Source organism: Arachis hypogaea, chromosome 3, assembly GCF_003086295.3.
Source record: "Arachis hypogaea cultivar Tifrunner chromosome 3, arahy.Tifrunner.gnm2.J5K5, whole genome shotgun sequence".
NCBI lineage: Eukaryota > Viridiplantae > Streptophyta > Magnoliopsida > Fabales > Fabaceae > Arachis > Arachis hypogaea.
Window position 1 is genome coordinate 47,596,742 of NC_092038.1, and position 144,179 is coordinate 47,740,920.

The 144,179-nt window shown below is 35.6% G+C and overlaps 2 protein-coding genes, 2 long non-coding RNA genes and 1 other non-coding gene across 8 annotated transcripts; 3 read left to right on the forward strand and 2 right to left on the reverse strand.

Annotated features, from left to right (window-relative positions):
• Nucleotides 1-30,539: 30,539 nt before the first annotated feature.
• Nucleotides 30,540-36,220, forward strand: LOC112790514 (cinnamoyl-CoA reductase CAD2). The gene is made up of 6 exons (XM_025832952.2): nucleotides 30,540-30,899; nucleotides 30,979-31,148; nucleotides 31,237-31,428; nucleotides 33,956-34,118; nucleotides 34,646-34,832; nucleotides 35,931-36,220. The coding sequence occupies exons 1-6, from the start codon at nucleotides 30,779-30,781 to the stop codon at nucleotides 36,073-36,075; spliced, it is 978 nt and encodes a 325-aa protein (XP_025688737.1). The 5' UTR covers nucleotides 30,540-30,778; the 3' UTR covers nucleotides 36,076-36,220.
• Nucleotides 36,221-40,578: 4,358 nt separating this feature from the next.
• On the reverse strand, nucleotides 40,579-63,976 carry LOC140183789 (uncharacterized). Of its 4 annotated transcripts, XR_011879898.1 has the most exons (6): nucleotides 63,338-63,976; nucleotides 62,957-63,239; nucleotides 62,730-62,875; nucleotides 42,691-42,800; nucleotides 42,464-42,606; nucleotides 40,579-40,971 (listed from the first exon to the last, which is right to left on the reverse strand). It is a non-coding gene; the product is annotated as an uncharacterized lncRNA (long non-coding RNA). The 4 variants fall into 4 exon arrangements; XR_011879900.1 differs by lacking the exons at nucleotides 40,579-40,971; nucleotides 42,464-42,606; nucleotides 42,691-42,800 and adding an exon at nucleotides 55,154-55,556; XR_011879899.1 differs by lacking the exons at nucleotides 40,579-40,971; nucleotides 42,464-42,606; nucleotides 42,691-42,800 and adding an exon at nucleotides 58,684-59,203.
• On the reverse strand, nucleotides 48,307-48,414 carry LOC112793126 (small nucleolar RNA R71). The gene has a single exon (XR_003197835.1). It is a non-coding gene; the product is annotated as a small nucleolar RNA R71 (small nucleolar RNA).
• Nucleotides 63,977-94,947: 30,971 nt separating the features above from the next.
• On the forward strand, nucleotides 94,948-104,088 carry LOC112790515 (cinnamoyl-CoA reductase CAD2). Its single transcript, XM_025832953.3, has 6 exons — nucleotides 94,948-95,479; nucleotides 95,563-95,732; nucleotides 95,821-96,012; nucleotides 101,982-102,144; nucleotides 102,637-102,823; nucleotides 103,776-104,088. Exons 1-6 carry the CDS (start codon nucleotides 95,359-95,361, stop codon nucleotides 103,918-103,920), a joined length of 978 nt encoding a protein of 325 aa, XP_025688738.1. The 5' UTR covers nucleotides 94,948-95,358; the 3' UTR covers nucleotides 103,921-104,088.
• Nucleotides 104,089-112,167: 8,079 nt separating this feature from the next.
• Nucleotides 112,168-118,139, forward strand: LOC112770500 (uncharacterized). The gene is made up of 4 exons (XR_003186606.2): nucleotides 112,168-112,538; nucleotides 112,724-112,790; nucleotides 113,377-113,449; nucleotides 113,761-118,139. It is a non-coding gene; the product is annotated as an uncharacterized lncRNA (long non-coding RNA).
• Nucleotides 118,140-144,179: the final 26,040 nt, after the last annotated feature.

The following is a 144,179-nucleotide window of genomic DNA, read 5'->3' on the forward strand; positions in this document are numbered from 1 at the left end:
TCAACACCCAAACAGGAAGGCCTTCTTGTGCGGAACGCCAGTGAGAAACCTCTCACTGGGAGTTCAATGCCCAACTTGGCAGCTATTCTGGCACTGAACGCCAGTGAGGAACGAGGAACCTCTCACTGGGCGTTTAATGCTAGTATACAAAATCGTGATACACAACTTCGTGCAGCTGACCAGCAAGTGCACTGGGTTGTCCAAGTAATACCTTACGTGAGTAAGGGTCGATCCCACGGAGATTGTCAGCTTGAAGCAAGCTATGGTCATCTAGTAAATCTCAGTCAGGCGGGTTCAAATAGTTATGGGGTTTTGATATTTAAAAGAACGAAATAGAACATAAAACAAGATAGAAATACTTATGCAATTCATTGGTGGAAATTTCAGATAAGCGTATGAAGATGCTTTGTTCCCTTTGAGCCTCTTCTTTCCTATTGCCTTCATACAATCATTCATACTCCTTTCCATGGTAAGCCGTATGTAGGTGGATCACTGTTGTCAATGGCTACCATCCATCCTCTCAGTGAAAATGGTCCTTTACGGTTTCCCGCATGGCTAATCAGCTGTCGGTTCTCGATTGTGTCGAAATAAAATCCATTGATCCTTTTGTGCACTGTCACTGCGCCCCACAGTCGTGAGTTTGAAGCTCGTCACAGTCATCTCATCCCAGATCCTACTCGAAATACCACAGACAAGGTTTAGACTTTCCAGATCTCAAGAATGCCACTCATTTGATTCTAGCTTATACCACGAAGACTCTGATTGCACGGAATGGAAGCTCTGTTGTCAAGAGAGGCAACCATGTGTCGTAAACCATGAGGCCAAGAGATACACACTCAAGCTCTCGCAGATAGAACGGAAGTGGTTGTCAGGAACACATTCATAAGGGAGGATGATGATGAGTGTCACGGATCATCACATCCATCATGTTGAAGTACGAGTGAATATCTTAGAACAAGAATAAGCGTGAATTGAATAGAAGAACAATAGTGCTTTGCATTAATTCATGAGGAACAGCAGAGCTCCACACCTTAATCCATGATGTGTAGAAACTCCACCATTAAAAACACATAAGAACAAGGTTTAGGCATGGCTGAATGGTTCAAAAGTCCTGATCCCAAGATCAAAGATGATCAAAAAGATCACAGATGATCAAAAAGATGAAAATACAATAGTAAAAGGTCCTATTTATAATGAACTAGTGACCTAGGGTTTACAGAAATAAGTAAATGATGTAGAAATCCACTTCAGGAGCCCACTTGGTGTGTGCTTGGGCTGAACATTGAAGCTTTCGCATGTAGAGGCTTTTCTTGGAGTTAAGCGCCAGCTCTGGTGCCAGTTTGGGTGTTTAACTCCAGCTTTTATGCCAGTTTGGGTGTTTTATGCCATAATTTTTATGCTGAATTGGAACACCAGTTTGGGCCATCAAATCTCAGACAAAGTATAAACTATTATACATTGTTGGAAAGCCCAAGATGTCTACTTTTCAACGCAATTAAGAGCGCGCCAATTGGGCTTCTGTATCTCCAGAAAATCTATTTCGAGTGCAGGGAGGTCAGAATCCAACAGCATCTGCAGTCCTTTTTCAGCCTCTGAATCAGATTTTTGCTTAGGTCTCTCAATTTCAGCCAAAAAATACTTGAAATCACAGAAAAACACACAAACTCATAGTAAAGTCCAGAAATGTAATTTTTGCATAAAAACTAATAATTATATACTAAAAACAAACTAAATCATACTAAAAACTACCTAAAAATAATGCCAAAAAGCGTATAAATTATCCGCTCATCAAATGCCCACCAGCCCAGGTATGCTGGCATTGAATGCCAGCAAGGACATCCCTGCTGAGCGTTCAATGCCTAGAATGCTAGAGGGACTAGCATTTAACGCTAGTCAGGGTGGACAGCAAGGGCGTTCAACGCCTAATAAGCTCACAGAACTGGCGTTGAACGCCAGCCCAAGTACACCCTTTGAGTGTCCAAATCCCACTCAAGAACCCTCTAGCCCAGAACCAAAGGAAACCATAAAGACCATTGAGGTTCCTTTGAATGCACTTCTATAGTGCATAAGTTCTGATGACTATTCATCCTCAAGTGAGGATGAAGACACTAGGAAAGAGCAAGTTTCTCAATACCTAGGAGCTCTTATGAAGCTTAATGCCAAATTATTTGGTACAAAGCCTCTGGAGGAAGAACCTCCACTACTTACTAAAGAACTCCATGCTTTGGTTCAGCAAAAGCTACCTCAGAAGCTTCCAGATCCTTGACGCTTTCTAATTCCTTGCACCATAGGCACCATGACCTTTGATAAGGCTCTGTGTAACCTAGGGTCAAGCATCAACCTCATGCCACTCTCTGTAATGAAGAAGCTGGGCATTCTTGAGGTACAAGCTGCACACGTCTCATTAGAGATGGCAGAGAAGACCATGCAGAAGCCGTATGGCTTAGTGGAGGATGTCTTGGTTAAAGTTTAAAACCACTACATCCCTGCAAACTTCATTGTCCTGGACATAGGAGAGGATGAGGATGACTGTGTCATCCTTGGAAGACCTTTCCTAGCCACAGCTAATGCTATCATTGATGTGGCTAAGGGAGAACTAACCCTAAAGTTAGGGGAGGATCATATCTTATTCAAGATGCCTCATCCTAATTCTCCCTCTAAAACAGTGATAACAGCGCAACACCTGGTGTGCCAACCTTCTCTTTCTGTGCAGAGCTTTACAGAGCCCCCAGACATCAATTTTAAGTTTGGTGTTGGGTAGCCCTCAACAAACTCTAAGCACAAAAGTACTATAAAAAAAGTACCTACAGGCTGGAGGGACAGGAAAGTCCCAACTGAAGGCCTCTCACCTGGAATGAGAGTTATCTTCACTAAAAAGCCAGCCTTACCACATACAGTGAACCATGTCCTATCTTTAGAGCATGTAGAGCTCATTCACGAGAGGACAGGCAGAAAATTCACTATCAGGGGAAAAAACCTAAGCCCATACTCTCCTCTGTAAGGAGCTAAACGTCAAGCTAGTGACGTTAAAAGAGCGCTTGTTAGGAGGCAACCCAACTTTACTCAACCATATTATTTTCATTTTGTTTTTTTTTCAGTTGTTAGAGTCATGATCATGTGCATCAGTCAAGAGACAGAATTCACAACATTGAAAACAGCACACTCCGGAAAGAGTGTTAAAGTTGAATGCCAGCCAGGGCATCCCTGCTGGGCGTTCAACGCCCCAAGAGGGGAGCATTGCTGGCGTTGAATGCCAGCCAGGGAGCAGCCCCTGGGCGTTCAAACGCTAGTGCAGAGAAGCAGGAAATCTGGAATTTCCTAGCCTTTTAGGAATTGTGGGTCCCACAGAATCTTCACATACCCTACCTACCCCACTTACTTTCCCACTTCCCAATACACACTTCCCCAAAAACCCTAGCCCAATCACATCCATTTCATTTCCCCAAACCATCAAAACTCCCACCTACCCCCACCCACTTCAAAATTGAGTTTCCACCCAAAACCCACCCCATGGCCGAACCCTACCCATCCCCGCTCCTATAAATACCCCTCTTCATAACCCTTCATAGAAACACCTGTCATACCTTCTCCACCCCACAAGGCCGAGCCCCCTCTCTCCCTCTCTCTCTCTCTCTCTCTCTCTCTCTCTCTCTCTCTATTTTCTTCTTCTTCTTCTCTATTCTTCTATTTTTACTAGAGGATGAGCAAAGTTTTAAGTTTGGTATTGGAAAAGCATAGCTTTTTTCTTTCCATTACCATTCATGGCACCCAAGTTTGGAGACTCCTCTAGAAAGAGGAAAGAAAAGGTAGTAGCCAATCCCTTTGAATCTTGGGAGATGGAGAGATTCATCACTAAAGCTCACCAAGACCACTTCTATGAAGTAGTGGCTGAGAAGAAAGTGATCCCTGAGGCCCTTTTTATGCTCAAGAAGAATGAGTATCCAAAAATCCAAAGAGAGATCCAGAGAAGAGGTTAGGAAGTCCTAACCAATCCCATTCAAGATGTTGGAATTCTCATGGTGCAAGAGTTCTATGCTAATGTATGGGTTACCAAAAACCATGACACTAGTGTGAACCCAAATCCAAGGAATTGGATCACCATGGTCCGAGGAAGAATATTAGATTTCAGCCCAAAAAGTGTGAGGTTGGCGTTCAACTTGCGTTTATTGCAAGGAGATCCTCATCCTTACACTAGGAGAGTCAACCATGATCAGAGATTGGATTAAGTACTCTCAGATATCTGTGTAGAAGGTGCATAGTGGAAAAGGGATTCCCAAGGCAAGCCCATTCACTTAAGAAGGGTTGACCTAAAGCCCATAGCTAGAGGATGGTTGGAATTCATCCAAAGATCCATCATCCCTACTAGCAACCGGTCAGAAGTGACTATTGACAGAGCCATCATGATTCATTACATCATGATTAGAACTGAGGTGGAAGTTCATGAGGTGATTCCTCAAGAACTATATAAGGTAGCTGAGAAGCCTCACACCAATGCAAGGTTAGAATTTTCACACCACATATGTCACTTATGCAATTCAGCTGGAATTGTCATAAATAGAGATGTCTCTATTGGGGAGGATAAGCCCATCACTAAGAAGCGAATGAAGCAAACTAGAGAGCATGCACAAGATCCTGTGCATCCGCCTCAGCATGAGATCCCTGAGATGCCTCAAGGGATGTACTTTCCTCTCCAAAGCTATTGGGATCAATAGCAAACTTCTCTTGGAGAATTGAGCACTAACATGGAGCAATTGAGGATGGAGCATCAAGGACATGCCACCACCCTCAATGAAATAAGAGAAGACCAAAGAACCATAAGGGAAGACCAAAGGGCTATGAGGGAAGAGCAATAAAGGCAAAGGGATGACATAGAAGAGATCAAGCAGCACATTGGATCCTCAAGGAGGAGCACTAGACGCCACCACTAAGGGTGGACTCGTTCTCTTTTATTCCTTTCCTTTTTTATTTTTCTGTTTCTTGTCTGTCTGTTTATTTGTTCTCTTGTTCTAAGTTGCATAATCATTTACATTTGATGTTTTTAAGTTGTAAGATGTTCCATATATCTCTCACCTTGCTTAAAAAAAATTTTATTGAAAAGAATTGAGAGATGCATGAATTTCAAGTTTAAAATAAGATTAGTTTAATTAGTTTGATGTGGTGTCATTTGCTTTTGTTTTCTGAATGCATGATTAAACAGTGCATATTTGAAGTTGAAATTTTAGAATGTTGGCTTTTGAAAGAATAAGAAAAAAGAAAAAATATTATTGGTAATTTGAAAAATCTAAAAATTGATTCTTGAAGCAAGAAAAAGCAGCAAAAGAAAAAGAAAAAGCATGTTGCAAAAAAAAAATAATAAATGCATGCGAAAAAGAAAGAAAAAAATGGTGAAAAAATAATAATAAAAAGAAAGAAAAGAATAAAAAGCAAGCAGAAAAAGCCAATAACCCTTTAAACCAAAAGGCAAGGGTAAAAGGGCCCAAGACTATGAGCATCAGTGGTTAGAAGGGCCCAAAGGAATAAAATCCTGGCCTAAGCAACTCAAACCAAGCTGTCCCTAACCATGTGCTTGTGGCATGAAGGTGTCAAGTGAAAAGTTTGAGACTGAGCGGTTAAAGTCATGGTTCAAAGCAAAAAGAGTGTGCTTAAGAACTCTGGATACCTCTATCTGAGGACTCTAGCAAAGCTGAGTTACAATCTAAAAAGGTTCACCCAGTTAAAGTGTCTGTGGCATGAATATATCCGGTGGTAATACTAGAAAACAGATTGCTTAGGATCACGGCCAAGACTCAGAAAGTTGTGTTTAAGAATCAAAATAAGCTTAACTAGGAGAGTCAATAATATCATCCAGATTCTAAGTTCCTAAGGATGCCAACATCTTTGAGTTTCAATGGATAGTGAGATGCCAAACCTATTCAGAAGCAAAAAGCTACTAAGTCCCGCTCATCTTCTTTTAACTAAGCTATATTTGAAACTTAGAAATTTATTGTATCTTAATTTTCTTTTTATCCTACTGTATTTTTAGTTGCTTGGGGACAAGTAATAGTTTAAGTTTGGTGTTGTGATGAGCGGATATTTTATACGCTTTTTGACATCATTTTCATATAGTTTTCAATAGTTTTTATGTAGTTTTTATTGAGTTTTTATAGGTTTTAGTGTTAAATTCACATTTTTGGATTCTACTATGAGTTTTTGAATTTTTTGACAATTTCAGGTATTTTCTAGCTAGAATTGAGGAGTTAGAACAGAAGTCTGATTCCGAGACAGAGAAAGCACTGCAGATGTTGTCCAGATCTAACCTGGCTACATTTGGAATAGCTTTTCTGGAGTTACAGAAGTTCAAATGGCACGCTCTCAATGGCTATGGAAAGCTGACTTCTAGAGCTTTTCAGAAATATATAATAGTTTATACTTTGCTTCGGATTAGAAGGCCCAAAACTAGCATCCAACACCAGCTTCCTGTCCCCTTCCAGGCGTCCAGTGCCCAAAGAGCAGAGACCAACGTACAAATGCCCAAAGAGGACCCCCTAGCTGGCGTTCCACGCCCAAGAGACCTCATAGCATATGGATCTCATCAAAGCTCAGTCTAAACACTCACCAAGTGGGCCCCAGAAGTGGATTTTATCACTAAATAGACTATTTTACACTTACTAGTCATCTGTTTAGTATTTAAGGGTTTATGTTTACGTAATTAGGACCTTCTTGGAACCTTTAAGCACCATATTCACATATCATACACGTTTTGCATTTTTTTTACTTCAGTATGAGTTTTTAAACCTCCTAGGTTGAGGGGAGGAGCCCTGCTGAGTCCTATGAATTAATAAAAGTATTACTGTTTTTTCTTCGATCAGTGCTTGATTTACTTCTAAGATGTTTATCTAATCTTCATGGTGGTGAATAGGATGATCTGACAAATTTGCTCTGTTCATCACATTAAGACGAACGTGCCTGACAAACACCCGTGTCTACTTGGGTTCGTGTGAATACTTGGAAGGAAAGCACGAGCCAATAGCTATGTTTATACATCTCTCAGACGGTTAATCCACGACTTTGTTGGGGACTTCTCGAGACACCAGTTTAGCTGATTTCTGGGGATATTAGGGTCTCCATCGTATAGGCTAGAATCCAAAGAAGCAGCGTTCTCTGGTTCGGAAGATTCGACCTTGTCTTTGGCGTTTTGAGTAGAATCGTCAAGAGAATGACTTGCTAGAGCTTCACCTTCGTCGGATGGAATGACCATGGGCAATGGCATTTATTCTGTAGCAGAGGAGATCAATTACCACGGGCAATGGCTTTGATCACTTACAGCCTGCCAAAGAAGAAGATCATTCACAAGCAAAGAAGACAGTAGTACTAGAGTTAATTTAGAAAGACAAAGCAACTCCAACACTCATCTCTATTTCTATTATTACTTTCAATTCTACTACAAATTCCATTTATGACATATAATCATTCATGGCTTATATAAACTCTCTGATTCTACCTCACTAAGACCTGCAAGACAACCATAGCTTGCTTCAAGCCACAATCCTCGTGGGATCGACCCTGACTCGCTCAGGTATTACTTGGATGACCCAGTGCACTTGCTGGTACTGCTGCTATACAAAAAGTGTGGGATTTGCGTACACACGCACCATATATAAAAAAGAAACATACAAAACAATAGAAGAAGACACATCTAAAACCTCAAAAAACGAAAAATTCACAACTTAAGGGAGTAAGATTACAAACATAATCAGTGCATTATAGAATGAAGTTTAAGTTAGAAATATTCTTGTTTAAGCAACAGCACTCACAAGCTTTTTTTTTTTGACAAATTTTGTTCTTCAGTATGTGATAGAAGTTGAAATCTTTACTAACTAGTCAAAATTTTAATTTATCCATAAAATAAGTCATGACTTTCAACGAGTCAAAAAATGGCTCTACTTCTTATTATTCCCTAAACACACACAACAGACTAAAATTCTTAAATTGCAAAATCAGAATCCTACTTATGAGATAGACAATCATTAAAAAATTGAAATTGCCCTTACATTGGATTGGAATACCCTCTTCTCTCTTTTTCTTAAATATTTAATATCAAATAAAATAACAAGAAAATCAAATTTTTAATGCCATTGAGTTGGAATTTACCTGAAAAAATGCAGCTTTTCCATGGTTGCATTGATTGCAACAAGCCGCCTTGGTGCGTGGAAAAATTGGGTTTGCAGCCAATAAAAATAACTCCAAAATTCAAATTTCATACACATGTGGATTTACGTATAACACCAACAAAAATTTCCAAAAAAAGTGAACAACATACTTATCCTCCAAAATTCAAATACCATACACATGCACATGGACAAATAAAAAATTTAGAGAGGAAGATTGTACCTAGCGGAGGTCTGCAATGGTGATAGGGGCTCGTGTACTCTAGATAGTGCAACAGCAAGGTGGGGATGCATCATAGCTGCGATAGAGAACATGCGGCAGAGAGGCGGCAAGTGGGAGCTCGGCTGCACGCGAGGAAGCATGGCCGAAGGGACGCGATGACGGTGAAGTAGACGCGCGATGTTGGTTGTCCTCCCTGCGCGAATGGTGGATGAGGCAACGGCAATGGATGGAAGGAAACTAGGATAGAGGCGTGATGGACGAAGCGGCTGTGGTCTTTGAAGAGAGGGCAGCGTGAGAGCTTGGGAGAGAGATTAAGGTTTCTAAGGAATGAAAATGAAAATAAAAGGGTAAATTTTGATTAAATGCTGATTATTCAAATTTTATTTTTAAAAAAATATAAAACAAATAATTATTAATTATAGTTGTTATAATTTGGCTGATTATGAGTTGGTCGCTAATACTTTTCCTAAGTATCTTTAATATACCATACTTTAAATAACAAACATTATTTTTATTTTAAATAATAAGTATAAAATATATAAATACAAAAAATATCATGCAATAAAATTTTTATAATATTAAAAAAAATATATTAAAATAATATTCTAAACTGCAATATAAAAAATATAAAATAATTAAAATATTATTAACTAATTACTTTGTTAAAAATATTATTATGTAATATAATTTTTATTAATATATTCACAAAAGATATACGTATTCCTTTTTTTTGTTCAAAATAATTTTTCTTAAAAAAATAAAAAAATAAAAGGTCCACATTTTTATATATTATATATAATATTTTAAAAAAATTATATTTTTATACATATTTTAATAAAGGTAATTTGTTAATAAAATTTTAATATAATAATTTAAATATTTATCAAATAATATAAAATAAAATTTAATTATTTTGTATTTTATGTTACAGTTTAAAATATTATTTTAATATAATTTTTTAATATTATAAAATTTTATTACATAATAATTGATCTTAATAAATAAAAAAATTTATACTTTTATATGTATATATTTTATATTTATTATTTAAATTAAAAGATTATATTTATTATTTAAAGTATTATTTATTAAAATATATTTATTTATTTATGTACTAATAACATCTAGTGTATTTTATATTTATTATAATTTATTAATATTTTTTATAAAAATCCGTCTAAAATCAACCCATATATTTTGGGTGTTTCTTATAAGCCATTAAATTAAAAATATTAAATTAGATTGACAAAAAATCTAACGGTTTATATTTAATTTATAAATAACTTATTAAAAATTGGATAAAACATATAATTAAACTAAACCCAACTCAATATTATACAATTCACTCAAATAAAAAAATGTTACATGGATCCTCCAATCACCTCTCTATGTAAATCGAATGAGTCAGACTAGATTTAGTTACTCTATATAAATCGAAACATACTGATTCGATTTATGCATGCATGCATGCATGTTGTCTTAGTAAATCTAATCACCTTGTTTCGATTTAGTTTGTCCTAGTAAATCTAATCAACCTGTTTCGATTTACAACCAATGTGCTGCCTATAGTAATTTGATTATGGCTATTTCGAATTATACACGGTTTCCTGCCCATGGTAATTTGAATGAGTCTAATTAAATTTACTAGAAGGATCCCTATAAATAGAGTTTGAATTGATCTCATTCGAATCACGAATCCAAAATCCTGTCCCACCAAATCCTAGAGAAACCTCAGCCCAAACACTCCAACATTTGAAAAATTACCTGATAGGGGATTGCGGACCGTCTTTATCGTTTGGATGGAGTTGTCCATATTGCTACTGTCATCAATGAAGAGGTTAGTACATATATTCTTAATTAATAATAGTATTAAATGTTTTACTTTAATGTTTTTTGTCTCTTTTAATGATTGTCATTATTACAATTGTTAAACTAGATAGAGTGGTTAGATTAGTGGCTTAATAATCTCTAGAAGTTTGACCAAGCAAGTTTTAATTTGGATAGTGGTTACAAATAAGTAGAAGAATATGAGTAGTGAAGATAATGTATAGTGAAACTTAGTTAGAGTAAGAGTAGTCAATGGAATCGATGTTGTGATTTGGGTTGTTTGTAAAAAAAATTATTAGTATTAAACTTATTTTTATTAGGCACAGTTTGATGAATATATGATTTTATTTAGTGTTTGTAACCGTAACATTATTTGGTTGTTATGGCATTATTTGAATTAAGAGATGCGTTAGTTGTTATTGTTATGTAAATATATTTTAATGTGGTCGTAAGAGACAATCTGTTATGTTGTTTATGCAGCCTCACCGATGAATCGGTAGCATGAGACGACAACAGGATATGCGTCTGGACGAAAGGACCATTCTGTACTTGCAGATGGCCGGTTTATGCCATCTTGTGATGCTGAACGAGACTTAGTTTAAGTTGGATAACCTATTGGTGAGTGCATTCGTGGAAAGATGGCGTTCTGAGACGCACATATTTTATATGTCGTTCGAAGAGTGCCTGATTACACTGCAGGACGTGGCATACTAGTTAGGACTGTCAATCAATGGATAGTACGTCAGTGAATGCCTGACGGGGTTTGAACTATACATCGATGGTGTTTGCCCAACTTGGGTATGGTTATAAGAGCTGTTGGGTGTTTTGCCTCCTGCGAATTGCATCGACAGGTTTAAGGTGAGATGCAATTAGATGTAGGACACATTTGGAGAGATTATTGATGGTGCCAAAAATGCCACTGTTAGGAGGTTTTCCTGGGCTTATATCATGACGCTTTTGTGGACTCAGCTATTTGGCAACAAGTTCGGTACTCGCCTGCACATTCGATGGCTGTCATACGTAGCCATACTTGAGGACATGGGTGGGTACAATTGGGGATCAGTTGCTCTGTCATGGTTATACTAGAGCATCTGCCACGTGGCAATAAGAAATATTGTGAAGTTAGCCGGTCTATTGCAGCTGTATCAGTCATGGATCTTTTGACGGTTTTCTGGTTTCAGGCCCGCTAGATATGATACCTTTGGTTGGCCGTTGGCCTCGAGGTTACGTTATATTTATGTGCTATGTTTCTCATAATTTTTTTGAGTTATTTTCATTTAGTGATAACGTGTGTTAGGGGTGCAGGTGGTCAGGTCACAACTCGATCGCAAGCGAGAATGGACCTTGAGTTGCTCATTGGAGGTTTAGAATAGATTTCCTGCAGGCAAGAGATTTGATTATTTTGTCAAATCTAAATAGTTAATATCGATGTTAGCTTGGCAATACTGCATATTTAATGATGACGTTTCAAAACTATTTCTATGCACAGTTCACTTGGATGCCCTATAATTCTCACGACGTAGTTCAGGTGGTGCATCTAGAGATACTTGAGCCTCGGAATACAACACTGTGAAGGTCCGTGACAGTATTGATATATTTTGCTGTCATAGAATGGCACCTGGTAGATCAGGATCTACCATAGTTTGGTGGAGTACAGCCTCTACCACGGTCCGCACTCATCCTGATGCTGAGTCCACATTGCATACTCAATCATGTTAGCCCAGTCACACATGGCAGGGTCGTCAGTTCGTAGAATATCAACCCAGTAATCAAACTCAACCTCAATCTTGGCATAGGTCGCATTCACCAGAAGCCTACGTGCATCCTTGCCCTTAAAAATCAGGGCAAAATTTGCAGCCACAAGTCGAATGCAGAATGCACGGTATGCAGCGAGTGGTAGCCAACCTCCGTCGGGAGCCTCAAGTGTGGCATTCATACTGTTATACCGATCCGATATCACTAGAATACCCGGCTACGGAGTGATGTGCTGGTGGAGATGGGATAGAAAAAATGACCACGACTCGACATTCTCACCCTCCAAAAGTGCAAATGCAACAGGCAAGATGTTGGAGTTCCTGTTCTGAGTAATCGCAACAAGCAATGTACCCCTGTATTTGCCATACAAGTAGATCCCGTCAATACTCACCAACGGCTTGCAATGTCAGAAGGCCTCAATACATGGTGGGAATGTCCAAAAAAGCCGGTGAAAATAGGCATGTGACTGATCCACTTGCCCACCAACTCGCACAGGACTCATCCTCAACACTGCAACACTACCCAACATCGTTGTCTGCACACCTAGTACCCATCGCGAAAACTCATTGCATAACTCATTCCAATCTCCGTAAAGCTATATCATAGCCTCCTGCTTAGCCAACCAAACCCTCTTGTAAGTTGGTCTAAAATCGAAATGGGCCTCTGTCGCATTCAGTAGTACCTTGATACACGCGGTAGCATCAGCTCTAATCATAGGCAAGATGAATGCTGAGATCACATGATAATCAAAAATCCTGTGATCACTTGATATCGACGTGGCCAGACAAGTATGAGGTCTATTGTACCATTTTACCTCCCAAATACCTCTATGCTGATGAAGAATGATCTGAATCAACCATGCACACCCGTTGCCAAATTCCTTACACTTCCCATAGTACTTGCGATTATCAGACTCCGCCACTTTGTATTGAACCCATCGTTAGATGCTATAGATATTCACGCTTAACATGACCTCCCCTTTATCCTGAAACTACTGACCAACCTGAAACTCCGCTAGTCCTCTAGTATCCTGTGTATCTCTGGCACCAAATCCAACAGGTTCGCCAGGAATCCCTTGCTGTCTCATGGCATCCAAGTCCAAATTTGAAAAGTGCGAAGGATACTACTAAGTCCCTGAACTAGACGCTCCCCCACGCTCCGCAGGATTACTACCTACTATGTCATCACCACTACATCATATCAATAATACCTAATTCTCTGTCACCACTACAGTTTAGATCAGCTGGAAAGGACGGTGAGACAAACAACGTTGCCTTAGCTACAATCACATGTAGTGATGAGGAGGCACCACTAGGTCTCGAATTAGAATAAGCTGCCATTGCTGGAGCTTGGGGATTCCAGTTCAAACCACCTGAGCTGGAGACCACATCTACAAACTTGGCCAACATCTCAAGAGTCTTGACCTCGGGAATCTGATAATGACAATGGAATAGAAATTCTAAATCTTCGTCACTCCCTATGATGAACGAATCATACTTCACATCATCCCGCAAAACTAAAATCGATTTTTTAGATTATAGAGTTCAGGAACTCAGTGAAACTCGTTGAAAGTTTCAAAAACACTAAGGGGATCCTTATCAGTAAACTTAATTCTAGAACGTATTTTTTTCTGAATCGACCCTTTATAGTGCACCAATACTAGAAAACTATCTTCACTAGCCATTGTGTTTCACTCTCATACAGAATTCACGTTCATGTCATATTTATATAGGTTGACCTTACAGTAAATCTAATTTGCCTAGTTCGATTTATGTATGCATGGTAAAGCTAATCAGTACCATTCGAATTATATAGGGACAATATCAGGACTAAACCGAAATATGTTAATTAGATTTACTAGGACATGCTAAATCGAAACAGGGTGATTAGATTTACTAGGACAGCATGCATGCATGCATAAATCGAACTAGTGTGTTTCGATTTACATAGAGCATCTAAATCTAGTCTGGCTCATTCAATTTACATAGAGTGGTGATTGGGGAGATCCAGGTAACATTTTTTATTTTGGTGAATTGTGTAATATTGAGTTGGGTTTGGTTTAATTGTGTATTTTACCCTTAAAATTTACAATAAAAGTAACAAGTCTTTTAATATCTTAAATTTGCCCATTATAAAGATTCAGCAACGAAACCCTCATTCTAATTAAGATTGCTGCCACGAAAGACTTCTTTCAGCAAAGAAATTCTATCGACAACACTAGGGAAGACCTCCGGTGACGACTCTTCCTCTCTCGTTCTTGGTTGCATGATTGTCGATGATGAAGAAAATGACTAGTGAGTACCTATTAATCTTCTTCAGTTCTTCTTCTATCATTTTATTCCATTCCTTCCACTTCCTCTCTCAAAATCTATTATTTTCCATTTTTTTTAGTTAAAGAACGATTACGATGCACTCTATAACCTAGAACAGTGTATAATTTCATATTATGAACTAAATTAATCGTGCTCTTCAACTAATGTCCCCTTCCCTTCCCCCTTTTAGTTTCAAGAACTTGCTCAAGTGTTCCATCAAAAGAAAGTGGCCCCTGTTCATGATACAGGGTTTTTATTTTTCAAATTTCCCTTTTAGAACAAATTTTATGCCATGGATTGATATTGTTAAATGACATTATTGATAAGTTCTTTGAATTATGTCCTAATCGTATTCTTTCTCTGACATGATGGGTGTTTGGACATTTTATATGCATTTGCAAGACTACAACTTTTATCAACAATTGTTGAATTATTGCTTTTATAATTGTTGATATGCTTGTTATTTGTTAATGTTGCTTTCATTTGATGTTTGTTTCATGATTTATCTCTATAGGGCCTTTGTGTTGACCTTAACTTGGCATTAGCCATTGCTATGCACAATATCCCATAGGTATATATCTTGTGACAGAACATATTTACTGTAGACATGGTAGATATATTTCAGTGGTGCAATTAGAAATGAATGAAGAGCAGTGGTTATTATGATATCTTCTTTTGTTCAATATTTTAACTTTCATTTGAATAAATTTTATTGTGTTTAGATACGCATTATTTTTTGAAATTATACAGTATTTTCTCTTTTGTTTTCAGATCTCCCCCTAGGCCATAGCTGTGATTGTTCTATAATGAGCTTCTACTTTCCAAGCTATTGCTATTGCACTTCCTATTTATTTTGCAACAGAGGTAAGACATTTTTAGCGCTTCTGTTGCTTTATATTCTTAAATCAACTGGAAGGTGACCTAGGCAGTCAATTGTAAAGTGCTTATTAGTGATTTATGTCGCTGTTATCTAAAATATTGAATTCATCTATAATCTATACATAGAGTAAAGATGTCAGATTTGGGAAATTTATTCTTAGTGGCTCTGTGATGTTGATATTGGAATCATTATCTGAATAATTTGTTGATATATATGATTACCATCTGATGGATTTTCATGATACCAATGGTGCCAGAGGCAGGGGATGGAGGCAATGGAGATGATGAGTTAGTTTTGATTTTGATTGTTGTTCTTGTTTGACTATGGAGCCTATTTTTTTTTTGTTTCTTTGCTTCAGTAGAGAAGGTTATTAAGAAAGTAAAATGAATGAATAGAAGAAAAAAAGCTTGACCATTATTTTGGATTTTGATGTTGGTATCTAATATCTATACAAATGTAATTGAAGTTTATGGCATTCTAGTTCTAGGATCTGATTATGCTACATTTGCAAATTTGTGCATTATTGCTTACTCGTGTCACCATGTTGATTGCAGTTATGTCAATAATTACTGTAAACTTGAATTAGATCTGTAATTTAAAGAAAATTTTGTTATTTTTATTTTGGATGTTTTGCAATAAATGGCAGGCATTCAAATTGGCATCACTTTCTGGATTTGCTAAACCCTTGGGTGTTATAATTGTAGTTAAGACATATGATTTATGTTACGTTACACAATACAACTTTATTTTATTTTCAAACAGAAAGCAAGAATAAGCAGTAATATTTATTATCAGATTATACTATAACAAAATGAAGTGGTTTACACCTATTTCAATCCTGCGCATTGAATCTCTCACTCAACTAGAAATTTGGCTTTTATGCTATTATAATGTGATTTCATTATTTTTTAACATTTAAAAATTTTAAATACTGTGAATTTACTAAGGTGAACTTACTGTGATGATTTTTTTTCTTCCACTGTAGCCTATTTATTCCCTAGCAGCTTAGATCCTAAGATTTTAGAGGGTTTGCTTGGATTAGGTTCGCCTAACACAACTTGTAGTCTTTCAGATGCCCCAATTAGATTTTTAGCATCCATATTTTACATGCATATTTGTTTTATAATGTGATTCCAGTTGGTAGAGTTATGGCTTTTCTAACCCTTCATGAAATGCTGCCATTGGCTTTCGCTTATGCGGGACAAAAGTAACCTGTTAAATAAAATTCGATGTCAGTATCATTAAGTCAATAAAATTAAATAAAATATAAAAATGTATCATTATTAACTAAATTTAATGTTTTACTCATTTGTCAGATTTTAGTAAATCTTTCATGCTTTCTTGCAATTGGAGTTCTTTTCTTATTGTTGCTTCTTTGACTAGGACAGCTTTCTAAACAAAGTTGGCTTTGTCCAGTCCTTCTTCTTATATTTTTTACTTGAAATGCACTAAAATTATGTCAACATAGCACCTCAAGCATTTAATAAGAACACAATTTTTTGTTGTATGAGAACTTACGTAGTTGTAGGATGTAAATTCATTTTTTCTTTTTTTCTTGAAAAAATCTTACAGGGATTTTTTTTCTAAAAATCGGTTACAAAATTAAAAACCACATTATGGTAGCACAACAAATAAATAAATGGTAAGAGAAATTACATGGAATCACTTTGTGTATTTACAAACTCCTAAAAGCTTAACTGTGTTTAAAACATAGGATCATTTTCACTTGACAAATTTATAAGTGACATTCTAAAAAAAATAAACATAATTCAGGAAAACTAAAGAAATTACATCAGCTTTTAGAAAATTTTAGCAAAGAAACAATATAAGATATTGAATCTTATGTTTGTGAAGAATCATAATGAGTTTTTGTTGAGTCGTGGCCACTTTTTGGTTGTTTAGGCTGAACAAACTTTCTTTTTTCTGTGGTGTTGTCTTTTTTGGAACATCTTTATTTTTTGCCTGCATCTTGGAAAAACAAAGAATTATCAGACAAATAAATATAATAAATATTTACAAATAACACTAAAAAGTAACACATATTCTTCTACAGGCTTTTTTTTCTTTATCATTCTTTCTGTTTGTTTTCTTTTTCTAGATTTTTTTACTTTTGACAATACATATAAATCTTTTTTAAACAAAAAATTTTGATGTAAAATAGAATATAGTTTTACAATAATAGTTTCTGAATCTTATTCATCATTAGAGTCAGTCTTTGTTTCTGAAGTTGAATCCACTATAACACATTTTCTCTCTTTGGCTCCATCCTAAAAAAGTACCAATATATGAGGTAAATAAAAACAATAAATATTTACAAATGTAACCAAAAAATAATACTTATTTCTTTGTCATTCTTTTCGGTTGTTTTCTTCTCTATGGTTTCTCTCCTCATAATCATAGTTAAAAGCAAACTATAGTCAGAATCAGTTTCACTTTACGAAGAATAATCCAATATAATAGGTTTCTTCTATTCTTGCTTCTTTTCCTTCTTTTTACCTTTCTTTTCTTCTTTCGTTTCTTCCTTCAGCTGTGCTTTTTTTATGAGGCCCTAAAATAGAAACTTATTTAATTAACACAATATATAATTACAAATAATTACACCAAAATTCAAGAAAATTATTTATTTTAAGTTACCATTTTATCATTTGCCTCACGTTCTATCTTCTTAACTAACCTTTTCCTTGTCCAATGCGCCACCTATGGTGCTCCAGGTATTCTATCCACTAGGCTATCCGTGTATTTGGATTCATGAACATATATAATCATGAGGGAAAAAAGACACCCATCAATTGCATATTTATTTTTCATTTTGTAACTTCTGATTCTTTTGATGAGGAAGTTGAGCACATGAACAACCCAATTCCATTCTTGTATAGTGTTCACATGAAAAATTAGTTGCATGTGAACCGAAAAAAATTTTACTTCTTGTTGTTGGCAACAAAAAGCATTTTTGGGGATTAACAGTATGAATGTCCTCGCGAATTTCATTTGATTTTCAAGTTTGTTTATACTCATTTTAATTAAATACTTTGTCAGCAATAACAAAAAAGATCCTTTGAAGATTTCAACAAATTTCTTTTTCTCTTCATTGATTTCTTTGTAGGTAATTTTCTCTGGAAAAAGTAATTCCCCTACAACACCACTAAAAATATTTTAAAAACATAAAAGTAATGTAAAAATAACACCAAAATTTCATTAATAGAATAGATTACAAAAGGAATTTTTATCGATTGCATTTAAAACAAGGGCATTCCTTATCTTGGCAGGAGTGATCTTGATTTCTTCGTACCGTGTGTCCAGGAAGCTGTTATACAAATCAAAGGAATGGGTCAGTTCTTTAGCAGTTTATGTGTGACATTAAAATTTGGGATATGCCTCATAGCACCAAATCTCATTTTGTCGACAAAAACTTTCTTCTCGTCACTCATTTTGCTAAATATGTGTGATATCGTTCTTGTGGAGCACCGCATCATGAGTTCTTGTTGTAAATAAATGAAAATTATATTATATAACTGTATTTATACAATAAAAATAAAGTTGTTTTAATATATATACTCATCTCATACCTACATATAAACAATAATTGCATCAAGTCCACCCATTTCACTGTCAAATTTATTACATATATACATATACCTCAATTTCATCAAAGCCAACCATTTAAACATTCAAGCTTATCCTAAGGCAACTAACTGAAGTTTTCACGCAATATTATATATTAATTATGAGAAACCAAAATCATAACTTGGCTTCCGGAACCTCAAATTTTGTAAAACTTGTTTTGAATAAAAATTGGATTTCTGAAGTCTATGACATTCGAAGAACGGACTAAAAATGAATTTTGATAAAAAAAAAAAGTTATGCGCATTTGAAGTTTTGATCTAAGAGCAAGATTCCGCAGAAAAATGTTAAAAGCCAGGAAATCTGGCATGCGTGCATACGCACGCGCACATATGGACCAGAACAAAATGGAGACTCGTGCATATGCACGAGGGGGTGTACATACGCACACCCAGAAAATTTTGCAAGTTGTGCGTACACACACCATGATGCGTACGCACAAGCTGGAAAAGTTGTCTGGTGCGTGCGTATGCACACTATAATACATACGCATGTGAGGGGAATTTTGTCTGGCGTGTGAGTACGCACAGTACCATGCGTATGCATGATGACCTATTTTTCACTAAACTTTGGTTTTAACTGTTCGACCTTCCAGGCAAGTTTATGACTTTCTAAAACTACTGATTTGTTGAAAATTCACAAATTTTGAACTACCAACCATTCCTCTAGTTTTTCAAACCTCTGAAAACTCTGTTTAAGGTCCAATGTCTATGTTCTAGGCTATAGAATATTATAGATGTGGTGATGGAGCTAGTTTTGGTATCGAAGATGATTTAAGAAGTGAATGCTTGACTTGGTGAGATATTAGCAGTGATGAATGAGACATGATGGAGAATGATGTTAACATTGAACAATTATGATTGAAATATTTACATGACTTATGTATTTAAAAACTATCTGAGACACGAGTTTCTATGGGTGAAAGCAGTAGCTTGTCACCACTTTAACTCTCTGTCTCAAGATGTGATCAGACACTTTAACTTCTTGGATTATTGATGAGCGGATATTTTATACGCTTTTTGGCATCATTTTCATATAGTTTTTGTTATGTTTTGATTAAGTTTTATTATATTTTCATAGTTTTTAGTGTAAAATTCACTTTTTTGGATTCTACTTTGAGTTTGTGTGTTTTCATATGATTTCAGATAAATTCTGGCTGAAATTGAGGAGTTTTGGCAAAGTCCGATTCAGAGGCAAGGAAAGTGTAGCAAATGCTGTCAGGATCTGACCTCTGTGCATTCAAACAAGCATTTCTGGAGCTACAGAGGTCTAAATGATGCGTTCTTAATGGCATTGGAAAGCTAACTTCCAGAGCTTTCTCGCAATATATAATGATCTATGCTTTTTTTTCTAAGGAGCCTGTCCAAACCTGGCGTTCAACGCCAATCACCAACTTCATTCCTGGCGTTGGACGCCCAAAAAGGAGCAGCTGGTGTCCAACGCCTGAAAGGGAGAGCAAAGCAGGTGTCCAACGCCCCAAAGGGAGTACCAACTCGTGGAATCACCCCAAGTTCAGCCCAAACACTCACCAAATGGGCCCAGGAAATGGATTTTCGCACTACAAGACCATTCTATCATATTTTTGTACTTTTTAGTTATTAGATTAGTATATAAAGGGGAAAATCAACCATGTTTAGGATCTTCTACCTCAGCTTATGTCATATTTTTGGATACATTATTATTTTTTATAAGCTTTGAGTCACTAACCTCCTAAGTTAAGGTTAGGAGCTCTGCTGATTCTTATGGATTAATAATATCATTGTTCTATTCCAATCTATGTTTGATTCCATTCTAAGATGTATCTTCGTTCTTCATCCTAATGAATTTGGAGTGTAACTTGACCGTCATCCCTATTTTACATGGGTTCTTGCGAGTCCTTGACGGGATAGTATTGAACCACAAGCTTGATTATACATCTTTTAGACGGCTAATCCACGACTTTGTTGGGGACTTGGAGACATCAGTTTAGCCAAGGTACGGGGCGATTAGGGCCTTTGTGATATAGGCTAGAATCATGGAGCAGCATTCTCTGATCTGGAAGATCCAACCTTGTCTGTGGCGTTTTGAGTAGGATCACCAAGGAAATGGACTACAGAAGCTTCACCCCCGTTCAGATTGGATGACCACTGACCTAATGTTTGATCTGAAGCAGAGGAGATTGATGACCACTGACCTGGCATTAGTCATTTATAGCCTACCATGAAATGAATCATCAGAAGTTGAAGTACACAGTGAGAAAAGTTGATCTAGAAGGAGGAAGCATCTTCGAAGCCTCAACCGTCCTCTTATCATTGAATTCACACCTATTGAGTAATACTTTATTTATTCTGTTTTTATGCGTATTTCCACAACAACTATCTCTTCTATCCGCCTGACTAAGATCTACAAGATAGCCATTGCTTGATCAACCCAACAATCTCTGTGGGATCGACCCTCACTCACCTGAGTTATTACTTGGACGACCCGGTGCACTTGTCGGTCTATCTGTGCGAATATTGCGGAGTTAATTTCGTGCACCAGTTACTCCATGGGCAAATATATATATGAACTTGGGATTTTTTCCATGGATATTTTTGAGTTTGGGGATATGCGCACAGAGAGTCTGTCAAATGGTTAGCTATTGGACGTGTTGGGTTTGGCTATATAATCGATAAATGAGACTCATCAGGCATAGGACAGGCATTCATCATATGCATTTGTATGTTTTGTTTGAGTATGCATTTTTTGGTTTGCCTAGCTACTTAGCCATGTTTATCTACTTCTTGATTTTACTTCTTGTACTTGTACTCTATCTGTGTTTTCTTTGTTTAATTTGTATGTGTATATATCTTTGAGAGACCCTCTTTTGGTGGAGGTATAATGAGAGTTGTTTCACCTTTAATTAGGGCGTTGAGAAGGTAGAAAGTGAAGAATTAGATAGAATTTGGAATCCCTTATATAGAATGCCAAAACTTCTGGTTTAGAATAAGATTTAAGTTTGAATCTGAGGGTCAGAGTTTTGAGAATGCCTTTGGCTTTCCCGAGACCTTATATATTACCTATGCTAACACCATTACCATGTTGAGATTCCCCGGTTCTCATTCCATAGATATATTGTTTTTTAGATATAGGACGCGAGACACCTAGCTGAGCATACTGGAGGCTCTGCTGAAACAAATATCTGCTTTGGGCTTTGTGTTTTATACTATGTATTTATATATGTATATAGATTCTCTACTTTGTGTATATTTGTATTTTATCCCTCTTAGAGGTTGACTTGGAGAAACAGGGTTTATATTCTATATTTTGGTAAACACATTTTGGGTTATATGTATGTATATGTATACTCTGACCGGCCTTAGCTTCGCATGTCAAGTCTGGAGCTTGGATATCTGTATCTTTTAAAATTCTATTCTTTATATATATGCTATCCTTTCCGTTTGTTCTTTGTTATCTTTTTCATGCTTACCGAACGTGAGTGACATGATTTTCTGTTATATTTTTGTTTAGCTTCATCTTCAGGGCTCCTAGTTACAATTTCTTTCAATTACACTTATATACCTTTTTTGTTTTTAGATATCGTAATACCTCGCCACCTCTGATTTATGACTTAAGTGTAAAACTCTATGTGGTAGGGTGTTACATTGTAAGTTGTTTACATAATATATATTTCTGTTTTCTTTATCAATTCTCTTGTTTGTGTGCATGTTTTGAATTAAGTATGTGCATTGTAATCATTAAATAATTTCATTGCAATTCTGTATGAAATAACGTGCACATGTTTTGATCACATTTTCTAATCTAAAATTGATTTGTATTGCTTCTTATATTTGGCTTTCCGTGCTTTTCAGAGCTTGATGATATCATAAATGATAGTGTATACTGGAGAAAAACCTTTAATAGACAATCAAGAAGGCATTGAAGCACCATATATTTTAATTAGTGGTCAACGAACAAAGTATCGATCTTTATATTATTCTTTGCTATTGTAGTGTTATTTAATATATTTTACTGTCACTTTTTGTTATTGTCCTATTAAACATATTTTCTTGTGTTATTTTATTTTTGTTTATTAGTTGGAATTACGGAATATATGTCATGAAATGGTTGAAGACAATTGATCCCAAAAAGATAAAAAAAAATACCCATGAAAAAATTAGAAATAGGTAAGTATCATTAAACATAGATGGTTCTCTACTTCTAAATTAACACAGATTAATGAATTTCTTTCAATTGCAAAAAGAAAGTTGATTGTTTCAGACATGAATCACTACAAGAAAAATGTTGAGTACCGTTGGATTTAGCATCAGACATTAGCAGCGAGATTTTCGTCAGATTTACTATTGGTAATGGCGTCGAATTCGTAAGGTTTAGTAATTATGGACGAATTTTGGAATCCGATGGTAATATTTGGAGGGAAACAAAAATAAAGTGGCGCATTCTTTACCATCGGATTTATCAGCAGATTTTTCCGACAGTAAAGCCAATTAGTGAAACAATGCGTCTGAGTGACCCACAAAGTTTTACCGTTGGACGGTAAATACAATAGTAACTGGGACATAATTTTAAAACACAAACCCTCTTCCCCCTGATTCAGATTCACTCCCTCTCTCACTTAACCACCAAAACCACCATCTCCTTCCTTTTTCCCAAAACTACCCTCTGCCACCACCGACACCACCACCACCACAGCCCCCTCTCTGTCGCCATTAGCCCATCCACCCTCAACGACCTTTTTGTTCTGCTTTTTCTCCTCTTCTCTTCTTGTCACTTCACCGTTAATCTTCTCTGCTCTTCAAATCACCGCGCCGCACTATAGAGCCACATCTGTCGCTTCCCAACTTCACCTCTCTGGTATTTGCTCGTCATTGCCACCATCACTGCCACTCCCAGCTTGTCCTCTTTGATTTGATTCTGCCTCTACAACAATGGTAACGATTCAAATTCGAATATTAAAAATAGAAACTTGTATGCTTAATGCTGATGCATGTTGAAATTTGATTAGATTATACTTTATTTTGTTAATTGAAATCTCTATATTAGGTTAAAATGTTTTGTTGTAAATTGAAAAAATTGTCAAGCTGTATATTTTAATAGATCCAAAAATGATTGAGAAATAAAGTTATATTAAAGCATATGTTGCTTAATAAGGATGCATATTTGAAAAAGAAAACTAGTTTAACCTATTCTTCTGTTTGATGAAAGTGGAGATGGGTGTTTATGTCTGGTTATTTATATCCAACTATTTTTCTTTTAATAGATTATATCCACATGTATGTAAACTATATATTGAATGAAACATTATCCTAACAGATTTTGTTAGTAGAGTGAAAAATCTTTGTTTTCTATTTAATTGTCTTTTCCTTTTTCTTATGTAAACCTGGTTAGATGATGTATATGATGAGTATGGAGACTGCATTTTTATACGTATTTGAAGATGGCTGAATTTGAGTTTATGAATATGATGAGGTTTTGTTCATTGTTGAGTTGCTTTTTCTTATTTTAATTTTGAATTTGAACTTTGAAAAGTGTTTCGATTATTAAACTGAATTGCTGACTATTGTTGCTGGAGTTTTTTTACATTGTCTGAAAGATGTTCATTGACTATGCTACTGCTAGTTTTGATCCATGCAGACATGATAACAGGAAGGGGTGCTACGGATCAGGTTGCCGGTCGTGGTCGCAACCGACCAACCTTGATCGGGTATAGGGAGGGTTTCCTCCAGGAGCCCCGGGGACTTCTGGATCATTTTCCTTTACTTGAACCACCCCGGTCACACCACAGGTTATGGTTTAGCAGACCAGCCGTTCATCATGGTCCCTAACCCCAACTACGTGCCGCCGTTTATGGCGACGACACCGAGTCCAGTGACAAATGTTGTATCCCCAAAGTCCAGCCATGATAGTGAGGCAGCAGTTGATGCCTCTCTACCACCTAGCATTGTACAATTGCGCATTTGGCCTGATGGCAGCATGGGGTAAGTATCACGTTCAATGCTCATGTATTTTTTCTATTTATTATTTTCTAGTTTTATTGATTATGATTCCTGTTGTTGTTGAAATTTCATAAAAATTGATTCCTATTTTGTAAATTTAGGTTGATTTTGAATGCTGCTGGTTATTATTTTCTAGTTTTATTGATTATGATTCCTATTATTGCTAAGATTTCCTGAAAATTAATTCCTGTTTAGTATATTTAGGTTGATTTGGAATGTTGCTGGTTATTATTTTCTAATTTTATTGATTATAGTTCCTGTTGTTACTGAGATTTCCTGAAAATTTGATTCTTGTCTAGTGGATTTAGGTTGATTTGAAATGTTGCTGGTTATTATTTTTTAGTTTTATTGATTATGGTTCATGTTATTACTGAGATTTTTTGAAAATTGATTCCTATTTAGTGGATTTAGGTTGATTTGGAATGATGCTAGTTATTGTTTTCTAGTTTTATTAATTATGATTTCTGTTGTTGCTAAGATCTCTTTAAAATTGATTCCTGTTTAGTGGATTTAGGATTATTCTTTTTTGTGAGTTGTTGTTAGGTTTTTGTCAAACCCGAACATGTGTACTCAGGATATAACAAATGTCATCAAGCTGATGTACCACCAGCCCTAGCCCAGCTACACGAAGATTCCCGCTGAGACCAGGCAGCACTGGTTTGAAAAATGGGCGACAATTACTTTCATTGTTTCTATTTTAATTCTTTCCAGCTAGTTTATATTCTCTATCTTGTCCAATTGAATTTAAAGCTTCTTTGTTGCAACTACACTTCATTTGGGATGCTAAGCACGACCTGGCCATCCGGATGATATTCGACTATAGGATGGGTCGGCGGCTCCAACAGATGCTGGATGATGTTCGCCACAGCTAGGACCAATAGACGCGCTGGCTATGACCAGAGGTAAAGAAGGGCATGTTTGCTTATTAGGAGGCCAATGCGGGGTTTAGGCATCGGTGTCTCACAAACCGAGCTGATAGGGCATCGAAGAGGTCGTCAAAGTACACCAGCGGCTCGGCGACCTTCATGAAGACGAAGGCTAGCCTGGTATGTAGTTCCTTTAATATTGTTAATAACTTCATTATGTTATCTATTTTGCATATCATTACTAGGAATTATAATAATTTTGTATTTCAAAGCAACTTGTGTAGTTGAAGTCGTTAAACCGCAGGCCACATTGGTGGAAACCTTCAAATACACCCACATGCTGAAAGAGAGCAAAGCGAGATTTGCTTATCAGCGGTATCAGGACCATTATGTGAGTAACATACGTTTGATTATCTTCTGCTATAAAATTATTAGATATTAACTATATATCTATCTTAGCTTACTAATCTCACAGTAACTTGTGTTAATTGCACAGGAGTCCTACACACAGAGACTGGAGGCTGCGACTTAGAAATATTAGCAAAGTGAGGAGGACGCCACCGATGGATCTGCGACCTCATTCGTCGACCCCGATGCGATTTGGCACGAGACCACTTCAACCCTGTACACAAACCCCAAATACAGGATGGGTCATTCTTCCCCAACAGTCTCTGCACCTCGATGTTGAGGCCGTCATCAGGCTCCACCACCACTCGAGCCATCCAGCCTGAGAACGGCGTGGATTTGAGGCTCCATGTGTAGGAGCTCCAGCGTAGTCTTCACCAGCAGGCTCAGGAGCTTAACGATTATCGGGAGAGATATCAGGAGATGCTCACCAGTGTGACGTCTATAGATGAGCTTAGGCTGGAGTTTAGGGAGTTACTAGAGCAGATGCAAAGTTTGGAAGCTCAGATGGAGGTGTACCAAGCTCAGATGCATGCTACTAGCATCAGTCCTGCTGGTGGCAGCACCACTGCTGATGGCAGTGGTCCTAGTGCAGGTGGCACCAATAGCACTGGTTGCACACGGACATCGTCATTGCCTCCTGCATTGCCGACTCAGGGTCACGGAACTGACGACGACAACTACTTAGATCTGTAGATATTAGGTTTTTGTTTTATTGTTTCATACATTTATTTGGTGTACTTGGCTTTTATTTAATTTGCATATTGTATTATTTCTTATTTTAAATAAAAATTCTTTATTATTATGAGTTGAGCACTAAGTATGTGAAAAAAAATTAAATTTAAAATTAAAATTGACAATTTATTTCTAAGTTCAAAAAATTAAATAAAATGACATTACCGTTGGAATTACCATCGGAATAATCTGACGGTAACATGGAGCAAAACAACATATTTTGGCGCCAATATTACCGTTGAAAAATCTGACGGCAACCAGTCCATTTCCTGAGCTAGTAATCTGTCACAAAATCCGACGGTAATTACTGTCGGACAAAATAAATTCGAGGGTAAACATTTACTGGCAAGATTTATATCATTTTATTATTTTTTATGGTAAATCCGATGGTAAATCCAATGGTACCCAGCATTTTTCTTCTAGTGGATATGCTTCAGTGGTTCTCTTTGGCAAAATAAATAAATTAAGAGATCAAGCTATTGCAAAATCTGAAGCCACAAGACTCTCGAAAGTCATTCATTGCAATATCAAGTCTTTTCTGTAGGTTTTTTCATCACGAGATACAGAAAGTAAATAGGTTGAATATTGTAAACTGAAAGAATTTTCAAGTATTTATTGTTTTGCATGCTGTTTAGTTAAACCAAACGCATCTTTTGTCTTTTTGTAAATATTTATTCCAAAGCTTTTGATAAATTCTTTTGCCATATTAAACTTTTATAAACCAGTTTGTACTATATTAGAATCTTGTTAATTTTGAATCTAGATTCACAATTATTAAATTTAATATATTAAAAAAACAACAGCTATATTGAAATTTGTTCACATTGACACACCTGAAACTTGTTACCATAAAACAATCGAAAAAAGTAAATTCAAAGCCACAGTGACTTGGTAAATGGAACAACACAATACAATTTAAAAAGTAAACCTCATTTTCATTATATAATAAAAACAGTAACTAAATTGCACCGAAATGCTTACAACGAAACACCAAAAATCATTCAAATAAACACCAAGAAAGCAATCAAATTTCCTTGAATTTTTGAACTGATAATTCATAATTTGTCCATGATAGAAGCTGAAATTTAACTGCATCACTGGTCCACCATCTAAAAGGTAAATAATATATCAGCACAACTATTAATATGCACAAAGACAATTTTACCTAATTAAAGCACATCAATTTTACCTCACCTAGAGTATTCTTTTTCTTTTTGTTTAATACATTTGTAGTTTATTTTTCAGTATTTGATCCAAATCTATTTTGAGACGTCTTCTTGTTCTCACACATGACAGGTTTTGAAGATCATTAATATCATCCAAGAAAATATTTTCATGCGATAACAAATATTTTTCTTTACTTTTGGCTTTATATTCTTGCATCTCATCTATCACATTATCATAAGAGTGGTACAGAATCACAATGAATTCCTCAAGTTCTGATGTAAATTCACAAATATTTTGTGAGCAAATCACCAAATCATCAAATCTCCTATTTCTTGGCTCCAATAAAGGTTCATCATGGCTACTCTTGATATATGTGTGCCTCCTCTTGACATTCTTATTCCATCATTCTAATATATTTCTTGGTGCCACTTTATCTACTTATTCAAAGCTTAACACACTCAAAAAACGACGAGACAATATCTTTCTTGATTCAAATAATAAGCACTAGCATTTTACTTCATATAATATCGTGTCATATGTAACGATAAACTTATTGAATGTTGAGTTTGAAACCTGTTCTACAACTTCATATGTCATAAAACCTAGAGCGGACTCTGTTAATCTTGTGATATAATTCACCTTTTCTCTAAATTGTGTTTGAACTTTTCTGAACTTCTCATGAGTAAACACATGCTGAAATTGAGCTTCTATTGATGATTTTATTGCACAAGGTATAATAGTATGAAAATATGTAACATTAGATTCTCTCTCTTTTTGCTCTCTACTTCTTAGGCAATTATTATATTATTTCACAAATTAGATCAATGAGCTATTGCTCATAATAAACTTGTTAAAAAAAGCATGCATGATGTCGCTCCTTTGTGTGTTTCTCATCCTAGCCCAAAAATGACGATCTTCAAAAAGTTCTGAAAATGGATAAAATACGTAAATTAGAAACTAAATGCACCGAAACGTATACAGGTTCACAGCTTTATTACAGAAGCAGAATACATAAATATCCAACACACTAAAAACAACATCAATTAATTCTAATAAAGCCACCCTTACCTGAAAGCCACTTATTGTTTCCAACACCATGCTTCATAAGAAAATCATTCTATATTCTATCAAATACATCTTTTGTAAATGAGTTCCAAATAACACGATTCATCTCTTATTCAATTTCTTCATGTCTTTTGTAGCTATTCAATTTCTATAGAATCTTCTTTATAATATGCCAAATAAACCACCTATGAGTTGTTGCTGGCATACAAGTCTCAATAGCACTTTGCATCAATGCACATTGATTAGTAAGAATGCTTTTAAAAGCTTTTATTCTCTTGCAATGAAGTCAACATTTAAATAACTATTTAAATGATTGAATATCCTCATTTTTCATCAAAACACATTCAAGAAGTGTAGAATGACCATGGTGATTTACACCAACAAAAGAACTAAAAATCAAATTATACCTGAAGTTAACAATGCAAAAACAAAATCAAATATGCACCAAAATTTATACTTTATCGAGAGAACACAAACGAAATCTACTAAATATATAGAAATAAGACTATTTAGTATTTCGCAAAAGAGAAAAGTGAACAAAATGAACGATTAGTTTCAGAGTACCTCCAATAATCTTTTGTCTCTTTTCGCGGTGTTTCTTGTTGAAGATTTCAAACTAGCACGAAGATTTTTCTTGAATTTTCATAGAGATTTTTGAGAGATTTTGAGAGTGGTTTGAAATTTTCAGTGGCGAAGCTAGAATAAACTTTAGGGTGGGTCAAAAATTAATTTTCTAATATAAAAGAGACTGAACTAAACATTTTTGGAGACTAAATTAAAATTTCTATATAATTTATAAAGAAAAATTGAGATTTACGAGGAATATTGCACCCTTTCTTTATACGAGACTTCGCCTCTCAAAATTTTTTTGTTGTAGTTTTGACGAAGAGAGAGAAATTATTTTTCATATTAGAGTGCATGACATGCGAAATATCTCTTTATTATGCAAAAATAGATTTTATTGGGATTAGACTAACTTGGTTGGATTTAGTTGTCAAAAAAATTTGTATATATAACACAATTATATTTATTATAATCTATTAATATTTTTTATAGTAATTTTTAATTTATATTTAATAAATCAATCATTTATAAAAATATAGTACATCTAATTGCTTTGTATTTTTAATATGGGATAATAGTGGTGTTTTTTAATAAGGTGAAAAGTTTATGTATTTTTTGTTTGTATGAATACCACAGATTTGTGGTGTTTTGAATAATTTTTTTGTTGATACCATAAATTTGAGGATTAGATTTGTGGTTTTTAATTTATTTTAAAAAAATACAAATTTAGAGGTTAAATTTGAGTTTTTTTATTTTAATTTTTTTAAAAAATATAAATTTAATCTTTCACATTTGTAACACCATGAAATCTAACCCTGAAATTCTTTATTCCTAGAAAACTGAGGGTCCGATTTGTTACTCAAAATAAAAAAAATTAATTCATATAAAAAAGAAACACATTAATTATCCACCAATCTTCTTCCATAATAAAAAAAAAAATAGCCACATCTAATAAGCACAATAATTTGTCCTTATTTTACACCTACCTTGAATAAATGGAAGAACAAAATAGACTATTGATAATGATAGAGGTGACTCAGGTAAGCACATGCGTCATGGTGATTGGTGATTGAGTAGTTAAGACATAAAGTGGGGTTTAAGACTTTGCACTTGTTGCAGCTATATAAGGAGCCCAAGTGTGACTCCTTGTTAAGTATTGCAATTGAACTCAAGGTGCGAACTCTTAAGCACAGAAAGCAGCAAAGGAGGAGCGAGTAGCGAAGGAAAGATTCTAAAATGAGCAGCGGCGCCGGCAAGTTAGTGTGCGTCACCGGTGCTTCCGGTTACATTGCTTCATGGATCGTCAAGTTTCTTCTTGATCGCGGTTACACTGTCAAGGCCACCGTCCGTGACACAAGTGCGTACCATCACAACTTTTTTTTTATTTACTTATTTATTTTTCTCTTCAAAATGTGTTTCTCTTAAAAAACATGCAGATGATCCGAGAAAGGTAGACCACTTGACTAAGCTTGAGGGCGCCAAGGAGAGGCTTCAGTTGTTCAAGGCGAATCTTCTAGAAGCAGGTTCTTTCGACGCCGTCGTTCAAGGCTGTGATGGTGTCTTTCATACTGCATCTCCCTTTTATCATGATGTCAAGGATCCACAGGTTAGGGCTCCTTCCATTATCGTGCATTTCTATCTTTGATTCTTCTCTTCTTTTCATGACATTGCATTTCCTTTTTGTGTTTCTTCAGGCTGAATTATTGGATCCGGCGCTGAAAGGAACCCTAAATGTTCTTCAATCATGTGTGAAATCGCCGTCTGTGAAGCGTGTGGTTTTAACTTCTTCAATGGCTGCAGTTTCATATGATGGAAGGCCTCGGACTCCTGAAGTAGTAGTCGATGAGACTTGGTTTTCCGATCCAAATTTCTGTAGGGAGTCGAAGGTATTTGGCTCTGTCTCCAAAGCACTTTTGAGCTTCAAATTTGTTATCATATTAGCCCAATTAGGCCAAATTAGTAGAACTGGAATTAGCTGTGATACATTGTTGCGATCTGTCATGGGTATTATTAGATCATTATACTCGAATCTCTCTTAACTAACCTCATTGGGAGTCTTCTTAGGTCTCTTTCAAACCCTAGCGACTGGTTTAACTTCCATATCCTCGTGACCGGACTGGTCTTCACCCCATATGCCTAAACCTCCTAAGGTTTCACCATCTTATGCGCTCTTTCATTATTCTGTCCATTCTTGTAGGACCACTAATTCATCCTCATTTCGGCCAGTGTTCATAGCTGGTGGCAATCCAATAAACTTTACTCTTAAATTTTAAAGATATTTTTTTGGTCAGACACTCCTCTACTTTGACCTGCCCATTTGAATCGTATGGATTAACACAATCAAGATATTTAAATCTCTTGACCTGGGATAGAAAGTAGCATAAATAGTTTAATAATTATAAATTTCTCATTAAGGGAAAAGTGAAGAATTGTTTGAATTTTGTTTCTGAGTAATGTATTTTGCTTTTGATGGAAGTCCTATATTATGTGATTCAACAAAATTCTTTAACATAATTGGTCTAAATATTTTGCTTTTACTTCCTCTTCCCTTGAGTAAGGATTGTATTGATATTATCCCTCAAATGCTCTGGATTTACCTGGCTAACTGCAATTTTCATGTCAGTATTTTATTAGCATATTGATACTTTTCTGGTTTATGCAGTTGTAGGTATGTCAAGATTTCGCATTGCTCTATTTTATTGTTAGCCTTCTCTTGAACATTGTCTTCCCACCACTATTATTATTTGCTGTAAGGGCAAATCATTTTTAATTCAACAAGAACTAATTTTAATTGCTAAACCTATCCTGAGTACTTACAGTCCCCACTCTATGTTTGGTGTTAAAGTTCTCTCTTGAGGTATCTTTGTAGTCCTTGTTACTCTTTTTATCGGATTGTGTGCTTAGTAAAAAGAAATAAATTATGTCAGCTTAAAGCTATGTTTCAGATGTCATAAGGTTTTCCTGTAAGATTCCAGTCACCAATACTATACTCACCATGAAACCCCAATTACTCCCTTATAAAACTTCCCATATTACCATTTTGTTTCCCCTCCTATAACTTTTTTCCCTTTGTGATTTCTTTAATGAACTCTTTGAATTATTCTCAAAATTTCAGCTTTTGTTGTACCTCATGTTCTACTTTGAATTCATGCACACTTATCATCTTGATTGACACCAAATGAGAAATTATAAGGCTACCTCCAATCACTAATCTGATAGAAACTTCTAGATTTAGTTGGGCCTTAATAAAACTTATTGTGGAGGTATAGGGATTGGCAACTTTTGGCAGATTAGGTTGGACTTGAGATAGGTTTTGTGAGAGGAAGAGTCTTTAACACCTGTTAACACTTCTACACATTCATAGGAATAACAACTAGTTTTATGTGTTCTTGAACCGTTGACTCTACTTTCTCTCCCTGTCTCTCTATCTATCATTCTCTCTCTCTCTCTCTCTCTCTCTCTCTCTCTCTCTCTCTATATATATATATATATATATATATATATATATATATATATATATATATATATATATATACACACACACACACGTCTTATTTTCATGTTTTATTCATAATATTAAATTATTTACCACCCCATTTTCTTGCTCTAATTTTAGTGATGTACCAATATACTGAGATGTTTAGTTCTCTAGCTTTCAATCAACCCTTGTGGTTTGTTAAAGGCATGCAACATTTTTTCTCCATCTAGTCATATTGTCAATATTTACAAATTCAAAATTTCCCCTGTCCTAAACTGTGTTAAAAGAAAATGGTTGTCCCATGAAAACGGAATCTTGGATAGTATAACAAATTGTAAATAGGAGAATTATGTAATGGAAGAAATATGTTAAGAGAAGGAAAGACACAATAATGAGGAACATCTACCATCGAAAGTTCTTCCCAAAATGTGAGTCATTATCTACCATCAAGAAAATCAAAGACTAATAAGTTTTATTTTATTTTGTGTTTTAACTGGATTTTGATTTATATGAATAAATCAATCCCGTGTAAATTCGAGACTCTGCCCCAGCAATTTTAATGCATAGATGATCCAGTGAGCTTTGTTATCTGCTTTTATTGTTTTTGGTACTAGTATTATTTAGAAACAGCTTGGAGTTTTAATCTTTTATGCACTAACTAGCATAGTTGACTCATATGAACTGTTTTCTCATATCAATGGGCTCAAATCCAAAAGGGATCTCTTGGTAGGTATAATCTATTTCCACTGTTATTCCTCCTGGAGGCTTGTGGTTTCACCTAACCTTTTATGTGAAAGCCTTTCCTTATCCTATACTTTTTGTGTCCAACCAATGTAATAGTTGTTTGATGATATGCTATAGAAGCTCAATTTGCTTGCCATTTCCCATCTTCCCTTTATTTTCTGGCTTACATATACCATTATTTATTTTTTCAGATGTGGTATGTTCTTTCAAAGACATTGGCTGAAGATGCTGCCTGGAAATTTGCAAAAGAAAACAACATTGACATCGTCACTATTAACCCAGCAATGGTGATTGGGCCTCTTTTGCAACCAGTACTTAACACAAGTGCTGCTGCAGTTTTGAATGTAATTAATGGTAATTTTGAAAATTCTAGTTTCTGCAATGCTTCATCTGTATCAAATGAGTTTGATACTACTTAAGTCAACTACATCTTTTTTATTAAGCAAATTGAGAAACGGAAATAAAAACCTGGAAATAAAAATCAGAAAAGAATATCTGAAGGAGGGTTATAAAAGTTTATATATAGTATGTGAATTTAATCATATCACTTGTTGAGTTGAGAATATATTCTCCTCCTCCTTCTCCTTCCCAATACCTCTGTACCTCACCCATGTAATACATTCGGATCCTATCTCCCCCCCCCCCTCCTAATCTCATTATTAATCAGAGTCCTAAACATTTTTAACTTGAATAATTGTCTTAGCATTTCTTTTACTTGCTCTCTTGATATTTCCTTTATTTCTTCAATGTGTTGTTGGTTGTATATTTAGTTATTTTCTGAATATTAGTTGTTCCTTTGTTGTTCAAATATTTTTGTTTTTCCATTGACAAGACCTCTCCATGTGCTTAATAGAGGAAAATCCTTCACCTCCTTGATACAGGTGCACAGACATTTCCAAATGCTACTTTTGGATGGGTCAATGTGAAAGATGTTGCAAATGCTCATATTCAGGCGTATGAAATTCCTTCAGCTAGTGGGAGATATTGTTTGGTAGAGAGAGTAGTACATTTCTCAGAGTTCGTGAAAATTTTACGTGATTTATACCCAGCATTACCCCTTCCAGAGAGGTAAGTTTAATTATTTGATTACCTTCAAGAATGCATACAATTCCATGTTTGCTGAATCAATTTCTTTTGAAGCTTTTATTGTCTGATTGAAAACTTAAAACTTATTAAAAGATTCATCGTTGATTTCATTATAGGTTTATTTATTATCAATCTAAAATGTAATTCCAAAGTTCTAGAAAGTTTGGCACGGAACTCTTAGAACTAGTACAACTATATGGGCGTGGGAATAGTTGTAATGTTAGTAGGATACCACATATAAGGTTCCTTCTAGTCTATTCTGTTCGTAAGTTCTTGTGATATGACAATGCACAATATTTTGCTTTTTACTTACATGAGGCCCTACAATATTATCATAGATTGGTTGGTTTGTCCCTTTTTTTTTTTTTTCTCTTAATGGGGATGGGGTGGGGTGCGGTGGGGTGAGGGCTGTGGTGTAGTACTCTTGTTTTAATTCAATATTGTTTCAAAGTTAAATTTAAAATCTGTAAGGTCATGTGATTTCTGATATTACTGTTAGCCACTCAGCGTGCAGTGTCTCAACTCTTAATAGTTGGTGTTATAACTCTGATCTTCTAAGGTTTTATTATTCCCTTTTCTTACCGTGTTTTTTATTATGCAAGTTGAAGGATCTGTATCTGACTTCTATTTCTCTCTTTCCTTAAAAGACAGATCTTATAGTAACTATGTTTTTCTGAAAGCTAGTAGCTATTTTATATTTAAAAGAATTTCCTAATTTGTAGACTATTCGTACAAAATTCCGTAATTCATTGCATACATGTACTATATGATGTTTTTTGTCCACTTTTGTTGTTCCACATCTACAAAATTTAAACAATTCTAATTTTCTTTTGTTGATTTTATAATAGGAAAAGTATATATAAACAATTTTTAATTAGCCAACTTTAAAGAACTGTAATTAATAATCATTAATTTTATATTTTTAAAAAATAAAATTTAAATAATTACTAACTAATAACAATCAATTAGTATGGAGTGTAATTCAAAATGTTTGTTGGCTTGTTATTGGTTAAATCCTCTGTTGGTTACCTAACGGGATTGTTTATAATATCATTTTCCCCGTATTATCATTGTTATCAGGCCCGCCGATGATAAGCCGTATGTGCCAACATATCAAGTTTCAAAAGAAAGGGCAAAGAGCTTGGGACTTGAATTTATTCCTTTGGAAGTGAGCCTCAAGGAGACCGTCGAAAGCTTGAAAGAAAAGAAATTCACCAACTTTTAATTCATCGTATATTAGTAGAGGAGATAATGTTAAGTTGTGTATTTGAATGTACTTGCTCATGACACTAATGCAATAAATGGGAATAGTACTTGTACTGCAGGTTGCAGATCATGGAATAAAAGTTTAGAAGGAATGTTGATATGAATCTAGAATGTTGGTGCTCACACTAGTTCCCTTTGAAATTTGAATATAATAGAATTGTGGCATATATATATATATATATATATATATATATATATATATATATATATATGGGTTGGTTAAAAACGACTAAAGTCTCTTGCAGCATATGTTATAAGTGTCGGGAAAAGGGTTTTCTTTTTTTTTTCCAAAAAAAAAACTCAAAAATAATGGTTTAAAGTTGTAAATAGATTTTACTGTTCGTTTGCTCGGATACGCGGTGGATCGAGACGAATTGATGCTAAGCAGAGACTTGAAAGGATTAGGACCTGGGCGCGAGCTGCGAGTCTGGAGGAGGTTGTGTGCTGGGATCCACGGGGTGACGATGTGGTGGGGTCACATGCAAGGACTTCGACGCTTAAGTCAGTATCCGTATGAGAGGTGGCAGTTTAGGGTTAGAGTAGGTGATGTGCCTCTGGGGAGGGGTAGGTCCCTCCCCTCTTATAATCCGTACTCGGGTGGGTCCTTTATGGCTAGGCCCACCTTCCTGAAAGCTTCTACTAGCTGTCTAGGCTCCACGTGGATGAGGAGGGGAAGGCAGGTCTCCTTTTGGCTCGGGTTGCGTGACCCATCGGGTCGGCCGCTCAAGTCCGGACCTGGGTCGCTGATAGGTTGAGTTGGAATAGTGCCCCCAAAGTGCCAGATATGGCATAGCTCGTAGCTGGCATGTTTGGACTACTTGCCTTCGCCAGTCGAGTTCTCACGAGGTCGAGAATCCGTGATGGAGTCTGTGCCACCAAAGCGCGTGGCTTTTGCCCGTTCTTAGAAACATCGCCTCGATTCTCGTGCTGAGTATTTAATGCTCATTATGTCTGATTTGAAACTCGGGTAAAAATCCCATTTTGTCCTTGGTTTTTGTGCTTCCCAGGGTCAGTTACTACCCTGTATTTTCCTCTGGCACTTTTCATTCTTTCATACTTCTCCCATCCTCTGCCTCTACTATCATTTTTCCCTTTCTTGTCTCTGACCTTCGCAAGCTTTGTTGTGCTTTCTCTGGGATTCGTTCTTACTTTTTCCATAATTTCATGGTAAGTTTCTACGGCTTTTACCCTTATGGATGATTATGGTTCTGTTCTTGCTTCTTCCACCATTATTGCGCTATTTTCTTCTGTTGTTGATGGTCAGTCTCGCCTGCGTTTAGTGCATCACTATTAGGTAGTTTAGAGGGGGTTACCATTAAGTCCATCGATTTCGGCCTCTAATTGATCGTAGATTAGTGTACAGTAGAGTCGTAGCAGAACGTAGCATCAGTTCTTTTTTCCGATGTGCTGACCTCTTGAGTTTAACTTTAAGTGGTGCCCCCACTGTAGGCATGGCGCAGCATCCCATTCCGAGAGCTCCCGTAGACCGTTATAACTGGGTTACTTCTGACGTGAAGGATATGGCCTCTAAGATAACCCTCGAGGAGCTTTTGAAGTGGTTGAATGCTGATGAACGAGAGTTCTTGTATGGTTTGGAGTCAATCAAAGCATGAATCAAATCATTGGTAGCATAGTCCAAACCAACAATAAACTCTCACAATCAAATGTAATATTCAAATCAATTATAATCCAAGAGTAATTAAACCTCGGGTCGTTCTCCCTAGGATGCAATTGGAAGTGTTACGCTTTCAGTTGTTAAGGACAAAAAGGGGTGGTTTCCAAATCAAAGAGCTAAAGATTAAAAGAACTAAGAAACTAAAGAACTAAGAGATGATCAAAGTTGTAATTAAAGCAAGCAGAAAGGGAAACAAGATTAAAATTAGTGAAAATTGCTATAGATGCATAAAAGAACCTTGACTTGGGAATTGAGAATCCAAGGAATCCTATCATGGCTATAACCACAACTATGGTAATTATCATGAGTTAGTCTCACCTAGTTAACCCCAAACATCGAGGAGTAAGTCAAGCAAGCATAATTGACCTCAATCCATAAGTCCTAGCTAACTTACCAAATTAGTTGATAAAAAGCTAGCTTTAATAGAAACAAGAGTCAACTAACTCCCCAAGAATTACCACTAAATGTTGGACATTATGACTCTAAATTGCAAAGGAAACATGGAAACTATAACCAACTATTCACAAAACCAATAATAAACAAGAAATTAAGCATAAAGGAAGCATAAAGCATTAAATTCATCAATCAAAATTTCAAGAACTCAAAATTGCATATATAAACAAAGTGCTTAAACCAAAGGAAAATTAAAGGCAAAAATAGTGAAATTAAAGAGGAAATTAAAGAGTACTTACAAAAGATGAGTAAAATCCAAGATAAAAGCTTGCTATAAAATGCTACAATGGAGATGGAAATGAAACCCTAGGAGAGAATTTCTACACTACTACTCCTACTCCTAAATTAACTATGGAAGCTTCCTAACTAATGAAAACTAAAACTAAAACCTAATAGCCTTCATGTGTGTTGATATCCCATTTATATAACACTCCAATTCATCTTCAAGCCTTGAAAATTTGGGCCAAAAGCCCTCAGAAAACACGCAGCACATATTTCATTAATGAAATCACGTGCAGGGTCCTATGCGTACGCATAGATGTGTGTGCGTACGCACAGATGTGTGCGTATGCACACTTGGCTGAAAGTTGACCTGTGCGTCGCACACATGGAAAATTCCTTCTTGTGCGCATGCACAGATGCTTGTGCGCACGCACACTTCGCTGTGTGTGCTTTTCCTTGTTTTCTTCATGTTTTCTCCCTTGTACATGCTTTCTTCCACTTTTGGCTATCCATTCTTGCCTCTATGACCTAAAATTACTCAACAAACATGTCATGGCATCAAATGGAATAAAAGTGGAATTAAATTTCCCATTTCAAGCATAAAATCGCATGTTTTCACATTTAGGATCAAATTAGGGACAAAACACAAAAGTATGCTATTTAGGTGCTTAAGTGTGAGTTTATGTGCTAGAATCCATCCAAATTGAGACAAAATATGTCATCAAATATGGACTCATCAATTTCCCCACACTTAAACAATAGCTTGTCCTCATGCTAAACTAACAAGGCGAAGGATGAAAAGGGTAATCAACTTATTATATGCATGCAAGTATGTATATACTATATATAACTATATATCTATCTATACTATAGTATCTATAAGAAATTGGTGAAAACAAACAAACAAATTTCCAAGCAAGTATAGACAAATAGGGCAAAGCAAAGAAATAATCCAATGCAAGCAAGATCTAAAGAATTGATTCAAGTTTCAAAATGAAGCAACTTGCAAGAATTCATGATAAGAAGTATGAAAACATAGAGCTGAGTAATTGAATCCTCACTAGGTGTGTATACACTCTATCACTCGGTGTCTAAGGGTTTAATCACTCAAGTCTCTTCCTAATCATGCTTTCAAGGTTTTGCTTTTCATATAACAATCAACAAACAAGTGATGCATGAATGCAATTATCATGAGGACTTATTAGGGTTGTAATGGGGTTAGGGTTAAGGTGGGATAGATATGGCTAAGTGGACTAAAATGATTGAATCCTTGATTAGTTTAAGTATCCAACTCAAACTATATCAATCCAATAACAAAGATATGCAATCCTAACTTCCCATCATTTTTTTGAATTATTTTTAAAAATAGATTTTAATAAAATTAAAAAAATGCCTAATCTAAGCAATCAAACAACTAATAGTTGTTAATCACAGTCAATCCCCAGTAACGGCGCTAAAAATTTGGTGCGGTATTTTACAACCCACAAACTAACCGACAAGTGAACCGGGTCGTACCAAGTAATACCTTACGTGAGTAAGGGTCGATCCCACGAGGATTGATGGATCAAGCAACAATAGCGTTTGATAGGATTAGTTAGGTAAGCAGAAAATGGTTTTGAGATATTCAAAGAGCATTAAACAGTACTTTAAAAATTTCAGAAAGCACGCAGCAATGAGTTGGGAATAAAATAATTGAGAAAGCAGTTAAGGTTTCAGAGTTATCTTTTTTCCGGATTAACTTTTATTACTAATTAATTTAATCATGAAAGATTTAATTTCATGGCAAACTATATGTGACTAGACCCTAATTCCTTAGACCTTCCTAGTCTCCTCTAAAATTTATTAACTGCCAATTCCTTGGTCAATTAATTCCAATTAGAGGGTGATGATCAATTCTAGTTTATATGCCAAAAGAATCCTAATTATCCAAAAATAAGGGGATTATATGTCACGTATCCCTTTAAATACAAACAATTAGAAATTCAGTATAATATGTTTTCAAGCTGTTGTTCAAGTAAAGAGTTTTTTCAAGTTTTACAAGAACTCAATTAGAACATGGGTCATACTTCTATTTCACCCATATTCATAAAATAAAGAGCAAAAACAATTATTGAAATATAAATCTAAATAAGGATTAAATTAGAAAGATCAAATGAATAAATCTATACAAATAGACAGAGCTCCTAACCTTAACAATGGAGGATTAGTTGCTCATGGTTCAGAGAAGAAAAATAAGGGTTCTGGTAAAAATGTACTGAGTTCTTATCTGATGGCATCTAAGTTCCTATTTATAACTAATCCTAATAAATTTGAAATCTAATTATCTAAAATTAAAAATAATATCCTTTCCTAAAAATAAGATTTTGAATTTAAATTCGAATTAATTAATAAGTCTTCAGCTGATGGGTGGGGACCACTTGTTTTGTTCATTTTGCAGCTTCTAATATGTGTTTTCTGGGCTAGAAATTGGGTCAAAACAGCCCAAAAATTACCCCCAGCGTTTTTCTGCATGTGGCGCATGTCACGCGTACGCGTTAGTAAATGCAAAAGCAAGTAAGCATATATTGTTGGAATGAGGTAAATAACTAGAATGGAGTGAGTGAATCAATGTGACAGTGAAGAAAAGAGTGTGTGAGTTCTAAATTGCGCGCGGTAAAGAACACACGCACACTCGCATAAAAAGCTTTGTCACAATTACACAAAAGAAGTATGCACTACCCTCATTCTAGTGTGCTTGAAATACTTTAATCTTGTAGGTTGGGACAACCAAACAAGCGATAAAGAAGTATGAAAGCATTCAAGCAAATATACAACCTATGGATGTATATGATCAAGAAGCACAATGCATTAAGGTAAATGCACAACATCCATTATCAAGAAATTGCCTAATCAAAGAAAGGATTCAAATCACATGGTGGCCAAATCATGCAATTAAAAAAGACTTAAAAAGCTTGAAGGCAATTCTCATTCACTTGGTATTCACAAATGTTCAATGAAGAAACTCATAACCAAGTAGCAAAATATAACCTCAATCAAAGAATCCAACAATGAGTATAAACACAATGATGTTAAGATAACATCTTATCAGTAATCAACATCAATACACAGTAAACAAGATTTATAATCCAACACTTATAAAGAGAAACAGAAAATAAAATGAAAACTTAAACTAATGAAACAAATAACTAACTATCTAACTAAAGAACTGGTTATAGATGGTGTTTGGTAGTGTTGGATGATGGGTAAAGAAGGGAAAGAAGAGAAGAGAAGAGAGAAGAAGGAAAGAAATGGAATGTGACTAAAAGAATTTAGCCGCAATTATAACATTTGCCAGTAAAGACCTTTTTAATGGCCACAAAAAGTATATAACTATTAGTGGCTATTTTCTTGGCAATTTATGTGGCCACCAAAAATAATTCCAAAATTGCAATGTTATTCATTTTTAGCGGTCATTACTATTGCCACCAAAACCCATTTTACCGGCAATTTATATGGCCACTAAAAATAATTCTAAAATTGTAATATTATTTACTTTTTGTTGACATTACTATTGCTGCTAAAATTTTAAGACTTTTTATAGTTATATTATACTCATTTTCTTAGAAACAATGAACTACCTTTTTTTAGAATCTCAATTATTTGTGCCAACAATTATTATTATTATGCATAATATAAATATACTGAACTTAATTACTATAAAATGAGATATTTCATTAAACTCAAAATATTGATACATAAATTTCTCTTGAAAATTAATAAATTATGTTACAAATCTAAACAACAAAAAATGCCAATATAAATATTTAAATGAGTTAAAGACATCAAGTAATTTTCGTTGACAAAACTTGTCCTCTTTTTCACAAACTTTCTTATGCAACCAATCCGAATGAGCTACCCGAGAAAAAGGATTTGCAATCTATAAGTATTAAATTCCTCAGAAAAATACGAAAAATACAAGAATCAATTACTTCAATATGCCAAAAGGAAAATTTAAAACCTTTTGTATGGCAGTGGGAATTGTGACAATTTTTTGAATGGTTGAAGAAAGCTGCTGCTTGTTGTAGGACCAGTCAACTATGGAGCGAATGCCAACATCTGATGAGGCCTTGCACCATCTTCGAACATAGTACTTCATTACTTCTGCAAACATTATGCAAATGCTTCCTTGTTTAAAATGCAAAGAATAGAATCGTTATTTGTTAATCATAAAACAAGACATTTTACCAGCTTTTGTTTCAAATAGTCTGGACATTCAATCTCGTATACAGTGTAACTTGATACCAAGTTTTCATAGAACTTCCTAGCATAATGAACCTGCAAGAATTAAATGACACCTGCAAAAATTAAATTCAATTCAGGTTCCTTCAACAGAGGAACAAGACAACAATTCCAGAATTTCCCATCAAGTTAGTGGAAAAATTTTTAAGATGTAGTTCGGCATTTACCAACCCAACTCCTATCAAAACACTGAAAACAAACACAAACAATAACAAACACTAAGATCAATTCCTTCCCTGAAATGCCTACTACTTCCTGTAGCTATTCATATGTCACAGCCCAAAATGAGCCATGACTGGCACTCAAGAATAAGAGTTCCCTAACAAGCCTAACAGATTCGAATATAAGATAAATAAAAAGACTACAAATAATTTTTGATAAATTTACACTTTCTAGAATGAATAATTACATAATTTAACAAAAATAAAATAAATAAATATAGATGTATCCTGCCTGTGACATATGGAGTAGATGACGTCTAAGAACTCAACAAGGAATAGAACCCATTGCAGATCATTATTCTTGAATAGAAAGGCTCAAATAATCAAATACTTATTCCTGAAAAATATTTTTTTAAAAAGGGGTGAGTTTTGCAACTCAGTGACTAGACAGTACATCTATAATTCACATGAGACCATCTAAACATTATTATGAAAATAATTTTAGTTAGAAAATAATAATTTATATGAATAAGTGAATCAATAAGGGAGTTCTCATACAAAAATCAAATCAAATAGTTCACACTTGGGGCGGCTCCACCTCTAAGGGTAGCCCTTTCCTCTAGTGTGTCCGTATGGAATAACAGATCCAACGTGTGGCTTACACGTTAGGCTAGCAACGCCCCTGCTAGTTGAGGTTTGAGCCAGATGCATCTAGGTTAACGTCATAACTGCCGTTAACTACGATTTTCTAATACGAGCCTCCCAAACTAATTCAAAACATATAATTTCAAATACAACCAATCTTTGATCTTTCAAATATATACAGTATCAAATCAAATTAAATAATACTTTCTTATCAAAAATCCTTCTCAATCATATGAAATGTCAAATATACTTTACAAATTCATAGTATATGAGTGAGTATTCACAATACTTTAATGTTTCAAAAGCACGTATTCAATAAAATCAAATATTATAAAATAATACAAAACTTCATCAAACATGTATATAGTCTCATGTGCAGATTAAAAATTCGAATTTCACAAAAATAATATTTAGTTCTAATAAATCCATTATTAAATCAAGTTTAAATCCTTTGTTAATAACTTGTAAGTATAGTCATAAATTCAAACAGCATATATCAAAATAATTATAGATGTAAAGCCAAATAATTATAAATGTAAAGCCTACTCACAACTTAGTCTCAAAGGACTGAAGATACCAAACCCGGTGTACCAAACTAAAGGGTACGGAAGAGCGAAAAATTTGGACGGAGGCAGCAGCAGCTCCAATAGGCAAGCAAAACAGCGAACAAAGGCACAACAGTACAAAAGTGATGAATGGCTAAAAGCAGAGCAACGACGACAGCATCAACAACTGTGATAAAATAGTAGCGGAAACGGAAACAAAACAGAACAACCACTAACCAGGCTAGAACGGTGGTGAAACAGAACTGACAGAGGTGTGAAACCCTTCCTATGACGTTTTCAAAGGGCAAGGATAATGGTGGAACCAGTGGAGGAAGAATGGAGGATAGAGCACGGCCAGATAGGACAGCAGCTTTCCGACAAGTTCTCCTCCGGCGGCGACCCAGCAGCTCAGCGACGAGCTCCTTCAGTGACGACGGCAACCACCGCGACAGCCCCAACAGCGACGGTAGCGTCATTGCTCTCTCTCTCTCTCTGCTCGATCTCTCTTTCCTCTGGTGTGCAACGGTGGCTTGGCGAGTTCAGTAGTGACGCGGCAGAGTATGGTGGCGGTGATGAGCGGATAATTTGTACGCTTTTTGGCATTGTTTTTAGTATGTTTTTAGTATGATCTAGTTAGTTCTTAGTATATTTTTATTAGTTTTTAGTTAAAATTCACTTTTCTGGACTTTACTATGAGTTTGTGTGTTTTTCTGTGATTTCAGGTATTTTCTGGCTGAAATTGAGGGACCTGAGCAAAAATCTGATTCAGAGACTAAAAAGGACTGCAGATGCTGTTGGATTCTTACCTCCCTGCACTCAAAGTAGATTTTCTGGAGCTACAGAAGCCCAATTGGCGCGCTCTCAACGGCGTTGGAAAGTAGACATCCTGGGCTTTCCAGCAATATATGATAGTCCATACTTTGCCCAAGATTTGATGGCCCAAACCGGCGTTCAAAGTCACCTTCAGAATTCCCAGCGTTAAATGCCGGAACTGGCACAAGGATGGGAGTTAAACGCCCAAACTGGCACCAAAGCTGGCGTTTAACTCCAAGAAGAGTCTCTACATGAAAATGCTTCAATGCTCAGCCCAAGCACACACCAAGTGGGCCCGGAAGTGGATTTTTATGTCATTTACTCATCTCTGTAAACCCTAGGCTACTAGTTCTCTATATATAGGACCTTTTACTATTGTATTTGAATCTTCTGATCTTTGGATTCTTTTGATCTTTAGATCTTTTGATCACTTTGGGAGGCTGGCCATTCGGCCATGCCTAGACCTTGTTCTTATGTATTTTCAACGGTGGAGTTTCTACACACCATAGATTAAGGTGTGGAGCTCTGCTGTACCTCGAGTATTAATGCAATTACTATTGTTCTTCTATTCAATTCCGCTTGTTCTTGTTCTAAGATATCACTTGTTCTTCAACTTGATGAATGTGATGATCCGTGACACTCATCATCATTCTCACCTATGAACGTGTGCCTGATAACCACCTCCGTTCTACCTTAGATTGGGTGGATATCTCTTGGATTCTCTAACCGGAATCTTCGTGGTATAAGCTAGAACTGATGGCGGCATTCAAGAGAATCCGGAAGGTCTAAACCTTGTCTGTGGTATTCTGAGTAGGATTCGATGATTGAATGACTGTGACGAGCTTCAAACTCCTGAGGGCGGGGCGTTAGTGACAGACGCAAAAGAATCACTGGATTCTATTCCGGCCTGATTGAGAACCGACAGATGGATAGCCGTGCCGTGACAGGGTGCGTTGAACATTTCCACTGAGAGGATGGGAGGTAGCCACTGACAACGGTGAAACCCTTGCATACAGCTTGCCATGGAAAGGAGTAAGAAGGATTGGATGAAGACAGTAGGAAAGCAGAGAGACGGAAGGGACAAGCATCTTCATACGCTTATCTGAAATTCCCACCAATGAATTACATAAGTATCTCTATCTTTATCTTTATGTTTTATTCATCATTCATAACCATTTGAGTTTGCCTGACTAAGATTTACAAGGTGACCATAGCTTGCTTCATACCAACAATCTCTGTGGGATCGACCCTTACTCGCGTAAGGTTTATTACCTGGACGACCCAGTACACTTGCTGGTTAGTTGTGCGAAGTTGTAGTGATCACAATTTCGTCCACCAAGTTTTTGGCACCGTTGCCGGGGATTGTTTGAGTTTGGACAACTGACGGTTCATCTTGTTGCTTAGATTAGGTATTTTTTCTTCAGAGTTCTTAATAATGAATTCTAGTGTTTCAAAGTGATGTTCTTATCATCACCAAAGCTGATTGATTCTCATCAATTTAGCTCTTGAATGCAATGTCCTGCTGAAGCTTGGTTGGCCATGTCTAATTCCTTTAGACTGAAGCTTTAGACTAACATTGCATGATTCCTGGAATTCTCATTAAGAATTTTGATACCTTTATTTTCTTTTCCACTTAATTTTCGAAAAATAAAAAAAAAATTTACAAAATCATAAAATCCAAAAATATTTCTTGTTTGAGTCTAGAGTCTCATTTTAAGTTTGGTGTCAATTGCATGTTTCTGCTCCTTTTGCATTCATGCATGTGTCTTCATTAATCTTCAAGTTGTTCTTGATGGTTTCATTGCTCTGATTTTTAAATTCTCTTGACTTGAGTGTTTTGTGTGTCTCATATGCATTCTCATTTTGTTAGTGTCAGTAGTATACAAACTGCTAAGTTTGGTGTCTTGCATGCATTGTTATTTGATTTTAGTTGCATTTTGATTATTCCTCTTTATTAAAAATCCAAAAAATATTTTTAATTTGTGTCTTTTCAAGTCAATAATACAGAGAATTTGAAGATTCAGAACATACTGCAGAGGAATTACACAGAAAAAGCTGGGCGTTCAAAACGCCCAGTGAAGAAGGACAGACTGGCGTTTAAACGCCAGCCAGGGTGCTTGGCTGGGCGTTTAACGCCCAAAAGGGTAGTAGTTTGGGCGTTAAACGCCAGAATGTGCACCATTCTAGGCGTTTAACGCCAGGATGGCACAAGAGGGAAGATTTTGTTTTCAAATCAAATTTTTTTAGTTTTCAAAATCTTTTCAAAATCAAATCTTTTTCAAAATCAATTTCTCTCCATTTTCAAAAATACTTGCTATCAATTAATGATTTGATTCAACATTTCAAGTATGTTGCCTTTTCTGTTGAGAAAGGTTTAATGTTTGAATCATATCTTTTCTTGATAGCCAAGTCATTAATTTTTAAAATCAAATCTTTTTTAAAATGTTTTTCAAATCATATCTTCTCAATCACATCTTTTTAAAATCAATCATATCTTCTTAACCACATCTTTTTCAAAATAGTTTTCAATCAAATCTTTTTTATTTCTAATTTCAAAATCTTTTTCAAAAAATCACTTTACTTCTTTCTCAATCATGGTTTTCGAAAATCAATTAGTGTTTTTCAAAATGTTTTTAAAATATTTTACTTAATTTTCGAAAATTCCTTCCCCTCTTCTCACATCCTTCTATTTATGGACTAACACTATTCCTTAATGAACAATTCGAACTCCATCTTTCTTGATAAGTTCGAATTTTCTACTTCTGCCTTCTAGTTTTCTTTTCCTCTGACACCTCAAGGAATCTCTATACTGTGACATAGAGGATTCCATATTTTCTTGTTCTCTTCTCTTTCATATGAGCAGAAGCAAAGACAAAAGCATTCTTGTTGAGGCTGATCCTGAACCTGAAAGGACCTTGAAGCGAAAGCTAAGAGAAGCTAAGGCACAATTCTCTGTAGAGGACCTAACATAAATCTCCCAAGAAGAAGAACCCATGGCAGCCGAAAACAACAACAATGCCAATAATGCAAGGAAGGTGCTGGGTGACTTTACTGCACCTACTCCCGACTTCTATGGGAGAAGCATCTCTATCCCTGCCATTGGAGCAAACAACTTTGAGCTTAAGCCTCAATTAGTTTCTCTAATGCAACAGAATTGCAAGTTCCATGGACTTCCATTGGAAGATCTTCATCAGTTCTTAGCTGAGTTCTTGCAAATCTGTGACACTGTCAAGACTAATGGGGTTGACCCTGAGGTCTACAGACTTAAGCTATTCCCTTTTGCTGTAAGAGACAGAGCTAGAATATGGTTGGACTCACAACCTAAAGAAAGCCTGAACTCTTGGGAAAAGCTAGTCAATGCCTTCTTGGCAAAGTTCTTTCCACCTTAAAAATTGAGTAAGCTTAGAGTGGAAGTCCAAACCTTCAGACAGAAGGAAGGAGAATCCCTCTATGAAGCTTGGGAAAGATACAAACAATTAATCAGAAAGTGTCCCTCTGATATGCTTTCTGAATGGAGCATCATAGGTATTTTCTATGATGGTCTCTCTGAACTATCCAAGATGTCTTTGGATAGCTCTGCTGGAGGATCTCTTCATCTGAAGAAGACGCCTACAGAAGCTCAAGAGCTGATTGAAATGGTTGCAAATAACCAATTCATGTACACTTCTGAAAGGAATCCTGTGAACAATGGGACGAATCAGAAGAAAGGAGTTCTTGAGATTGATACTCTGAATGCCATATTGGCTCAGAACAAAATATTGACTTAGCAAGTCAATATGATTTCTCAAAGTCTGTCTGGAATGAAAAATGCACCAGGCAGTACTAAGGAAGCTTCATCTGAAGAAGAAGCTTATGATCCTGAGAACCCTTCAATGGAAGAGGTGAATTACATGGGAGAACCCTATGGAAACACCTATAATCCTTCATGGAGAAATCATCCAAATCTCTCATGGAAGGATCAACAGAGACCTCAACAAGGTTTCAACAATAATAATGGTGGAAGAAACAGGTTTAGCAATGGCAAGCCTTTTCCATCATCTTCTCAGCAACAGACAGAGAGTTCTAAGCAGAACCACTCTGACTTAGCAACCATGGTCTCTGATCTAATCAAAACTACTCAAAGTTTCATGACTGAAATAAGGTCCTCCATTAGAAACTTGGAGGGACAAGTGGGTCAGCTGAGCAAGAAAATTACTGAACTCCCTCCTAGTACTCTTCCAAGCAATACAGAAGAAAATCCAAAAGGAGAGTGCAAAGCCATCAACATGGCCGAATTTGGAGAGGAGGAAGAGGCAGTAAACGCCACTGAGGAAGACCTCAATGGACGTCCACTAACCTCCAATGAGTTCCCAAGTGAGGAACCATGGGAATCTGAGGCTCAAAATGAGACCATAGAGATTCCATTGGACTTACTTCTGCCATTCATGAGCTCTGATGAGTATTCTTCCTCTGAAGAGGATGAGTATGTCACTGAAGAGCAAGTTGCTAAATACCTTGGAGCAATCATGAAGCTAAATGACAAGTTATTTGGAAATGAGACTTAGGAGGATGAACCCCCTTTGCTCACCAAAGAACTGGATGACTTGTCTAGGCAGAAACTGCCTCAAAAGAGACAGGATCCTGGGAAGTTTTCAATACCTTGTACCATAGGCACCATGACCTTTAAGAAGGCCTTGTGTGACCTAGGGTCAAGTGTAAACCTCATGCCTCTCTCTGTAATGGAGAAGCTAGGGATCTTTGAGGTGCAAGCTGCAAAAATCTCACTAGAGATGGCAGACAATTCAAGAAAACAAGCTCATGGACTTGTAGAGGATGTTCTGGTAAAGGTTGAAGACCATTACATCCCTGCTAATTTCATAGTCCTAGAGACTGGGAAGTGCATGGATGAATCCATCATCCTTGACAGACCCTTCCTAGCCACAGCAAAGGCTGTGATTGATGTTAATAGAGGAGAATTGATCATTCAAGTGAATGAAGAATCCTTTGTGTTTGAGGCTCAAGGATATCCCTCTGTCACCACGGAGAGGAAGCATGAAGAGCTTCTCTCAAAACAGAGCCAAACAGAGCCCCCACATTCAAACTCTAAGTTTGGTGTTGGGAGGCCACAACCAACTTCTAAGTTTGGTGTTGAACCCCCACATTCAAACTTTAAGTTTGGTGTTGGGAGGTTCCAACATTGCTCTGAGCATCTGTGAGGCTCCATGAGAGCCCTCTGTCAAGCTACTGACATTAAAGAAGCGCTTTTTGGGAGGCAACCCAATGTTATATTTTATCTATTTTTCCTTTGTTATTTTATGTTTTCTGTAGGTTGATGATCATGAGAAGTCACAAAATCAATTGAAAAAGAAAAAACAGAATGAAAAACAGAAAGAAAAACAGCACACCCTGGAGGAAGAACCTGCTGGCGTTTAAACGCCAGTAAGGCTAGCAGATGGGCGTTTAACGCCAGAAAGGGGCACCAGACTGGCGTTAAACGCCAGTAAAGGGCAAGAACTTGGCGTTAAACGCCAGAAAGGGGCATCAGCCCGGCGTTTAACGCCAGAATAGGCACAAAGAGCAATTTTGCTCGCCACTTGGTGCAGGGATGACTTTTCCTTGACACCTCAGGATCTGTGGACCCCACAGGATCCCTACCTACCCCACCACTCTCTCTCTCTTCTTCACCCATTCACCAATCACCTCAACACCTCTTCCCCAAAAACCCTTCACCTATCAAATCCCATCTTTCTCTTCACCACTCACATCCACCCTTCATAAAACCCTACCTACCCCACCATTCAAATTCAAACCACTTTCCCACCCAAACCCACCCTCCCATAGCCGGACATCACCCTCCCCCCACTCCTATATAAACCCATCTTCCCTCCTTCATTTTCACACAACTTAAACACTACTTCTCCCCCCTTTGGCCGAACCACAAGGCCATCTCCATCTCCTCTATTTCTTCTTCTTCTACTCTCTTCTTTCTTCTTTTGCTCGAGGACGAGCAAACCTTTTAAGTTTGGTGTGGTAAAAGCATTGCTTTTCATTTTTCCATAACCATTTATGGCATCCAAGGCCGGAGAAACCTCTAGAAAGAGGAAAGGGAAGGCAAAAGCTTCCACCTCCGAGTCATGGGAGATGGAGAGATTCATCTCAAGGGTGCATCAAGACCACTTCTATGAAGTTGTGGCCTTGAAGAAGGTGATCCCCGAGGTCCCTTTCAAACTCAAAAAGAGTGAATATCCGGAGATCCGACATGAGATCCGAAGAAGAGGTTGGGAAGTCTCACCAACCCCATTCAACAAGTCGGAATCTTAATGGTTCAAGAGTTCTATGCCAATGCATGGATCACCAAGAATCATGATCAAAGTGTGAACCCGGATCCAAAGAATTGGGTTACTATGGTTCGGGGGAAATACTTGGATTTTAGTCCGGAAAATGTAAGGTTGGCATTCAACTTGCCCATGATGCAAGGAGATGAACACCCTTACACTAGAAGGGTCAACTTTGATCAAAGGTTGGACCAAGTCCTCATAGACAATTGTGAAGAGGGCGCCCAATGGAAGAGAGATTCAAGAGGAAAGCCGGTTCAATTGAGAAGGCATGACCTCAAGCCCGTGGCTAGGGGATGGTTGGAGTTTATCCAACGCTCAATCATTCCCACTAGCAACCGGTCCGAAGTTACTATAGACCGGGCTATCATGATTCATAGCATCATGATTGGAGAAGAAATAGAAGTTCATGAGGTGATATCCCAAGAACTTTATAAGGTGGCGGACAAGTCCTCTACCTTGGCAAGGTTAGCCTTTCCTCATCTCATTTGTCACCTCTGTTATTCAGTTGGAGTTGACATAGAGGGAGACATCCCCATTGATGAGGACAAGCCCATCACTAAGAAGAAGATGGAGCAAACAAGAGACCCCTCTCATTATCAAATCCCTGAGATGCCTCAAGGGATGCACTATCCTCCACAAAACTATTGGAAGCAATTAAACACCTCCCTAGGAGAATTGAGTTCCAACATGGGACAACTAAGGGTGGAACACCAAGAACATTCCATTCTCCTCCTTGAAATTAGAGAAGATCAAAGAATCATGAGAGAGGAGCAACAAAGACAAGGAAGAGACATTGAGGAGCTCAAGCACTCCATAGGATCTTCAAGAGGAAGAACAAGCCGCCATCACTAAGGTGGACCCGTTCTTTAATTTCCTTGTTCTTTATTTTTCTGTTTTCGAAAATTATGCTTATGTTTAGCTATGTTTGTGTCTTGTGATCATTAGTGTCTTAGTGTCTATGCCTTAAAATTATGAATGTCCTATGAATCCATCACCTCTCTTGAATGAAAAATTTTCTTAATTGAAAAAGAGAAGAATTGCATGAATTTTGAATTTTATAACAGTTTAATTATTTTGATGTGGTGGCAATACTTTTGTCTTCTGAATGTATGCTTAAACAGTGCATATGTCTTTTGAATTTGTGGTTCATGAATGTTGGCTCTTGAAAGAATGATGAAAAAGGAGACATGTTACTGAGGATCTGAAAAATCATAAAAATGATTCTTGAAGCAAGAAAAAGCAGTGAATACAAAAAAAAAAATTCGAAAAAAGAAAAAAAAAAGAGAAAAAGAAAGAAATAAAGTTGTGATCCAAGGCAAAAAGAGTGTGCTTAAGAACCTTGGACACCTCTAATTGGGGACTCTAGCAAAGCTGAGTCACATTCTGAAAAGGTTCACCCAATTATGTGTCTGTGGCATGTATGTATCCGGTGGTAATACTGGAAGACAGAGTGCTTTGGGCCACGGCCAAGACTCAATAAGTAGCTGTGTTCAAGAATCATCATACTTAACTAGGAGAATCAATGACACTATCTGGATTCTGAGTTCCTAAAGAAGCCAATCATTCTGAATTTCAAAGGATAGAGTGAGATGCCAAAACTGTTCAGAGGCAAAAAGCTAAAAGCCCCGCTCATCTAATTAATACTGATCTTCATAGATATTTTTGGAATTCATTGTATATTCTCTTCTTTTTATCTTATTTGATTTTCAGTTGCTTGAGGACAAGCAACAATTTAAGTTTGGTGTTGTGATGAGCGGATAATTTGTACGCTTTTTGGCATTGTTTTTAGTATGTTTTTAGTATGATCTAGTTAGTTCTTAGTATATTTTTATTAGTTTTTAGTTAAAATTCACTTTTTTGGACTTTACTATGAGTTTGTGTGTTTTTCTATGATTTCAGGTATTTTCTGGCTGAAATTGAGGGACCTGAGCAAAAATCTGATTCAGAGACTAAAAAGGACTGCAGATGCTGTTGGATTCTGACCTCCCTGCACTCGAAGTAGATTTTCTGGAGCTACAGAAGCCCAATTGGCGCGCTCTCAATGGCGTTGGAAATTAGACATCCTGGGCTTTCCAGAAATATATGATAGTCCATACTTTGCCCAAGATTTGATGGCCCAAACCGGCGTTCAAAGTCACCTTCAGAATTCCCAGCGTTAAACGCCGGAACTGGCACAAGGATGGGAGTTAAACGCCCAAACTGGCACCAAAGCTGGCGTTTAACTCCAAGAAGAGTCTCTACACGAAAATGCTTCAATGCTCAGCCCAAGCACACACCAAGTGGGCCCGGAAGTGGATTTTTATGTCATTTACTCATCTCTGTAAACCCTAGGCTACTAGTTCTCTATATATAGGACCTTTTACTATTGTATTTGAATCTTCTGATCTTTGGATTCTTTTGATCTTTAGATCTTTTGATCACTTTGGGAGGCTGGCCATTCGGCCATGCCTAGACCTTGTTCTTATGTATTTTCAACGGTGGAGTTTCTACACACCATAGATTAAGGTGTGGAGCTCTGCTGTACCTCGAGTATTAATGCAATTACTATTGTTCTTCTATTCAATTCCGCTTGTTCTTGTTCTAAGATATCACTTGTTCTTCAACTTGATGAATGTGATGATCCGTGACACTCATCATCATTCTCACCTATGAACGTGTGCCTGACAACCACCTCCGTTCTACCTTAGATTGGGTGGATATCTCTTGGATTCTCTAACCGGAATCTTCGTGGTATAAGCTAGAACTGATGGCGGCATTCAAGAGAATCCGGAAGGTCTAAACCTTGTCTGTGGTATTCTGAGTAGGATTCGATGATTGAATGACTGTGACGAGCTTCAAACTCCTGAGGGCGGGGCGTTAGTGACAGACGCAAAAGAATCACTGGATTCTATTCCGGCCTGATTGAGAACCGACAGATGGATAGCCGTGCCGTGACAGGGTGCGTTGAACATTTCCACTGAGAGGATGGGAGGTAGCCACTGACAACGGTGAAACCCTTGCATACAGCTTGCCATGGAAAGGAGTAAGAAGGATTGGATGAAGACAGTAGGAAAGCAGAGAGACGGAAGGGACAAGCATCTTCATACGCTTATCTGAAATTCCCACCAATGAATTACATAAGTATCTCTATCTTTATCTTTATGTTTTATTCATCATTCATAACCATTTGAGTTTGCCTGACTAAGATTTACAAGGTGACCATAGCTTGCTTCATACCAACAATCTCTGTGGGATCGACCCTTACTCGCGTAAGGTTTATTACTTGGACGACCCAGTACACTTGCTGGTTAGTTGTGCGAAGTTGTAGTGATCACAATTTCGTCCACCAGGCGGCGAAGCAGCAGCAAGGCGGCGACGGCAACTTGGCAAGTGCAGTGACGGCGGCGACGAGGCCCACCAGCGCCGCTGCTTCTCCTTTCTCTCTCTCTCTCTGATATCACTCTCTCAAATCTCCCTCTCTTCTCTTTTTCCTTCACCTCTGCTCTCACCCTTTCCTTTTTCCCATCTTCCTTCCTTCTTTTTTTTTCTTTCATTCCCAGCTACTACTGTTAGGTGTGTGTGTGTTGCTGAAAAAGAAAGGGGGTTAGGGTTTCTTTGGTGTAAAGGGATAATTAGGTGTTAATTAGGGTTAGGGTTTGGTAAAATAAATAAGGGTAGTATAGGAATTTTGATCAAATTGGAGGGTTGGATAGTAATCAAAGAAATCAAATGTAAAAGGTTTTAAAAAAAATTCAGGACATTACATTCTACCCTCCTTACAAAAATTTTCGTCCTCGAAAATTGATATAAGATGGAAAAGATCTATACCAGCTTTACCTTTGCACACCTTATAAAAAAATAAATAGTTTCAGCATATACAATTTCATATACCATATGGCATGAATATAAGAAAAAAATGTGAAGCGAAATAGAAGCCAGAAAATAGGCATGATGCAAAAGATTACACAGTTTTATCACACTATTAAACATGAGAAAGAAGTATAAAGTGATGCAAACGTTACAAAATAGGTTTGTGTCAAAAAGACATGGTTAACATTCACACACACCCTTGTTCCCTTGATAAGACAAACACATATAGCGCTCTTCAACTTTTACCAAAATCTCCTTAACTTTCTCCTCAGATAACTCCCACTTCATAATTTCCTTATTCTGTTGCACATATATAATATATCCATGGTAGCAACCGGTCTCACATCAAGACTTGGGATTTCAAATTTCCAAACTTCAGCATAATTTATCTTCACAACTTCTTGTAACGTTGCACACTTACAAATTTCACATTCCGCGTCCATAATTCATGTTCCATAGAACTAATGTATTGCTGGCTATATCTAGTAATCGCACGTAACATCAAAACAAGTTTGAATTTACTCAATGGGATACAAAACTAGGCAGAGAACAAACATCACGGACAGTGTTCGAAAGAATTCAGAAGGATGCGTAGGATCGCAACTAATCAAGGATATACAGAAACAGTGAAACATGCCAAAAAGAAAATCAATCGCATCTTAGCAAGGAAATCTAAATCAAGAAACTTTGATAGAACAATAAAGAAAAAGATAGTGTATAAAGTCAAAACAAATTTATGTTGAATCAAAGAAGTACGAAATTCACAAGAAATGGCCACTAAAGTCAACGGTAATATTCACAAAGATTTAAAAGAATGATTAGGAACATAATCAAATAGGACATCCATCAACAATGGATAAAACTAAGAGAGAATCATTAAAAGCATAAATGCTGTCACGTCAAATAAATTTAAGTTGAAACAAAAGATGCATGGTTTATAAATTGAAGATTAATAGGGGTTAGGGCAAAGGGTTTTTTTTTTCCTCAAGAATTTTAGAGGATACCTAGGTGCACAATCATGCAAGGATATGCATGAGCAAATGGAATGTGGTTGAAAGAGAATCGAGTTGTATTCGAAGAAAAAATTTTTCCAGAGTGAAGGTCTCCTATAAAGTTAATACAGGAATAAGTGGTGCATTGCAAATAAGCAGGCTCAAACAACATAAGGAAGTTACTTGGGCCATATAAGGAAGTGCAGGCAAGATCTAGGTCTATCTTATAAAAAATTCAAAGAATGATTAGGGACAAGATCAGGCAGAAGAAGAATAAAATCAAAACATTTTCAAAGAAAAATTCGGAACAAGAACTCTAGGAGAATACTAGAAGACATGATGTATCACAACAAAGCAAGTTCAGATTTACATCAAGTTGTTACATAGTTCATGTAGAGAAAACTAAAGTCAACATCTATATTGTCGATAATCTATAGGATGGCCAGCAGCACGATCAGATCGAGATATGTTTAAGGGATGAAGAAAAATAATCAAATCGCATTTCAATAAGAATTAAAACAAGGAACTTTCGATATGAAAGAAGAATGAAGGATATGTCAAATCACACGGCACGATTAAAGCGCATACTTCGACACAAAGTAACTCGAAAAGAATACCTAACATTCTCAAACTTAACGATTACCATTACTTAAATAAAAAGAAAGGAGTTTAAAGAACTATTTCTCACATGTTATAATTTCTAGCCTTATATGCACCATGCTCAATAACCACACCACAAGATGTAACAACGCTAGATATTTTAACTCATGTCATGTTCAAGTACTAAGCCAAACACATTACTATCAGATTATATTCCAAAAAAAAAATTATTCAGAAAACACATCTCAAGAAAAAAATAGCTTGCACTGCTGAAACAATAGAACGACATCAACAAAAGAGGTCAATTATATAACTAGTAAAAGTAGCATACAACTACTATAATAATTTTCAAGAGAAAGTCAGAAAATACAAATAAAAATATGATCTTACTTCAAAACCTCCCGGTTTTTCACATTAGAACTACCAATGTTTACAAACATAGTCAATTCAGATGATGAGATTCGTTATATGCACGTCGGTTAAAAACATGTTCCATGTAGATTGCATATACTATCATCCACATGGCCTACAAAATCAAATGAGCAAAATAGATAAAATTTTTAGAGCTAATATAATTATAAATAATTCTGTTAATTCGATTAATGAGTGCTTGGCAACTTGAAGATTGAACCATTTAATTTATTTACGGAATGTCTTCCTGAAAATCATCTCATGTAATGATAAGTTTAAAATAGCAGGAAAGAATTAAAACCAAGTAAATCATTCTACTTTAAATCAACTTGGACAAGATTAGGCAATCCACAAAGCTCTGATAGTTTACATGTAGTTGTACATACAATTGTTTCCAAACTCAACTTGTCAAATTTTAACCACATCAAATAATTTTTTTCATAAATTAAAGAGACATAATTAGATGAGAGAGGGAAGGAATTTAAGATATAAATAGAATGAAGTCCTAACTAAATTAAGGTACAATTGTCTGATTCTTTTTTAAGTGTTTTGAATTAGATGCGACAAGTACAAACCAAGGTTCAAAAGCAAAAATGACAGATCAATAGTTGAATTCATTAAACAACATATTCTATAGCAATAGCAAATCAAGTGCCAAACTAACCCATTTATACTCCTCTTATGTATTATGTTTACATTGATTAAATTGTCCAAACATGGAAAAAATGTAATAAGACTTGATAATTTTTTTCAATTATTGACAATTCTGAATTTTCATTAATGTCCAAATTCAGTACAACAGCTGATCAAAGGAAAGTAATAAATTTAAAGGGAAATAATAGGTAACAATGAAGAAAATACTTTTACTCAGCGCACATACCAAAGTTGATAGGCATTTGAACTGTCGAATGTCCAAGATCCAAAAAGGAACAAAAGATAAATCAAGAACAACAATTACATACAAGGCAGTGAAGGAACTATTACATTGTGTTTAATGAAGATGGTTTAGCGAACCCAAATAGCAAGAAAAAAAAGTAAACTAAGGTCTACCTTATTATCTCCTACTTATCTTTAATCAAATTCAAATGACAAGCAAATTAAGATTATAGAATGTTAATTAGTTCATCCTTACATAAAGTAACAAGGTTTAATCATACACACGCAAATCAAGGCTCTATAAATCAAGGTTAATCACACACTGTATTTTTACTTTATAAAGAGGCAAAATAGCAGAACTAATATAAAAAAAGATAGAAATAGATATCCTGAGTAGAACAAGAAATCAATAACCAATAAGTAATTAATCAGAAATCAACATATGGAGAAAAGCACACAAAACTAAAAGAGAGACTTTACATAGCTACAGCGATGGTGGGAAGAGAAGATGTAGTAGTACGATACAGTAACTCAACAAATCCATGCAATCCACAACAAACATAGATCAAATCTTCTAAGTAATTCACAAATTATTGACATTAAGAACCATAGAGAATAACACGAAGAAAAGATTACAGCACACATTCACAAAATCGGAGAAAATTAAAACTAGCTACGAGAGAAATCGCGAGCCGGAACCAAAGCAGAAACCATTGCAAAAATACGTTCGAGAAAATCTACCAAAGGATAAATCAAGATTGGGTATAAAAGGATAGAAGCAGTAAAAAAGCGGTAGAGGATTAGAAGACAACAATGACAGAGGACAAAGAGGACATTCCTATAGGCCTTTGATAGTGTCACAATGTGTACAAATAGGCGCACTTCTATTTATACAATTGTGATCCTACCATAGGACACTTGCTCTATATTACACAGATTAAACCTAAGCTCTGATACCACTCTGTCACAGCCCAAAATGAGCCATGACTGGCGCTCAGGAAAAAGAGTTTTCTAGCAAGCCTAACAGATTCGAATATAAGATAAATAAAAAGACTACAAATAATTTTTGATAAATTTACACTTTCTAGAATGAATAATTACATAATTTAACAAAAATAAAATAAATAAATATAGATGTATCCTGCCTGTGACATATGGAGCAGATGACGTTTAAGAACTCAACAAGGAATAGAACCCATTGCAGATCATTACTCTTGAATAGAAAGGCTCACATAATCAAATACTTATTCCTGAAAAATATTTTTTAAAAAAGGGTGAGTTTTGCAACTCAGTGACTAGACAGTATATCTATAATTCACATGAGACCATCTAAACATTATTATGAAAATAATTTTAGTTAGAAAATAATAATTTATATGAATAAGTGAATCAATAAGGGAGTTCTCATACAGAAATCAAATCAAATAGTCCACACTTGGGGCGGCTCCACCTCTAAGGGTAGCCCTTTCCTCTAGTGTGTCTGTACGGAATAACAGATCCAATGTGTGGCCTACACGTTAGGCTAGCAACGCCCTTGCTAGCTGAGGTCTGAGCCAGATACATCTAGGTTAACATCATAACCGCTGTTAACTACGGTTTTCTAATATGAGCCTCCCAAACCAATTCAAAACATATAATTTCAACTACAACCAATCTTTGATCTTTCAAATATATACAATATCAAATCAAATTAAATAATACTTTCTTATCAAAAATCCTTTTCAATCATATGAAATGTTAAATATACTTTACAAATTCATAGTATATGAGTGAGTATTCACAATACTTTAATGTTTCAAAAGCACGTATTCAATAAAATCAAATATTCTAAAATAATACAAAACTTCATCAAACATGTATATAGTCTCAATTGCAGATTAAAAATTTGAATTTCACAAAAATAATATTTAGTTCTAATAAATCCATTATTAAAATTGTAACACCCTAACTACCAAAGCCCATGCTTCCGGCTGCGCGACTCTGATAGCTCGGACATTACGACGACACTTATACTATTTAATACTAAAATATGAGCCTGTTTAAAACTTTAAACCACAAGACCGCTCCCAAAAATACTTTCCTTCGACAAAGTACATCCATAGATACCATACCACTTACAAAACTCATCAACAGTACATCCATATATATACATATATATATATATATATATATATATATATAATATTACAAACATTAACCAATACAATTCCTATCCCTCTTACAGAATATATCAAGATAAAGGCGAGGGTACAATAAAACATAACTAAAATAATACAGAGCATCACCACAACAATTAAATAAACTCTTCGTGACTTCAATGCCCATATCCTGAAAGGGGGAAAAATGTAAGGGGGTGAGAACATCATCCTCGAAAGGGTTCTCAGTAGAGGGTTTTTGGGAATTACTGTAATAGGATACATGAAGATAAATCGTACCAGTGATTAATAACCGACTTATGCCTCTTTTCAAAAACAACAGTTTACAATAAAAGTAAAGTCGGAAATCTTTTCTGAAAGAGGAACCGTTCAATTCTCAAAACATCAAAGCCTTTCAAAATGGTTTATCTATACTGAACCAAAGTAGCCTTTCACATTTTATTCCAAACCAGAAACACAAAACCGAAATCAACCATCGGTTCATCTCAATCCAACCACGGCCCTAGGCCCAAACAATCCAACCACGGCCCTAGGCCCAAACAATCCAACCTTCAACCAAATCACCACAATCCAACAGAGTTCCAGTTGCAAACACAGATAGGAAGATGCAAGCACAAACAAACAGTTATTGCAAGTAGAACAATTAGCAATTAATCACATAGGCAAAACAAGTACAATATGCACACCCAAACAATGTCACATAGATGCATATGATGCATGCCTGTCCCTAGTGGCTGATGATATCATCTGTCGGTTATATAGCCAACCCGACACGTCCTGGTAGCTAACCATGGACAGAAACACCCCTCGCGGAGCAAGTAGGTTTGAGCTACAACCCCATTGCTACTACCCGCTCAACCCAGAGCCAGTGGAATAACCACTACTGCGGCTACTACCCAGGCGGGTGTTTAACAGCTCAACCTGGAGCGAGTGGAATCACCACTACTACCGCTACTACCCAGGCGTCACAGTCTCTAACCTGGAGCAAGTGGGACAAACCACAACCCTTGCTACTACCCAGGTATCTCAAGCATATATTCATTCAGTTCCAATCATGGATCAACATCCATCTCAGCCATCCGGCTTAAATTCATAATTCATAGTCAGCCATACGGCCCACAACTCATTCGGCAATCAGCCATAAAACAATATCATACATAGCCATTCCGGCTCACGGTTCAATCCAGAACCAGCCAATATTCATAATCATACATAGCCATTCCGGCCCATAACAAAACCGCACTTCCACCATTCAACATCATCAAATTCATAAAACCGGCATTTAAGCCATAAATCACTTTTCTCAAGCCATTTTGCTTTGAAATCAAGTTTCAACTCTTTTCAGCCTTGGCTTTAAAGGTCTCATTTCTCAAATCATCTCAGGCTCATAAGCCAAATTTTCTAAAAGTGAGTTCCCTTTTTAAAACAAAGCCACTCTCGGCATTCTCTTTCCAAAACTTCCAAAACCATGGAAAGTTAAAGATTCATTTTAGGAACATTCAAAATCACCCATCCAACAATGGGATTTTATAACAAAAGTTTCCCGAAAAAGTTCCAAGTCTTTAGGGAAGGTCAATCTATATCAATTCTTTAAGATTCATTGAAACTCTTAAAATCATAGATTCTCGGTTCAAGTAAATAAAAACTGAATTTACTATAAAACCGGCCATACAAAATCACAAGTTCCAACCCGGTCCAAAAATCAACTCATTTGAAACGGAACCGGTTCATTTGAATCAAACCACTTTCAGGTTTCTTTTTGGAACTCATTTTTCTAACTCTTCCAAAATGCCTCAAACTTGATTAATCAATCAAAAGTCTAGATTCCTTTGAAATCACTAAAAACTCCTTTTTATATTAAAATCAATATTAGAGCATCATTCTTTCCTTCAGTGATTCAAACGGTAAAAATAGTTCAGTTCTAAATAAGCCGAACTCAACGTATAAGGTTCATTAAATAAATTAAGCTTGAAAACATAAATATCCTCTTAATAAATCAAATAATACAATTTCTCAAATCCAACCCTTTTTAAATAACTTTTCAAACAAGACTAGGATTTTGCAGAAATTTCGGCAGCACCTCCCCTAAAACTTGGACTTTTGCCACCCGGTTCGGGTCCCAACTAAACCGTTTCTCATTCCTTTTCAACAACACAAAACCAGAAATCAATTCAAAGCAAGCTAAATCCAACAATCGCCTCAGTGGCGTATCTGAAGGATACCATTTCAAAATCAACTCAATATCAACCATTTTAACTCATTTTCAAAGTCTTAAGGAAACAGCTCAGTAATAAATCATTTGTCCAAAACCAAGTTAATTAAAGTAAACCAGGCTGAATTCAAAGGTGCATTCGACTTTTCAAATCATCAAAATAATTAACTCAAATCAAATCAATCCTCAACGGATTAAACTCAGATTTCAAATCTTTAAGGAATCAACTGCAAACATTACATTTCACAAAGCCGCACAACAATTCAGCCAAACCAACATCCATAATCATTCGAGTCAATCAAATAATACATAAGGCAGATACAATCACCACATACACAATATCTCACATCAGTATCCATATGTAATAATTCCAATACATAAAACATAGTTTTTGGAAAGCGCCCCTACCTCAAAACGTAAATTCCATAACCCAAATGCGTCACCAAAACTCTCAAACAACTCGAATTTACCGGCAGCTTACATCACAGCTTTGTTTACTCTCATAGCAGCAAGGACAATCCTTACGCGCAACATGTGGCTCCGATAACTTAATCCTAGAAAACATTATCATTGCGAAAGCCTTAAAATACATAACGGGATATGAACGAGGAAGGTTTCGAGGCAGAGATACTTACGGTAACTAAAGAATACTAACTGAACCAAAGGACAGAAGCTTCGGCGGTGTTTCCGATAGCCACAGAACCGCCCTTGGCAGCCGGAATCGCCGCGACTCAGCCTGCTCCGTTAGTAGTTCCCAGCACCTATTCTCAGCATCGGTGGTGACCCAGCAGTAAAAGGGCAAGCTAACAGAGATTCCAGCAACAGATAAAATAGTCCCAAAGTGAATACTAGCTGCAATCGCAACCTCCACACCGAGCCAGCAACCATCTCCAGAAATGGCAGCGGCGATGCAACTTACTATAACCATTTAATAAACACAAACAGTTTCACTGACAACTTCAAAGTAAGAGTGAATTGGTAGAGCTAGGGAGAACCAGAAACAGGGCAAGGCTCACCAAATCAGTAGCGGTTCCCGGCGGTAGCAGCGGCGGGTGAGCGGCGGTCCTTGGGCGGTGACGCACGCTACTAAACGCACGACCTCCCTCTCCTCGCAGCTCTCTCCCAACTCGGTGATGACAGTGACGCGGTGGTGTGACGGCCGGACGGCGACAGATCCGACAGGAACGGGACCCTTGGAGGCACAGGATACGGCGGGGCTAGCAGCGGTACAGCGCAATGGCTCCCTTTCTCCCTCGCGTCGTCTCTATCTCTCTCTTACTCAGGCTGGAACGGCGCCTCCATGGTGGCAGCAAATCGGTGGCGACGTGGTGGTGCGATGGCGAGCTCCCCCCTCCTCTACTCCGCCGCGACTCAGTCTCCCTCTGTTGGCGACGGCGGCGACGGTGGCAATGGCACCCACCGCACCGCCTCCCTCTTCTGTCAGACGGCGACGTGATGGTGGTGCAACCCAGTACACCGGCGCGACTGCTTCCTCTCCTCTTCCCCTTCTCCGCGACCAACAGTGCCTCGTGGTTCTGCGTGTGTTGTGTTTATCACAGGGCTACGCAGCAAAGAGGATGAAGGAGAGACTGTTGGCTGCGCAGCATGAAGAGAAGGGTTTTTGGGGGTGGTGTATCAAAATTAGGTTTAGGGTTAAGCTAGGGGTAGTTTTGTAATTTCAATTAAAAATTGGGAATAATATAGTAATTGAAATCCAATTTAAATCCAACACTATTTGTATATAGAAAAATACTATTTACTCATCACTTTTACAAATTATTTTCAACAAAATGCCCAAATCAAATAATTAGAAATAATATACTTAATTTCTCTATTTTTCAAAATAGCAGTACTAATATTTAAAATATTAGTTGCTTAGTCCATAACATATAAAATCCTTATTATTTCACAACTATCAACCTTATAATTCAAATATAGAAAATAATCCAATAATTATAAAATTGGATAATAATCATAACTCGTCTCAAATCCAATAAATCAAAAATTGCCTTAATTATCTTTAATAAAATAATTTCTGAAATCAAGGCTATAAATAACTATATGATTTGAGACTTACTCATAAAAAGACTTTTCAAAGGTTCTGGGTCTTACAAAAATCAAGTTTAAATCCTTTGTTAATAACTTATAAGTATAGTCATAAATTCAAGCAGCATATATAAAAATAATTATAGATGTAAAGCCAAATAATTATAAATGTAAAGCCTACTCACAACTTAGTCTCAAAGGACTGAAGATACCAAACCCGGGGTACCAAACTAAAGGGTACGGAAGAGTGAAAAATTTGGACGGAGGCAGCAGCAGCTCCAATAGGCAAGCAAAACAGCGAACAAAGGCACAAAAGTACAAAAGTGATGAACGGCTAAAAGCAAAGCAATGACGACAACATCAACAACAGTGATAAAACAGTAGCGAAAATGGAAACAAAACAGAACAACCACTAACCAGGCAAGAACGGAGGTTGATAAACCCCATTTGTAGGGTTTATCTTGTGTTAAATTTAGGAAATTTTATCACCTTTTACCCACATTTATCCAATGAAATAGCATGGTTTTATAACTTCTCCTTTAATTTGTAAATCATGTTGCTTGTATGCGAAGTTTGTATTCGTAGGTTTTGATGAATGACAAACCAACAAACGACATGAAAGACAAACCAACAAACAACTTGAATGAACAAGCATGTTGAAAGATCAACCAACATTCAACGTTGAGGAATGAAGAGTTGAAAGCAACACAACAACAACAAGAAACTCAAGTCCACAACATTTGAAGACAAGTATAGTGTCTTAGGACTTAGGTAACTTCTTGTTAAGAACCAATTGCTAAATCTCTCAACACACACTCACAAAATGTTTTGATGCACATCTTGCAATTCGATGCTAGCCAAATGGTTTAAAACTTGTTTTCAAAGGTACAAAAGCATAGGAATTGACTCCAACAAGTTTGAGATCAATCCTAAGTATTTTGAAGTGATTTTAAGCCATTCTTTAAGGATTGCATCGATGCACACTTATCTTGCATCGATGCAAAGCATGCAACGACTTGTTGCATCGATGCAAAGATGTTTGCATCGATGCAACCTAGCTGAAAATTCAAATTTCAGCTTCAAAGACACATTTGCATCGATGCAAAGTGTTATGCATCGATGCAAATGATTCAAAAACATAAAAAAACGGCTAGTTTTGACAAAAAGGCTCCATCCCACTAACTCCCCAACGTTTCTAAGGTTTGGGGAGTCTATAAATAGATGGATTGAAGCCTTATTTCATATACTTGAGTATTTGCAAACTATCTTGTTCATATTCTTTCATTCTACACATTTTTTTAAGGTGTTATAATACACAATTTGAGAGAGCAATATCAATTGGTTCAATAGTGCTAAACTTGTAATCATACACTCTTCTAGAGAGTACTCATTTCATCTCAACAATTCTTTGAGAATTGTTTTCTTGTACACTTTGTAAATTGGAGTGTGATCTCCAAGGTTGAGTCAAGAGTTATAAACACTATAGTCGGTGAGGATACCAAAGAGGTATACTAAGTACTCAAGGCAAATCTTAGAGAAGGTATCTCTAAGTGGAGTGGGTTAGTATACGAGTGGTGATCATATACCGTGAGGTGTTAGAAACTAAGGACTCGGATTGTAAAAGGTTTTGCGCGAGCACCTTGAAGCTTGGCAATAGTGGAACTTCTCAATTGCGATTGAGAAAGAAAGTGGACGTAGGACAAGGATTGTGCCGAACCACTCTAAATAGCGTTTGCATCTCTCCAAACTCATCTCTTCAATATTATTGTCTTTTATCTTTGAGCAAATAAATTGTGATCGAAAAGTAGCTTCGTAAGTACTTAAGGAGTAGCTTAAGTCCGATTGGTGAAAAGCTTGATCAATTTATTTGAGTTGGTGTCTATTGGAAAGTAAAAGCTCCTTATAAATGCTTAGCAATTGAGTTAAGCTCTTGGAAAAATACTAGTACAATAACACTTTTGTATATTGTCTTTAACTTTCGCAAAAAGATTCATTGTTGTTGCAATACTCAATTCACCCCCCCTCTTGAGTAATTGTGCATAGGTTCTACAAGTGGTATCAGAGCTTAACCCTTTGAAAGACTTAACCGTTTAAGGGAAAAGATCATGGCAAGCACAAGCTTTAACAACAACAACACTAGCGAAGGTAACTCAACCGATAGACCTCCTCTTTTTAGCGGAACAAATTACTCTTATTGGAAAAATAAGATGAGAATTTGGATCCGTTCTCAAGATGTGAGAATTTGGAAAGTGATTGAGAATGGAAATCACATTCCAACAAAGACAACAAGCGCTAAAGAAGGAGAAGTCTCCGTCTCAAAGCAAGTACCGAAAGGAGAAGATGAATATAGTGACGATGATTGGAAGAAAGTGGCAATGAATGATAAAGCCATCAACTTCATTCATTGTGCACTTAACGAGCATGATTATATGAAGATCTCTACATGTGAAACCGCTAAAGAGATTTGGGATAAACTCCAAATCACTTACGAAGGAACCGACCACGTTAAAGAATCAAAGGTATTTATGTTGGTTCATGAATGGGAAAATTTTAAAATGAAAGATGAAGAGAGCATTGAAGAAGCTCTTGAAAGACTCTCCAAGATCTTCAACAATCTAAGCATGCTTGGCACAAAATACAATGATAAACAAATTGTGACCAAGGTGCTTACAAGCCTTACACCAAAATGGAACTCCAAAGTGAACGCCATTGTGGAAGGAAGGCTCTATGATCAACTTACATTTGATCAACTACGAGGTAATCTTCTCACCTATGAAATGACTATGCTAAATAGACAAAAAGGTGAAGAAAGCAAGAAGAAAAGTCTCGCCCTTAAAACAACATCACTACAAGAAGAGAGTGATGATAATGAAGAAGAAGGAGATGAAGAATTTGCACTCTTATTAAAAAGATTCAATAAGTTTGCAATGAAGAAAAACTTCAAGAGCAAAACAAAGGTACCAAAATGCTATGAGTGTGGAGAAGTTGGACACATCAAACCCAATTGTCCAAAACTTCAAAAGGAGGACAAAAACAAGAAATTTAAGAAGAAGGAGAAAGCATACATATCATGGGAGAACGAGGATGAATCCGACTCCGATGACGACGAGGTTGCAAATCTTTGCTTAATGGCAAGCGAAGAAAAGGTTAGTGATGACAACTCCACTTCTTTTAATTTACAAGATGAATATGATGCCTTACTTGAGGTGTACACAAAACTTACCCAAGATTATTCTCTCCTAAAGAAAAAGAATATGGATCTTTTAAAACAAAATGAGATGTTGAAAAACGAGAATATCAATCTTGGAAAAGATAAGTGTAGCACAAGTAGTGATCCATACAAATCTTATAAAATGCATGAAAATGAAATTACAAATCTTAAGAACACTTTAGCTAAGTTCAATGAATCTTCAAAGAACTTGGATAAAATGTTGAAAAACCAAAAGCATGTTCATAATAAGGAAGGTTTAGGTTTTGAAAAAGGAAAATTTAAAAATGCTAAAACTCCTATTAGGCAACCGCAAGCCCAAAAGGCAAGCATGCCTAAAAGGAATGAAGCCTTTAAACATCCTCCTCAACATGCTTCATTTAGAAATTATAATCACAATGCATATAGATCAAAAGATGTTGCATTTAGGAAACAACCTAGGCAACCATTTAGAAACATGCATAGGATGCATAATCCAAATGTCATATGTCATTATTGTAATAAAGTAGGTCATATAGCACCCGTATGCTTTACTAGAATTAAACATATAAACTTTCGTAGTCAAGATACGAGATGGGCACCTTATGGGCATTATGCTCATACTAACCATCAAGGACCCAAATTCACTTGGGTACCTAAATCCCAATTTTAATTGTTTTGTAGGTACGTGTTGGAGCTAAGGATACAAATTGGTATGTTGATAGTGGATGCTCCAAACACATGACCGGCGATGAATCAAAGTTCACCGCAATAGAGCCTACAAACGGAGGAAACGTGATCTATGGAGACAACAACACCGGCAAAGTAATCGGCATTGGAAAAGTTGGTAAAAATTCTTCTACCTCCATAGATAATGTTATACTTGTCAAAGGTCTCAAACATAATCTCATTAGTGTTAGCCAACTTTGTGACAAAGGAAACTTAGTCACCTTTGATTCAAAATGTTGTTTGATAAAAAGGCAAGACACTAATGAAATTGTGCTAATTGGGCACCGTGTTGACAATGTATACATGATTAATCTAAATGAAGTTTCCTCAAATGATGTGAAATGCCTTGTTAGTAAAAATGATGAAACTTGGTTATGGCATCGTAGAGTAGCTCATGCTAACATGGACCATCTTAGCAAGTTGGTCTCTAAAGAGTTAGTAATTGGCTTACCAAAGCTACGTTTTGAAAAAGACGTCCTTTGCGACGCATGTCAAAAGGGAAAACAAGTAAAGGCCTCTTTTAAATCCAAAAACATTGTTTCAACAACAAGGCCATTACAACTTTTGCACATGGATTTATTTGGTCCTTCTAGGACTATGAGCTTTGGTGGCAATTACTATGCTTTAGTTATTGTTGATGATTACTCTCGATTTACATGGACCTTGTTCCTAGCAAACAAGAGTGATGCATTTCGAGCATTCAAAAGATTAGCCAAAGTTATTCAAAATGAAAAGAATTTGCATATATCATCTATTAGAAGTGATCATGGTGGAGAATTTGAAAACAATCTTTTTGAAACTTTTTGTGAAGAAAATGGCATTGAGCATAATTTTTCCTCTCCTAGAACACCACAACAAAATGGTGTGGTTGAAAGGAAAAATCGTCATTTAGAAGAAATGGCGAGAACTATGCTCAATGAGGCTAATATTCCTAAGTACTTTTGGGCGAATGTGGTTAGTACCGCGTGTTATGTTATGAATAGGATTATCATTCGACCTATTCTTAAGAAAATACCGTACGAATTGTACAAAGGAAGAAAGCCAAATATTTCGCACCTTCACGTCTTTGGTTGTAAATGCTTTATTCTAAATAATGGAAAAGATAACTTAGGCAAATTTGATGCTAAGGCTGATGAAGGAATCTTCTTAGGCTACTCTTTAACTAGCAAAGCTTTTAGAGTATATAATAAACGCATCATGACTATGGAAGAAAGTATTCATGTCGCTTTTGATGAAACTAACCGTTGTTGTGCTAGAAAAGATTTTGATGAAAATGTAGAAAACTTTGATTCACTAAATTTGAATGGTGAAGACAAAGAAAAAGATTTAAATGAAGCCTCTACAAGCTCAACAAAGGATAGTGTTCAAGTTGAAGAAATTGAACCATCACAAGCACAAATAAATGCACTTCCAAAGGATTGGCGTACTTCAAAGGATCATCCTCTAGACAACGTCATTGGTGATGTTTCGAAAGGGGTAACAACTCGATCCACTTTTAGAAATTTATTTGCTATAGTGCTTTTGTTTCTCAAATTGAACCATCTACCATTGAGTCCGCAATTGATGATGAACATTTGGCTATGGCAATGCAAGAGGAGCTTAACCAATTCAAACGAAATGACGTTTGGGAATTGGTGCCTAAACCAAGTAATCAAACAATTGTAGGAACAAAATGGATTTTTAGAAATAAACTCGATGAAAATGGTACAATTGTTAGAAACAAAGCTAGATTAGTAGCTAAAGGTTATAATCAAGAGGAAGGCATTGATTATGATGAAACTTATGCTCCCGTAGCTAGATTAGAAGCAATTAGGATGTTACTTGCTTTTGCATCCTCTTATAACTTCAAACTTTATCAAATGGATGTTAAGAGTGCCTTTCTTAATGGTTTCATTCAAGAAGAAGTATATGTTGAACAACCTCCCGGTTTTGAGGATTATGAAAATCCTAATCATGTTTTTAAACTCAAGAAAGCTCTTTATGGTCTTAAACAAGCTCTAAGAGCTTGGTATGAACGTTTGAGCAAGTTTTTAATAGAAAAGGGTTTTAGAAGAGGAAAAGTTGATACAACTTTATTTATCTTGATTGAAAACAAAAATATCCTTTTGGTACAAGTTTACGTCGATGACATAATATTTGGTTCAACTAACGAATCACTTTGCAAGTTTTTCTCAAACCTCATGCAAAGTGAATTTGAAATGTCCATAATGGGCGAACTCAACTTCTTCCTTGGTCTTCAAATCAAACAAGGAAAAGAAGGAACTTTCGTTAGCCAAACCAAATATTGCAAGGAATTGCTCAAAAGATTTGGAATGGACAATGCTAAGGCAATGGACACACCAATGAGCACTACTTGCTACCTTGACAAAGATGAACAAGGTAAAAGCATAGATGTAAAGAAGTATAGAGGCATGATAGGATCATTACTTTATCTAACGGCAAGTAGGCCAGATATCATGTTTAGTGTATGCATGTGTGTGAGATACCAAGCTAATCCTAATGAATCTCACTTAAGTGCGGTGAAAAGGATTATGAAGTATCTCATAGGAACATTAAATGTTGGATTGTGGTATCCGAAAGGATCCACTTGTGATTTGATTGGTTATTCCGATTCCGATTTTGCCGGTTGCAAATTGGATAGGAAAAGCACTAGCGGCACTTGTCACTTGCTAGGAAACTCTCTTGTTTCATGGCATAGTAAGAAACAAGTAAGTGTAGCCTTGTCTACCGCCGAAGCCGAGTATGTAGCCGCCGGTAGTTGTTGCGCCCAAATTTTATGGATGAAACAACAACTTATGGACTATGGACTCATGCTTGATCACATTCCTATCAAATGTGATAATACTAGTGCAATAAATTTAACCAAGAATCCGGTTCAACATTCAAGAACCAAGCATATTGAGATTAGACATCACTTCATAAGAGACCATGTTCAAAAGGGTGATGTGGTTATTGAATTTGTCGAAACTAGTAAACAACTAGCGGACATCTTCACTAAACCTTTATGTAAAGAAAGTTTTTTTAACATCCGAAATGAACTTGGTATCTTGGATTCTAATCTAATATGATTTGTTTGAATTCATTGTATTTATATTGCTATTTTTGTATCTCTTACTAACTTAAGCATTGGAGATATCCAATTAGCCATTGTTTTGTAGGTTTATGAGTTGATGAATGAGTGATTAATCTTGAGGTAGATTGAAGAATTTGAAGATTATAAACAATGGAGGATCAACAAATTGAAGTTTATAATGGTTTAAGTGAGTATATACATGATGGAACTCAAAGGATTGAAGAAAGAACCACCAAAGGATGAAAATTTGGTGATTTTGGGCAAAATGATGCATGTTGCATCGATGCAACCAAGCTTTGCATCGATGCAAAGCACACAACGTGCTATGTGCATCGATGCAAAGCCTATTGCATCAATGCAAACACGACCAAATTGCACAAAAACACGTGAATTTGGCATTTTTGAGCAACAAAACCCCACTTTTTCATCATCTTCAACCTCACAACTCATATCCCCACATTCAAACCTCCATAACCTCCAAAACAAGCTCACATATAGCTTCATACAACTCACAAAACTTAGATACCCACTACAAACAAATTACATATTTGAAGTCCCCACATTCTCCTCTACAAAACCCATAAAACAAAATCATCCACAATGCCTAGAATCAAGAGAACCATCAAGAAGTCAAAAGGCTCTTCAAGTGTGGTTCCACCTCCAAATGATCATCCTTTGGCAAGGTACTTTGCTTCTAATGAAGATCTTCAATTCTATGAGGCAAGGCTCGCCGGAAGAAAGGAAATTCCTCCGAGGTATTTGGATCCGACCCTTCTTGTCATTCATAAGTTTGATACTCTTAAGGCTATTCTAGTTCATCAAGGCCTCATGGATTTTGTTCAAATTAAGAGTAAATATTATCTGGATTTAGTTGCCATAGCCTATAGTACACTCATGATTGAGATTGATGAGGAAGATGAATCAAATTTCACATTATTCTTCAAGATAGGAAGAAAGGATTATAGGCTAGATGGTGATGAGTTAGCCACCATTTGGGAGTTGCCAAATCAAGGTGACTTGTTTCAAGGTGGTAAAACCCCAATTGATGAATGGGGTTATTCAAAGGACAATGCCATGCATTTGTTCAACCTTGTACAAGGAGCTCACTCCAAAATTAGTTGCAATTCAATGAGTGCGGAACATAGAATTTTGTTATATCTAGTCACCTATATATTGCAACCTAGAATATCCGGGCATGCGAATGTAAATGATGAAGATTTGATTGTCATGTGGGCTATGATGAATGGGATTAAGATTAATTGGCCATACTTTATAGTACAACATATGATTAGGCTCAAGATGAAGGATAGGAATGGTGGATTAGGATTCCTTTGCCTATGGTCTAAAGTCTTTGATTATGTTGGTATTGATGTATCAAATGAGATTGCCAAGGAAGTACCACCTCAATCTTGTATCAACACTCATATTCTCAACAAAATGGGAAGAAGAAATGTTGATGAACAAGGTCCTCAAGAGCAAGCTCCTCCACAAGCACCTCAAGCTCAAGAACCACCCTCCTTGGTTGATGTAATGAGAGAATTACAATCCATCAACCAAAACATCCAAAGGATTGAAGTAGAGCATGGTAGGCAACTTGAAGCACTTAATCGTCGTGTGTCTCGTGCAGATCATCGCACGGGTCGCTTGGATCGTCGTATTGATGACTTATATGAGCATTTCGGCATCCACCTACCGTATGAAGAGGATAATGATGATGATGAAGACCAAGATTGATTGTCTCCTCTTCATCAAGTCACTTTTTATTGCTTTATGTTTATTTGATTATATGAATTGTTAAACTAACTCCTAGTAAGCTAAGGATTTCTATTATGGTTTAAATACTTTGATATTTCCTTCATAATTTTGTTTAATGATTAATGCTTGTATGCTTATTTGGTGAATAACTCAAAATAGGCTTGGTACCCCTATTTTAAGTTAATATGCATGCTTTGATATATTTCACTTCTTTAGGGGGAATTATGCATGCTTGTTATATATAAAAAGAGGAAATCAAATTCTTTTTGAAAGGGGGAATATCTCATCCTTGAGATTAATAGAGAAATTGAACTTAAAAAAATTCATTGTTTTATGCATGCTTCTATGACACATTTCAAACTCCTTTCTTTTTGATAATGTCAAAAGGGGGAAGAGAAGTTTGAGGATATTTGAAGTTTTGAACTTTTGAAAAAGAAGAAGTTTGAGGATTTGAAAAGAAGAAATAAGTTTGCGAAACAATGATTTCAAAAAGACTTCCGCTAAGCAAAAACTTTGATATCTAAATCGTTTTCTTTGATAAACGCCCTTTAAGGGAAAAAATGCACATATTTAGGGGGAACTCCTGCAACATTTTTTTTGTGAAGTCTTCTCCAAAGCTTTCTATAAAATAAAGTGCATTATTGTTGCTTTCAAAATCATTTATAAATGCATATCCTCAAAATTGGTTTGTCATTATCAAAAAGGGGAAAATTGTAAATCATGTTGCTTGTATGCGAAGTTTGTATTCGTAGGTTTTGATGAATGACAAACCAACAAACGACATGAAAGACAAACCAACAAACAACTTGAATGAACAAGCATGTTGAAAGATCAACCAACATTCAACGTTGAGGAATGAAGAGTTGAAAGCAACACAACAACAACAAGAAACTCAAGTCCACAACATTTGAAGACAAGTATAGTGTCTTAGGACTTAGGTAACTTCTTGTTAAGAACCAATTGCTAAATCTCTCAACACACACTCACAAAATGTTTTGATGTACATCTTGCAATTCGATGCTAGCCAAATGGTTTAAAACTTGTTTTCAAAGGTACAAAAGCATAGAAATTGACTCCAACAAGTTTGAGATCAATCCTAAGTATTTTGAAGTGATTTTAAGCCATTCTTTAAGGATTGCATCGATGCACACTTATCTTGCATCGATGCAAAGCATGCAACGACTTGTTGCATCGATGCAACCTAGCTGAAAATTCAAATTTCAGCTTCAAAGACACATTTGCATCGATGCAAAGTGTTATGCATCGATGCAAATGATTCAAAAACATAAAAAAACGGCTAGTTTTGACAAAAAGGCTCCATCCCACTAACTCCCCAATGTTTCTAAGGTTTGGGGAGTCTATAAATAGATGGATTGAAGCCTTATTTCATATACTTGAGTATTTGCAAACTATCTTGTTCATATTCTTTCATTCTACACATTTTTTTAAGGTGTTATAATACACAATTTGAGAGAGCAATATCAATTGGTTCAATAGTGCTAAACTTGTAATCATACACTCTTCTAGAGAGTACTCATTTCATCTCAACAATTCTTTGAGAATTGTTTTCTTGTACACTTTGTAAATTGGAGTGTGATCTCCAAGGTTGAGTCAAGAGTTATAAACACTATAGTCGGTGAGGATACCAAAGAGGTATACTAAGTACTCAAGGCAAATCTTAGAGAAGGTATCTCTAAGTGGAGTGGGTTAGTATACGAGTGGTGATCATATACCGTGAGGTGTTAGAAACTAAGGACTCGGGTTGTAAAAGGTTTTGCGCGAGCACCTTGAAGCTTGGCAATAGTGGAACTTCTCAATTGCGATTGAGAAAGAAAGTGGACGTAGGACAAGGATTGTGCCGAACCACTCTAAATAGCGTTTGCATCTCTCCAAACTCATCTCTTCAATATTATTGTCTTTTACCTTTGAGCAAATAAATTGTGATCGAAAAGTAGCTTCGTAAGTACTTAAGGAGTAGCTTAAGTCCGATTGGTGAAAAGCTTGATCAATTTATTTGAGTTGGTGTCTATTGGAAAGTAAAAGCTCCTTATAAATGCTTAGCAATTGAGTTAAGCTCTTGGAAAAATACTAGTACAATAACACTTTTGTATATTGTCTTTAACTTTCGCAAAAAGATTCATTGTTGTTGCAATACTCAATTCACCCCCCTCTTGAGTAATTGTGCATAGGTTCTACATAATTGTGCTTAAGAGTGAAAACATGCTTTTTAGGTCTTAAAATAGCTAAATTTAATTTACCTTTGATTCCATTAGATGTCTTGATATGTTTGTTAAGTGATTTCAGATTTAGGAGGCAAAGATTGGATAAAGGGAATAAAGGAAAAACATGTAGAAATGGAGAACTCATGAAGAAATGATGGAATCGCAAAAGCTGTCAAGTCGATCTCTTCGCACTTAATTGACCATAACTTGAGCTACAGAGGTCCAAATGATATGGTTCTAGTTGGGTTGGAAAGCTAACATCCGGGGCTTTGAAATGATATAAGATTTTCTATAGTTGCTACACGTGTGGTGATGCGTACGCACACTGTACGCGCATGTGTCGTTGCTGCCATATGATCCACTTAAAGTAATACGTGGCCAGCGAATTCTAAAGCCTTGTGGGCCCAATCTAACTCATTTCTGATGCTATTTAAGCCAAGGATTGAAGGGGAATCAATATACTTTTGATCATTAGTTTAGTTTAGCTTAGTTTAGTAGTTAGAGTTAGTTTCTAGAGAGAGAATCTCTCACTTCTCTCTAGAATTAGGATTATGTTTAGTTCTTAGATCTAGGTTTTCGTTCATTCTTTCTTCTACTTCTACCTTTCAATTCCTTGTTGTTACATTCATCTTCCTCTATTCTTTTGTTGTAATTTCCTTTATGTTGTTCTTATACTTTGTTGTAGATCTACTCTTATCCCTTCTATTTTCTTTCCATTCAATTCAAGGTAATTCATAATAAATGTGTTTCTTTTAATTGTTGTTGTTAATTCCTTTCAATAATTATTGTTAGATTTCATTCTTGTTGTCAATTTACTATGCTTTTCTTGTGTGCCTTCCAAGTGTTTGATGAAATGCTTGGTTGGATTTTAGTGTAGGTTTTGTTCCTCTTGGCCTAGGTAGAGTGATTAGTGACTCTTGAGTTATCTAATTCCTTTGTTGATTGATAATTAGAAGTTGCTAATTGATTTGAATGCCTCTAAAGCTAGTCTTTCCTTTAGGAGTTGATTAGGACTTGAGGAATCAAATTGATTCATCCACTTGACTTTCCTCCATGGTTAGAGGTTAACTAAGTGGGAGTAATGGACAATTTGTTATCACAATTGAGGAGGATAACTAGGATAGGACTTCTAGTACTTATATCTTGCCAAGAGCTTTGTTAGTTGTTAGTTTATTTCCTTTGCCATTTATATTTCTTGTCTAAAATCTCAAAAACCCCAAAATAACTCACAACCAATAACAAGACACTTTATTGTAATTCCTAGGGAGAACGACCCGAGGTTCAATACTTCGGTTTATAAATTTTAGGGGTTTGTACTAGTGACAAACAACTTTTTGTATGAAAAGATTATTGTTTGGTTTAGGAACTATACTTGCAACGAGAATTCATTTGCAATGGTATGATATTATTGGTTATTGTACATATGTGAATAGTGTGAATATCTTGCTTTTTGCTTTATTTGCTAGTTGTAGAATTTTGTTTCTCTTGTTTTCTACTATCTTTTGATTTTTGTTTTCTCTTGCCATTATGAATTCTCACTGTGGCTATGAGTGTGATTACAACTATGTTGTAGGTGATGAAAACTACAATGAGAATGTGTATCAAGGATGGGACAACCAAAGGTGGGAGGAGCCATATGCATATGACCAATCATCATGGCAACAACCTCTACCAATGCACTATGAAGAAGAGCCATTCTATAATGTATACCAATCCAATGACTATGGTGAATTCACTTGTGACTTTCAAGAACCACCACCATATGCCTATGATCCATACCCTCAACATAACTCTCAACCATACTCACAAGCCCCTTCTTACCAACCACCTTCATATGACCCTAATCCATATCCATCCTACCAACAACCATATGAGCCATATGAACCAGACATAGAGCCACCACTACTCCAACATCAACATTTTCAAGAGTCACCCCCTCCATATTATTACCAAAATGAACCACCTCCAATATATGAAAATTTCCAACCACAAGATGAATACTACTTTCCACCACAACTTCCCATGGAAGAATACTCATGTCCTTTAATCCAAGAGCCCTATGATCCTACTCATGATATCCAAGAGGAACAAGAGTCAAGGGATCATCTCAAGGAAGCATTGGATCAATTTCAAGCAATCATGGAGTGTGTTGTGCAACAAGTGGAAAGAATGGAAAATATTTAACCACCACAACTCTACCAAGAAGAACCACCTTCCTACTATGAACCTCTCCTCCAAATTGATGAACCTTTCCATCCACCCCAATCTCTAATGGATGAAACCCTTAGTGTTCTTGTTCAAGGGCAAGAAGAGATGAAAAGGGATGTGCAAAATTTCATGGCCGCCTTGGATGCGGTAACAAATCAATTATCCTCCCAATGCTTGAACACTCAAGGAACTCCCATGGCTACATGTGGAGAATCGAATGAAGAACACAACATGAAAGAGAGATTGAAAACTCCAGTGGGAAATGAGGGAAGTTACTTTGTGTTGGAACAATTGGAGGAAGCTAGGATTATCGAAGAAAAGGAAGAAATGGTTGAAGACTTAGGGGATGCGGAGCCTCCATGGGAACATAGAGTTGAAGAAAACCCCTCCAAGATTATTGAAATTGATGCTAGGGAGAAAAGTGCACACCTTCCAAGGCATATTCCATATGAAGACTTGGATGGGATAGAGCAAGAATTGAGTTCCCTTGGTGATGAAGATCAAGCATCAAGTCTTAGTGGTGAAGAATCCTTTGAGCATGAAGAACCTTCTCCAGTTAGATTTGAAAGCATTGAGGAGGTAAATTTTTCTCACCCTCTCTATTATGATCTGTGTAAGGGGAAAGGCGTAGATAAAATTGATGAACAAAGGATTACATTTGAAAAATCTTGTAAAGAGGTGGAAGTCCTTAGAAATAGAAGGATGGGAGTGGAATACGCTTTGTCAAGAACTATGGAATCATCTTTGCCTAGGTTGCCATCTACTCCTTCACTTGAGTGGGTAAAATTCATTTCTATTAGTTTTATTGTCCCACTTGAGTATGGCTTGCTTGAAACGGATGGTCAACTTAGGATGCTTTGTGGGATGAAGCGTAAGCGAAAGATGTTTTGTGGTGGGTGTTGCAAATCAAGACTCATTATGGTTGATGCATCAAACATGAGATATAAAGGGTGGAGTAGTGCTCAAATAGATGGGTCTAGGAGGATTATTGGCCACTATATAGAGAATTCATCTTGTTCACCATCCGGATGGACTAATAATGATGATCAACTTCAAGACGGGTGTGAAAATAAAGTGTGGGATCCTGGATTAGAAAAAGAGGATCAACTTTGGGAGCCCCAAGCTTGTGAAGAACTCCATCAACACTTGGCTCAATCCATGAGAAATCTTGGGGCACAATGGAGAACCAAGCATTGGTGGGAGTTCCAAGATGAATTCAAGCACAAGCCACCTTGAGAGGAGCTCCCCATAAGTCTAACTTAAGGACAATAAACAAAAGTGCTAGGTGGGAGACACCCCACCATGGTAAATTCTTTTCATTTTTCTCTTTTGTACATATTGGTAAAAGTAGTTTAATTTCATGTTTTGATTAGTTTGTTGAGTATATTTAGTAGTTTAGTATGTTAAATAAGGTTTTATGGTGTTTTGGTAGCTGTTTGGAGGTTTGGAATGCTTGGATTGGTGCAAAAACATAGCAAAAAATTTTTTGAAAAACATAGCACCATCCACGCATACGCGTATGGTACGCGTACGCGTGCCCAAGCTTTTTGGCCATTCCGCGCGGACGCGCCATGTGCGCGTATGCGTGGATTGAGAAGTTCCACCTTCCATACATTAACCCGAGAGTTGTGCCTGCGCTGTGCCAATATTGTGCCTTTGTCACAACCCCACTTGCGCACACGCGCACATGACGTGTACGCGCCACTCTCGAAATAAGCCATCTACGCGGACGTGCCATCTGCGCGTACGCGTCGCGTCCTTCCTTCACTACATTTATTTTCTTCTCCTCTTTCCATTTCTTTCCTTCTCCTTTCTTCTTCCCTCCTTCTACCCCTCATCCAACACTTCCAAACACCATTGATAACCATTTATTTTGGTTAGTTAATTAGTTAGTTAGTTAGTTGATTAGTTAGTCTTAGTTTAGTTTTCACTTTATTCTCCCTATTTTCATCATAAGTGTTGGATTGTTGACTTTGTTTGCTATACATTGCTGCCCCTTATTGCCTAAATGCTATTTTAGCATGAATGTTTTTAGATCATCTTTGTTGAATTCTATGATTGAGGTTATATTTTGCTACTTGGTTTTGAGTTTTTCATGCTTACCTTTTAAAAACACCAAGTGATGAGAATTGTCTTCGAGCCTGTAACCCATCTTGAATTACATGATTTGGCCACCATGTGATTTGAGCCTTATTCTGTGATTAGGCAACCTCTTGATGGATGATATTGTGCATTTACCTTAGTGCATGGTGTTTCATGATTATATGCATCTATATGCTTTAGCTTGAATGCTTTCATGCTTCTTTAATTCTTGTTTTACCTTACAAGTTCACTTAAAGCATCTCAAGCATACTAGAATGAGTAAAGTGCATGCTTCTTTTGTGACATCGCTTTTCATGCTAGTGTGTGTTCTAAACCGCACAATTTGGAATTCACACACTTATTTGTCATTAATGTCACACTAATTCACTCACTCAATTCTAGTTATTTACCTCATTCCAACAATGTATGCTTCCTTGCTTTTATATATTCTCATCTTATGGTGTTGTTTTCTATTTTTCATGAACAATGCACCACAAGCAGAAAATGGAAGCGGAAGAAAGAACACGTAGCAATCCGGAGATTCGCCGTACCCCTTTACTCATCTTTGAGTGCACCGAGGACGGTGCAAACTTTTAAGTGTGGGGAGGTCGTCCGACCATTTGGCGATCTTGGGTGACAAATTTCTAATCTCAACACTTTTGCATTTCATTTTAGGTTTTTTGGATTTTTTTTATTTGCATTTTCCCTATTTTTGCATACATATACACAATAAGCTTAGTCAAAATAATGAAATTTTTCAAGATTTATATCTATAGGGCACCTCAATTGATTTGAGTGAAAACTTTTCATTAAACTTGCTTGAATCACATATATATATTGTGGAACATGAATTTTTTAGCTAAGAACACAAGCAAGTGAGATTTGAGCCTAATGGTGTGGTTACATCTTATAACCACTTATTTTCCCTTCTTGTGTGCATTATTCTCTTTCTATGATTGTGATCTTTGATTTGTTTAATTCTCTATTTCCATTATTTTGTGCATTCATGCATTTATATGATTGAGGCCATCATTTCATTTAACTCACTTACCTAAATAGCCTTACCTTTTATCCTCCATTGTTAGCCAATATGAGCCTACGATTAACCCACTTTGTTCTTTAATTTAGCATATTACAAGCCCTAAAGCAAAAAATAAAATGTCCTTAATTTGGATCTTTGATTAGCTTAGACTAGTGTGTGTGTGTGTATCATCCAAGTGTGGGAATCTTGGGACATTAGGGGAATAAAAGGGTAATTTTGTATTTTTATTGAAATTATTGGGAATTGGGTACATGCTCATGTATTGATAAAATGTATAGACCTTATGCATTGATGTTCCTGTATATAATTTGAAAGAAAGAAAAAAAATGAGAAAGACAAAAGAAAAATAATATGGAAAAGAAAAAAAATATATAAAAAAAAGAAAGAAAAAGAAGAAAAAGAAAGAATAAAAAGGGGACAAATTGCCCTAAAGCAAAGTATAGCTCAATAAAATCAATGCATAAGTGTTGTGAAATAAAAAGGAATACATGAGTATGTGAAAAAGTGAAGAATGGGTAATTAGGTTAGCTTTGAAATTGTATAGGATGTCATAGGTTAGGTGGGAAGTTTAAGTTTATCAAAGATTCAAATTTCATGCTCACTTAACCAAATATGCATCCTATCTTGACCCTAACCCCATTACAACCTAAAGAAAAGACCTCATGATACTTGTATGCATTCATGGAATAAATGTTGATTGTCAGAAGAAAAATAAATCTTGGAAAGCATGACTAGGAGAGAATTGAGAGAATCAACCCCAAACACTTGAGCGAATAGAGTGCAAATACATCCGGTGAGGGTTTGATGCTCAATTACATGCTTCCATCCATAAATATCGCTTTTCATGCAAGTTTATAAAAATATTTAATAACTCAATTCAAGTTTGGATTAGACTTGCTAGTCCGAGGCCTTATGCATATATGCTTCTTGGGAATTGATTTATTTTGACCAAGCAATTGCATTCATTTAGATAGTTGCATATAGGTAGATTGCATTTAGTTAATTTACATTGAATAAATGTTGATACCCTTTGTTTCTCTCTTGGCTTAAGCATGAGGACATGCTTGGTTTAAGTGTGGGGAGGTTGATAAACCCCATTTGTAGGGTTTATCTTGTGTTAAATTTAGGGGATTTTATCACCTTTTACCCACATTTATCCAATGAAATAGCATGGTTTTATAAATTCTCCTTTAATTGTGCTTAAGAGTGAAAACATGCTTTTTAGGTCTTAAAATAGCTAAATTTAATTTACCTTTGATTCTATTAGATGTCTTGATATGTTTGTTAAGTAATTTCAGATTTAGGAGGCAAAGATCGGATAAAGGAAATAAAGGAAAAGCATGTAGAAATGGAGAACTCACGAAGAAATGATGGAATCGCAAAAGCTGTCAAGTCGACCTCTTCGCACTTAATTGATCATAACTTGAGCTACAGAGGTCCAAATGATGTGGTTCCAGCTGGGTTGGAAAGCTAACTTCTGGGGCTTCGAAACGATATAAAATTTGCCATAGTTTCTATACGTATGGTTATGCGTATGCGAACTGTATGCGCACGCGTTGTTGCTGCCATATGATCCACTTAAAGCAATACGTGGCCAACGAATTCTAAAGCCTTGTGGGCCCAATCCAACTCATTTCTGACGCTATTTAAGCCAAGGATTGAAGGGGAATCAATATACTTTTGATCATTAGTTTAGTTTAGCTTAATTTAGTAGTTAGAGTTTGTTTCTAGAGAGAGAAGCTCTCACTTCTCTCTAGAATTAGGATTAGGTTTAGTTCTTAGATCTATGTTTTCATTCATTCTTTCTTCTACTTCTACCTTTCAATTCCTTGTTGTTACATTCATCTTCCTCTATTCTTTTATTGTAATTTCCTTTATGTTGTTCTTATACTTTGTTGTAGATATACTCTTATCCCTTCTATTTTCTTTCCATTCAATTCAAGGTAATTCATAATAAATGTGTTTCTTTTAATTGTTGTTGTTAATTCCTTTCAATAATTGTTGTTAGATTTCATTCTTGTTGTCAATTTACTATGCTTTTCTTTTGTGCCTTCCAAGTGTTTGATGAAATGCTTGGTTGGATTTTAGTGTAGGTTTTGTTCCTCTTGGCCTAGGTAGAGTGATTAGTGACTCTTGAGTTATCTAATTCCTTTGTTGATTGATAATTAGAAGTTGCTAATTGATTTGAATGCCTCTAAAGCTAGTCTTTCCTTTAGGAGTTGATTAGGACTTGAGGAATCAAATTGATTCATCCACTTGACTTTCCTCCATGGTTAGAGGTTAACTAAGTGGGAGTAATGGACAATTTGTTATCACAATTAAGGAGGATAACTAGGATAGGACTTCTAGTACTCATATCTTACTAAGAGCTTTGTTAGTTGTTAGTTTATTTCCTTTGCCATTTATATTTCTTGTCTAAAATCTCAAAAACCCCAAAATAACTCACAACCAATAACAAGACACTTTATTGTAATTCCTAGGGAGAACGACCCGAGGTTCAATACTTCGGTTTATAAATTTTAGGGGTTTGTACTAGTGACAAACAACTTTTTGTATGAAAAGATTATTGTTTGGTTTAGGAACTATACTTGCAACGGGAATTCATTTGTGAAATTCTAAACCATCAAAAATCCAATCATCAGTGGTGAAACAGAACTAACAGAGGTGTGAAACCCTTCCTACGACGTTTTCAAAGGGCAAGGATAATGGCAGAACCAGTGGAGGAAGAATGGAGGATAGAGCACGGCCAAATATGACAGCAGCTTTCCGACGAGTTCTCCTCCGGTAGCGACCCAGCTGCTCAGCGACGAGCTCCTTCAGTGACAATGGCAACCACCGCAACATCCCCAACAGTGACGGTAGCGTCACTGCTTTCTCTCTCTCTCTCTCTCTCTTTGCTCGATCTCTCTTTCCTCTGGTGTGCAACGGCGGCTTGGCGAGTTTGGCGGTGACGCGGTAGAGCGTGGTGGCGGCGAAGCAGCAGCAAGGCGGCGACGGCAACTTGGCAAGTGCGGTGACGGCGACGACGAGGCCCACCAGCACCGCTGCATCTTCTCCTTTCTCTCTCTCTCTCTCTCTCTGATATCACTCTCTCAGATCTCCCTCTCTTCTCTTTTCCCTTCACCTCTGCTCTCACCCTTTCCTTCTTCCCCTCTTCCTTCCTTCTTTTTTTTCTTTCATTCCCAGCTGCTGCTGTTAGGTGTGTGTGTTGCTGAAAAAGAAAGGGGGTAAGGGTTTCTTTGGGGTAAAGAGATAATTAGGTGTTAATTAGGGTTAGGGTTTGGTAAAAGAAATAAGGGTAGTATAGGAATTTTGATAAAATTAGAGTGTTGGATAGTAATCAAAGAAATCAAATGTAAAAGGTTTTAAAAAAATTCAAGACATTACAGCATAAATATTGGTAATCATCCTTAATAATTATGTTCACATTATTGATTATACTTCACCAAATAACATAGTAAACTAGAAGGAGGTGAAGAAAGATCAAAGTTGTAAGAATTCTCAGAAGAAACCATCTTAAACATAATACGTAGCAAGAAAAAATTACATTGGTGCCAGAAACAGGAGTGCAAATTAGATGATCAAAAATCCTAATGTAATATTATTGCTTTTGAAGAACATTAAAATTTCTCATAAACTCAAAAACTTATTCGTACTAAAAGCAAAGAAAAGAAAATGAAATTATCATGCCAGGTAAATCATTTCTACGGAACTATTAGTTCTAATATCATTAGTATATAATTAGTATATGTAATAAATGCTAATTAATTTGTACAAATCAGATTTTTTAGCGAAATTTAAACAATATAATATGTATGGGAATAAGAAATTAAATTAAGAAAATTACCAATGGACTAGGATCTTTTGGATCTGCAAGAAGCAAAAATATAAATCCATCATGTGTTAACCAAACAAAAGGCACTAAATTTATTCTTCAGAACAAGAATTCACAGGCAAAGAAAGTAGATGTTGCTATTAGAGTGCCCCTTGTATGAGCAAAATAAAAGTGTGTAAATAAGTGGGATAAAAGGAGGTATCGCCTCTTCAATGCCGTCATATATATTTCATCTGGACTTTGCATGATTCAGTTAATGGTGCACCTTTTTGGAGGGTTAAATTAACTCTGATTATCAATCTTAACTTAATAAGAAGGAAAAGGTGTCACATGCCGTCACTTCACTCTTCTTTAAATCTTCATTATGCTATTTTCCACTTTCATTTACAAAAAAAATATAATTATTTATATTAATTAAAATTTCAGACTCAAACATAGAGGTGTTATAAGTTAAATCAATAATATTAGGGATTGTAACATATATAATGCAAGGATACTATAGATCACTGCAAAAAGAATGTAAGTGGGACTGTGTAATTGGACCCAAAAATCATCTATTCTTCACTCTTTATCAAGGTCATAATTTTTTTTTTACCATTAACACAGAAAATACAATAAGATAGCATTAGCCAAGAGTTTGGCCAACATCTAAAAAATAGAGCAAGAATGAAATTCAAAACTGATAACAAACAAAACATCAACCAAACTACAATTAGATATTACATTGCCTTCACCTGCATACTCTATAATGTTATATTGGTTGATTTAACTTTGAAGTTTAATAAGATTTTAACTCCAATAAAGAAGGAGATTATAGATTAACAGAATGAAAGAAATAAGACTGGAATTTTTCCACTACAGAATTGAATATATTTCGCAAGTCTTTCCAACATTATTGCATCCCAAATCAACCAGCATGACATTCTCTGCACATTGCTTTTCATCACTCATGAGCTTTACTTCTAACTGCTTATCTTCCTTTAGTGTCTTCCCTCTTCTACACGTCCCGACCAATGGACGATTCACAATCTCGTTCTGTTCATAACAAGACCAAAATAAGTATCCACTATAACATAAAATGATAGTGTAATTCAATAAACCAAAGATGATTCAATTAAGATTTACAACAAATAACTTAGTGATCAAGTATGGTGAAAAACATACATTTTTTATGCACGTAAGAATCTCCGGACTTAAAAGAGCTAGTTTGATAAATATATAAAGAGAGACATGAAAGAGCTAAACCTCAAAAGATTAAATTACATGAAGAATTATATCAGGATGTTGCATATAAACCTGCAAATAAGTCATATATGGACTTGGATTCACAACTCTCAAGGCTCTATAAGCTTCGAATGGATCGGCAAATGTTCTTCGCTTGAATCTATGGCTTAACACAATCTAAAAAAATATCCCCTACCTTAATATGTTCTTTTGCCTGAAGGACTGTCTCCTTGTATGCTTCAGGTGCCATGGTTGACATCTTTAAAGGAGGACCGAAATGATGAGTATGCAAATTCACTGAACCTAAATCCAGCCACAGACTAGCAAACCCAAATTTCAAATTAATTTCTGCTGGACCATAAAAATCGGTGCATGATGATATGCAAGAATGGATTAATTAGCATGAATAACATAAACCCTAGAAAATGAGAATTTCTCAAATAAGGAACCACAATTGAACAAGAGATAGATGAAAAGGTTACTGACATGGCGAAAAAATCACCGATTAAAAGTTTATAGAGAAAATAGCGTTGCAAGTATAGCTCTTAACCAATGAAGATTCCGCGTATCAATTTAAAAGAGTTGTCACAAAATTTAGAAATAAAAATACTGGGAGTATGAGTCCCAGGTCGTCTCCCAACGAATTGCAGAGAGAATGCTAATTTATTAATCAGGGGTTTTCAAGAGAGTTGAGTTGAATAATGAGCAATTAAATAGTTGTAAAATAAAAACTAAGAATGATTATTAATATTCTAAATAAAAAGGCCTTGACTGTGGGAATGATCAATTAAAAGTTCTATCCTTGTTGGGATCTCTTAGGTGTAGTATTAAAAAGGTTGTTGTTTTCACTTAGTTAACCCTTACTAAATAAGGGAAAGTCAAGTGATTGAGCTAACTCTTATTCACAAATCCTAGTCCTTTCCCTTGGGAAGGTCTAGCGTTAGTAAATACAAAACTAGCCAACAGCTTCTAGTTTAATCTTCACTTAAGCCTTCCAACTCAAGTGTCTTCTTTTAATCAACCCTCATGTCAAGTGGAGAATCTACTCCGTTGACATGAATATAATACTAAGAAAAATATAAGAAGAAGACATAATAAATTAAATAAAATAGAAACTGAAATTTAATTGAAAATAAAAGTAATCCTCTGTATCAATAATCCATGAAAATAATCCAACTACTACTTTAAACAAGAAGTATGAATATGGAATAAATAAAAGAGCAAATAAGGAAACAAACTAGAATAGTATCTTCAACGGAGGTGATGACTCTTCAATATCCAGATCAAAAAGCAATAAACTTTGAATATAAAGAGAACCTAGAGGAAGAGTAGTTCCTCTCTAGATTCAGATCTAAAATCCTAAAACTATCCTAATGAGAATGTGTTGATGTTTCTTTTGATTCTCTGCATGTTTCCTGGCTTTATTCTTTTGATAATCTTCAGCTTATCAAATGCTTGCATGCAATCCTCACTGAACTCAAACTCAGTATCTTTCTGTAGTAGTCTGGATAAAGGTAATGCTACCTTACTGAAGTCCTTAATAAATCTCCTGTAGAAACCTGCATGGCCAAAGAACGAACGAACTTCCCTCACAGAGGAGGGGTAAGGCAAACTAGAAATGACATCTACCTTTGCTGGGTCTACAGAAATACCAGTATGAGAGACAACATGTCCTAGAACAATCCCTTGTTTTACCATAAAATGACACTTTTCGAAATTCAATACAAGGTTTGAACTAACACACCTGTCTAATACTTTGTCTAAATTATCCAAGCAAAGGCTAAAGGAATCACCATATACGCTAAAATCATCCATAAAAGCCTCCATATAACTCTCAATGACATCAGAGAAAAGACTCATCATGCACCTTTGGAAAGTAGCTGGTGCATTGCATAAGCCAAAGGGCATTCTCTTGTAAGCGTAAGTCCCAAATGGACATGTAAAAGTAGTCTTTTCCTGATCCTCGGGAGCTATATGAATTTGAAAATAGCCTGTATAACCATCTAAAAAGCAGTAATGGGATTTACCTAACAAGCGATCAAGCATTTGATCAATGAATGGCAGGGGATAGTGATCCTTACGAGTGGCTTGGTTGAGACACCTGTAATCAATACAAACTCTCCATGAATTCTGCACTATAGTTGTCAAGAGCTCTTCATGCTCATTCTTTACTGTTGTGACTCCAGACTTCTTGGGCACTACTTGTACTAGACTGACCCATTCACTATCTGAGATTGGGTAAATAATATCTGCTTCAAGTAGCCTGGTCACTTCATTCTTGACAACTTCTAAGATGGTGGGATTCAATCTTCTCTGGGGTTGACGGACAGGCTTTAATCCCTCTTCTAAGAATATCTGTGCTCACAAACTTGAGGGCTGATGCTTACTATATTCGCCAAGCTCCACCCAATTTCTTTCTTGTGTTGTCTCAGCACACTGAGCAGTTGCTCCTCCTGCTGGGAAGTGAGTTCCCTTGCAATGATAACTAGGAACTTCTGATTATCCTCAAGGTAAGCATACTTGAGGTGTGGAGGGAGGGGCTTCAATTCCAATCTCTGCTCATGGCTAGGCTCTGGATCATCCGGGGTTATTGACAATGGCACAGTGTCCTCATTATGTTCAGAGGGTGTCCCCACACTTGGACCTTTCTCCAAGTGTTTCTCTTCTACTTCTTCTTGGTAAACTTTAGCTATAGTTTTCTCAATGCTGTCACACTAGAAGATAGAATGGTCTTCCAGATGGGTGCTTCATAGCTTCATTCAAACTGAAATTCACTGTTCTTCCATCTATCTCAAAGGCATAAGTTCCTGAGAATGCATCCAGCTTGAACTTCGAAGTCTTCAGGAATGGTATTCCAAGCAGGATTGATGACGGTCTTCCTGAGTCATTAGGGGGCATTTCTAGGATATAGAAGTCGATGGAAAATGTGAGCCCCTTAATGCTCACTAATACATCTTCCGTAATTCCAACTACTGTAATAATACTTTTATTTGCTAACACAAAATGAGCTGTCGACCTTTTTAAGGGAGGGAGCCTCAAAGAATCATATATAGACAATGACATTATACTAACACATGCTCCTAAATCACACATGCAGTTAGAAAATAATACACCTCCAATGGTACAGTTAACCATGCATAGACCTAGATCACTACATTTTTCAGGTATACCTCCCATTAAAGCAGATATAGAACTACCTAAAGGAATAGTTTCTAATTCATTAATTTTATCTTTGTGTATGCATAAATCTTGCAGAAACTTTGCATATTTAGGTACTTGTTGAATAACATTAAAAAGGGGAACAGTTACCTCAGCCCTTTTGAAAATTTCTACCATTTTGGGATCAAGTTCCATCTGCTTTCTGGACTTCCGTTCAAGGTGTGGAAATGGGATAGGAATGGTGCCATTTGCAGCTTCTGCTTCCTTTGGTGCTTCATTCCTGGGGTGAGGTATTTCTTCTTTAACCAAGTCTTGCACTTCATCTTCTTCTTCAACTTCCTCCACTTCAACCATGTCCCCCATTGGGGCGTGTTTTAGTGAGCTTGGCTCCTCCGGATTCCTCTCTTGCAATGTGGTTCCGGACCTCAAAGTGATAGCATTGATAACTCCCTTGGGGTTGGATAAAGGTTGAGAGAAAATTCCACTGGAGTTTGAAGGCTAGTTGTTGGAGTTATTCAGTGATCCAATCTGTGAGATAAGAGCTTGCAAGGTAGAGTTTAGACCGTTCAGGGTAGAAGTGAGGTTGTTCTCCATGGTCTTTTGACTTTCATCAATTGAGTGTAGTAACTCGTCATTAGAAGAGGAAGGGGGTAAGCAATCTGAGGGGTCTGCTGTTGGTTGTTCTGAGGTGCTTGGGACTGCCTTTGGTGAGGTGCTCTGTAAGGCTGGTTCTGACTTTGCTGTCTGTTGTTATAGTGGTGAGTATTTCTGCCTGTCACGCGGATGACCCGGGTTCGATCCCCGGCAACGGCGCCATTTTGACGAGAGGATTTTTGCCGGTAAAGAAATTCACAAATAAATCATTGTTGAAAGTATAGTTTTTAAACCAACAGAAAATCCTTTCGTACAAAAGTTTTAGTTGTCACTAAAGCAAACCCAATAAAATTGATAACCGAGTAGTTAAACCTCGATTTGTCTCTCAAGGAATTGCAGGGAAGTATGATTTATATTGGTTATGGAAAAGGTATCTTTTTAGGTTTTTGAAATAGGGAACAAGTAACTTAAATGGCAAGAAAAATAAATTAATAATTATAAAAGCTCTTGGCAAGATATGAGAACTAGAAATCCTATCCTTGTTATCCTTATCACTGGTGATGCGAATTATTTATTGCTCCCACTTAGTTAACCCTTACTAAATAAAGGAAAGTCAAGTGGACTAATCAATTTGATTCCTTAAGTCCTAGTCAATTCCTATGGAAAGACTAGCTTTACAGGGATCCAAATCAATCAGCAAATTCCAATTTTCAATCATCAGCTGAGTTTGATAACTCAAGTGTCACCAATTACTCAACCAAAGCCAAAAAGGGAAAAAATTCAAATTATTTATATAATAAATAAAAGAAAGCAATCATAGATCTGAAATACCTCAATGTGTATCAAATTAAACATAGAAATCCATAAACCAAATTGGGAAAATAAACAAACTAAAGTAATAGAATAATTAAAAGTAGAAGAGAAAATAATTCAAAGGAACATTAAATCCTGGAATGAAGAAACAATCCTAAAACTAAGAGAAATCCTGAATCCTAAGAGAGAGGATAGAGCCTCTCTCTCTAGAAAACTACATCTAAAACCTAAAATTATGAATTATGTATGTTGTTATTATTCCACCTCTGATTGCCATTGTTGTCTCTACCTCCTCTATTATAGTTGTCCCTCCATCCCTGGTTGGAATTATCTTTCCAACCCTGGTTGGAGTTGTCCTGCCAACCTTGGTTAAAGTTCCCACCTTGGTTATAGTTGCTGCTTTGTTGATAGTATCCTTGATTCGGGCGGTCATAAAAATTGTGAGTAGCTACCAAGGTGTTGTCCTCATGTTGGAGCTGTAGACATTCATCAGTGTAATGACTATAATCAGCACATATTCTGCATACTCTCTGAGGAACTAGTTGTTGACTACGTTGTGGTGAAGGAGGTTGAGACTGTTGCTGGCCGAGATGTATCTGCTTCAGTAGGTTGGTCATCTCACATATTGATTGTGTGAAAGCAGTATTCTCGCTGCTAGAGGAAACCTCTGCCACAGCCTTGGGGTGGTTGTTCCTGTTGCGCTTGTGAGTCCAAGCAGACTTAGCCAAGTCGATGATCAGTTGCCATGCTTCATCTATGGTCTTGTACTTTTTCAGCGAACCATTGCTTGCACCATCTAATGAAGTCTTATCCTGAGGCTTCATGCCTTGTGTGAAATAGCCGATCAACACCAACTTGTCAATCATGTGGTAGGGGCATGCGTCTAGGAGATTAGTGAAGCGCTCCCAGCACTCGTAGAGAGTCTCTGATTCGCCTTGAATGGTCATTGAAATCTTTTTCCTTAGTCTATCAGTAACTTCAGCTGGAAAGTATTCTTCTAGGAATTCTCTCCTGAGCGTATCCCAATTAGTAACAACTGCTTCAGGTTGAGTGTAGTACCACTCCCTTGCCTTTCCCTCAAGAGAAAACGGAAAAGCGGCTAGCAGAATAGAAGTCTCAGATGCACCATTACGCCTAACAGTAGAACAGGCTGTCTGAAAATCTCTGAGGTGCTTGAGAGGCTCTTGAGCAGGTAAGCCGTGAAACTTTGGCAATAGATTAATTAGTGCAGTTTTCAGTTCAATATCTGCACCCAGATTTGGATTACGCGCTTGGAAAGGTGGCAATGTAAAATTTGGAGCTCCTGCCTCCTGAAGAGTAATCCTCCTGGGAGCTGCCATGTCCTCTACGTTCAAATCAACAGAATCAGTAGCAAGGGGGCCTGTTTCTTCCTCAAATGACGTTTCAGATTCGTCCTCAGAAAGGACTAACCGACGCCGAGCCCGCCTTATACGTGAGATAGTTCTTTCAATTTCAGGATCAAATATGGGTAGGCTCGGATCAGGTAGCGAATGCGTCATTCAATGAAAGAAACATACAGCTCATGGTAATAAAATAAAATAAAGTGCAAATAAAATAAAAATCCAACCAATAAATTAGCACACTGTTGCAACTCCCTGGCAACAGTGCCAAAAATTGACGTGGCGGAAAAATCACCGATTAAAAGTTTGTAGAGAAAATAGCGTTGCAAGTGTAGCTCTTAACTAATGAAGATTACGCGTATTAATTTAAAAGAGTTGTCACGAAATTTAGAAATAAAAATACTGGGAGTATGAGTCCCAGGTCGTCTCCCAATGAGTTGCAGAGAGAATGCTAATTTATTAATTAGGGGTTTTCAAGAGAGTTGAGTTGAATAATGAGCAATTAAATAGTTGTAAAATAAAAACTAAGAATGATTATTAATATTCTAAATAAAAAGGCCTTGATTGGGGGAATGATCAATTGGAAGTTCTATCCATGTTGGGATCTCTTAGGTGTAGTATTAAAAAGGTTGTTGTTTTCACTTAGTTAACCCTTACTAAATAAGAGAAAGTCAAGTGATTGAGCTAACTCTTATTCACAAATCCTAGTCCTCTCCCTTGGAAAGGTCTAGCGTTAGTAAATACAGAACTAGCCAACAGCTTCCAGTTTAATCTTCACTTAAGCCTTCCAACTCAAGTGTCTCCTTTTAATCAACCCCCATGTCAAGTGGGGAATCTACTCCATTGACATGAATATAATACTAAGAAAAATATAAGAAGAAGACATAATAAATTAAATAAAATAGAGACTGAAATTTAATTGAAAATAAAAGTAATCCTCTGTATCAACAATCCATGAAAGTAATCCAACTACTACTTTAAACAAGAATTAAGAATATGGAATAAAAAAACAGCAAATAAGGAAACAAACTAGAATAGTATCTTCAACGGAGGTGATGACTCTTCAATATCCAAAGCAAAAAGCAATAAACTATGAATGTAAAGAGAACCTAGAGGAAGAGTAGTTCCTCTCTAGATTCAGATCTAAAATCCTAAAACTATCCTAATGAGAATGTGTTGATTTTTTTTGAGTCTCTGAATGTTTTCTGGCTTTATTATGTGTTTCTTGGCTGAAAACTGGGTCAAAACGCGGCCCAAAAATCGCCCCCAACATTTTCTGTTATTTCTGCAGATCGCGCAAGTCACACGTACGCGTCGGTCACGCGTGCGCGTCATCCAACGATTTTCCTTGTCGCGCGTTCATGTCGTCCACGCGTGCGCGTCATTGGTGCAGACTCCAATCCGCGCGTACGCGTCAAGCACGTGCACGCGTCGCTGTAATTTTCTCCATTCCACGTGCTCCCGTGAGTGACGCGCGCATGTCGATGCTCGCTGGTCATCTCCTTAGTTTCTTGTGTTTCTTCCATTTTTGCAAGCTTCCTCTCCATTCTCTGAGCCATTCCTGCTCTGTAAAGCCTGAAACACTTAACACACGGATCACGACATCGAATGGTACAAAGGAGAATTGAAATACACAAATTAAAGATCTTTAGGAAGCAAGTTTTCAACCATAAAACAATCTTAGGAAGGGATTGTAAAATCATGCAGTTCATATGAATAAGTGGGTAAAGACTTGATAAAACCACTCAATTAAATACAAGATAAACCATAAAATAGTTGTTTATCAGTTACTGAGGTGCGAACTGAAACTAGAGATCATAATGTATAGCAGAGGCAGCGATAGAAACCACCACGCGAGGCTACAAGCCATCGACAGAGACTGTTATATGAACTAGCGACAACCAACGCAGATTGAGGATGAAGTGGTAGCGAAGAATGTTACTTGAGCCGTTCGGTATAAAACTTGGTGTGAGGAAGAGGGGGAGATGGTGGCGACGGCAAAGTGAAGAGGTTGCCATAGCAAAGTGAGCTAGAAGCACTGACAGACTAAAAGGGGGTGAAATGTGAGAATGAGAAAATAGCTTCAGCTGTGAAAGTCATATTCTTCATATTTAAAATAATTAAAAAAGATTGAAAGAAGCAGAACTACAAGCAACGTTAATAATTATTTAGTGGCCATTCATGTAATTGCCGTTATAAATGAAGTATTAAAGGTAATTATATATTTGCCGAAAAAAAAAGTCATTTGACAAGAAAAATTACGGCTATATTAATATGGCCGCTAAATATTTGTCGGTAAAGACTATATTTTTTGTAGTGGATACCTCTCTATCATCTTTCTTAATAGGTATATCGCTTCGATGGTCGATCTGTCTGGCATAAATTCAAATTGGTTCTCTATTACTTGTGTCTCTTTTCTCAACCTCCGTTCTATCACCCTTTCCTATAACTTCATGGTATGGCTCATGAGCTTGATCCCTTTATAGTTTTCGCAACTTTGTATATCACTCTTACTTTTGTAGATAGATATCAAAGTGCTCTTTCTCCACTCATCAGGCATCTTCTTTAACAAAATCTCATTAAAAAGCTTGGTTAATCAATTGATGCATTTTCCTCCAAGGCCCTTCTAAACCTCAATCGAAATATTATCAGTTCCTACTACTCTGCCATTTTTTATTTGCTTTAGAGTCTCTTTTACCTCGAAGTCTCGAATTCTTCAATAGTAGTAATAGTTTTGATCTTCTTCCCTTGTGCATAACCGACCAAGGCTCTGAAGAACCTTATGTCCTTCATGAAATAATTCGTAGAAGTAGCTCTTCCACCTTTTATTAATCTTCTCCTCTGGAGCCAACACCTCTCCATCATTATCCTTTATGTACTTAACCTGATCCAAATCTCTCGTACTTCTTTCACAGCTCTTTGCGATTCTATATATACATTTTCTCCTTATTTCGTACTCAAAGACTGGTAGAGACCTCATATGCTCTTGTTCTTATTTCACTTACAGCTACTTTTGTCTCTTTTTTAGACGTCTTATATTTTTCACATAGTAGAAATAATATTTAAAATTATTTTGTACAATATAACCTCCATAATTAATTTTATTTACATAATACTCGTAATACATATTTATTGTATATAAAATACATAATTATTTTAATAATAATTAATAAATATTAAATAAGACAATTTTAAAATATTTAAAATAAATTTTTATTATCTCTCAAATATTATTACATGTTAAATTAAGAGAGTTGTGTAAAGTATCTCAGAGGAGGTGGTTGTACTTGCTTCTTAATTTTAAGAATGATTTTATTCCTGTCACTATGGAGCATTGGGTAGGTTCAAAGCACTAGCTTTGCGCCTTTGCCCGAAGACAAAAGACCGATCACTATGGGATTAGCCGCCTCTTGAAAGAAAAGTATGTATGAATGATTTTACATGAACTCACCCTCATTCATTGAACGTAGAACTGTCTGCTTAGGACTGTTAATTTTATCTGCATTCGCGAGGGACATGTAAGCGCATGCGTCATGTTGAGTGTGAAGTCATAAAGTAGATTTAGAACTTGCTTGTATCTATATAAGAAAGAACCCAAGTGTAAGGGACTCATTACTCATAGTCGATTATCGTAACTGAACTCAGACAGGGAATTGATAAGCAGTTAAGCACAGCAAGCAACAAATAAGCGAAGAACAGGTTAAAAAATGAGCAGCAGCGCCGGCAAGTTGGTGTGTGTCACCGGTGCTTCCGGTTACATCGCTACCTGGATAGTCAAGTTTCTTCTTAATCGCGGTTACACTGTCAAGGCCACTGTCCGTGACACAAGTACGTACGACCAGTCCACCACTACTTTTTATTTTATCTTATTATTTTTCTCTTCAAAATGTGTTTCTCTTAAAAACACGCAGGCGATCCCAGAAAGGTGGAGCACTTAACTAATCTTGAGGGCGCCAAGGAGAGACTGCAGCTGTTCAAGGCGAATCTTCTAGAAGAGGGTTCTTTCGACTCTGTTGTTCAAGGCTGCGATGGTGTCTTTCATACTGCATCTCCCTTTTATAATGATGTCAAGGATCCACAGGTTAGGGCTTCTTCCATTATTGTGCATTTCCATCTTTTGTTTCTTCTCTTGTTTTCATGACATTGAATTTCTATGTTGTGTTTCTCAGACTGAATTATTGGATCCGGCGCTGAAGGGAACTCTAAATGTTCTTCAATCATGTGCGAAATCGCCGTCTGTGAAGCGTGTGGTTTTAACTTCTTCAACAGCTGCAGTTACACATAATGGAAGGCCTCGGACTCCTGAAGTTGTAGTTGATGAGACCTGGTTTTCCGATCCAGATTTCTGCAGGAAGTCAAAGGTATGTGCTCTGTCTCCAAAGCACTTGGGAGCTTCAAATTTGTTAGATAATGACGCCAAAAAATTTTTATCCTACTGTGAGCTTTTTCTAAAAAAACTCTTTTTAAGTAAAATATCAGTTCTCAAAAGATTTTTTTAGTCATATTAGTCCTTAAGAAATAAAATATAAGTCAAATTGGTCATTCTGTTAATTAGATGATAATGGCATGATGACATGTCACGTTAAGTGTCACGTGGCATGATGACGTGGTAAGTTAATATCACGTGTCACAAGATGATTGGTTGACGTGTCAGGTCAGTGACACCTAATATGCTACGTGCCACTTTGATGTGTAAAAAAGTTATTTATAATAAAAATTAATCTTTGAAAATTTAGCATAAGTCATTTTCATTCTTAAAATTTTAAAAATTAATCAAATTAGTCTTTAGATAATTTTTTTTTATTTTTTCTTCATAATATTAAATTTGAAGTATTTTTTATAGTACTAATTTTAATATTATTTTTTGACCTTAATAAATAAAATTTTCTTTATATAAAATAATAAAAATAATTAAATTATTATAAAATTATTTTATCAACAACAACAACAACAAAGCCTTGTCCCACTAAGTGGGGTCGGCTACATGAATCAAACGACGCCATTGTGCTCTGTCATGTATCATGTCTACAGAGAGACCGTTTACATGTAGATCTCGTTTGACCACCTCATGGATGGTCTTCTTAGGTCTTCCTCTGCCTTTCGCCCTTTGTCCACATTCCATCTCATCCACCCTCCTGACTGGATGTTCTATCGGTCTTCTTCTCACATGTACAAACCACCTGAGACGCGATTCAACCATCTTTTCCACAATAGGTGCTACTCCAACTCTCTCCCTTATATCTTCATTCCTTATTTTATCCAATCGCGTATGACCACTCATCCATCTCAACATCTTCATCTCTGCCACACTCAGCTTATGTTCGTGCTCCCCTTTAGCCGCCCAACACTCCGTACCATACAGCATAGCCGGTCTTATAGCGGTGCGATAGAATTTACCTTTAAGTTTTAAAGGCACTTTTTTGTCGCATATAAAACCAGATGCACTCCGCCATTTTGACCAACCTGCTTGGATCCTATGATTTACATCATGTTCAATCTCTCCATTATCCTGTATGATGCACCCAAGATACTTAAAACTTTTAACTTTTTGTAGGGTGTTCTCTCCAATTTTCACCTCTATATTGGAGTTTTCCCTTCTCAGACTGAACTTACATTCCATATATTCCGTCTTGCTACGGCTTATGCGCAGACCATACACTTCTAGAGCTTCTCTCCATAACTCCAACTTCTTATTTAGGTCTTCCCTTGACTCTCCCATAAGGACGATATCATCGGCAAAAAGCATGCACCATGGCACAGGCTCTTGGATGTGCTCTGTGAGTACTTCTAAGACTAATGTGAAAAGGTATGGACTTAAGGATGATCCCTGGTGTAATCCTATACCAATAGGGAATTCCTCTGTCACACCACCTTGAGTCTTCACACTAGTTGTGGCCCCATCATACATGTCTTTAATTGCCCGAATATATGCGATCCTTACTCTCCTCTTTTCTAAAACCTTCCATAAGACCTCCCTTGGTACCCTATCATACGCTTTTTCCAAATCAATAAACACCATGTGTAGATCCCTTTTATTACTACGATACCTCTCCATCATCCTTCTTAATAGGTATATCGCTTCAGTGGTAGATCTGTCTGGCATAAATCCAAATTGGTTCTCTGTTACTTGTGTTTCTTTTCTCAACCTCCGTTCTATCACCCTTTCCCATAACTTCATAATATGACTCATAAGCTTAATCCCTCTATAATTTCCGCAACTTTGTATATCCCCCTTATTCTTGTAGATAGGTATCAAGGTGCTCTTTCTCCACTCATTAGGCATCTTCTTTGACCTTAAAATCTCATTAAAAAGCTTGGTTAACCAGTTGATGCCTTTTCCTCCAAGACCCTTCCAAACCTCAATCGGGATATTATCAGGTCCTACTGCCCTGCCATTTTTCATCTGCTTTAGAGCCTCTTTTACCTCGAAGTCTCGAATCCTTCGATAGTAGTCAAAGTTTTGATCTTCTTCCCTTGTGCATAATCGACCAAGGCTCGGAAGAGTCTTCTGTCCCTCATTAAATAACTCGTAGAAGTAGCTCTTCCACCTTTCATTAATCTTCTCCTTTTGAGCCAACACCTCTCCATCCTTATCCTTTATGCACTTAACCTGATCCAAATCTCTCGTTCTTCTTTCCCGGCTCTTTGCAATTCTATATATACCTTTTTTCTCCTTCTTTCGTGCCCAAAGACTGGTAGAGACCCTCATATGCTCTTGTTCTTGCTTCACTTACAGCCACTTTTGTCTCTTTCTTAGCCGCCTTATATTTTTCCCAGTTATCTGCATTGCGGCATAAAGACCACTCTTTAAAGCATTCTCTTTTTATCTTTATCTTTTCTTGTATACTCGCATTCCACCACCAGGACTCCTTGTCTCTTGGTCCTATTCCTTTAGATTCACCAAAACTTTCTTTTGCTGTTCTTCTAATAACTTCTGCCATCTCCCTCCACATCTCTTCCGCGCTTCCATTTCCATCCCACTTTGCCTCTTCTCCTACCCGTCTTAGGAAGCTTCTTTGTTCCTCACCTTTCATCCGCCACCACCTCGTCCTTGGGTTCTTCGTATGATGTCTTTTCCTCAACTTTTGCTCAACGCGAAAATCCATGACGAGCACCCTATGTTGTGTTGTCAAACTCTCTCCCGGGATAATTTTACAGTTAATGCAAAATTTTCGGTCGACTCTCCTCAACAAGAAGAAGTCGATTTGAGAGCTTGTCAAATCAACTTCTTCTTTATCATTGATATTTTAAATTGTATATTTTCAAATTGTAATATTTTATAGTGACATTTTTTTAAAACGAATTTATCAAATTATTGTTGATTATATATTTAAAAATTTAATATTTTAAGTTTATAGTTTTTTTAAAATAACTATTATATTTATTTAGTAAGATATAAAAGATTAAAATATTTAAAATAACTACTATATTTTTTTATTGAAATTTATTAAAATATTAAAATTCTAGTTTTTTAATATTTTAAAATAACTATTATATTTATTTAGTGAAATATAAAAGATTAAAATATTTAAAATAACTACTATATTTATTTAGTGAAATTCAAAATATTAAAACTCTAATTTTTTAATATTTTAAAATAACTACTATATTTTAAATATTTTAAATGTTCTAATCATTTATATCTCACTCTATAAATATAGTAGTTATTTTAAAAAAATATATTAAAATATTAAGATTCAATAAGTGATTCCACAAATCGGTTTTTCAATTATTGACTTCTACCATATATATTAAATAATAATAAAAATTATAATTCTAAAAAATTTAAAATATTTAAATTTTAAAATAAATATTATATTATATAGTAAGATTTAAAATATTAAATTTTTAAATATATAATCAACAATAATTTGATAAATTTGTTTCAATAAAAAAATTTTGCTATAAAAAAATTACAATTTGAAAATATAAAATTTAAAATCCAAATTACAAAATAACTTTATAATAATTTAAATAATTTTTATTATTTTATGTAAAGAAAATTTTATTTATTAAGGAATAATATTAAAATTAATACTATAAGAAATACTTCAAATTTAATATTATGAAGAAAAAATAAAAAGAATTTATATAAGGATTAATTTGATTAATTTTTAAAATTTTAAAGATGAAAATGACTTAAGTCTAAATTTTCAAGGACTATTTTGATTATAGATAATTTTTTATACATCAAGTGATACGTGGCATGTTTGATGTCTCTGTCCTAACACGTCAACCAATTATATTGTGATACGTGGCATTAACTTGCCACATCATCAGTCGTTATCATCTAACTAACGGAAAGACTAATTTGACTTACATTTTATCTTTTAAGGATTAATATAACTAAAAAAATCTTTTGATGACTAATTTAAAGAATGGGTAATTTTTCAGGGACGAATTTGACTATTAATTTTTTTAAAAAAATATTAAAAAATTATATTTGGATATCTTACATAAAAATATTTTTTATTTAATAATTGAGAAATGCTACCACTATTAGAATTTATTATTTTTGACCATCACTTACCCATAAACTCAATTTCTTTAGTGCAGTTCCTTTAGTTTAGTAATCCAATAATATACTTTATCCCATACTTTTAAATATTGATGGTTAAGTGATAACAAAAAATAATAATTTTGATAGCCCTCTAACATTTCTCTTAATAATTATATTTAGATACAATAATATAAAAGAATTTATTTATTTATTTATTATGTTAAAAATATTTTTTTAAGTAAAAATATTATTTAAAAAATATAAATAGTAGATTTAAAATTTTTTATTTTTTAAATATCTTTATTTTTACTATTAAAATTTTACTAAACACACTAAAAAATAAAAATAATTCTTTTTAACAATTTAATAACATCCAAATAAATTCTAAATACATTATTGCAACTTGCAATGTTTTGGTCTTAAAGTTTAAACATATCTCTCTTACCGGAGTCTTCCTAGGTCTCTTTCAACCCATAGTGATTGGTTTAACTGCAATCCCCTCCTTCATTATTCTGTCATTTTTGTGTGACCACTTGGCCACACTAAACTTTAGTTCATAGCTGGTGGCAATACAATAAACTTATAGTTTTAAAGATATTCTTTTAGTCAGACACTCCTCTACTTTGACCAGCCCATTTGAATCTTATGGATTAAATCATTTTTTATTCCTTCATTGTCTTGAATAATACAATTGAGATATTTAAATCTGTCGACCTAGGATGGAAAATAGCATAAATAGTTTCATAATTATAATTGCTCATTGGGTGAAAAGTGATGAATTGTTTGAATTTAGTTTCTTTGAGTAGGGTATTACTTTTGATGGAAGTCCTGTATTATGTGATTCAACTTCTGAATCCAACAAAATTCTTTAAAACAATTTATCTAGATCTTTTATTTTCACTTCTTCCCTTGAAAAGCTTGCATATATCCATTATTTAGGTGAGGAAGGATTGATATTATCCCTCAAATGCTCTGCATTTGCCTGGCTAACACTAACTTTCATGTTAGTATTTTCTTAGCTTATTGATACTTTTCTAATTTTAGTGATGTACCTATATATTGAGGTGTTCTGTTCTCTAACTTTCAATCAACCCTTGTGGTTTGTTAAAGGCATGCAATATTGATTCTTCATCTAGTTATACTGTCAATTTATTCAAATTCAAAATTTTTCCAATCCTAAACTGGGTTAAAAGAAAATGGTTGTTCCACGAAAACTGAATCTTGGATAGTGTAACAAATTGTAAATAGGAGAATTATGCAATGAAGAAATATGTTAGAGAAGGAAAGATACAATAATGAGGAACATCTACCATCGAAAGTTCTTCCCAAAATGTGAGCCATCACCTACCAAGAAGAAAATCAAAGACTACTAAGGTTTTATTTATTTCGTGTTTTGACTGGATTTTGAGTCACATGAAACAACCAAATCCCTTGTAAATTTGAGACTCTGCCCCAGCAATTTTAATGCATAGATGATCCAGTGGCTTTATAATCTGCTTCCATTGTTTTTGGTACTAGTATTACTTAGAAACAGCTTGGAGTTTCAATCTTGTAAGCACTCATATTAACTGTTTTCTCATATCAATGGGCTTAAAGCAACATGGGATCTGTTGGTAGGTATGATATATTTCCACTGTTATTCCAACTTGAGGTTTGTGGTTTGGCATAACCTTTGATGGGAAAGCCTTTCCTTACCCTATACTTTTTGTGTCCAACCAATGTAATACCTATTTGTGTATGATATGCTATAGAAGCTCAATTTGCTTGACATTTCGCATTTTTCCTTTCTTTTTCTAGTTTACACATACCAATTTCTATTTATGTTTTCAGATGTGGTATGTGCTTTCAAAGACATTGGCTGAAGATGCTGCCTGGAAATTTGCAAAAGAAAACAACCTTGACATTGTCACTATTAACCCAGCAATGGTTATTGGGCCTCTTTTGCAACCAATACTTAACACAAGTGCTACTTTAATTTTGGATATAGTTAATGGTATTTTGAAAACTCTATTATCTGCAATGCTTCATCTGTATTAAATGAGTTTGATACTTCTTAAGTCAGCTATGTGTTTTTGATCAAGCAAATTGAGAAAGAGAAATAAAAGCATGGAAATAAAAACTGAAAAAGAATATCTGAAGGAGGGTTATAAAAGTTTATATATGGTATGTGAATTTAATCATATCACTTGTTGAGTTCTCCTCCTCCTCCTCCTCCTTCCCAATACCTCTATACCTCACCCATGTAATACATTCTATTCCTGTTCCAGTTTCCCCTATCCAAATCTCACTATTAATCAGAGTACTAAAAATTCTTTTACTTGCTCTCTTAACATTTCATTGATTTTCTTCAATGTGTCGTTGATTGTATATTTAGTTATTTTCTGAATATTAGTTGCTCCTATGTGGTTCAAATATATTTGCTTTTCCATTGACAAGACTTCTCCATGAGTTTAATAGAGGAAAAACTTTCACCTCCTTGATACAGGTGCACAAATATTTCCAAATGCTACTTTTGGATGGGTCAATGTGAAAGATGTTGCAAATGCTCATATCCAGGCTTATGAAATTCCTTCAGCTACTGGGAGATATTGTTTGGTAGAGAGAGTAGTGCATTATTCGGAGCTTGTAAACATTTTACGTGATTTATACCCAACATTACCCCTTCCAGAGAAGTAAGTTTACTTATTTGATTACCTTCACGAATACATACAAATCCATGTTTGCTGAATCAAGTTCTTTTGATGCTTTCATTGTCTGTTTGAAAACTCAAAACTTCTTAAAAGATTCTTCATTGATTTTAATATAGTGTTTATTTATTGTCTATCTAAAATGTAAATCGGAAGTTCTAGAAATTCTGGCACAAAAGTTTCAGAACTAGACAACTGGCACTTGTGGTTCTTATAGTGATAATTTAATTGAATAACTCAGTTCAAGTGACCTCAAAAGAGTCTTTGTATTTCCAAAATAAGGGACTAAGCTTGCGAAATTGAAATAGTGCTAGATTTAGATGAAGTTAGTCGTCAAGCATGGGCATAAGAAATAATGTTGTAATGTTAGTTATGATATGGCAATGCACAATATTTTGTTTTCTTTTACTTACATGAGGCCATAGAATATTATCATAGCTTGCTTAGTTTGTGTGTTTGTTAATATTGTTTCAAAGTTAAATTCAAAATCTGTAGGTTATGTAATTTCTGACATCATTACTGTTAGTCATTTAGCATGCAGAGTCTCAACTTTCAATAGTTGGTATCTCTAATCCCTTAGTTATTTCCTTTTCTTATCGTGTTTTTTATTATGCAAGCTGAAGGATCTGCATCTCACTTCACTTTTTCCTTAAAAAGCAGACTTTACTAACTAGTTTATATTTAAAAGAATTTGCTAATTTGTAGACTATTCGTACAAAATTCATTCATTCATTCATTACATGTCCTTGAGACAACTTTCCATGTGTAGGTCATCCGAATTTGACTTTCAAGGTTGAAATTCGTTGGTGAATAGTCACTTAGTGTCCTATATGATGTTTTTGTCCACTTGTTCCACATTTACAAAATTGAAACAAATCTAATTTTTCTTGAGTAGATTTTTCTAATACCGGTTTCACCTTGTCATCATTGTTATCAGGCCTGCGGACGATAAGCCGTCTGTGCCAACATATCAAGTTTCAAAAGAAAAGGCAAAGAGCTTGAGACTTGAATTTATTCCTTTGGAAATGAGCCTCAAGGAGACTGTTGAAAGCTTGAAAGAAAAGAAATTCACCAACTTTTAATTCATCGTATATTAGTAGAGATAATATTTAGTTATGTACTTTAATTTTATTGCTCATGAGTCATGACACAATGAATGTATGTCAAATAAGACTTGGAAGTTGGAAGAAATAGTACTCATACTGCAGGTTGCAGATAATGGAATAAAAGTTTGGAAGGGATGTTAGATATGAGTCTATGTTATCATGTTGATGCTCACAATAACTGCCTAGGCATAGAGCATGTTTTATAATCATTGGGAAAGGAATTTTTTGTCAAACAAAAAACTTTGTTTTCAAGAGTAAATTATCATTTTTATCCACAAAAATTGAAAATGCTGATACATCTACTCATAGAAGAAGGAAATTATCAATTGTACTCATGAAACATGGGTTTCGTATAACAAAATTATCCAAACACTAAAAAATTACCTAAAAATCCTAAATTACCTTTCTCTTCACCACTACTACCATCATCTCCCCTCTCTTTCTTCGCATTCCCATTTTTTTGTTTTTCCCATTCCAATTTTCTTGTTTTTTTCCATTTCACATTTTTTTCATTCCCACCTCTCTTCGCAATGGATTTCCGCCACCAGCCTCCCCAACGCTACTGCAGTGGCCAACAGACCCACAATTACCACCACTACACTTTCTTTTCCACCTCCCAAGGTCTCTGATGCCCTCCACTCCCAATCTGCTTCTCCGAGAAGCAAACCCTATCTCTGCCTCCAAAAACTTTGAACTTGCTGAACTCCCTGAAGCACTGTCGCGCGACCTCTATCAGCCACAGCAGCTTTAATTCACCAACCATCAGCACTGTCGCGCGACCTCCATTAGCCATGACGAACCGATGTTGCAGAGCGCAAGTAGGCGGTCTCCGACGAGGACTGGACTTCATGGCTTCGCAAGAAGATTGGAGGAGAATTTCATCCACTGATAGTTATTGTCGCTGGAGAACCAGAGGACGGTGTTGAGGAGTAAGGACCATCACCAATGACTTCAATACCTAATTCTACAGTGGTAGCCTTCAGACCCTTCATCTCTTCTCTCATTTTCTGTTACCCCTTCATCATTGTTGCTGGTGGACTTGCACCTTACAGATTGAATTTGTGTCCTTGGATCTGTTTCTTCTGTGATGATGTGATTGCTCCGGCTCAATTGGTGTTTGGTTCTTCTCCATTTGATGTGTTTTGCTACTGTTGTTGGTGTGTAAATCCCAGGTAATTAATAAATAATTAACCAATAAATTAATTATTATTTAAGAAATTAGAAAATTAAATTTGAAAAATTAGAAGAGTAAAAATATTTATAATATAAATTTTAACACTAATTTTAAAGGTTTTGACCCAAAATTGAGACAACAGACTAAACCAATTGGACCAGACCGTTTTGGGCCCAAGTCCTCACATATATAAGATTGCAAACATCTCCTCTTCCCTTCATAACTCATGAAACACGCTGCAAAACGAGGAGCGGGGGGAGGGGAAGAGAGATTAAAGAAGGAAACCTAACCCCCAAAATCACCTCCAACTTCAATCTTCCGTAACTTTCAATTCAAAGTTACGATTGACGACTCATTTATGGTCACGCGTTCGTCTTGTTGAACTCTTTAGTTCTAACCCCAAAAAGTGGTAATAATCTTTAATTTTCGTGCCCATTTCTCTGTTCTTATCTTTTTCACATTTTTTATTTGGGTATTGAAAAATTTTGGTAGTTTAAATATAATCTAACATTAGATAATTGCTGAGTTTTACCCCAATCATTAGTGGGTGAGGTAAGAAAATCTTAACCTTTGTGAATTGTTGACATTAGTAAGCCCTAGTAGTGATTTTCAATGAATTGTATGAAATTAGATTGAGTTCATATAAATTGGAGTCCAATTGGTAGTTTGGAACAAAATTCTGGTAGTTGAGCTTGTTGAATTGACATTTGAAGACTTGGAGCTTGTGGAGGAGGTTTGAGGTATTCTGGGCATAAGGAGGAATCGGACAAGGTATGATTTTGGTTTCTCATAGATAATATATAATATTGCGTGAAAGCTTAGGCTAGTGGCCCCTAAGATATGTTGAAATTGTATGTGTTGATTAATTGAATGTGTGTGTGTAATATGTGTAGTGGATTTGATTTGGAGGTTGGATATGAGTATGTATAGGAAGATGATAATGATGATGATCATTAAGTTTTGTTAGTTATAATGATGAATATGATTCTTGATGATGGTTGATAATGTTGTGATGCATAATGATTATGATGATAAAATTTGGGCCAGAGGCCTTAACCGGTAAGTCCGGGTAAGTATGGTAAATTGAGATTTGTGTAGTTGTGTTTGGAATGGTGACTATTGAGTTGTGATGATGAATGATTGATGAAAATTGTTGAGAATTGGGAGTTGTTGGAATGGGTTGGTAAGTTTGGGTCTAATTGTTAATTGTTGAAATAATTGAGAAGTAAGTGAGGAATAATGGACAATGTGTAGGAGTATATAAATATTGAAATTTGGTTATGATTTGGTTGATTTTGGTATGAAAAACTTGAGGTTTTGAGTTTTGGTAAAAACACAATTTTTAACCAACTTTGATGCGATATAACTTGGCCTTCAGACCCTCAAGTTTGGTAAAACTTGTCTTAAACAAAAATTAGGTCTGAGTAGCTCATGACATTTGAAGAACGGAAAAAAATGATTTTTAACAAAAAAGTTATGCACGTTTGAAGTTTGGGTTTAAAAACAGAATTTTTCAAAAAACCAGAAAATCTGGTATGTGTGCGTATGCACACTATTGTGCGCACGCACAAAGCAGAGTGAATATTGAGGCTCGCGTGTACGCACAAGGGGGTGTGCGTACAAACACCCTGAGAATTTTACAAGTTGTGCGTATGCACACTGTGGTGCGTACGCACAGGCTGAGAAGTTCGTCTGGTGCGTGCATACGCACGGCAATGATGCGTACGTACAAGCCCTATTTTCACACAAAATTCTATTTTTAACTGTTTGACCTTCCTTTCCGTAACTCCCGTTTGAGGTTCGATAGCTAGCTTTTAGGCTTTGGAATAAGAGTGAACATATTGAAGGTGTTGAATTGACATTGAGAAAAAATGGACTAAGTGTAATGAGGCAATAATGATGAGGATTATGTGTGTGAGCAATTAATGTTGAGATGTTGAGTTATGATGGGGATAATTATAATACTGAGGATGATTGATGGTGATTATGAGGATAATGCAAATGATTATGAGATTGAGATATGATGATGAACATGATTATGATTACGAATGGAGTCGATTAAGAGATAAGGAATTTAATATCAGTATTTGAGATGCCTGGGCAGTAGCAAGGGTTATGGCTCATCCCACTTGCTCTGCGCTAATGTTTGAGATGCCTGAGCAGTAGCAAGGATTGTGCCTCGTCCCATTTGCTCTGGGCTAACGTTTGAGACACTTGGGCAGTACGCAAGGATTGTGATTCGTCCCACTTGTTACGGGTTAGTGATTGAGTCACTTGGGTAGTAGCAGCAGTAGTAGTTTATTTCACTTGCTCCGGGTTGAGTTTGTAAACACCTACCTAAGTAGTAGCATCAGTAGTAGTTCTTTTCACTTGCCCTGGGTTACGCGAGTAGTAGCAAGGATTGTGATTTAGTCACACTTGCTCTGTGTTGTGGTGTTCTATCCAATGTTAGCTACCGGACATATCGGGTTTGGCTATATAACTAACAGATGATATCATCAGCCATAGAATAGATATGCATCATATGTATTTGTATGTTTTGTTTGAGTATGCTTTGTTTTGAGTTGCCTAATTGTTTAACTGTAATTAGCTGCTACTTGTCCTATCTGCTATATTTGCTATCCATAGTTGTGTTTTCCCTAATTATATTGTATGTGTTTGCAATTAAGAGATCCCTCATATGGCGGAGGTGTGACGAGGGTTGTTCTATATATGGTGGTTAGGAGATGTGAAGGAAATGGAAAGTGAATAGTTATATTAGAACTAGAATCCTTTATATAGATTATCGAAATTTTGGCTTAGTATGAACTATAAGTTTGATTCTGAGTGTCAGAGTTCTAGAAATATCTCTGACTTTCTTGGGACCTTATATATTATCTATGCAAGCACCTTAACCATATTGAGATCCCCCGGTTCTCATTCTATACATATTCTGCTATCTTTTAGATGCAGGTCGAGAAGCACCTCGTTAAGCGTCTGGAGATTCTCTATGCAAGCAAAGATTTCATTTTGGGCTGTTATGTTTTGTGTTTAAGCTATGTATATATGTGGATATATTCTCCACAATGTATATATTGTATTTTGTCCCTCTTAGAGGTTGTTTTGGAGAAATAGGTGTATTATCTTGTCTTTTGGGTTATATATATATATATATATATATATATATATATATATATATATATATATATATATATATATATATATATATATACTCTGGCCGGCCTTAACTTTGCAGATCGAGTCTGGAGCTTGATATTTATATCTTTTGGAACTCTGATCTTTATAAATGTTTTATCTTTCATTTCGATCTTGTTTATCCTTATACGCTTATTCGAACAAGGGTGATGCGATTTTCTGATAGGCTTTTGTTTAACTTCTTCTTCAAGGCTGCTAGTTATAATTTCTTTCAACTATATTTATAAGATGTCTTTTTCTTTTAGAGGTTATAATATCTCGCCACCTCTACTTTACGACTTAAGCGTAAGGCTCTGTGTGGTAGGGTGTTACATGGTGCCTCTGTTGTAACAATATGCATGTTTCAGAGAGAGAGAGAGAGAGAGACAGAGAGAGAGAGAGAGAGTAATGTAATGATGATGTGGATGATGATACGGATAATTTGGGATTTTTAGATAATTTTTTAGTGTTTGAATAATTTTTTTGTGCAGAACTCATGTTTCATGGGTATAAATAGTAATTTCCTTCTTCTATGGGTAAATGTGTCAACATTTTTAACTTTTGTGGATAGAAATAGTGGTTTACTCTTTTTCCAAAAAATAATTGGTAAAAGTTGAAAATGGATTATTACTGAAATTGATAATTTTAATGTAAAAAAATTATAATTGTCAAAATCGAACTGGACCAGTTGGTTTGATTGAAAAACCAATGAATTAGACTTTTAATTGGTTTGAATTAGTGTTTTGACCGTGTAAAAAAATAAATCGATAAAAATCAGTCAAAACTAGTACAAATCGGTCAAAATCAGCAACCAAGCCGGGCCGGTCAATAGTTAACTACGTGGTCAACCAGTCAACACGTGCATGCCCACGTGATGCAATAAAATGTGTGAATACGCTAGGAAATAACTATATGAAAATTAATTCCAAAAGCAGCATCACATGGGAATTGAACCTGGAACTTTCAATGTCCAAGGCCTTATACCACATGTCTAAACTAGTCAAAATCGACACTCACATCGGACCAATCAACCAGTCAATACGCGCATGCCTATGGTGGATGGTGGTCCAGTAAAACGGGTAAACATGCTAGAAAACAACTAAATGGAGTCAAACAGTAAAACCTACAAATCCCAAGGCCTTATGCCATACACCTATGTTACTCAGCTGCTATTGTTCTTATATACTAAGTTAATAATTTTGTATGAATGAAACTAACTTGTGTCCTAAGGGAATATTTTAAAAATATAATAATATAAATTTTTAATATTTTTGATGTATTCAATGTATTGAAAACATAAAAAAAATTTAATTTTTGTAATAACTTTTATAAAACATTTCCTTTTAAGATATGCTAAACCTATGGCCTTAGGGCACAAGTTAGCAAAATCTATTTTAAATATAGACTATGCAGCAACAAGATTTTTTTCATCATATTATCTTTTTTTGTTCAGTATATTTTTATATTATCCTTTTAATAATATAATGTCTTAAAAGTTCTTTCATTAACTCCAAAATTTTAATCCATAACCTTTTATTTTAGTGAAATAGATTTATTACTTTGACTAATTTTAAATTTATATTATCATTTATATTTAATTTACTAATTTATTTAAATATTATTAGATTTCAGTGATGTAAAATATTATTTTTATGACTTAGATGTTTAATAATAAATCTTGTATTATTATTTTTATCATTTCAATTTTAATTTGTTATAATTTTATATATTTATTTAATTATTACTAGATTAATGATTCGACCACTGACTCATTAGTTGAAACAGTGAACTAGTAACCTGACCGATTCGATTATCGATTCGATTTTGACAACTATAAAATAAATTATAGATAAAAATAGTATTTTGAAGTTTGAATGTACAAATATTTAAGTAATTAGGCCTAATTAAATACTTCAAAATTTGTTTTTATTTTATCTTACTCAAGTGTTCAACTTTCAGCAGCTTCCCTTCTTCTTCTATATCCTATTCTTTCTCTAATTTCAATTCTTCTGCCTCATTTCCTTATTTTCTTGTTTTTTTCTCATTCTTTTTCTTTTCGATCTTCTACTTCTCCGATCTTTTATGTTTTCTCCTTTTTCGTTTACTTGTTTATGAATTTTTAAAAATTCTATAAAAAAGAAATAAGATGTATAAGAAAAAACCACAAAAATTCTTTACATAAAACATAAAAATTTTGTAATTGTAAACACAAAAATTTTTAAAATAAATACAACAATTTTTTAGAGAGAAACTTAAGAAAAAAGTATAGAAATTTTACCATAATAAACGAACAAAATTTTTAAGATAAGCACAACTTTTTTTAAAGGAAAATTAAGTAAAAAGAGATAAAAATTTATTGACAGTAAATATATCAATTTTACGATGATAAATACGAAATATTTTTAAGTTAAACACAACTTTTTGAAGAGAAATAAGATAAAAGAAAACATATAAAAATTTATTGACAATAAACACAAAAATTTAATGGTGATAAACACAAACTTTTTTAAAGTAAACATAACTTTTTAAATAGAAACATAAAAAAAATTGTAGAAAAAAAGATAAAAATTGTGCAACACAGAATTTTTTTAAGAATAAAACACAACTTGTTGAAAGAGAAATAAAGGAAGGAAACACAATTTTTATATTTTGCAACTAAAATTTTTGTGTTTTTCTGTTATTCAACTAAAAATTTGCACAATTCAAAATAATTATTGTGTCATGCAACTAAAATTTATGTGTTGTCATTAAAATTTTTATGTTTTTCTTATTTGCTATTCAGCTAAAAAATCTACTTAATTGAAAATGCAACTAAAATTTCTTTGTTTTCAATAACAATTACGTTTTTCAACAAAATTTTTTTCTATTTTTCTCAAAATCTTTCTCCTCTTCATCCTTTTAAGAAGAAAAAAAAGAAAGTATACAAGTTATAAAATGACTTAAGAAAAGCATTCATTTCAATGTATACGTTTTTGGTTCCAAAATATGAATGTGTTTAATAAGTTAAAGCATTTGAAAAAAGCTTTTCTCACTCATTTGCTGTTAATATAAAAAAGTTTACCAATTGTACCCAAAAAAAGTACTTTTAGCACATTTTATGAAACTAGCTTACAACGAAGGAAGAAAGGATATTCCAATATTGGGAGAACTTTAGAGGAACAAGTAGTTTAGATTAAAACTAATTGTTGTTCATCTAATTTCAAGTGTTCTTTATTCATTTTGCTTCTTTGTTTATTGTACGCTTTTTATATCTCAGAAGAGATCATTTACGTTGTTTGTAATTTAGGTCTTAGTTGGTTTATCATATATCAGATTTATAAACAATCTCATTTTTTCCTACACTTTATATTTTTTAGAACATGGATCTCAAAAGTTATAAAGTGTATTTAATGCACACCTTTTTGTTATGAAAAAGTTTAAGGCATCTATTAATATATAATAAGAATATAGTAAGTAGTTCATTGCTTGACAAGTGGTACTACATATGCTCGACAAGTGGATGTTCCTATTGTTTGATACGTGGCTTTTATTTCACAATGCAAAAATTTATTAATAAAATAGTCATGCCCAAGCGCGACAAACTCTTTTACCCTAATGTTCAAAATTTACAGAGCCCTATATAAGATTGGCACAGTCAGTTTATAAACTATTTGTTTTAAATACAGGTTTTAAACACAGGTGTTAGTTGTGTTAGAACATCTTTTATAATAGTAAACTAAAAAGAGTTAGTGCTAACATGTCATTTTCTTATAATTTTGTATTTTCTTTAAAATAAATTTTACTTTAAAAAACAAAAATTCAGAAGGTATGGGATTAGGTGAGAATAGTCAAAGGAAGTTGTTGAAAAAAAAACTTGCTCTCCACTCTACTCTTTTTCTATTTCTCTTACTTACTGGGTTCTTTCCTCTTTTATTTTTATTGAAAAACTCAAATACCCCTCTTTCAATTTTGAGTTTATGCAAAGAGGAATCAATCTATTCAAATAAATGAATATCTTCATCAGCTGAAGAATTTGCACAAATCAGCTACAGCAACATCTCTTGTTTGTTCAACATTCTCTTCTGCCCCATCAAACCCCACTACAACCAACTCCAATTCACTTCTGTAACTTTTTCGGTGCCAAATAAGAGAGGAAGAAACTCATCTGGGCAGCGCAATAGGAGAGAGAAGTCGAACCACCTCGGGCGGGACCGATTGCAGTGAAGAATCGAACCCATCATAACTTGCTTACGATACCGTCAATTTCGTACGTTATTCAATTTTGATTTGATTTCTTCCTTCTATGATCCTTGATTTTCTTCAAAATTTTGTTATTTTGTTTATTTTCTTCATTTTGCCTTTCTGATGGATCCAACTATGCAAATCTTAACTTCAGTTATTAGATTTTCCAATGATCAATATAGCTACTAATGTAACTTATTATTAAAAAAGTTGGTGATGCTTGTGAGGGGTTTCAATAATTGGGCCAGAATCAAGAGTTTCAACTTATTGTTAAAAGGTATGATATTTTTGCTAATTCATGGTTTTGGTTGTGTTTTATGTGAAAAAATGTGTTGCTTGCATAATTTTACTAGCTGAAAAAAAGGAGCATCATACACAAATTACAATTACAATTTACAAGGCAAAGCGATTTGGGTTGCCTGAATTTGATGGAATTCAATCTTTTTTTTAGTTAGTTTTGGTTAGATACTGAGCTATGAATTAATATATCCAGTGCTCTTTTTTCTTTTATGCTTTTATGTTTCTTTCTTATTATATCATTATTTCTGTAGTAAAAACTTTTAATCTTCATAAAGTGTACTTTCAAGTGACTTTTGTGCTCTTAGGTTCACTTAACTAGATTAGTTGTATGTCCTAAATTAATAAAATGCATTGCAAGTGAATTTTAAAAAAGTAGTGCTAAATTTTATTATAGTTGGAGTGTGGACATTGATGCTAGCCTATGAAAATTGTATAAAATATCTTTGCAGTTTAAGAAAGTTATAAAATAGAAATTCACTTATTGCAACAATCCCATTTATGTGCTATTTTTTTTGAGTTAGTTCAGATTTATAGCATTTTTATGTACTTTTTTCTTCTTATAGTATGTTCCTTTTGGATTGGAAGAATGAAAGTCATGGCAAAGTTTCTAGCTGCTGGGAGTTTTGTCAAACCATTGTAAGTTAAAGAAGACCCTACTTTTGAACTTTTATAATTTTTTTATTGTGCTTTATTTTTGTGCATTGTTTGTTGTTAAAATTAATATGCTTAACCAAAAACTTAAAATATTACAAGAAAAAATAGACATATATGTATCAGTATGATTTAAAAAGTACTGTGATGTTTGATTTACAAAATCATCCCCATTTGGTAGGACAATTCTAAAGTAGGTGAGTGTAAATGTATTTTACTCAAATATCTATTTATGTATTGTAGATTTATTCAATTTCTGATCAATGTCATTTTTTTATGCATCATGACTTTGGAAGATGACTTTGGCAAGTCAGCAGCTCAATATATTTGTAGATTAGTGAGTATCATATCATCTTCTAATGGGTCAACCTTTTTCTGCCTCACCTAATTATTAATGTTGCTTTAATTTTGTAAGCTTTTCATCACCATATTATGTTTGGTGGAAACTCAGGTGCAGTCGACTTCATGTGAAGTTGATACTTGAGAGCTATTAGATAATTTGACTGATTTGACTAAATTTTCATCTAACGGCTTTTAGATATCAACTTCACGTGAAGTCGACTTCACCTGAGTTTTCACCATTATGTTTACCTTATTCCCTTATCAATACTATATTTATATGTACTTCTATAATTAAAAAAAGTAATTATTATATATAAGAGATTAGTGTATGTTGATTGGTTTATAAGCAAAAGTAATGGAATGACTGAACTTATATAAGTATTCTTTTGGTATATTATATTTGCACAGATATCTGGGAGATATGCTATTATAGTGAAAAATTTTTGGTTTGGAATAATATTAGTCAGCAGCGCATGTTAAACCCCAAATTTTTGTTTAAGAGACACGTTTACTTTTCTATTAGTTTAATAGAATATGTTTCCAAAACAGAGAAGCACATTGCTTTTAGCCTCCAATTCTGACGTATTCGTGTTACTAATATGACTCCAAAGTATAGAATATTTGAACATATTATTTATATTTGTATGTGAATTAATAACTATATATAGTTCTTGGTAATATTTAACTAGCTTTTAGTTGTTTTTTAATTTGTTCATAATTTTTTCTTTATGTTTTAACATTGTGATATTGATCTTCTAAATTTTGAATCAGGATTAAAGTAAGGATTCAATTGGTTTTCAATTGTATTATAATTTCAGTCTTAGTTGAAAGAAAAATGTTCAATTAAATTTTGATTTTTTATATTTTACTTATTTTTTATTTTTTATATATAGTGATAATATTATGTGATTAGATGATTATTGATATATGGTGATAATTTTCTGTTCTCCTTTGTTTAATCTTTTAATTTAAAAGAGTTATATCTCACATGTAATTTTTTTATTTGATTTTTTAAAAAAAATAGAAATTACAAACTTCTATAATCATTGGGATTCTCTTCTGTGGTTTGAGGAATGAGGAGTTATAGGTGCTATTTAGGTTATCTTTCATAGGATTATTAATTATGGTGTAAGAGGTCAGAGCAGTTGAGCTAGGTATTATTTTCTCTTTCACTTTTTTTCACTCTTCTCTATAACAAAAATAGTTATCAATAGTTAGTAAGTTATAGACAACCTTAATCAACAAGTATAAGAAAATAGAATTGGATTTAGACAAGATACATAAAAATTAACTGTCAATAAATAGATGTCAAATCTATAATTTCTTTTTTCTATTTTAGAAGTAGTTTTAGTTACTAGGTTATATGCAACCTTAATAAACAAATCTAAAAAAGTGGGATTAGGTTTAGGCAGGACACATAAAAATCAGTGGTGAATAGTTAGGTGTCAATTGTCAAATCAGTGATCTAGAGTCAATGCTCTTTTGTACTATACATTTAAAACTATAAATTCAGGTCAAAGCTCAAAATACCATATTTTAAATAGTGACCAAGTCTACATCTATGACATAAACTAAAAAAGAAAAAGGTAAAAAGACTACACTTTATGTAAAACGTGTAATGCAAGTTTTATTCTTTTATGCTTATGTTGTTGTTGATGTCATCATCTCTTACTTGATTTCATTTATTGTGAGAATAATTTTATATAGCAAAAGAATATACACTCTACATTTTTCAGTTATAACTTCCTATTATGGGTCTATGTTCATGTTTGTTTTTAAATTTTTTCACTTTTACATTCTTTGGTATTTCTATCTCCGTATGATGAGTACTTAAATTTTCATAATAGCAGTAATAATTCTATTCTTATTTGCATGGTACTATGCTTAAATTAATGATTATGGTGATTCAAATTAGTTGTTCGTAGATCTTATCTTATATGCGTATAGTGTAAATTCGTATTTTCATAACTGATTTAGAATTAAAGCCTTATGTCCTTAATATAATTGAAATTTACCTTTACTAATCTAATAATGATAAATATTATTGCTCTTATAATATAGATTTAAATTTTAACATTGAGATTATATGTTCATGGTAAAATTGGTGAATGGTGATGATAACAATGGTAGAAGAATCATGGTGATATTAATAGTGATAGAACTATGATAGATTATGTGTTCCTATTAAATTAGAAAAGTTTTCTTCTATTTTTGATCTTTATAATCAATATACTTAAGCTGAAGAATAAGAATATTGGGTCTCAATGTATCAAGTGTAAACTTTGAATTATTGAATGCGCGCATCATGTTTGATAAAATATCACATATCATTTAGAACAACCTCTTAACTATATAATAGAAAATTGCCACGAAATAATGATTATTTTGTGGTTGCATGAGTTGGAATTGAAAGGCTCTGTGGTATTTTTGTGATTGGGAGCTTATATGATTTTGAAATTGCCTAAATTATTACTTCAGCCATCGACATGAGGTGTGCTCTTTGACTAATCATACGGGTTCTTCTCTTATTTTGTCATATTTCCTTGTCTCTACTTTTTCTACATTTAATCAAAGAATTCTAATGCCAAGTTAATTGAACTTTACTTCAAGGACGTGTTAGGCCTTGAATTAAAAGTTTATAAATTGAACCCCTAAACATTTCAAGGTATGTAAATTAGGCCTGGTGGTAATCATTCTATTGATTAGTTATAAAAGTAACACATGTTTAGGGTATAATAGTTGCAAAATTAGGGAAGCTCAAAGGAGCAATTTGCATGTAATTAAAAGTTTAAAGAGGTGTAATGCACGTGTGTTGGGTAATTTGTACGTTTTAATAAGTTTAAGGGACTTAAAAATTTTACATTTTTCTATTTAGGAGTTGTGTTATTAAAATTTAAGAAAATTACTTCTTGTGGTGGGGTGTGGAATATTTATCTATTTTTGGTCGACTTGTGGAACAAACTATCATTTTAATATTCAATGATTAATTAATTTGCTCACGAAATAAAAATTAAAAAATCCAGTTCTTAGTTTATGGATATCCATGTTTTTTTTTTCTGAAATGGAGTTTATTTTATTTCTTTGCTTAGATATTGAATAAGGAAACTACTTTTGTATTTTCTTTTTTCACTTTGTTAGGCCATGATGAAAAAATATGGTCTGTATGCATATACTCACTCTTGATGATGATATGGCCTTTCCTATTTGGTATGAGTTAGATTAAGAAATACTATTTAATAACATGTTTTATATTTTATGCAAGCAGTTTGATGGTGATGACATTAAAATTATTATTGTTATTACTGTTATTACTATTTTATTGTTATATCCTGTTTTTATTTCTTCAAAATTTGTATTTTCTTATAGTATTCTCTAGATCTTGAATAATGAAAAGTAGTTATGTTTTAAGATTATTATTTTTCATTCTATTTTAACTTTAAATTGATTTGTAAATATATCACATAAAACCATATTTTCTGATTTACATTTAAATTCTAATGGTCATCAATCTTTTGGTTCGGTTCTACATTTTGAATGAAGTTGCATTACTATTGTTCGTAGAGAGATGTGATTTCTACCTACTCTTCTTATAGTTGTTGATTAATTCTTTGATATTGGTTGGCTCTCTTCAGTTTTAACTTTTTTTTCAATTGTTGTTTTGTTTTGTAATTTGATTTGTGCGTTTGTTATAAGAATAATAAATTATGATTTTGTGCATATTGTTATGGAAATAATGAAGGATGTAGCATTTTTTTGTTTGTTTGTAGTAAACTGACAATGTATCATTTATGAAATCTTGATATTTGAGGAATATGGTATATTTTTTGTTAAGTTTTTTAGTATAGCTATTTTTATAGACATTATCAATGAGAATTCTATGCTTTTTGTTTTCTATAGAAATTTAAAGGTTTAATTTTTACTGGCCAAAATTCTAAATAACTAATGTGTATGATTATATATTTTATTCTAAAACTTTTTTATACTATTTAATGACATTAATATTCATTTAAAGAAACTGTTTTCCTTTTATTTGTTTTCATTTTAGACTCATAGAGAGGTTGTGGGTTATTCAACATCCTTGATTTAATTTTGATCATGATTAATGGGATTTAATAGTCCATTTTTTGTTCTTATGAAAGAATAACAGATGACAACTATGATTACTATTGAGGATATTAGGACAGAACTCTAAATTATCCAAAGCTTCAATTGGGCATAAGAATAAACTTGGTATAATTCTATAAAGTCTATAAAGATCTGACATTATTTAATATAGTTATGGATTGAGGTCAAAATCTCTTATTCTATTGTGACTTAAGAATATAATCTTAAACTAAACGAGGGTAATTAGAGGAAAAAATGTATAAATGAAATATTCCTTATATAAATTGAACTATTATTTTATTATTTTTTATTGTACTTTGTTGGAACTATAACTTAATTATAATGTTGATTGCAAATTTGAATTCAAATTCTACTATAATCCGTCATGTCTTTTTCTCTTCAGTCATAAACCTGTCATGGTCACGTTATGTAAAGGAGGTTTTATGCTTTTTATATTTCTAATTGGTTATATTTGTAACACCCTAATATTCAAATCCTTATGCTTGAGTCATAAGTCAATGATATTACGGTGGTACGACTCTCAGGTGGATTTTTAATATATAAACATAGGTAATATCGAAAGGAGTATTAATCGAGAAGTCTGAAAAGAGTAGAAATAAAATCGCGAAGACGTATCACTCACGATTCGACAACGAAAAGATAAAACGTGAAGCCGGAAGCGATATATGGACAAGGCATAAAGGAGATTAAGAGATAGATAACAGATAGATATATATAACATAAGTAAATAGCCACTAGTCGCGACCCGCGAAGTTTAGGCCGGCTAGGGTACAGTATGAAAGTAGTTGACAACAGTACATCCTAATCTCTCCCAAAGGAAACATAAGAGCCTTTATAGGCAAGTTCCAAAAGAGTTCAACACATAATATAATATCTTCAAAACAAAGGTGGAGAGATTCTAAGCAAAACACAAAGTAGAGAAAATAAAGATCTTCGCCGGCTCTCAGACGAACCACAGCTCACTTCTGAGCACCTGAACCTGTATCTGAAAAACAAGAGATATATACGGAATGAGAACCCCGGGCCCATGGGTTCCCAGTACGGTAAAAGTGCCAAATAAATACAATGCACTGCAATAAAACTCACTAAGCATCCTAAACTCCTTTTCACCAAGTATCCAGCCTAGATTCTCACTAATCCATAAATAGGCATCTGACGTAAGGGGATACTAAATCTAGTTCATGTTACACATGTTTTCCAACTCGCTGATTCTTCCACGAATCAGACTCAGAATCATAAGCAAAACCATCACCAGTTGTTCTGCTTCAGCAACTCTATATCAACACATCATACCCCCGCCTGGAGCTAGTGAAATCACATCACTGCGTCTACCCAGGGGGCTCAAATGATCTCATTCAAAAATCATCATCATCATGCAATCGCATTATCAATTCATCTCATCAAGAACAGCCCCCAACATCCACCGACACCATCATGAGGGATCTCTCAGTTGTTCAAACACAAGCAATACAGACAAGTAATACACAAATAAGGTACAAGTAGAGCAAGTAGCACGTAATCAGGTAACATAGCATATATGAGATAGAAATCCAAAACAAATAGGCAAACCCAAACAATTCAAACATATGCAAATGATGTATGCCTGCCCTATGGCTGATGATATCATCTGTCGGTTATATAGCCAACCCGACACGTCCTGGTAGCTAACCATGGACAGAAACACCCCTTGCAGAGCAAGTAGGTTTGAGCTACAACCCCCTTGCTACTACCCGCTCAGCCCAGAGCCAGTGGAACAACCACTACTGCAGCTACTACCCAGGCGGGTGTTTAACAGCTCAACCTGGAGCCAGTGGAACAACCACTACTGCGGCTACTACCCAGACGTCACAATCTCTGACCTGGAGCAAGTGGGACGAACCACAACCCTTGCTACTGCCCAGATATCTTAAGCATTAACCCGGAGCAAGCGGGACGAACCACAACCCTTGCTACTACCCAGGTATCTTAAGCATTAACCCGGAGCAAGTGGGACGAACCACAACCCTTACTACTGCCCAGGTATCTCAAACATATATTCATTCAATCTCATTTCCTATTATCAATCCTCATTGTTATCAAATCTCAAACATTAACCTGGAGCAAGTGGGACAAATCCCAACCCTTACTACTACCCAGGTATCAGAGTTACATTCATTCAAAACTCCATAATTAACTCATTTATCATAAGCATCATTTTCCGTCTCATACCCGGAGCAAGTGGACAACGCCACTGCCTACTACCCGGGGTTACACATCACATTTCAACATCTTCCATTATTATCCATTTAACACATTCATTCATTAATCATATATGCAATTATTCTCAGCCATAATCAATAATGGCTTTGCCGTGACCCGGCAATAACTCAGCCATCCGGCTCATGGTCCAATCAAGAACCAGCCATTTATCAATAAATATAGCCATTCGGCTCATGGCATACACGGTACTCCCACCGTCATCCTCCATATCTCATATAATCATCGTTGATCATCATTGATCATAACTTTTTCCCTTGCTTCACTCGCAAGTTACCACATCCCCTAGCTCCTTTCTCATAGCTAGGCATATCATAATGATTTAATACATAAGGGGTGAGATCGGAGGCTTAGAAGTATGAGATTTGGCTTTTAATACTCAAAAATCAACTTTGGGATGAAAACAGGGCCACGCGTACGCGTACTCCACGTGCACGCGTGGATGGCCACAAAACTCATCGGCGCATACGCGCCATTCACGCGGACGCGTGGATTGAAAAATAGATGACGACGCGTACGCGTCAGCCACGCGTACGCGTGGGTACACTTGCGCCCCAGGCACAAGATTGGCACAACTCTGGCACAACTCTCGGGAAAATGGCTGGGCAATGGGTGCAGCGCATCGACGCGCACGCGTGGATGGTGCCTTCTCGAAGAACGACGCGTACGCGCCAAGTGCGCCTACGCGTGGAGGGTCATTCTGCTAAAAGTTTTCTAAGTTAAAAGCTGCAGAATTCACAGATTCAACCCCCAATCTTCCGACGGACATAACTCTCTCATTTTAAATCATTTTTCACCCGTTCTTCGAACGGCATGGACATGCCGGATCCAATTTCATTTCTAAATAGATTTGGCACAAAACAAAGATCCGTAGTCCAAGTTATATCCCGTCAAAGTATGCCCAAAAACCATATTTTTCATACAAAACCACAAAGTGCCCTTTTCAAAACAAGCCATTTTCAACCCTTTTCAAAATCAACCAAAACATGCTAGTTTCAACCCTTTTTGAAATCAATCAAAATATACCAAAATCAACATCAAGCCTCCTCAACTCATATATTAACACTTTACCACAATGCACAAAACCGCCATATAACCATTTTTACCCATCTCAAACAAATGGCTAAATTACAAACACATTAACATGTCATACATCTTTCCTCATCCCAATTTCCAACAATACTATTTCCAATCAATCATCATTACACATAATCAATATTATACTCACTGTCACATGGTTTCACCCACAAATCAACCTTAATCATTTCTCAAGTATATACCACAACATACATATCTCTTATGCATCATCATACCATCAAGGCATCAATAATCATGATCACATATATGACCACATAACATACCTCAACCAAAACCAAACATACCTCATCTATACAATTTCACCCAAAATTATCAATTTCCATACTTCAACTCCTCAAACCTCATTATTCAATAACCAACCCAATCATTCATATATTCATTATCTAAAATCCATCCAATCACTTGTGTCATCATACAATGCACACATCAACTTACCTTTCTTACCTCTTACCGGCCTCCGGCCCAAAATTTACGGCCTCTGGCCCAATTTCACAATTTAAATTCATAAACCACAAGTCAATACTCATTACCCAATACATCAAATTTTCAATACACCAAACATACAAGGCCACACAATTCTCAATCCAATCATTAATTCCACATTACATACCAACTACGCATATTAGCACCAACCATTTACACAATCCAAACTTAATCCTAGGGACATCTAGCCTAGGAATTCTCATCACACCACACGGTACTTAAATGAAACTTAAACCGTACCTCTTGTAGCCAAATCAATTGAGCCTCTTCTTTGGAAGTCTCCACCAACCTTAGCCCTAAGCCTCACCAAAGCTCCTCAAGCAACACCAATCTCCCAATTGTGCACCAAAACCATCAAATGCACTAACATAACCAATATCACATTCATACATCAACCTAGGGCTCATAAAGATGATAAATCACAAGGGTTTGAGCACTTCTTACCTCAGCCCATATGAAGTAGGGATAGAACCCACTTAGAATCCATGTTGGAGTATCCCTAAACACCCAAAATCACAAGATTTCAACACTAACTTCCCAAAAACGTGTAACAGTGGGGAATTTCGAAAACTGAGCAGAGATGAATGGAATACTCACCACAAAACTTATATAGAATTGTAGAGGATGAGAAGAGCGACGCGTGGCCGCAAACGGCTCGTCAATCGGAGCTCCGTAGCTCAAGTTATGGTGGTTTGAAGATCAAAGAGAGTTAGGTTTTCTCTCTTCTCTTCTCTCTTCTTAATTCAGCGCCCCAACCCTTCTTTTTAGGGTAAAATGAGCTGAAATGCTCATAACTAATGTTTATATATGTTGGGTCTTGGGCCCACTTAGGCCCAGTTCACTTATTTTTGTCCGTTGGCCCAATTTTGGACCAAAGCCTTTAAGATTAGCGCTCTAAATCGCACTTCAAATATTTCTACCTCCCCTAATTATAATTCCTCATTTCTTAATCTTATTTACTCATAATCAATTTTCTCAGCTGCAGTACCAGACAGGTCTCAGCCGATACTGCCGGTCAAGATTCCACTGCGCGCTTTTACGCAGAAAACTATGTCTTCCGACTCGGAAAAATTCACTGAATCCAAAAATCATATTTAAATCATCAAATTCCAATTGCCAAATATTCCAACCATATTCGCTCCTACTTAACTCATTATTTAATTAATTTCGGTTAGACCGGGTATTACAATATTAGTTTTACTTTCTTATATTTGAATTTGAATCTTTGGTTTTTTTTGTTTGTCTTGGAGCATTACTTTCAATGTAGTTTGCTTTATGCACCAGTTTGGTGAATAAAATACAGAGCATACTTTATGATTTGTTGATTACAGTATGCCATTAGTTACATAAAGATTATTACCAAATTCATCCTGACTTCTTTTGTATAGTATCACTTTTATTGCTCAATATTTTTACAATGGTCAATTAGTGATGTTTTATTCAGTGATTATAATTATAATTGTAGATCTTGCAATAATGACCAGAGTGTTCAGGAGTGGGTTTCATCAATCAGGCTTTAATTTTGATGATAGATCGACTAACTTTGATAAAATTGATATGTAGTTGATTAACTACTGTATATTATCTTATTCAAAATAATCTTCCATTTAGATAAATTGATATCTATTAAATTGGAAAACTCTGAGCTAAATGCCATATGGAGTTCTCTTAGAATTGTGAGTTTTTTAAGATTAATGATGAAAATGATGTCCATATTTCTATGGATTTTTATAATTTTGTCGATATATCCAGGCTAAAAGTTACTATGTGTTAGGATAATGTTTAGGTTTAGGGATTGAATTTTATGTAATGTTAGAAAATCGAAGTTTTATTATTTTATGGTTTTTGAGGAATTTTGTATTTTGACTTTTGAGCTTTTGTTTTGTGTTGGTTATTTATAAAAAAAATTATTTTATTTCATTAAGGATATAAAATATAGAGTACAGTACATAAATTGAAATAAATAAGAATAAATAAAAAATTTAAAAAGGTAAGGTGTTTAAAAAAAATTCATCTTTTTAGAGAATGTTGATATTTATTTCTAATAAGGTATTATTTTTTTTTGTTAAAATAAAAACTGGTAGTCATCTTAGATTAGTGTCTTAAATTTAAATTATGCACATCGAGTATAAATTATAGTTGTTAGATAACGAGTATTATACTGTTATATGCTTGAGTTTTTCTATTACAATATCGATAATTTTTATATTATTATATATTTTTGTCATTTTTTTAATCATATTCCTTTGCTAAACATCGTGTTTCAAATTATATATACAATTTTTTCTTGATATTATTTAATATAACTCATATTTTTTCCAAAATTAATCTTATCCTTTTTAAATCTGTTCATACCCTGGGTCGAGCTGTCCGACCCAGGATGTTCTACAGACAAAGCGACCGGCCTCTTCAGGTCAGGACAAATCGACCTCCTCTCAAAGAGCTCGGCCAAATCACAGGAAAGCCCAATAAAGGGCCCAAATAGAGGAACACGACCCCAATCCAAAGGCAGCCCAAGCCTATAGAGATAAGGGCAGTTCCCATGAAAGATAAAGATAAAGATAAAAGATAAGATAACTAACTTATCTTATCTGCAAAGGTCACTTTACACCATTATAAATACACTAGAGCACCCAGGTATAACTCATACTCTGATTCTACTCAATACCTACTTAATACCCTTGCTAATTTAAGCATCAGAATCCCTTGCAGGTACCCCCACCCTCCGGAGACGAAGGATCAGCACCACCACCAAGTCCATTAGATCGGACTCCACAACTCTGACCAGCATAAAAGATCTCGTCTGAGATCGAACTACAGTTTCAGGTAACTCTCAGAACATTGGCGCCGTTGCCGGGGAACCCTGAAGTCATCCCATCACCATAGCGGACGACCATGACAATGACTATACCTCAGATTTAGAGGAAAGAATGCCGCACAAAAACACAGATACCACACCAAAAGATACTTCCCAAATCAACAACAAGAAGAACTCCCCAAATGAGGGAGCTATGGATGCTTTTCAAGACCGGTTAAAATAACTTGAGGAAGAAGCCCTACGCCAACGAGGGGCCGAGAAGGACCTACAGAGGGAAATAAGGCGACGCTGGAAATTGGAGAACAAACTCTTAAAACTTGAGGCCGATGTCAAGACGAAAGCCAGCCGATTTACTCCTAAAGATAGCAACCGCAAGGAGCGAGATCCATTCACCAAGGAGATCATGAAGACAAAAATCCCAAAGGACTTTAAACTCCCAGACATGACCTTATACGACGGCACTACAGATCCATCCATCATCTCAGCAACTTCAGAAGCAGAATGTATCTCACCGACGCCTCAGATGCAGTTCGTTGCAAAGCCTTTCCAACTACTTTAACAAAAACAGCAATTAGATGGTTCGACAACCTCCCTCCTAGGTCCATCTCAAGTTTTGATGACATGGCTAAGAAATTCCTGGCCAGATTCTCCATCCAAAAGGACAAAACTAAACATGCTTCGAGCTTACTGGAAATCAGACAAGGAGAACGGGAAACCCTGCGTAACTACATGGAGAGATTCAACAAGACATGCATGGATATACAGAACCTGCCAACAGAAGCCGCTATTATGGGCCTCATTAATGGCTTGCGAGAAGGGCCTTTTAGTCAATCTATATCAAAGAAGTACCCCACATCTCTGAACGAGGTGCAGGAACGAGCGGAGAAGTACATCAACATGGAGGAAAACTCCCGATTAGGAGAGACCTCGAAGGCCGGGTTCACCCCCCAGGATAAAGACAAAGATTCCAGAAAGAAAGAAGATCGACATGGAGAGAAAATAAAAAATACGACAATTACACCCCTCTTCGGGTGTCTCTTGTGGATGTATACAGAGAGGTTTGCAACACGGAAAAAATACCACCAGCTCGACCTCTCAAAGGCAAAAAAGGAGGAGGAAACCGGGCTGAATATTGTGAATACCATCGGATCCGCGGGCACTCCACCAATGAGTGTTTCGACTTAAAAAATGGCATAGAAAAGCTCGTACGAGAAGGAAAGCTAGATTGATATCTGGCCACCCATGATGATGAACAAAGAAAAAGAAGAAGAGCGGAAGATATCGGACCAACTGCACGATCATCTCGAACGCCAAAAAGACATGTCCACATGATACCTGGCGGATTTGCCGGGGGAGGAATCTCCAAATCATCTCGCAAAAGACATCTCAAAGACGTATATCACGTCGCAGGAAAGGAGGAAGCACCCGACATCCCGGCGATCACTTTTACCAAGGAAGACGCATCTGGTGTCGCATCAGGACATGACGATCCCATGGTCATCACTGTTATACTGGCAAACGCAAATCTTCACCGCACGTTGATAGACCAGGGGAGCTCCGCCGATATCTTATTCAAAACTGCTTTCGACAAACTCGGCTTGGAAAAAAAAGAACTCAGAGCATATCCGGACAGTTTGTTCGGGCTAGGAGATAGCCCAATTCAATCGATGGGATACATCTCGCTCCACACAACTTTCGGAAAAGGAAGTTAGCCAAGAACACTCAAAATAGATTACATCGTAGTCAACGTAAGTTCAGCTTACAATGCCCTAATAGGTTGGACAACGTTAAATCAGCTCGGCGTAATGGTCTCGACTCCACATCTATGCATGAAGTTCCCAACTGCAAGAGGAATAGCCATGATAATGGCAGATCAGAAGATGGCGCGCCGCTGTTACAACGAAAGTCTAAACCTCAGAGGCAGAGGAGAAGAATTCCACACAATTGAGCTCGGTGGAGTTCAGAGGCGGGAGGAGCTCCGCCCACAACCTGAAGGAGAAATAGAGAAAATTCAGATTGGGGACACCCCGGACCAAACAACCAACATCGGCACACTCCTAAAAAGAGACATAAAAGAATCACTCATACAGTTTCTACGAGACAACGCCGACCTCTTTGCGTGGAAGGCCGCAGACATGCCAGGCATAGATCCCAAACTAATGTGCCACAAGCTAGCAGTCTACCCAGGATCTCGGCCGGTACAACAAAGGCACAGAAAGCTAGGACCAGAACGGTGTCAAGCCGTGGAAGAACATGTACGAGCTCTACTGGAGGCAGGTTTCATAAGAGAAGTCAAATACCCGCTATAGCTTGCTAATGTCATATTGGTAAAAAAGTCAAACGGGAAGTGAAGAATGTGCGTTAACTATACCGATCTCAACAAAGCCTGCACGAAAGATCCTTATCCGCTCCCAAACATCGACGCTCTGGTAGATGCCTCCTCCGGATATAAATACCTCTCCTTCATGGATGCATACTCAGGATATAACCAAATCCCAATGTACCCACCCGACCAAGAAAAAACCTCATTCTTAACTCCAAAGGCAAATTACTGCTACATTGTTATGCCCTTCGGTCTTAAAAACGCGAGAGCCACTTACCAAAGATTAATGAACAAAGTTTTTTTAGATCACATCGGAAAGATCATGGAGGTCTACGTAGACGACATGCTAGTGAAGACGCAAAACGAAGAGATGTTATTATCCGACCTGACACAAGTATTCAACACTATAAGACGACACGTTATGCGACTCAATCCTAAAAAATGTACCTTCGTAGTAGAAGCTGGTAAATTCTTGGGTTTTAAGAGAGGAATCGAGGCAAACCCGGACAAGTATAGGGCCGTACTCGACATGAAAAGTCCGACTTGTATCAAAGAGGTATAACAACTCAACGGGAGGTTGGCAGCCTTGTCCAGATTCCTGGCTGGATCAGCAATAAGATCTCTCCCCTTCTACGCCACTCTAAGGAAGGGAAAGGAGTTTGAATGGACAGCAGAATGCGAGCAAGCCTTCCAAGACTTAAAAAATTTCCTGGGACGGCCACCTATATTAAGTCGGCCACGGGAAAGAGAACCACTCATATTGTACCTCGCGGTGGGAAATCGGGCAATAGCCTCAGCACTAGTCCAAGAAGACAACAGTGGACAACAACCCATATACTTTATCAGCAAAGCATTACAAGGATCCGAGCTGAACTACCAAAAAATAGAAAAGTTCGCTTACGCTCTCATAATAACATCTCGACGACTTCGCCCATATTTCCAGTCTCACACCATTAAAGTTCGGGCCAACCAACCTATAAAAGGGATCTTACAGAAAACAGACTTGGCAGGCAGAATCTTGCAATGGGCAGTCGAGTTGTCCGAATTCGACCTTCAATACGAAGCTCGGACGGCCATCAAATCTCAATATCTGGCCGACTTCATTGCGGAATTTACGGACACACCAAAAATCCTTACAGAATGGAATCTATATATGGATGGCTCCTCAAATAAAACGGGAAGTGGCGTAGGCGTAATAATTGAAAGCGACCAGGGAACCCAAATCGAACTCTCCCTCAAATTCGGGTTCCCTGCCTCAAATAATCAAGTGGAATATGAGGCACTACTAGCTGGTTTGAAGCTGGCTAGGGAGGTTGGAGCTCAAAAACTTATCATCTTCAATGATTCACATGTAGTTACTTCACAAATAGCAGGAAGCTACCAAGCCAAAGATCCCACTATGAAAAAGTACTTGGATAAAACCAGGGAACAGCTTGGACAACTCGGAGAGTATGAGATTCGTCACATACCCCGAGAACAAAACGTCCGGGCCGATGCACTCTCAAAACTAGCCAGCACCAAACCAGGAGGCAACAATAGAAGCCTCATACAAGAAATTCTACAGAATCCATCAATCTCAGAAGAAGAAAAGGTCCTAGCCATAACAGGTCACGATCAGGGATGTATGACTCCCATAATTAACTACCTCAGAACAGAAGCTCTCCCCACAGATGAGAAAGAGGCAAAGAGGTTAAAATGAGAAGCACAATACTACACCATCATAAACAATACTCTATACAAAAGAGGGATTTCAATACCACTACTAAAATACGTGCCAACTTCCAACACAAAAGATGTCCTAGAAGAAGTACACAGTGGCATTTGTGGCAATCACCTCGGAGCGTAGGCACTCACCAAAAAAGTACTTCGGAAAGGATTTTATTGGCCAACTCTACAAAAAGAAGCCACATAATTTGTAAGGACATGTTCACCATGTCAGAAGTATGCCAACTTTCACACCGCTCCACTAGAGGAAATCATCAGCATAACCTCACCTTGGCCATTCGCAAAATGGGGACTCGATCTCCTCGGACCCTTTCCTCAAGGATCAGGACAAGTCAAATTTCTCATAGTAGGAATAGATTACTTCACAAAATGGATCGAGGCAGAACCCCTAGCCAATGCCACAGCTCAAAGAAGTCAAAAATTCCTATATAGAAACATCGTCACAAGATTCGGAGATCCATACTTCATCACTACAGACAATGGTACCCAGTTCACCGACGCAGGCTTCAGAAAACTAGCGGCCGACCTAAATATAAAACAACAATTCACATCTATTGAGCACCCCCAAGCCAATGGGCAAGCTGAAGCTGCTAACAAAGTTATATTAGCAGGGTTAAAACGAATATTACAGAATGCAAAGGGAGCCTGGGCTGAGGAGCTTCCGCAAGTCCTATGGGCATATCGAACGACTCCACATTCCACGACAAAGGAATCACCCTTCCGATTAGCTTACGAAATGGAGGCAATGATCCCAATGGAGGTCGAAGAAGGATCACCCAGAGTAATCCATTTTAGCGAAAAAGCCAATTCCCAACTTCAAAGGGAAGAGCTCGACTTACTTCCGGAAATTCGAGAAAGAGCTCGGATAAGGGAAGAGGCGTTGAAATGACGAATGGCCTCCAAATACAACCGAAAAGTAATACAGCGGGCCTTTGCTGAAGACGACCTCATCCTAATCCGAAATGACATAGGAACAACTCGACCTGGAGAAGGAAAATTGGCAGCAAACTGGAAAGGATCCTTCCGAGTTATAGAAGTACTGGGAAAAGGCTACTACGAGCTTTCCGAACTCAACGGGCAAGAGCTTCCTAGGACATGGCACGCATGCAACCTAAGAAGGTACTATAGCTAGGGATGATAAAAGATCTTGGACAAGGAGCACTCTTTTTCCTGAAAAAGGTTTTTTAACGAGGCGCCCCGCCAAGACTTACAAATCACCCAACTTAGGAAACTAATTCCTCATGTATATTTGCATTCTCTTTTAATAAAATTGGTTCAGATTCTCTACAAACGCTCAAGTCGTATTATTCTGAAAACATTCATCACCCGATTATAAAGCTATAGATCGACAAAAAGTGAAAACTGAATTCATTGAGCGATCACGGTAAAAACGAGGGTTAAAACCCAAAATCTACAAAATCGGCAAAGATGAAAACAAAATAATACAAGAAGTTATAGAAAGTGATCCATAGAAAGGACCTGACGAGGTCCTAATAAAATAGATTGCTATAAAATAACTTAAAGACTGGCTGGCACAAAAAGTCGGACCAGCCACAACGACTCAAGTTATAAGTAAAGCCCTGGAAAGAGGTCTGGCCAACCCTATAGAAGAGGATTACTATAACTTCGAAGAGCCTGACATGAGGAAGTCGGACTCCTACAGATAAGTTACAAAAGATAATCCCTGAAAGAGACCTAAACAAGGTCCAAGAAAGAGGATTATCAAGTAGCTCGACAGGGCCTGACGTGACAAAGTCGGCCCAGAAAGATAAGTTACAAAAGATAATCCCTGAAAGAGACCTAAACAAGGTCCAAGAAAGAGGATTATCAAGTAACTCGACAGGGCCTGACATGACAAAGCCGGCCCAGAAAGATGTAAAGCTACAAAAGGTAAATTCCCAAAAGAGATCTGAACAAGATCCAAGAAAAAGGATTACCTAGTAACGGAACAGGGATTGACATGAAGAAGTCGGACTAAAGCTACAAAAAGTTATAAAAAGTAATCTGTAAAAAAAGAGACCTGACAAGGTCCAAATAAAACGGATTACTAGAAATAACTTCCAAAGGGACCGACTAGACGAAGTCAGCCCAGAAAGCTACAAAAGTTATACAAAGTAATCCATATAAAAGAGACCGGATAAGATCCAAATAAAATGGATTACTCAAAATAACTTAGGGCAGACCAACCGACATGAAGAAGCCAGCCCAGGGCGACCAAAAGCGACAAAGTTATAAAAAGTAAACCCAAGGGGTTACTAGAAATAACTCAAGAAAAGATCAACTAAGAGAATCAACCAACAGAATGCGCGTGTCAAAAGGGAGATAACTCGACCCGAAAGACCACGACCTCGCCAAAATCAATCTACAAAGTATTCTATCAAAGAACACTCAAACAAACAACTAGCCTTAAAAGGGACACTTCAACTAAGGCAAGAAATAAACAAAGCACAAAGGCAATCAAAATAGGTCAGACAATAAACACTCTGAAGATTCCCGGTAAGTGCTAAAGAAAGCTGCAGGCAAGAGTATCACAAAGAAACAATGCAGTTACCATAAAATAAGACTCAAGAGGCCGCTTGAAGCCGACCCCAAGAGCAAGAGAAACTATTTTGTTTTTCAAAACAAAGTTGCTAAAGTAGCAACTGGAGTATCCAAAGTCAGATATCACAAACTTACAAAAATAAAGAGTTCAAAAGCCTGCAAAAACCGGGCTATACACAAACATATCAGAAAAATTATAGAGGATCCAAAGGCTTCCCGGTAGCAGCATCTTGGGGAGAAGGAGGGCGAGTCTGAAGGGGAACTGCGTCCACTATCCCGTCATCCCGGTTCAAAATTTGGATGTCTGGATCAAATTCCGGCTAAGTAGCTTCAACTGCCAAGGTTGAGGAAGGCGGGACAACAGAGGCTTTGGCAGAAGTAACCGGAGGAGGGACGACATCATCATCATTATCGGAATCGTCAAGAACAATCTTACCATCCCTAACAATATTGTCCAGACTAATAAGGGAAAGGTTGAGATCTGGCGCAAGAACTCAAAATTGCTCTTTCAGATTCTCATAAGCCACAGTAACACTACCTACGATATGACTTTGAAGTTCAGAGTAATCAGTCTGAATAGATTCCAACCTACTCCTGAGCTCCATCACCTCTCTATAAGTAGTAACATAGCTATCCTTGTGTTTTTGAGCCGTATCCTCGGCCAGTTGCGCAGCAGCCACCAGACCAACAGCCCGGGCCTTCTCCCCCTTCAGCTCTTTTTTCAGCTCGGCCACTTCCACCTCGAGCTCTTCCTTCAAACCCTTAATTTGGTCAAATTCTAATTTCACCTCCTCCATAAAAGCCTTGGTAGCATGAATAGGAAGATCTTGAGCAATTCGGTATAAAGCTGCTCCCATGTGTGCTAGAGTAATACCACTCCGAGTAATAAATTCTAAATGACGAAGAATGGATACATCGTTGGTAGGCATGATACCATAGGGAGCAATTTATTGGTCTATAAATCCAACGGCATCAAAATCGGGAGCACCAAGATTAAATGGCTCGACAGTCCGAGGTCTTTTTGGAGGAGGAGCAATTGGAGGAGCAGAGGTACCCACTGAAGTCTGAGGCGGGTTAACCAAATGAACTCGGGGAGTCGGGATCATCCTCCTCGGCCCAGGAGTGCTCGGGACGGACGGTCTCGACAAGACTTGGGAGGACCCTTCCCCGACCACCTTGGCCAGGACGTTCTGAGCCGCGGTAGCCTTCCTATCCTTCTTAAAGGCCTTCAGTGAATCATTATTCTTCGACATCTCTGAAAAACAAGAAAAATACAACAACTTATGAATATCCAGTAAAGAAAGCAGAAAACAAAAGACATGGGAACACAGTTTATAAAATACCCAGCACAGCACGAATCAAAAACGGATCCCCCAGAAATTTCTTGGTCTCAAAATGAGGAGGCTCCCCCCAAATATCCTCTAAGGCAGCAACGAAGGCCTGCTCGACCTCGTCTAACATCTCCTAGGTATACCTAGACACAACTACATTTCTCTACCACTCTAAAGGAAAATGAGGCTCGCTATTCTCATCCAGGAAGAAAAGACGAGCTCCTTCAACAGCTCGGACTTTGAAAAAGTAATTCTTAAAATCGCAAAAAGACTCATCATACATGGAGAAGGCTTTATGTCCCTGGGCCGACCTAAAAGAAATCTAAGAAGCTTTCTTTTTGGTAGTCCTAGGCTTGGTCAACACAAAGAGATACAGAAAAAGGGTTAAAGAGGGTTTAACACCAAACTCATGACAAACCATCTGAAAAATCTTAATAAAACCCCAAGAATTCGGATGAAGCTGAGATGGGGCCACGTTTCAAGACCACAACAGGTCGGTCTCAAAGGAAGTAAAAGGAAGAGTAATATCCATCTGGCTAAAGAAGAAATTGTATGCATAAAAGAAAGGACGATCTCCTCGGGGTCGAAGTAGGAAAACAGACCCTGTCATCAGAATCGGGTGCCACAAACTGATAGTTGCGTTCTTGATTCTCACTACTACATATCCGATGGTGTTTCCTAAGCTGTGTGCAGAATTCCGCATTAGCTAGGGATACACATAGCAACACCAGGGAGACCAACCAGTCAGACATCCCCTCAGGAACCTTAGACGACGCCTCGACAATATTTTTGCAAGACGACATGGCCAACTAATCCTACGAAGAAAAGGAAACGGGTTACTAACCCCAAAAAAGCAAGTTCCGACAAAATGGAAGCAACTCGGACAAATGAGACCTTAAGTACACAAAATAGTAAAAGGAAAACCCCAAGACGCACACCAAGGTCTAGGGGCATCCTTTGGAGGCAATGACAGAGTGAAGTCCTAGAAAAAGCTACAAAGATAAAACCCTCTTTCAAACAAAACAGTGTCCCGAAAGGCAAAAGTCAAAAGAAAGTCATCAAAAACCATCGTCTGTATCGAAGAAAAGTCATCAACAAAAACAAAATCATCAATGGAGCAAGCAAATTATCAAAGGAGCAACCTTTTTTGAAAACAGCAGTACGAAAATCAACGACAACACACGAAGCCCTAAAAAGAAGCCAGAACCAGAAAAATCACCCAAAGCATACACAAGGACGAAAAAAAGACCAAGAAACAGGCATCACAGCAATAAACCAAGTACAGAAAATAAGAAAAAGGTTTAAACTTTTCGACATACAAAAATCAGAGCGTCATCAAAGAATCAAAAACAAAGCAGGAGAAATAAACGGTGAAGAGAAAGCAAAACCAACAAGGAAGAAGGAGGAAAGCTTTGAAGGAAAAAGCTGAAAAGCAGAGCAGAGCAGCAAGGATCGACCGCGAAGCAGAAGCACCATCGAATGCCAAAATGTCACAGAGGGAAAATGAGAAATGCAGGACAGGAAACGGCAAAAAAGAAGGGAAGTTACGGGAAAAAGAAAACCGTCTCTTAGATACAAAATTTGAAAAAAGGAAACCAAGAGAAAATAGGGGCATTAAAAACCAATTAATGAGGGCATTAAAACCCTCGCACATTCCCAAGGCTAGGACGCTAATACAAAAGCGCGCGCTCTCAGAGGAAGCGAAACGTTCCGCATTCAAAAAGGAACTCTACAAAAATGAAGTGGACAAAATGCTCGAGTTTGGCTCTACCCGAGAAGGTTCGAAAAACTAAAGACTCTACCTCCAAAAGAGGACCGAGCTCTAGCAGGGGCACTGTTCATACCCTGGGTCGAGCTGTCTGACCCGGGATGTTCTACAGACAAAGCGACCAACCTCTTCAGGTCAAATCACAGGAAAGCCCAATAAATGGCCCAAATAGAGGAACACGACCCCAATCCAAAGGCAGTCCAAGCCTATAGAGATAAGGGCGGTTCCCATGAAAGATAAAGATAAAGAGAAAAGATAAGATAACTAACTTATCTTATCTGCAAAGGTCACTCTACACCATTATAAATACACTGGATGAATTAAGAAATGGATGTCAATGTATGGAAACTTGATTGGAACTTCCAGGTTTATGTTGTCCATCTTTAGGAAGTTCCAAATAGATTTAATACAAATGATATCAATGGAATAGAGATAGTTCTCCAAGATATTTAGGTAAGTTTGTTGAACTTTTTTTAATAAGTTATTGATTTTTTTAGTAGTAATGTATTGACATTATGGCTGAATGATTTATAGAGTGGAAGAATCTAAGCCTCAATAACTAAACTTTTGGTAAAAAAATAGAGAGGCAAAATTTTGGAGTTCAAGATGTACATCATGACCCATTTCATTGTGGTGGAAAAGATGGAAAAATCAAGACAACCAACAATAGATGGTCCATAAATTTTTTACATAGGACAATGATTCAACCTGTTGCTAAACCAAGATATCCTTTAAAGCATTTTGCTTTAAGCCTATTTCGGAGTTGCTGGTTGCCAAAAAGCTGGAAGATTCAGTGCTAATAGGTATGACTATACCTTATGAGTTCTTTTTAGAAACGATGTGAAATGCAACCTAGTTTTTTCATTATGTTAGTTTTCATATTAACTTGAAATGTCGTGTAGATGTCATAGGGAAAATGGTTAGTAAAGAGGATCCAAGATAACTTATAACTAGCAAAGAAAGAGAGACAAAAAGATTGGCTGTGATTCTTGATAACCTTGAGTAAGATAATAAATTTTTAGTTTTGCTTTTATCAAATATTTATGATTACACAACTAATGACCATTTTTGTCTATCTGAATATTGTTCAGAAATAATAGTGTTGGCTGTGTGTTGCTTGGAGATATGGTCAACCAAAAACTTCCATATCTAAAAGAAGGGAGCGTGGAGCCACTAATGATTATAGCACAATTTTTTAAATCCAATAGGTGAAATGGTATGCTTAAATCCATTAGATAATTTAGATAGGGTGGTTATTAGTTTCATAAACATAATGGTTTTAGATGACTCACAAGAAATTCCAATTTGTTTAAGAAAAAATATCGGTGCAAAGTCATTTTAATATATTCAAGTTACGTATTAACCCCGGCCTTGATGAGGTCAAAGAATTTTGTAATAAGTTAGTGTGACATGTAATTAGGTCTACTATCAAATAAAATAATTTCTAATTAGGTTTATGCAATTAAACTTTTGACTTTGTAGGAGGCTTTTTTCTAACAAACCATCTAATTCGGCCAGAATTAGTCAAGTTTCATCCCATGGTCCACGTTTCGGTGCAGATGAATTAAGAAATGGAGATGTCGTAGTGAAAATAATTAAAGAAGTTTTAAGCTCTACCAGGTGAATATAATATATTTTGGAATCTCAGATGTATAAAATTAGCATTAGATATGACTTTGTTTTTCTGTTAATTTGTTTTCAGGAAGGACCTACATGGATTGCCAGTACTATTGTTTCAATCAATGCTGGAAAGGATGATTGGTTTTATAAATTCTGTCAAAAGTGTCTGAAGAAGGTAGACACCCTAATCAGCAACAGATATGAGTGTGGAAAATGTAGCCACACTCATGGTAGTACATAACTTAGGTGTGTTATATAATCTAAATATAGCTGGTGGATGTTATTCTGTTCAATCTAGTTTGAGGTTAAGTGGGATTTCAAAAATTATATTTATTGTGTCTTTTTCATTTTAGGATGAATATGTTAATAATAGTAATTTATAACCATGGAAGAACAAGTTTTGAACTACACATATTAGTGAATCTAAACGGACAAAGAGATATAATAAAATAGTATATTGCAGTGTAGCAATACCTGGTAATTATAGTACACATCTATATGAGTATTGTAGTGTAGGCAATACCTGGTGACATATCAAACGTATAAAAAAAATGGGGTATATTATTACTTGAGATGAAAAAATAGTTAGTAAATGAAGTATTAAGTTGTAACTCATATACATGTAACAAAATTATACTAGGAAATTGATACTTACTTCAATAAAACCAGTGTAATAAGTATTCTAATTTATATGGTTCATTTTTATTAATAAATAAATATATGGTGTGTTCTTATTAATATAAATATATGGTCTATTCTTCTGTTGAATCTGGTTTGAACTTAAGTGTTGAATCTAGTCTAAGTTTAATTAGGATTTTCTTTCAGGTTCAAGGTCGAGGTAATCATGTATGATGGAATGGAAAACTTGATGTTATTGATGTAGGACAGGAAAAATGGTACAACTTTGTGAGAGGCAAGTTGAGCAGATTAAGAATGAGGAAATAATTCAAAACATTCATTAGTTTTCATTTCTCTTATATGTTTATCACATAATTAGCTTATGTTGGAGTCTATTGGATATTAATAGGCCACTGATGGAGAAAGGTTACCTTCCAACATTAGATAGCATGATGGATAAGAGGTTACTCTTCAAATTAAATGTCATAGCGTCGAACATTAAGCAGTATGACCATGTTTACACAGTCATGAAGATATGTGATGATGAGGAGATTGTGGAGATGAATCACCCTAAAGCAGTTCCAAACATTGCTTCTGCTACTCTTACTGTATGTTCTTTTATCTAATGTTACTCCAGAAAATTAATTCATATTCAATTAAGAGCATATCTTATAATTTGTAAGTAGTATTTCCATGGTTCTCTTTGTAGGACACTGGATGCAATTACTCATTTGATATATCAGCAGTGGTGGTTAATCTACATAATCATATTGATTTTATACTTTTTGTGGTGAGCAGTTATACTAGTTTTTAATGAATTTGGTTCCACTGTTTTTAAAAATTCAACTGCATTTGAACATTATGAGAGTTTGTGTCAACATGATGGCTTAAAAGATAGTGTCACAAGTCTCAAATCCAAAAGCCATGCTAAAAGAGCTCTCGTAGGGCTAAAGCAATCCGTGCATATCAATACTGATAATGAAGATGAGTTGGATTTCTCTACAAACAAGTTCAGCCGAAAAGGTGGAAAAGATGTAGAAGATGCAAATTAATGAGACAACTGAATATAATATATTTATTTCACTTAGTATTTTTTGTTGGGATATGAAGATGTGTTTTAGTTTTGCTTTGAGTATCCATATTAGCATTGTTGGACTCATTTTGATAAAGGATTTCAAAAATTGTGTTCATTGTGTCTTTTTCAATTAGGATGAATATGTCAATAATAGGGCTAATAGGTAACCATCAGTATATGGCAATAGTCCAATGATACAAGTTGATCAGAACTTAATTAACTTTAGCAATATATGGTGGCATTGAATTCAGTTTTATAAAGTGGGTAATTTATAACTCAAAAACATGGAAGAATAAGTTTTGAATCTACACATATTAATGAATCTGAGCGAGCTAAGAAATATAATAAGAATGATATATTATAGTATAGGCAATACCTGGTAATTATAGTACAAATCTTTACAAGTATTGTAGTGTAGGCAATACCTGGTGACATATCAAAAGTATCAAAAAATGAGTATATAATTACTTGAGATGAAAAAATAATTAGTAGATGAAGTATTAAGTTACAACTCATATATAAGTAACAAATTGTGTAAGAAAATCGATACTTGCTTCAGTAAAACCAGTGTAATAAGTATTATAATTTATATGACTTATTCTTATTAACAAGTAAATTATGGTGTGTTCTTATTAATAAGTATTGGATATATCAGAATAGATAAAAATTGTTAACATAAATTTGATCAACTATTTTTAAAAAGTTGTGTACATAAACCATAGTGTTTTAAAAGTCCATTTGAAGTTAGAAACTGATACACTGTAAAATATATAGGATCATATACTATGCTCAAAAATTTCAATCACTCAAAATAAATTCAATAAATGATGGATGAAGAGTGATAGTAGTTAAAACATATATGAATAGAAATCACATGGATAGAAGACAGGCAACCTTAGGGGTAAGAGATCAACTACTATTGATAGTTTGACTCATGGCCATGTATGAGTCAGTAAGCATAATTTTTGACCTACACTATATAAACCTTTGGAGGGATAGATTCAGCCACAAATATATTTAAGACAAATATAAGATTAATTGTCTTGGTTTGTCAAGACAATCATATAGCAAAATACGATATGGTGGAGTAACTTTACTTAAGCTATAAAAAAGTGCAAATTTTCAACATATAGAAGAAAGGATTCATGCTGGGGTTTCACGTTAATAAGAGCTTAGTTGGAATGAAGTATTGATTTATATGTGCAACTTAAATTATAGCAGATTTTGTTTTAACTTATAAAAAATTGATATAATTTTATGACATATCACAGGTTCTTTTCACAAGAAACAAATTCAAGCCTATTGATGGATGAAGAGTTATATTAGATAAAATACATGAAGATAGAAATCACATGGAAAGAAGACACGCAACCATAGGTGTAAGAGATCAAGTTCAATTGATAGATTGACTCATGGCCATGGATGAAGTTATAAGCATTTTTTGGACAACATAATATCAACTTTTGTATTTATAGCTATAACCACAAATATGTTTAAGACAGATGACAGGCAGTAGTGTTTATTTTTAACACAGTCAAAAAGCAAAATATATAGTATATGTTGAAGCATAGTCCAAAATGCTTAAATTTCATACATGAAAATGATGAATCAGAAGAAACTATGACCACAATGGTTAATTATCATTTATTGGAAGCTTAATATTTGTGTACCAAGTAAGGATGAACAAAAGAAAATGGCACAGTTTGACCAAATGCAAATAGGATTGACTATAACTCAAAAGTTAAAGGAAGCCTATAATGTGAACGTAATATATTATTATAATCTTATGTTTAGTGGTCTGATGGAGTTAATAACTATCTAGAGTCCCACAAAAGACTGTACAAACTGTATTCCTCAAAAAAAATTACAAAATATCAGACCAATTCAGTGAAATTTAATTGCACATCAATATATAAAGTCTAAGAATTAAGATTAAGAAAATAACTTTGTATACAAAATTTGCTAACATTTTTAAATCATATATCACATACTAAGAATGATTAGATTTACAAAATAATTAGTATCACATACTAATTACTTTTTAAGCAATGTGATATGATGTATTTTTATTAATAGATTTTTGAAATATTCAGCTAGCAAAATATACTGTCTTAGCTAAATAATCATAAAAAAGGTTAACTGATATACATGTCAAGGATCTCTCAAAAGAAAGTATGAATAAATTGATTAATTGTCATTATGGAGATGCTTAATATTCGTATAAATATAGAAAAGAATGATAAAAAGTGTCCCAGGTTTACAAAGAGTCTAACAAAATGACACTTTTTCAAAGTATTACGGAAGTCTATCATATAAGTTTAATGTTTTAGTAGATATTTTAAATAAAGTGATTTGATGGATTTTTTTATGTTCAAATATCCAAGTAAGATGGGTAAATAAATTGGGAGATTATACTAATAATCACAAAAAAGGTTAAATGCTATACATGCCAAGGATTTCTCAAAAAGAAGTATAAATGAACTGATTAATTGTCATTGTGAAAAAACTTGATATTTGTGTAAATATAAAAAATAAGAATAAAAAATGGTCCAGGTTCACAAAGAGCCTAACAAAGTGACACTTTCTCAAAGTATTATGGAAGCCTATCATATGTTTAATGCTTTAATAGATTGTTGAAATAAAGTGATTTGATAAATTTTTATGTTAAAATCCCCAAGTAAGATGGGTAAATAAATCAAAAGATTGTACTAGGGTTAAAAATTTCAAATACTAATTGTATCATAAGATCTAATGGTCAGCAATGTATATCAAGCAGAGATTGTTTTAGCAGAAATATGATAAAGGATTATTTCCTAATGGAGTAAGACTTGATGGTTTTAGCAAATAGGGATTGATCAAAGTGCATTCTTTTAAAGTGACATAGGTTAATGTTCTTTGGATAAAGACTATATACATTATTATCATCAAAGGATTATTTAATGGTACCTAAAAAATTTGATATAGTATAGCTTTGTCAGAAAGTATCCACTATTTCTTGTAAGCACTTAAAATTTTAAATAGCACGACCTGCTTGTTAAAGAGCGACAGGTGTTCGGCGAAACATATATCAATAATAGTCCATAAATGATTATTGAAATTATATTTAATTTTGCGTGGGCCAAAGATCAAAATATACATATACATGTTTAGGTAACTTATTAAGGTTATTACCCAGCATATCACATAAGGATTATTTCTTAATGGAGTAAGACTTGATGATTTTAGCAAATAGAGGTTGATCAAAGTGTATTCTTTTAAAGTAACATAGGTTAATGTCCCTTGGATAACGGCTATATACATCATTATCATCAAAGGATTATTTAATGGTACTTAAAAAATATGATCTAGTATAGCTTTGTCAGCAACTATACACTATTTCGTGTAAACACTTAAATTTTTAAATAACATAGCCTGTTTGTTAAAGAACCACAGGTGTTCAGCAGAACATATATCAATAATAGTCCATAAATGATTATTGAAATTACATTTAATTTTGTGTGGGCCAAAGGTCAAAATATACATATACATGTTTAGGTAACTTATTAAGGTTATTACCCAACATATCACACTTTTTGGCGATGAGGTTTAACATTATCAACTAGGTATAATGAGTGCTAATATAATGTAGTAGGTAAAATTGCTGATCAAGCTTATCAATATTATGTGAGCAATAAGAGATTAAGCAATTATTTTTTAGGTAATCATTCTAACAAGATGACGAAAGTGTAAGCTTATAACCTGTTATCAGTATAAGCTAAAAAGAGGCATTGAGAAAACTCGATACACAATGTGACCCACACAGTGGTGAAGGAACTAGATTACAATTATACTTTGTACATACAATCAGAATAAAGGATGGTCCAAAGAAAATTATCTTTATAATGTCTTATATAAACAATATTAAAAAAAGAGCGGTGAATGCAAAACACAAACTATATTCTATCTTGCTAAAAACTATTAGTCAAAACTTCAACTCTTGCATACCAATAATGAGTGATTTACTACACACAAGGACTCATCTTTCTCATCATGGTGAGGATCTTATATGGATAATACATGTGAAGGCTGACCTAAAGACGATCGGTAGGTGCAAAACTGTAAATAGAGCTTGGAAATTCAGGCTCTGCACACCAACATTTTGTGAAGAAAAACTACAAAAAAAAGGAATAGAACAAGAGTGTTATCATTAGGACAGACTACACTCCCAGCGATCAAAACTCTCTATGTTTCATTAGACCCTTTGTGGATGATGGCTATCAGGTGTAGTTCAACATCCCAATAGATATAAACCAATTTCGTTTTTATGCCATTATCGGCTCTGATCATGAAAAATATATACTTGAGGATCTCAATGGGTGGCTTTAATTCAAGGTTACTAATTTGGAATCCTCTTATGATAAAGAAACGATATGCAATAGATGAATCCATCAAGCACTTTGCGCACACTATTTCTACATATGCATTTGGCTTTCTTCAAGACACGGTTGAGTATAGGATTCTCCACATATGAAAGAAGAGTTTCTCATAGAAAATACTTTCATAGTCTCTGTACACATCCTTTGAAAGATGCTGGACTCAAATCGGCACATTCGATACAAATGTGCAGAAAATTGGGCCCAAGTATGTTATGAATGATGGAATCTTCTATTAGATAGGGTGGGAAGGGCCTAACTTCACCCAACTATAATCAATAATTATGTTCAATCTCCTTCAGAGGATGTTTCTTGAGACTACAACATCCTCGCAAGTCCGATCTGAATATAACTCTCTAACTCACTTCAATGATGGAGTAGGTTTTATTTCATATCACAACATTGCCTTTAAAAGGCAGGTCATGAGACCATAGTCTGCAGTGGGATAAGATGGTGAGGGTCTCTGGATTTGGCATTCCATACACTTTAACTTTGTTCATTGAGAAGGATATCTTATCAGTCATGGAAGCTCGAAGTGGTCATAGAAGTTCAAATGACACAGAAGATACTGATGTTATAATTTCTTGACTGAAGTACATGGGAGGAAGAAGGGAGAATATGATTTACCACACTTGGCAGGAGCATGTGAACGTGAAAACAATCACATTTCACCATGAAGGACTCTTCACGGTTTAGTTTATAACTAAAAAGTTTAATTAATTCCTAATATAGACTTGTTTGTTGTAATGTTTTTGCTGTAACTGATAGTCTCTAGGTTTAGTTTATGTAGTTTCTGCCTAAGTATATTGTGATTTTATGTCTTTTGATATCATAGAGGGATCTTAGGTCAATACCACTTGAAAGTGGAGGTATCAAGTTACTCCCTTTTAGGAATTGGGTAAATTATGAATATCATGTATCTGAAATGCAAAAATATTTGTTGTCATATAATGTTTTAAGTTATAATCCACAAACAGTTTATAAAATTTTAGATAGTTTTTTTATAATAAGAATGCCTTTAACATTTTGATATTAATTTACTCATAGGAGTAAATTCCTTCCAAGTGCAAGAAAGAGTAAACACCCATCATAGGATTTTCATATAGTTAACTAATATGAAGTTGAGGGTCATTTACATGGTCATGATTAAGTTTAACCAAAAAAATGTTAAGATTTAAAATGGTGGATATTTTTTTAGTGCAGCAAAATTTTCCACACATTTCAATTTTTATACTTCTTCATGGTTGAATATAAGGCCATAGAAGATATGTTCCCATTTAGCGTTACAAACAAATCAAGAAAAAAGAAATTAAAAACTAGATTGATATAATTTTTTATATTTGTCATTCATCAACTTGTAGTAATGAAACATATAGGTATTATATAACATAACCTGGTGAAAAAATAGTTATAAATAGCATGCAAACAATTGTATATGCCAATTTTAAGTGGATCACATATTGATATAGAAATTTGACCAAAAAAATCTTAAAGAATAAAGACGTTGAAAATTTTAAACTATAGCAATTTTGCCCATACAATTCAAGATTTTACACTTATTGATGGATTGATATAAGGCCCTAAAAAATATGTTCCCAGTTAGAGTTACAAAGAATTAAAGAGAAAGAAAATTGACAAACAAACTGATATAATTACTTTCATTTATCAGGCATCAACTTGCAATAATAAAAAATATAGGTACTAAATAACATAACCCAATGGAAAAATAGTTATAACTAGCATTTAAACAAATCATATTCATATCTAATGAATACAATTATACAAGAAATGGATCAGGATTCCATAGTTACTCCTATAAGTTATTTACTTAGTTCTATTAATTGCTAGATGCCAATTGAAAGTGGATCACATATTGATTTAAAGATAGATCGTAACAACTTGATTTCCTAAATTTTGTTAAGACATAATATGTTACCAAAGAATTGTATGTTTCAAAGTTATTTTAAAGTTTTTTTTTTACTTATTGATCACATATTTCATGTTTTAATAATCAAACTTTTAGAAAGGGGAAAAATTTAATAAAATAGTGTATGTAGACGAGTTATTGTACGATGAACTAAATGTAAAAAATAATAAATTTTAGTTATTCTGAGACTTTGGTAGAATAAATGTGTTTAAATATGCATCAAATATATGAGTCATATAGCAACAGACCTTAG

Bases quoted from the DNA above. Each gene is read 5' to 3' on its own strand.
- LOC112790514 (XM_025832952.2), top strand. From the start codon at position 30,779: ATGAGCAGCGGCGCCGGCAAGTTAGTGTGCGTCACCGGTGCTTCCGGT. The intron at 30,900-30,978 runs GTGCGTACCATC...AAAAACATGCAG, and splicing joins GGCCACCGTCCGTGACACAA to ATGATCCGAGAAAGGTAGAC. The intron at 31,429-33,955 runs GTATTTGGCTCT...TTATTTTTTCAG, and splicing joins ATTTCTGTAGGGAGTCGAAG to ATGTGGTATGTTCTTTCAAA.
- LOC112790515 (XM_025832953.3), top strand. From the start codon at position 95,359: ATGAGCAGCAGCGCCGGCAAGTTGGTGTGTGTCACCGGTGCTTCCGGT. The intron at 95,480-95,562 runs GTACGTACGACC...AAAAACACGCAG, and splicing joins GGCCACTGTCCGTGACACAA to GCGATCCCAGAAAGGTGGAG. The intron at 102,824-103,775 runs GTAAGTTTACTT...CATTGTTATCAG, and splicing joins ACATTACCCCTTCCAGAGAA to GCCTGCGGACGATAAGCCGT.